Source organism: Oryctolagus cuniculus, chromosome 12 (genome assembly GCF_964237555.1).
Source record: "Oryctolagus cuniculus chromosome 12, mOryCun1.1, whole genome shotgun sequence".
Classification (NCBI taxonomy): Eukaryota; Metazoa; Chordata; class Mammalia; order Lagomorpha; family Leporidae; genus Oryctolagus; species Oryctolagus cuniculus.
In genome coordinates, this window is record NC_091443.1 from 70,684,406 (window position 1) to 70,828,584 (window position 144,179).

Below are 144,179 nucleotides of genomic sequence, written 5' to 3' on the forward strand. Positions count from 1 at the left end.
CATTGAGATCCACCCACCACACAAAGCACTCATGCCCTAGAAGTGGAGCAACGGAGGGAACCCTGTGAGAGTCAAATTTTAACTACTCGTTCATTGTGTCATTTTCAGTGACAACTTCATTTAAACTGATCTACAGTTCCCTACCCTAGTACAGGGTGGGGGGAATCACTGAGGACCTGGCACAGGCATTGGCATTGGGTGTGGTACTGAAGTGTCGAATGAGCAGGAGGAACAGCAGAGCTTCCGGGAGCCACCATTGCTTCTACCTGGCGCCCTTGACCCTGGAACCCACCATTGGGCGGAGAAGCCAGAACATATGAGTCAGAAACCTGGCAAAATGTGCCACTTACATTGTATACACTCACAGGGGCCTGCCCTGTCCACGGGTACTATGCTAACCCAAAGGCCTCAGCTTCCTCTTCTACGCCAGTGTCCATGGCTGCGACTCCATTGCCTTAACCCTGGGAACCAATCCACAGACTCTCCAGTGACCAACTGCTATGAAACAAAATCTTGGTACAGACTAAAACAGGCCAGTCCAATCATATTTTCTCTTTTGGGAAATGAGATTGGAGAAAATGTGTAAATAAAATGCATAAACATGCAGGAAAGGTTGTTTTTAGACAGGATTTAAAGTGTCATTGTGAGTCACGAAGAGTCCAAGTTATGAGGAGGCAGCAGCTTTGATTGAGCAGATAAAGCAGATGCCATTGAGGGAGACACCTTACAGAGTGAGAAGGGAACAGGCACGGAGAGGTAGCTGAGCCACACGGAAGGGGGAACACTAGGGAGAAGACTCAGGAATGGTGGTGCAATCAATAGCCACTTTGGGTCTGGAAGACTGCCCACTCTGCTCTGCCATAGTGTATGATTTCCTTAGGTCTCCTGGTGTATGAATCCTACCACAGAATACCAGTGACTTGAGGTCACTCAAGGGTAGCTACAGAATATTTTTAAAAACATTTATTTGTAGGCCAGTGTTGCGGCTCACTAGGCTAATCCTCCGCCTGTAGCACTGGCACCCCAGTTTCTAGTCTCGGTCCGGGTGCCGGATTCTGTCCCAGTTGCTCCTCTTCCAGTCCAGCTCTCTGCTGTGGCCCAGGAAGGCAGTGGAGGATGGCCCAAGTGTTTGGGCCCTGCACCTGCATGGAAGACCAGGAGGAAGCACCTGGCTCCAGGCTTCAGATCAGCGCAACACGCTGGCTGCAGCGTGCCGGCCATAGCAGCCATTTGGGGGGTGAACCAACGGAAGGAAGACCTTTCTCTCTGTCTCTCTCTCTCACTGTCTAACCCTGCCTGTCAAAAAATAAAATAAAAATTAAAAAATTTTTAAAAAGATTAATTTGTTTGAAAGACAGAGTTACAGAGAGGCAGAGGCAGAGAGAGAGAGAGAGAGGTCTTCCATCCGCTGGTTCACTCCCCAGTTGGTCACAACAGCAGGAGCTGCACTGATCTAAAGCCAGGAACCAGGAGCTTCTTCTTGGTCTCTCACATGGGTGCAGGGACCCAAGGACTTGGGCCATCTTCTACTGCTTTTCCAGGCCACAGCAGAGAACTGGATCAGAAGTGGAGCAGCCGGGACTCAAACCGGCACCTATATGGATTGCTGGCACTGCAGGCGGCGGCTTTACCTGCTATACCACAGTACCGGAGCCAGCTATGTAATTTTGACCTGGACATATGGACACATGCTTCTGCCAAAACAGGGCTCTGCTTTCTAAGTACCCTGAGTTTAGGAATGGTTTTCTCCTCCTCAAAAAGGACAGAAAGATCTCACACACTGATGGTTCCAAATGGGAACTGAGAATGTAGGAAAATGGACATGGCAGTGAGAAATGAAGGGATACTCCCTATTAGGAAAACAACACTGAGGCCGGTGCTGTGGCGTAGCGGGTAAAGCTGCCACCTGCTGTGCTGGCATCCCTTATGGGCACCAGTTCTAGTCCAGGCAGCTCCTCTTCCAATCCAGCTCTCTGCTATGGCCTAGGAAAGCAGTAGAAGATGGCCCAAGTCCTTGTGCCCCTGCACCCACGTGGAAGACCCAGAAGAAGCTCCTGGCTCCTGGCTTTGGATCAGTGCCACTCCAGCCATTGCAGCTAACTGGGGAGTTAACCAGCGCATGGAAGACCTCTCTGCCTCTCCTCTCTCTGTGTAACTCTTTCAAATAAATAAATAAATCTAAAAAAAAACACATTGTGAGACAGAAATTAGCACAGTTAAGAAATACTAAGGCATGGCATTCTCCTCACATTCATTTTTTTTCATTTTGTGTTTTAATTACTTCTGATCTACTTCCATCCTCTTGTTGCATTCAATTGTCTAGTGACATTGCCCTCAGTCTTCATATGTAAACAACTATTGGACATTGTGCAGCAGTGGCCTGTGACTCAGTGAAGGTTTGACCTGTGCCTTTTGAGTAACAGTTGCTGATTCCTAGACTTGCAGAGCTAAGTCTAAGTGCTAAGAGCTAAGTCTAGTGCTGCTTTCTAGCCAGGCTCTGCCCTCCCTAACCAACCCTATTCCCCTTGCCAATAATCACCCATTAACTCTGACCCAAGCTTCCATTTTTATAAAGGGGCTCATGTAGATTGGCCACAAGCAGCTAATTTGTCATAACTTCTAAGCATGTTAGATTCCTGGGACAAGGCTGGAAAAATAACGTCTGGGCCCTTGAAGATATTTCTTTGCTTTGCTGTTGTCACAGCTAAATGGAGTGATTCATTAGTCCTTGTGAGAAATGCCTGACTGTCATTCTTAGAAGATATTCAGTATGCAGTAGCAAGTCAATATTCAAAGAAAATTGAAATTGCTCCTTTCTCTGAACTCCCACAGCACTTTAGGTTTACAATCCTCACAGCTATTTCTGTGCAGAATTTGTACTTTGGTTATTTCAGCACACACAGAGCTGGGCTCCCTACTGGCCTCTACGCAGTGACAGCTGAGACAGGTGTGGGCTCCCTGCTCTCTCATGGTACCTGACACTAAGAAAGTAATCCATAATTGTTTGTTTTTACTGAAATGGAATCATTCCTAAAACTTAGTTTTTCTTTTTCTTTTTAAGAGAAACTACATTATTGACCGTATTCCTTGTTCAACAGGGGACTTGTCTTAGTCCATTTTCTGCTATCACAGAACAACATGGACTGAGTAAATTATAAACAGTACAAGTGTATTTGGCTCATGGTTCTGAAACCTGGGAAATCCAAGAGGGTGGTGCTGTGTTGAGAGCCCCTATGAGGTATCATAAGATGGCAGAAGGAGAGGTGAACATGCATGAGACTGGGAGAGGGGAAACAGGCTGAACTCACCCTTTCTATTAGGAGCCCATCTCTGAGGTAAGTAACCCACTGCCTCAATAATGTATTAGTTTTCCTGAGGGACTAATCATTATTCCTAATTATCACTTAAAGGTCTCTTCTCCCAATACTGTTACAGTGGCAATTAAATCTCATCATGAGTTACGGAGGGCTAAATGGCTTATTTATTCTGTTGAATTATCTCCCAAATCCCGCAGAACAAATTCAGGAGGTAAGCATCTCTGTTTCTGTGATCTTGGCTAACATGAACCTTCCCTTGTGCATAAGCCTAACTACTATTCTGCTATACTTCTGGTGGTTAAGACAGCTACTGAGGCCTTCAAACTAAAGGAAAATGCAATTTATCTTCAATAAAAAGCTGTCTGAATTAACCTCTTCACCCCCTCCCAAAGTGTTTTTCCATGCATCTTCAGGAAACAACAAATTTGTAGATATCCTCATCTGGGACCAAGATCCTGAGAGTGATTTAACACACAGCTGAAATGCATATTCTTGGGCCCCACCCTAGATCTACTTGATCAGAGGCTTGGGGAGTGAGTTTTAAGGCACCTTACATGGTTCTGATACACACAAGTTTGAGAAGCTATCTTAGACTGAGCCTGTATATCAGTCAGATGCGCTGCAGTAACAAGAAATACCCGAATCTCAGGGACTTACTGCAAAGAAAGTCACTATATCCCTCAGACAGAGTCTGCTGTGGGTACAGGAATCTCTCTAGGCAGTTGTCATCCATATGACAACCCAGTGATCCAGACTATATTGAGGTGTAGCCCATCATTCCAACGTGAAGCCTGAGGATTCACTGTGTCAGAAGAAGGAAATTTGTCTGTAGAGGGAGCTGTGAAATGTTGTATTCCCTGATCGTAATCAACAGGAAGAAAAAAAGGAAAAGGGAAACACTAGTGTTAATGAGTCGATTCTACCATAGGTCAGCTGTATCTAAGTCCACATGAGTACACTCTGCTTTTCCAAGAAGCCTCAAACTTGTTCCCCAGCTTAGTGAAATCCCAGGAGATGAGCAGAGTGAGCAAGTTATTATTTACATTTCTAGGCCCATTCCAGAACCTTGCAGACTTCCAGAGAGAAGAGCCAGAGCAAAGGGCAATGGTCATTCACCTCACTATTCTCCTATTTCCCTTTCTTTGCGTTTCTGTAGCAAGAACATTAACTAGAGGAGGTAGAATTTTCCCATGTAACACCCACAATGAGGGAAAGATGCCAATATTACAAATTAGGAAGCTTCCTAACGCTGCACATTTACCTGGAACCCCTTCAAGTACAGTTCTCTTGCAGGATTCAGGGTTCAACCACCCATTTAAGTTCTCTGCTCTTTTCTTTCTCTCTCCATGCACCCCCCAGAGTTTTCCTATTTTTGGTTTGCCAGAGAGTAGGCAGATCAATGCATGTTTCCCATCCCACCAGCCTGAAGAAGGCACATGAGTTCTTTTGTTTGCTGGTTACAAAAGGGAAATAGACAAAGGTCTCCATAACAACAAGGAGTGCAAGGGTAAGAACCTTCTTGTCTTAGGAAAGAGTCCAGGAAAACAGAGGTCACATAAAGCCTCATGGTGATCTGCCTGATTCATCTTCTCTCTCCTTCTCCAGGCAGTGACTGTACGCCCTTTGGCTAAGCAAGGCTAAAAGCAGGGGAAGATCAGTGAACAGAACACGGAGACCCACTGTGTTTCCAATTACCTCGCAGGAGGAAGCTAGAGACTCTAGAACGGTGACTAAAGAACTTTAAAGGACCTTTGTAAGTTCCCTAAGTTTGTAAATAACAAAGAGTTTCTTCCCAGCAGGCAAAGTGCATCCCATACTCCCGCCAGACCTGGATGTACTATGGGCAAGGATGTATGGGTATAGCAAGGTACTGGAATGTATTATGAGAAAGAAAGGAACAAAGGGGGGGGGGGGTTGGTGTAACCTGAAGACGGGCTCAGTGACAGCTCCAATAGGAAGTTACAAAAATCAAAAGCTTCCTGAAATAGCTATGCAAAGCTTAAATCGAAAACAAGGCTGATGCAAGACTCAACAGGGCTTTCTGCCCTTGATACATCTCGAGTGTTCTTCTAGGAGTTTGGGCTGCCTACGAGTACCATAATCAGAGAAGTCTGTATTTCCAGAGAACACCAAAAGGGACCTGTGAAATCGAGTCCAGAAGTCTCACTTTACAGACAAGGAAACGGAGGCACAGAGATGTGGGTGGAGCCTGAGACTATAGAAGAAGCCAGGTCTTTTAGTCCAGGGATCCTGGCCAGCAACCCACTGCCACTCAGTCTCACAGGGACTCAAACAGCATGGGATTTTAAAAGTTTTCTAATTTTTGCTGTTGTTTAAAAAGTTTATTTGTGGCCGCTCCGTGGTTCACTAGGCTAATCCTCCGCCTGAGGCGCCGGCACCCCAGGTTCTAGTCCCAGTTGGGGCACTGGTTCTGTCCCGGTTGCTCCTCTTCCAGTCCAGCTCTCTGTTGTGGCCTGGGAGTGCAGTGGAGGATGGCCCTGCACCCACATGGGAGACCAGGAAAAGGCACCTGGTTCCTGGCTTCGGATCGGGGCAGCGCACCGGCTGTGGCAGCTATCTAGGGGTTGAACCAATGGAAGGAAGACCTTTCTCTCTGTCTTTCTCTCTCACTAATTCTGCCTGTAAAAAATAAATAAATAAAAAATAAAAAGTTTATTTGTTTACTTGAAAGGCACAGTGACAGAGGAGGAGACACACACCGGGAGGGGAGCAGGAGGGGAGAGAGAGACAGAGAGAGAGAGAGAGAGAGAGAGAGAGAGAGAGATGAATATGAATCTTTCATCTGCTGGTTCAATTCCCAAATTGCCTCAAAAAGGTCTGAGTCAGACCAAAGCCAGAAGCTTGCAACTCCATCCAGATCTCCAACATGGTTGGCGGAGGCCCAAGCACTTGGGCCATCTTCTATTGCCTTCCTAGGTGCATTAGTAGGGAGCTGGGGATGCCAATGTTGCAAGTGGTGATTTATCCCACTGTGCTACAGTGCCAGTCTCTCTCTCTGTTTTCTTCTCTACAGTGAGTACAACTTACCCTTTTATCTGTTATGGGAGTGAAAAAACACAGCTGATGGTGGGTAAGTAGATTAATCGTGTCTCAGTCTCATGTCCCAGACTCGGGGTGTTCATGGAAAGTGATCTGTATTGCAAAGAAGCCATGAGAGGCAGGCAGGGCCCTCACCTGCTTTCTCTCCTTCTCCCCAGCAGTCTTTCTTTGGTCCTGTTAAGACAGCTCCAGCCAGTTAACTCTCTGTGTATGAAGAAAAATTAGGGGAAAAAAGTCCCCTCTCCCTGTGGTTCTTCTTCTTAAAAGAAATAGTACTACTCAATTCTAGCGTTTTAAGTAGAAGTCTAATGCAATCACCTATAACCCTGTTTCCAGGTTACCAAGATAAATCAAAGTCCGTCAAATTTTTTGTTACACATAAGAGGGAGCTCCTGGTACTTTGAGTTGCATGCATACAACCTGGCAGGCCCATCATCTCCAGGATACAATGAGCCTGGACACTCAGAGACTTCCCTATTTGTGGATTTCCTGCTTTTCCTACCTAGCTGCTGGAGACACTTGCTTCTCACTCTAAATAATCGAGAATGTCAAAACTGATGCCATTACAGATAATTATGCAGCAAAGGAAAGACATAAAATACTTGGGGTTTTTTTTTAGCACTATAGTATTTTTTAAAATATTTATTTATTATTTGAATGGCGGAATCACAGAGAGAGAGAGAGAGAGAGAGAGAAAGAGAGAGAGAGAGAATATGAATGAGAACATCTTCCATTGCTGATTTACTTCCCAGAAGGCCACAAAGGCCAAGGCTGGGCTAGGCTGAAGCCAAGAGCCAGGAGCTTCTTCTGGTTCTCCCACATGGATGGTGGGGGCCCAAACACTTGAGCCATCTTCTGCTGTTTTCCCAGGCCATTAGCAGGAAGCTGGATCAGAAGTGGAGCAGCCGGAACACAAGCCGATACCCATATGGGATGCTGGTGTCAGCACTGTAATATTTAATCAACCTTATACCCAAAGACTGACATTAGACCAGACCCCAGCTCTCATTCTACCTGTATAGACCTGTGGTTTAGCGATTATCATCAGATATAATCCCAATTTCTCCATGTAAAAGCAAGGCTACAGACTACACACCAGTCCGGGCCCTTCCCCATCCACTGCAACCTACCAGGAATGGGGAGCTTTTTTTCTGCCAAGGGCCACTTGGATATTTATAACATCACTTGTGGGCCATATAAAATCACCAACTTAAAGATTAGCCTGCTATAAACCTAATTGAATTTCAAGTCCTGCCTTTGGTTGCCTTGGTAGGGCCAGACAAAATGATTTCATGGGCCTTATACACCTCACGGGCTGGAGACTCCCCACCCTCATGAGGATCTCAGCCCCACAAGCCACAGTCCTCCGAAGAGGGAAGTTCACCACACACCAGCTGCGTTAACCCGTGAGACTTAGTTTCCTCATCTGTAATCTGAAGGTAATCACAGAACAACCTTCAGGATGAGCAAATAGCGACACGAATTACATTAATGTCAATTAAATGAAATGTAATGATTACATGAAATCACATCTGCGAAATGTTCACTGTTAAATGAAATTTAGTGAGGTCAGCATTGTGGAGCAGTGGGTTAAGCCACTGCCTGCAATACCAGCATCCCATATGGCCACCAGTTTGTGTTCCAGCTGCTCCAGTTCCAATCCAGCTCCCTGCTAATGCACCTAGGAAGGCAGCAGACGATGGCCAAAGTCCTTGGGCTCCTGCAACCTACAAAAGGAGGACCTGGAAGAAGCTCCTTGCTCCTGGCTTCAGCCTGGCACAGCCTGGCTGTTGTAGCCATTTGGGGAGTAAACTAGCCATTGGAGGATCTCTTTCTCTCTGTCTCTCCCTCTCTCTCTGTAACTCTGCCTTTCAAATAAATAATAAATAAATATTTTAAAAAATGAAATTTATTACTATTGTGTGACTCCACTTACACATGGAGGTACAATAAATTGGACCAACTTTGTGTCTCTGAACCTGGACAGTAACACAGTTCACAGATTGGATAGCAACCATTGACCAATCAGGAAAAATCTTCTGGTCCAATCAGCCCATTCTGGAAATTTGAAAGCAATAAATAAATAAATAAATAAATGGATCACAGTTATCCAAAACTTCATGTGAGATAGTTGCCACACATGTCCTATCTCCGTTTGATTCCAATGATTGCTTGTCTTATCAAATTGTGCTGTAACCTGCCTGTTCATATGTCTCAGAGTTTTTTGCTGTTTTGTATCCTGTCAGGTCCAGCTCAAGTGAGTTGGTGTTCACAGCTCCCCTCCTTTCAGACCTTGTTTCTCTTCAGCTTTTGGGTCAGTTGCCCTGCATCCAATGGGTTTCAAAAGAAAGTGAGAAATTTGAAATTACTCTTTTTCTTTTGTGATTCTTTAATTTTGTATATCACTTTAATAAAAATAAAACTAAAAAAAAAGAGAAAAGGATATGAGTTAGAAATGGAAACAGATGTTAGAAAGTAAGATAGAAATGGAGCCAGCACTGTGGCACAGTAGGTAAAGTTACTGCCTGCAGTACCAACATCCTATATGGGTGCTGGTTCAAGTCCCAGCTGTTCTACTTCTGATCCAGCTCCCTGCTAATGTGCCTAGAAAAGCAGTGGAAGATGGCCCAAGTGCTTGGACCCCTGCCCCTATGTGAGAGACCCAGATGAAGCTCCTGGCTCCTGACTTCAGACGGGCCAGCCCAGCTCTGACCATTGTGGCCATTTGGGAATTGAACCAGCAGATGGAAGATCTCTCTGTCTGATCCTCTCTCTCTTTATCTGTAATTCTGCCTTTCAAATAAATTAGTAAATATTTTTTTAAAAAAGAAGAAGATAGAGAAAAGCTCCAGTGATTAAAATGGCCAAAAGGAAAAGACCAATTCGAGTTACAAGCAGGGAAAAATATGAGTCAGCAAAAACCAAGACACACAAGAGTGTGTACAGTAAAAGAGGGAAAAACACATTCTGTGGTAGGATCAGAGCAGGTCAGTGTAGACATAAAAGCTAGAGAAGTGGCTTCACCAGGGTGAAGACCCATGAGTCTCCTTGTTTTGAAGTTCTGGTTCCTCAAGTCCTGCTATCTATTTCTTTATATCTATCTATCTATCTATCTATCTATCAATCATCTATTTATTTATGCATGCCCTTTTCCCCTAGGTTCTTGAGTATATATATCCTTACCATATGCCACCTAGTATTTGAGATACTTCCAGTGTATCTCGTCTTACAAACAAAAGAATCAAGTTACCAAAAATGAAAAGGTCCACAATTCAGCCAGCTTTTCCAAGCTCCTCCCCTGCCTTCTTACTTTTCACCAGGTATCAGACAAAATCGCCACAGTAGCCATCGTCCCATCTCAAACGCACCCTGTGAAATGTGCCCTCCCCACCCACCTCAAGTCACCTTCATATATCCCAAGTGGAACAGGTGCTATGAGTTCTCCTCCAAGTAGATGCTTTGAGTTTTCCTCCCAGATTCCCCCTATCTCTATTCTGCTTTCTGTACACCTGGCGTCTGGCTTCTCCATGGTTTTTTCTGGGTTCTGAAGCCAGCCTGCTCAGGATTTTAAAGGTCAGAAGTCAATGTATCTTCCAGTCTTGCCCATCATGACCCTTAGCCAACAGCCTACTAGTGTGAGACTATGAGAGTCCAGTCCTTTAGCCTCTAAGGTGTTAACTTACTCCCCAGGGATTCCCCTACAGGTCATAGAACTTGAGCAGAGCTCATCCTTCCTTGGGTCTTCTCCTATTCCTCTATTGCTCCCTATACTGTCTTACAGTTTCCCTCAGGAGCACTTCCTGAATAACTCACTTTTTCCACTCCCTCAGGGTCTGCCTCTAAGGAACCTAAGCTAGGACACAGGGTGAACACTTCTCGGACCATCGCTTGGCAGGTCCCTTCCAGCCCTGTAATTCCATCACAATATCAGTGTAACTAATAACATTCTTACTGGTTTTTCTGTCTGTCTAGATTATGTGTTCCTCAAAGAGGATGGTTTTGTCTTGATGTTTATTTCCCCAGTGCTTAGCACAATTCTTGAAAAATGAATTTAAAAATACATTTGCTGTGCATCTATCTACAATTACTAGACCTATGGATGGCAAAAAATGATATAAAGTCACTGATTTCTAGGAGCCTCTGGGCTTCAGTTTCCTCATATGTGAAAATAAGGGGATTATCTCTAAGTTTCTCAAAATCTATGATCTTATATTTGAGCAGAATGATGACAATTTCTCATAATCGGTCTTGCCAGTTTGTGTCCCATATCAGGAAGGACTTGAAAGCCTGAACCTTTTATCTCAGGATCAGGAGATCCGATTGTCCAGGGACAAGTCATAAACCCTCAGTCTTATAAGTTTCTGTGAATGACTCAGACAGTTGCAAAAATATTTTAAGAAGCCTGCCTCACAAATTCATTCATTAATGTGTCATCTAACAAATGTTTACTGAATAAGCACCATGCCCAAGGCACTGTAAGCAATGGAGTGAAAAAAAAAAGGCTTAGATATACAATTAAAATATGCACAATAATTTACAGTCAAAAAGCTCTTTTATATGTACAAGCTCAATGCATAACAAACCAGCACTGATTAACATAATCTCCATTTTACCTTGGTCCCATAGGGAGGTCAAGTGGATCACCCAAGGTCACACAGCCAGTGTATGGAGACCTTGAACCCTCCAAAACTTGTGACTTCCACCCTCACCCCACTTCTACTCCACCATCTCACTTCCCTTGGCAAGAATATCACCAGGGTCCAGCCTTTTGCCATATATATTTTTTCTTTTTATCACTAGAACCACAGGTCTCCTTGAAACATTATAAAACATCATCCTTCAACATGGAACTGCTTTAAATGTTAAAAGTGTCTACTTAATAAAATAAATCTTGCTTGTACTTATTTAATCTATATGATGTCTTCACAAATAATGTGATTTGATTCCTAAGGAAAAATGATACATCCTTTGTTGTGTACACACACCAATTGAATAAAAATGTAGATGCTTACAACAGATCGCACCTGTAAATAGTTATATTTTATAGATGTATTCAGTTATAACAATAAGTCACACATAAGGATACATTTAGTTATAGAAATCTAAACATATGTTTATATAAGATGTCAACATATTTTGAGATAATGGTATCTGGCAAGTGTACAAAAAGCTTTATAGCACTTATTATTTATTCCCAGGAAGCCAGAATCATACTCAGAATTCAAAGTGTAGGGTAGAGAAAATGGCATAAAACATGAAAAACACACACACACACAAACCCAGCGCAATAAAATGAACTAATGAAATAGCTACAATCAACATACAGTGAGGATTCAGTCTGTCAGCCTCCATTCAAGTTTTAATCCACAATAGAAAAAAAATATACAAACCTAGGGTTGTTTGGTGTAGTGATTAAGGTGCCTCTTGGGGCTCCTGCATCCCATACCAGAGTGCCTGGTTTTGAGTCATGGCTCTACTCTGGATTCTAGCTTCCTGCTAAGGCACAGCAAAAGAGGCAGCAGTTGATCTCAAGTACCTGGCTTCCTACCATCCATATAGGAGACCTTAATTTAGTTCCTTGCTCCCAGCTTCTGCCCACCCCATGCTTGGTTACTGTGGGCATTCACAGAGTGAACCAGAGGATGGTTGATTTCTCTCTCTCTCTCCTTCAAATAAGTAATACAAATTAATAAATAAAAATTATTTTTAATACATTCACAAACCTGATTGGGAGATTGGATGGAGGGTGGGATGGGGTATGGAAACAAAGAAGGGACAACTTTGTAAAGAAGGAAGCTGAAATGAATAAAAGAATAAAGACTAAGGCTTTTGCAATTAGAATGTCATCAAATTTACACAGTAAGTTTTCAAAGATGCTCAACAACAATCAAGTTGTGTGTCTGGTGACAAAGAAAGATCCAATGTCAGTAATATTGTAATTTAAGGACTTCTAGACTGAGGCACTTAGCCACTGAATAGTCTGCACACATTGGTAGGAGTTTGTGTGCCATAGGGCATCCTATAGAACAGTGTGGATCTGATGTTCCAGTGGAGAATACCCAAACCAATCAAATCTTTGGGTCTTTTGTATAAGGTCAGTTTCCCTTGAAAAGAATCTTTCAAAATGCTACCTGAGATGTTGGGTGAGACTTTACTTCTCTGTCAGGAAGCCAATCGGAATAAAGAATTGGTAGGCTCCTGTTGTCCCATGGGACAACTTTAATTGAAGCCCCTATTTCCAGCAGAGTCTCTCTCCAGGCATGGCTATTCCTGACAGTTCTGAATCCAGATCTTTTCGGGTTCACATTCTGTACAGTATAATTTACACAGGTGGTCTGCTGAAGTCCGGGAGATTATCGTATGGCTGATCTCAGAGGTGGAAAGAATTTGGGTGGTCTCTGTCCCTATCCCCCTACTTTTACTCTGTCTGAGATTCTGCAATGGTAGTTACCTTGCATTTTGTTGACTTCCTCTGCCATTCCTGCACCCCACTCCACTCCCAGACCTCCCATCCCCAGATATTTGAGGTTCACATTTCTCTGATATGCCACATCCAATTTTCATCTTCCAAATTTTGCTTGAAATCCTCTTTTTTCTTTATCCTTATAGGTTTATACTTATTTATTCCTCTTCTTTTATTTCTAGAGAGAAGTACACTATATGTTCAATTCACCATGTTAATTCAGATGTACAGTGATTTAAGAAGGCTCAGCTACAGATATGTAAAGGTATAGTCAAGTCCAGTCATAGTAAGATCCTAAAAAGCAATCAACAAAGTAGCACTAATCTGAACTCAAGTGGTGCGTATCTCACAGGGTCTCTTTGGAAATAGAGCTTTGCAGGGGGCACGGTTAGCACATTGTTTATGGCAAGTAGGAAGATGGGCACAGTAGATATGGATAGATTCTTCCCCAGGCCCAGTCTGCTTCTTAGCTGTGTAAAGTTGGGCAAGTTGCTAACCTCTCCATTGCTTCTTTGAAAAATAAATGCAATTGCACCTCCTTCATTGGGTTGTGGAGATGATTGATGAAATCATAGGAAAAAGGCCCCAGCACAGTGTCTGGCACATCTACACTCTACTCAATGGTGGTTGACACTCATTCTCCCGTAGCCCTTCAAATGTGGGCCTAAAGCACATCTATTTGTCTCTGCTTACTGTTCTTTGCCCCATTGGAAAAAGGGGTAGAGGGGAAAAAATAAAGTGATAAATCACACACGCTGTAAGTTTCAAATCTGAAGAATGTTGCCCCAGGCAATTCCTGCACTCCCCAGTAAAGTGTGCTGGGCTTCCACATCACACACCCGAAGGCTGCACAGCTCAGCTTGCTCTAGTGAAGTGTGGGAATTGGCAAAGGATGTTTTCTAAGCCTTTCAAGCATGATTCTAGCCCTTAGGATATGGGTCAAATGACCTCTTGGGAGGGGAGAAAGGCATTCCATATTCATGTGACTCTTGACCCACTTAAAGGTCACTCCCCAAGTTACATCAGCCCCTTCCTGGGAACACTTAGCACCTGACTATTGAAGGAGTGTTGGTCTCTTCCTTGTGATTTAATTAGTTACCCATGGGGTGATTGGCTGAGAGCCCGAATTCCATACAGTTTTCAAGATCACCCATTCAGGACTTAAATCTCCTCTCTGACAACCCTCAAAAAGTGACTGTCTTGTTTGGACTCCTACAATTATAAGAAATATAGTAAATTTTGGAGAAGACTAGGCTGTCAGCTCTGAGAGCTACAAATTCTTATTTAAATCAGTGCATTCCCCTCCCTGACTTTTTTATGGCTTGAAAGGTTAGGCAAAGCAAAGGACATTAGAATTTATCCAGCCATCAGGGAACTGACTGTTAGGAGAGGAAATGGACATTAAACAAGCATTAAGAATTTTGGAGGTGTGAAGAATGTGATAAGTATAAAAAAAAAAGGAAACACAGAGTGCTATGGGAACATTAGTCTAAAGTAGTGGGTCTTAGTTGGTGGGGAGTGGCAGAGAGGGAGACAGGTTTAATCTCCATGGGATACTTAGCAATATACAGGAATATTTTTTATTATTTCCAATAAGATACTACTGATATCTAGTTGGTAAAGGACAGGGATATTGTTAAATATCCTGCATTGTACAGGATAATCTTCCTCCTGCCCCCAATCTCCACATACATATGAAAAGAATTATCTGGTCCAATGTGTCAATAGTGCTACTGTAGCAAAACCCTGGTCTAGAAGTTTCCAGGAAGGCCCTTTGCTCTGAGGAAGGAATATTTAGTAGAATAAATTCAGATTATTCTGGTTCCAGCAAGGGTAACTGTATGCATGTAGACCCAGAGGCAACTGGACATGACCACGACCTAGAGAAGGGACGTAATCTTGGACCCAGATTTAGGATGTGGTTCAGTTCTACACATTAAGACATCACAGGCAGGTTCAGTCCTCCTTCCTCAGAAGAATCCTTCAAGTGTCTGAGAACAGATGTCCCAGTCTTGATGATTTTCCCTTCAATGGCATTTTGTTCACCTAAACACTTCACTCATGGTCATGCTGCCAGCCAACACATTCCAGCAGATATGAGACGATGGACATGGGGGCCTGTGGACCCATCACCACTTGTGGAGCTGCAGACCAGGTCATGAGGCAGTTTCTCTACAGGTATTTGTCTAGGTAGGAGCTCCTGGATCTCCTGGATTTGTCTTACAAGTACAGGAAGTAGACCCTGGCTACAGATGACCTTGGCTATTTATTAAAGCACCACCCTGAAAAGCTTTGCTAGAAAAGTTTTCCAGGAAGAATGAGCCGGTCAGATGGAGACCTTTAAGTCTGTATCGAGGGGAAGAATGGAAGGGGAAGGAACAAAAGAGAGAATGGGTACATTTCTACAAAAAATCAATCCTGTCCTTCAACCTTTCCAATTGGTGCACAGTCCATTTGTAGTCACCACTTTCAAGCTACACCTCTGCAAAACTCTTCATCTATCCCTTTCCAGGCTTGGCCAGCCTCAGTAAACTAAGGCAAGGTTGGTCAGGGGCAGAACCCAGAAATCAGGATGGGCAACAGAGGGAGGGGAGCAGTAAGGTAGGGAGCAATGGAGCAGAAATTGCTTTCTCTTCCAAGGTTGGTCACTAGGTATATCAAAATGAAAAACAGGGCTGACTGTGAGGAGTACCCAGAACTTGGCAGTCATAGGACAGCAGTGTGGGAAAATCTTTGTTCATACAAATAGACTAAATGTTAGTTACCTCCGTGATCTGTACCAATGACCAATTTCCCAATCACTAAACTAGCAATGAAACCCTCTTTCATTGAGTTATTTTTTAAACTTTCAATATGTGGAAGTTATTGCTAAAGATGTGTATACTACATTTAAGATGACACATTCATTACTCAGTGTTTTCAATCAGTGGGGAATCTTTTGGGAAGGTCACTCAGAGGTAGTAGTGCTCAGTATGTCAATTTAACTCAATAAATACTGATCACCTCCATTGTGTATGGCCCTTTGTTAGCTACTGGGAGAGACACAAAGATGAAAAAGAAATGTATCCCAATGACTAACATTGACTCTTGTGCCTGACGACAGTGAAAACCGTAGAGGTACTGAGTGCTAGAGAAGGCTGAGGAAAAGGCAGCACATGAGCTGAGCCTTGGAAGATGCACAGAGATTTGGATGAGGAAAGGAATAAGCAAGGTACGGGAGAAAACTAGGATGGAAAGATCCCATGTGGATAAACAGGCCAGGCTTTCTTATTCCAACCATTAAGTTAACTAGACCCAAGCTAGGAGAGAGTCGTCAGAGAAAGAGTCGCAGCTTGAGGGGTTCTGGTATTTTTCCTTGGAGCACAAACTATGCCCCACCTATCCATGGGTTTTTAGGTGCCCCTTGTGGTGACACTTGGTGACCACAAATCTCCAGGCTGACTGGGTTCTTAAGTCAGGTGTCATAGTTCCACTTCATGTTTCCTTGTGCAGTCCTGGGTAAGACAAAAACTTAATTCTGCACTCTTTAACCTGAGTGGCCATCCCTTCCACATTGAAAACTTCCAAAAATGTGTATGCTGGGGCATATCCCAGGCTTTTTGAAACTCCAGGCCATGGCCAGGTAACTGCCCATTTGAACAAGCTGCCCAAATGTTTCCAATACCTGTCAAGGACTCAGAACCATTGTTCTGGTTAGAAGGCCACAGAAAATACTCATTCCATCCCCCAGCACCCAATCATAGTTGGCATTAAGAGAATGGTATTGATTGACCTTATTTGGCCTCAATTCAAGATGGGGAGCAAACAAGGAGGCAGGTCACTCATGAAGTATTCTGATGCTGACTCTTACCTCTCTGTATGAGCTTGGGCAAGCTTCTAAATTCTCCATGCTGCAGTCTCCTCCTTTGGTCAGTGGAGACTGCATTGTCTGGCATCCATAATGCGAAAATGCAATATGACAGCATTTGAAATAAATGCACTGAAAAGCAAATGCATTCTATACATATTCTGTTATATGGACTCACCTGATTCCAGCGTCTTGTGGGCAAGGAGTAATAGCTCATTTCTTTAGGAGACATCCAGTAGATGTCTGCACATAGGAGTCCATGGTGAGCACTCCAACAAATGAAGATTCACTGAGCTAAGGCTGTCCTCTGCCAAGTCACTAAAATGTCTCCTTTATCTGTGGGTAATAACTGCAGTTACTATTTAATTAAGAAAGACTTCCAAGGAAGAACAATCAATTTGCAAATTACATTGGGTAGAAAGCAGCCAAGGAATTGCTCAGCCATCATGGCAGTCAATGCATACTAAGTGAGGGGAGACTTCTGTCACACAAGGCCTGCTGAGTTCCTCTTTGGTTTTGCAGATTTATATTCTCCAGAGTTCATCCAAGTTGTCAGCTCAGGGAATTTTGATGCATCAGTGTATTTCTTAGGTCAGGGGCCAAACCCACTTGGTAGAGCCCTGTCCCCTTATCAGCAGGAGAAATGATCAATCTGAAAAAGAATATATAATTCATGACCAAACAGAGCAAAGTATTAAATCAAGAAGCTGACACTGGCCCAATTTACGACATCGCTTTACTAAGTATATTCCCCATTGTGTCATCCAACAGCCCATCTTGATCTAAAAACACCTGCTTTGGAGAATGGGTCTCTCTTATGTGCTGGGAGAGAAGGCAAACTGCTTCAATCAGCAGCCATTTCTGTTGATGGAAAACCTTGTGGCCCTGAGCCAGCAACATATAAAAGTAAATAAAAATTGAAGTGCAGGTCTGAAAGAAACAGTGACACAGTACAGCTACATTAAAATATTTATGCCCTCGGACTTTTAGACATCCATTATCCACAGTATGTTAATAAGAATGCTGAACTGACCTTGGCTGGGACACAAAACTTCCAGTGCCCTGCAAAACAACTCTGTCCTCCCACACACCTTCAGGTATGGAGAAATATGCAAGGGACAAGGTAAACCCAGAACTTAGGTCAAATCGCTTGGCCTGGGTTAGCAGTGGGGAACTCGTGACCGGGGCAGAAGGATGGTGTTTGAGTTCCACTTCTGCCAATAATTAGCTGGTGACATTGAGAAATGGCTCCAGCACTAGAGGCCTCCACTTTTCATCATGTGTCCTATGAAAGAATCACAGAAGATCAGCAAATGGCATTCCTGGCTAATTGCATTCAGATTTTTAAAGGAAATATAGGAACATACAGATTGCTTCCAGATTTAATGTGACTCAGGCAAGAGTGGGTTGCCCACTGTGATCAGAGTGAAGAGAATTCTGGGATGAATGTCCCAGAACTGCTTTCCCATTCTAACAGTCCATTACTGAGTCCTCCTCACTGATACCTCTAGGACACCATCCTTCACAGATTCCACCCTAAGGAAGACTAAAAATGTTTTTACTTCACTACAGAAACCATGGCTCTGGATTAGGCCCAGACTCTAAGTACAATATCCAATGCCCTTTTTAGTATGGCTGCAACTCCTCTCTTAGCTTTTTCCTTTCCCAGAAACTCCATGCCCTTGAAACTTGGTATTGCTTACCATTCCCTAAGCAAGCCATTTGATCACAAACCTCATTTCCCAGAATGCCTCTTCCAATGCCTCAAAATTCCAGATCTTCCCTTCAAGACCCAGTTTCAACATTTGCTTCTATGACTGCCTCAAAGTAAACCAGTTTTCTTGTCCATGGTAATGTGATCATTTGTTTTTGGGACTCTCCCACTTGACTTTGAGTTTTCCTCCTTACCAGTGGTATATGTACCTGAGGGTTCTTGGGTATATACGCAGGGGTTCATACACCCAGAGAAGAATCTTGAGGCATTAAACAGGAGATACAGTTTTCTTAAGTTGGGGACATTTTTAATACATAAACAAATATACATATATATATATATATACAGTTTAGAGTCATGTGCATGAAAAGATTTATTTTTAATCAATTAATTAAATTAATTAATTTATATTTAAATTCATTTATATTAATTTAATTCATTTGATTAATTAATTAATTTGAAAAGCAGAGCTATAGAGAGGCAGAGAGAGAGAGAGAGAGAGAGAGAGAGGTCTTCCATCTGCTGGTTCACTCCCCAGGTGGCCACAACAACCAGAGCTGAGTCAATCCGAAACCGGGAGCCAGGAGCTTCCTCCAGGTCTCCCATGCAGGTGCAGGGCATTTTCCACTGCTTTCCCAGGCCATAACAGAGAACTGGATTAGAAGTGGAGCAGCCAATACTCAAACCGGTGCCCATATGGGATACTGGTACTGCAGGCAGCGGCTTTACCCACTATGCCACAGTGCCCACCTTGTGCATGAATTTTTAACTAAAAGAAAAACACTCAGACAAATATTGAGGGCGATCATGGGGAGATAATTCAAGTTATGATACACTGCCTCCACCAGCAGTATCTCAAACAAAACTTCACTCCCCATTCTCCTCAGTCACCTTTACTGTCAAGTTGTTCCATAGAAATATTTGCTAAGGGGCTGGCATTGTGGTGCAGTGGGTTAAGTCACTGCTTGCAACACTAGCTTTCCATATCAGAGTACTGGTTCAAATGTCAGTGGCCCCATTTCTGATCCAGCTTCTTTGGGCTTTGTCACCCACGTGGGAGACCAGGATGGAGTTGCTGGCTCCCACCTGACGCAGCCCTGGCTGTTACATCCATTTGGAGGGTAAACCAATGGAAGGAAGATTCTCTCTCTCTCTCTTTCAAATAAATAAAATAATCTTTAAAAAGAGAAATATTTGTTAAGCCAAGTCTTATTCATCATCGACATTCTCCATTGTTTAACATTATGTCTGACACAAAATAAATGACCAATAAATTTGAATTTATTGATTAGTTGGATGGATAGACAAGCAGATGTACAAAGTGGAAACAATGGAGTTTATGTGAATAAAAGTTTCTTCATTTTAAGTCCTCCCCAAATGCAAAGATCTCTTCTTCCCTCTTCTACCAACCTATCTTTTGCATAAACATAGCATCTACTGTCACTATAGGGTACTTTGCACTAACAACTTGAAACTCACTGGGCTAGAGTAGGTGGGCCACTACTTGGCCTCAGTTGGATTAAAGAAAATATTGAAGTTGTGCGCAGTCATCCTCCCACCCTGACAATTCCTAAAGGCACCTCCACAGCCTGGTGAGGTTAGGCCAGGAATCTGCATAACCAATTGCCTAAGGAGAGAATGGCCAATGAACTGAAAACACAAAGTAGAAAGGTTTTGAGCAACCTCAATCTAACTGAACTTGCTGGGTCATTGGCTAAAGTTAGTGAGAAGCAAGGGGGATGGGGAAATACTGCTTATGGCCATGAACTCCACATTCCAAAGAGGGGGCAGGTAGAAACTCAGGGTTGAATACACTCATATTCACATAGACCCAAAAATCAAACTGAGAACTGGACACAGTTATCCCAAGAGCAGAATTGCTTAAAGCTGAAACCAATTAGGACATATCAGGCTCACAGCAGTATCCATAAGAAAAAATTAATAAAAATCCGCCTGCCACTCTTTCCTGGCTGCCTACCAACTCCACTTCCCCCAATCCCAGCTTCTGCCTCCATTTCTGACCGTCCTCGGCTTGATTTCTTCCCTTCTCCCCTCTTCCAGCATTAGCAAACCTTCTTCAGGGTTTGCCTCTTCAATGCCTCTCAGTACCTATACCTCCCTCTCTCCATGGATATCATTCCAGGCCAAAGCTATTATCTTCTCCCTCCTTGATTTGGAAAATAGCTTACCTGGAATCCCTGTACCAGGAGGGATCTGGCCACTTCATCAGTCCCTCCTCAAATAGCCGATGAAGTAAGCTTCAATATGCAAATCTTACCATACCCTGCCTGGCTGAAAATCCTGTCTCTTTTCATTGTTTATGGGTTTTGAGTCTAAAGTCCTTACCCAGACCTACAAAGGCTCTTCCTTTCCTCTCCTTACCCTTAGCTCTCCAGACTCTGTTTTCTTTCAGAGTGAATGACTGAACAAGCAAGCTAGAAGCACCCATGAGTCTATGGCAATAGCCATTGTTACAATACCCTCATTGGAAGCTGAATCTGCTCTCTCTCTCTCCCGCTCTCTCTCTCTCTCTTTAAGATTTATTTATTTATTTGAAAGAGTTACACAGAGAGAGAAGGAGAGGCAGAGAGAGGTCTTCCATCCGCTGGTTCACTCCCCAATTAGCTGCAATGGCTGGAGCTGCGCCAACCCGAAACCAGGAGCCAGGAGCTTCTTCTGGGTCTCCCACGTGGTGCAGGGTTCCAAGGACGTGGGCCATCTTCTACTGCTTTCCCAGGCCATAGCAGAGAACTGTATTGGAAGTGGAGCAGCCAGGACTCGAACTGGTGCCCACATGAGATGCCGGCACTGCAGGCAGCGGCTTTACCCGGCTACGCCAAAGTACCAGCCTCTTGATCTCTTTATATGGATGTGTCAGAGACCATATGATAAAAAAAGGAGAGGTGGTCTCCAGTATGTAAGCATCTGCTAAGGCTAAAGCCTTATAACCGTGTAAACAGAATCATCTTGTACACCAGTGCACTGACTTGGTAACACAGGAGTGATTCCTGATCCAAAACACTGTCATTTCCCACTAAGCCACCCCTGGGACACCAGTACCCCACAAATTTTATCATATGTCTTGGACACAACAATGACAGATCTTCACTGCCTCTAAGCCTACCCTTTTGGCAGCTGGACTTGCTTCCTCGTGAGTGCAGATGCTGGGAGCAATGGGGTTCTTTCACTAAGGAGCTCAGAGAGGCAATTCTCTTCCAGTGTAGGCTTCAGTAAGAAACAGGATATACACGCACATAGACATAGGGTGCGGATCTCAGAATGGTGGCAACAATAAAAAGGTGGAATTAGCAGATTTGTAAACCCCTGAGGCCAGAGAAGGATAAGTTCCATACATGTTTGTAACTTGCATAGAGTGAGGACCCTACTTATCTTAGTATCTTAACATAAAAGACCTAAGAAGATACTAGAATGATATTCAATCAACTGAAGCAACCAAGGGACTGTTATTTGTCAAGCCCCGGGGATGGTGTCACCTGTCTCCTACTCCCTCCTGACCCAGACTCATTCTTTCTCTCTCTCTCTCTCTCTCTCTCTCTCTCTCTCATACACACACACACACACACACACACACATTTTAGTGTGAATGAGACAATAGATTTATTGAAATAACTAGTACCAGAATAATATTGTCTCAGTCTGTTCATGTTGATACAACAAAATACCATAAATTGGGTAGTTCATAAGTAATAGAAATTTTTGGTCACACTTCTGGAGGCTGGGAAGTTTAAGATCAAGGTCTTTTGGTGTCTGGCGAGAGCCCATATTCTCATTCATGGATGATACCTTCTCAGTGTGTCCTCCCACGGTGGAAGGAATGAAGGAAGTTGTCTGGATCTATTTGTTGAAGGACACCTACCCCATTCATGCCCAAGGCACACTCTCCTGACCTAATCACCTCTCCAGAGGGGATATACAAGCTCTTTCGGTGACTCTTATCCTACACTATGATTTGCACTTGCTAAAGATAAAAACATTACAAGAATAATTCAAAAACATCCCTTTGAGAGCTAGGATTTCAACAAATGAATTGGGGGGCACAGACATTTGGGTCACAGAAATTATTATAACACAGTACTAAGATTGGCAGTATTTACACTCATCTAGCCCAGTGTAAATTTCTTCCTCAAGGTATCCTCTTTCTCTGACAATGACACCATTGGAAACACTGGTGTGAAACACTGAGACTTTGTACCATTCTCTAAAATCCCAAGAACCAGGGTCATATGGAAAGCTGTTTATCACACCCAAGAAACTCAAAATGTTCCTTCCAATTCCCGGTAGCTATGGGTACTGATTTTATGATGATCGTCTTTTACTTACATATCACTCCACAGTCATGTTCACTTTAAATCCCAACAATCCTTATTATCCCTCACTTCACAAAGCAATAATTAAAATGTACAAAAGTTAAATGTCTTGCCCAGGGTCATATAGTTAATTATGAGGACAGCCAAGATTCATGCCCAGATCTTGTGATTTAGAACTAGAGCTCTTTTCATAATGCTCTCCTTCCCACCAGGAGAAAAATCATAATCATCTCATTAACATTACTGAAACAAGGTCTCATGTATAGTTTTGTAACTAATGCCCCGAAAGCTTAGAAATTAGAGAAACAGCATCACCATGTCTCCAAGATAATAGCTGCTACCCTGGAAAACAAAAATATCAGTCATGTCCCCTTTGGTGAAAAATGCTTGCCAGTTGCTACTAGCCAAAAAGAGAAAAAACACACTGGCAATGCATTAGAATTAAGAGGTGTTAACTCTCCTCAGGTGGGTGAAAAACCCTGGCCATACAGGAACACGTTTTCTCCAGATAGCAAGACATCATACTAACGTAAACTCCATCTCAGTTAAAATGCTGGGCCAGGAGTTTCTACAGTTTGTCAGCCAAGTCAAGCCTGCAGTTGCCTTCTGTATTGTACTTGAACGGATGAACCACTTCTGGGTCTGAAGTAAGAAGCCAAGTAGAGGGAAGCCACTCTGTATGACCAGCTAGTGTAAGCTGCATTTCAAAGCAGACATAAAAGGAATTTAGGCTGTGTTGTAGAGAAACCCACCTTTTAAGGAAAACAATTTTTTTCAAGTTCAGGGGACTTTTACACTGCAGTACTTTGACTTAAAAGATGACACTTATCCTATTGTGGTCTTGAAGAAAATTGACTGCTACGTGGAATGAAGGAACAGTGCCGCTGAAATCTTTATGAGTAATCTGAAATGAAATGCTTTAAACCAACTCACTTCTCAACTAGGACTCTGCAGATGCTATGGAGATGGAATCTTTCTTATCATAAAAATGACAGAAAGTGCACAATGGAAGTATTCAAAAGCAATGATTACAAGAAATCACCTTCATTAGAAGGACAGCACAGACCTTGGGCTCATTCCTGGGATATAAGACTTTTTGCCTCTTCACAGTCACTTGCTCTAAAGAACTTGCAGGTTTTAAGGGTTATTACTATTCAATCAGCAAACCAGAACTCTGTGGAGCTTACAGTCAAATGGCTTAGAGGCAGGCCTTGTGCAGAAACACCATTCGAGGTTCCCATGAGAGACGTAGGGTGTGCAACAAGAACAGAAGAGAGATGGTTCACGTGCCTAACACTCAAACAATAGCAGGTTACAATTTGGAAAGCCCAGGGTCATCCATTTTGTCCTTTCCACATCTCATGTAGCGAGAGATGGGTCTTTTCCAACTCTTTTTACCTTTTCCAGATAACATAGCTAGCACTTAGAAGTTAGTAATTTGCCCAAGGCCACCCAAGAGTCAGAATTTGAACTCAGTTCCTCTTACTTGTTATGCCGTTTGTTTCTAGTACAAGCTACCTCTGTCAGCACTGATACATCTGCCCATAGCACTTGCCTTTAGCACTGTGTAATTCACAAGCTCTTCACGTTGCACTATCTCATTTATCCTTGCCAAACCCACACAGTATAAAAGTGTGTTTCAGCCCAGATGACCTCCATTCTCTAGATAGGATGACTAAGAGTGAAACCAATTTTCCAGGAAGAATGACTTGCTAGAGAAGTAGATTGGGTCTCCTTTCTGAATTGTTCCTGTAATATTTTTATCTCTCACAAGTGCAAATCATAGTGCAGGATAAGAATCAGCAAAAGAACTTGTAAATCATGAAGATTTGTGTTTTTTAAAACTAGGCCCTTCATAGCTACTCCCATACCACAATAGAAAACTCCAAGGTCTTCTGCTAAGCTAACTTGTTGACAATGTTCAAGTTAGTATGAACCAGGAAGTAATAAAAGTGCGCTCCTTTGAGAGACACTTTGTGATTTCCAACCAGCCTCTGGCCTGATTAAAGTGAATAGTAACAGTTGGCTACCATGCAATAATACCTCACAACAGAGTGCTTAGAGTTTACAGAATGCTTTCACATGCATAACCTCATTGGATTCCTCCAATGATATTATTGTTAGATATTATTATTAATGAATGTTTTTGAGGTGATTAACTTTCAAGAACGTTATATGATTTCCCCATGTTTATACAACTTGGAAAGATCAAGGTGAGAAGAAGTTCTTATTTGACCCTGAGCCCGGGACTCCTTAGTCTGTTCTCTGAGTAGTAAGCACTGAAGTTGTCCATGAATTGAACATTTCTCACCTTGGAAAACTACATTTTTTCCGATTTTCAGTAAGCACAGAAATATCTGGATGCATTCGACACCAGGCAAGCGAAGAGTCACCAACTGCGAGACTGCATTTAAAAGTTTGAAGACAATTGGCCATGGATATGTCCGATTTAGCAGTTTCTGGATGGCCTTTATCCAGGCTTTTTATTACTTCCTATAGTCATTTTATGGGAAGTAAAGTGACTATAAATTAGTGCTTACTAACTCTTTATAATACAAGACAGGTCAGTTTGTCTTTTAAAAAAGCTCAGACTTAGAGAACAAATAAATCTGTTCTGAGCATCCCCACCGACTTTCTGAGTGATCTTAGATGGCAAAGCAACTGCTGTGAGTCTTGGTTTGAGATGGGAAAGGTCACAGCATCCTTTAACAAAGCGTAAGTGAAGCCAGGCAGGACAACTCACCCAGTTACCAGGGAGGGAGGCTTCTTGGCCTGACTAAGCAGAAAGAAAAGCAAAAATAGTCTAGAAATGTTATTAAAAAAAAAGAAGAAGATTCCTTGGTGCCTAGATATGGGGCTAAGGAAGCTGGATGAGTGGATGACAATGTCTGGGAGCCACAAAGAGGAAGCTGCATCCTCCTTCTGACTTCTTCGGGGACCGTGAGAGACCAGTCCCCACAATGCATCTTCCTTTGCTCACACTTTGCCTGCTGGTAACTCCTTCAGTACAGCTGTCAGTACTGCTCACTAACCTGCAAATGCTCACCTGCTGCCTCCAATTACACAGCACGCTCCCCAAGAAGGAATAGGACTTCGAAGAGCCTTGCAACACGCCCAGCCTCATCCCCCTTGCCTGGCCTCGGAGCCCACATGCCTGTGTCAGTAGTGACTATCATACCTTAGACCTTTAGCAACATAGCTCCCTTTTAAATCAGCTGAAAATTGACATTATCCCCCAGTGGCAAAGAACTCTGCTGACGGAGAGACTTTCCTTCACTGCTTTGAACGTGGCCTGGGAGGACTGGATACAGGATGGTCCAGAACAGACAGAACCCTCACATTACTTCACACTCCAACTAGGACCCCTGGGGATTCAGAGACATCACCTCCTTATTTCTGCTGATAGCAACAGGGTGATCTTCCCCAACCTTTTCCCTCACCACAAGGAGCTGAAGCCTTTTGTTTTATGCAGTTAAGCTACAATATCTGTACTCCTTAGAAGGAAGAGGAGTGTGCAGCAAATCCCAGCAGGGCCAACTTTCTGTCATACACACAGCTTTTTCACTCCAGGAAGGGCGTGTGGCATTTCAAGTAAGCCAATGTTGCCAAATCTTTCCTGTATGTTCTATAGCTATCCTCAACAGGAAGTGTTTCCCAAATAAGTATAGGAAGTTGTCATTAAGTGGGACTATTAAGAGTGGAATGGGGGGAGGGGCTGTGGAGGTGCCGGGGCGCAGTAGGTTAATCCTCTGCCTGCAGCACCGGCATCCCATATGGGCACCAGGTTCTAGTCCTGGTTTCTCCACTTCCAGTCCAGCTCTCTGCTGTGGCCTGGGAAAGCAGTAGAAGATGGCCCAAGTCCTTGGGCCCTGCACCTGCATGGGAGACCAGGAGGAAGCACCTGGCTCCTGGCTTCGGATCGGCACAGCGCCGGCCGTGGCAGCCATTTGGGGGATGAACCAATGGAAGGAAGACCTTTCTCTCTGTCTCTCCCTCTCACTGTCTGCAGCTCTACCTCTCAAATAAATAAATAAAATCTTAAAAAAAAAGAGTGGAATTAGGATTAATTCAAATAAAACCTAAAATGCACTTCAAAGAAAGATAAGAAAAGGCTTGGATGGGCTGAATTGTGACCCCTCAACATTTGGGTGTTGAAATCCTGTCTCCTGGAACCTCAAAATGGGACTGTGGAGGCAGGCTGTTTAAAGAGGTAACTGAAGCTACATGAGGTCATTAGGGCCTCAAGTGAGTGGGGGAGGGTGGGTCCTAGTTCTACATGGCTGCTTCCTTCAGAAGGAGAGAAGAAGAAAAGAAGGGGAAGAAGAAGGAAGAAGAAAGGAAGAAGGAAGAAGAAAAGAAGGCGGCGGAGACGGAAGAGGAGGGGCTGAAGGGGATGAGGATGCAGGCATGCACAGAAGTGGGACCTTGTGAAGGCACTGGGGAGACAGTCATCTATGAGCCAAGGAGAGAAACCCATTCCCTCAGCGTCTTGATCTTGGACTTCCAGCCTCCAGAACCGAGAGGACTGGTGTTCTCTAAGCCATTCGGTCTGCTGTGTTTTACCATTTTCTTATGAGTGTCCTAGAGAAGTAATCTGAGGCTATCTTGAATGATCTCTTAAATGTATGAATTGCTTCTTGGTTACCAAGAACTTCTATTTATTTTACCTTGTTTAATGTTAACAACTACCTTCATTTGCCATTTCTTTGACTTTCTTTAAACCTAAAAATTACTTTCATTTTCCCATTTTACTGAAGAGAATATCAAGACACAGATTTGACTAAGTTCATTGAGTGAATTAGTGAGAGCTAGAATCCAAAGCCAGGTCTTATTTTGTTTTTTATTTTTATTTAATGAGCATAAATTTCCAAAGTACAGCTTAAGGACCACAATAGCTTCCCCCCCCCCCGTATCTTCCCTCCCACCCACAATGCTCCCCTCTCCCACTCCCTCTCCCCTTCCCCTTCACATCACGATTAATTTTCAATTATCTTTATATACAGAAGATCAATTTAGCGTATGTTAAGTAAAGATTTCCACATTTTACTCCCACACAGAAACACAAAGTGTAAAATACTATTTGAGTACTAGTTATAGCATTAATTAAACACCTAAGAGTAATTGTGTATTAATTACAGAGTTCAACCAATAGTTTTAAGTAGAATATAAAATGCATCTTTTGTATTGTTGTGGCTTCCCCCCTCCATCCCTCCCTCCCATGGCCCTCCCCTCACCCACTCCCTCTCCCATCCCGCCCTTCATCACGTTTCATTTTCAATTACCTTCATATATTGAAGATCAACTTAGTATATACTAAGCAGGGATTTCAACAGGTTGCACTCACACAACCGAACCAGGTATAGGGGATTGTTCGACTAGTAGTGTTGTTTTTGAGTTTCATAGTTAAACATATTAAGGACAGAGATCCTGTGTGGGGAGCATGAACCCAGTGACTCCCGTTGTTGATTTAACAATTGGCACTCTTATTTATGATGTCAGCAATCACCCGAGACTCTTGCTATGAGCTGTCTAGGCTATGGAAGCCCCTTGAGTTCAGCAACTCTGAATTTGTTTAGTCAAGGCCATATCACAGTGGAGGTTCCTTCCTCCCTTCAGAGAAAGGCGCCTCTCTCCTTGATAAAAGCCAGGTCTTATTGCTACTTCAGTGACATATAGTTCCTTGCTAGTGTGTCAAGGGAAAACAATTGTAAATCTAAGATATCATTGGGTCCATGTCACCCATGTGGGAACTTGAATGGAGTTCCTGGCTCCTGGCTTCAAACTGGTATAGTCCCAGCTGTTACAGTCATTTGGGAAGTGAACCAGCAGACAGATGATCTGTTTCTGTCTCTCCCTTTCTGTCATTCTGCCTTTCATATAAATAAGTATATAAATCTTTAAAAATTCTTTAATTTAACTTTAAATTATCTTATTTAAAGTTCTTGAAAATCTGTAAAACTAATTTCAATTTTGACTTTGATGTTTAAAATGTTTATGAAAATATATTTAATTTTGTACATTTTGAATATTATATCTTTAATCTTTTAGATTATTTCTGTAAATAATACTCAAATTATGTGAAAATCATAATGATTTTTGCTGAAGTTAAGGGAAGAGAATAAACTTCATGGAATAAATATATTGTAATTTATGAATTATGTATGTCTTCATTTTATTCTCATGCAAATGTCACCAACTCAACAAAAGAGTTCTTAGACATGTGCATTAATAATTCAATTCAGTCATCTTTGGCATTTTCCTGACTTTCAGGCACCTTTGAAAAGAGAGAGCAGGATGAGTATTTTGCCAAGCAGTTAGGGCACTGCTTAAGATGCCCGTGTCCCACATTACAATGCTGGGGTCTGATATCTGGTTCTGGCTCCTAACTCCAGCTTCCTGCTAATGTAGAACCTGGGAGGCAGAACTGATGGTTCAAGCAACTGAGTTTTCCGCCCACATGGAAGATCTGTATTGAGTTCCTGGCTCCTGGCTTTGGCCTGATCCAGTCCTTTGGCCATTACAGCCATTTGGGGAGTGAACCAGTGGATGGGAGTGCCTACTCCACCCCACCTCTCAAAAACATATTTAAAGTGAAATTGAATTCAAATAAAAAGCTTAAAAATAGAGTTTCATGCTATTTGGTACTTCCATTTTGGTAAGGAAAGCACATAGACCCTATTTTATAAAAAAGTTTATTAGGGTGATTTATCATTTTTAAACATTTAGATATTTGGTATGAGGTCAGTCTCCCCACTTTGTATTCTTGTCCCAAGGCACACAAATGTTAGATCAGGAAAGGATTTTACAGTCTCCCAGAGACTTCTTTTTGACCATATGTCCTGTACCTATGAACACCCCCTTTGTTTCAGGCACTAGGCTCTTGAAGTGGTTGAAAAGATGCCTTTGTGCGGCTAAGAACCTGACCAGAGACACAGTGACAGAACTAAGTAGACCCACAAGAAGTAATGATGATGCAATCTGGAACCATTAGGAACAGTGTCCCAAAGATGAAATCTTAGCTAGATTTTCAAGAGAAGAAATACATTCACAAATAGAGACACTGTGTGTGAAGGAAGAGAAGCATCAAGTAGCCCCACTCCCAAGGGAGCTGGAGCTGCAGACAGTAAAGGCAGGAGCAGCAGGAACCGTGCCTGGAGACCAGCAGGTCAGCCGTGGAAAGGCACCTGAGATGTATTCCCTGCAGATAACTTTTAGTCAGGGGAATACTTGAATTTAGAAAATAGTGTGCTGGAGGCTCTGTAAAACATTGATTATGGAGAGGAGAGCTGGAAAGCAGAAAGACTCATAAGAAGGTCTAGACAGCAAGTCAGGGAAGAGAGGAGGCCCAGAGATAGGGTGGCACCAGGGATGGACCTGAAATGACAGACGTGCTTTCCAAGTTTCATCTGTAGTCAAAGTATAATTTATTAAAAATATACTCAGTTGTGTAAGTGTGTGTCTGTTTTTCTGGCCAAGCTGTTCACATTCCAGAAACTTCCCTACAACATTTTAGATAGACAGCCAGGCTTGGCCTAAAGGTCTGAGAGTATAAGAAGGTACAACTATTTCTAGGGGCCACCTACCCTACCAGTAGGACATTTTGGTAACTAGAAAATGGTCCTCTGCATTGAGTAGAAACCTACCTCTAGATCTAACTCTTGGAATAACAGACTTCTAGCGACTAGAAATGAGGACTGATGGCCTTTCACGTAATTCAGGTAGTTGTTTCCTCTTGGTTCTCTGTTCGCAGGATAAACACTCCTCATCCTTTCCTTCTCACAAATGCCTTTGAGGGTCCTTGTACCCCATCTGCAGCATTGGCTCACCCAGCCCCAAACATATTCTGGTTTAGCAATGGCTCCCTTAACATGCAGCCCCAAGAAATAATGCACAGTTCATGTTTTCTCTACTCACATTGTCCTTTCTGATAATTAATGTTGATGGTTGAGGCTTGGGTGCAATTTTTCATCTTTGGGGCACATTTTTATGAGATTTACCACCAGGGTTTCACTTCTCTACTCAGAATATATGATGATTTTAATTCAATCCACCAAGAGGGAATAGAGGGGGTGTCTCTTTTGTCAAAGACCTGAGATTACAATTTAAGTAGAGACCCCCAAAGGCAGTTCCTTGCCAACAATGAAGTAGTTGCTGACAATCCTTGGGGATGACAGATCATGCTAATTGCCTTCTCTTTCCTTGCACCAAAGCTTCTGTATAATTGCTTCAGATAACCCAACTTACTTTCCTTGCATACTTTGCTTTCTTTGTCTAGAGCCCCCGACCCCGACGGTAGAGCCTACAGAAGTTTCTACCCTTGCTCCATCACTCACCAGCCTGTGACTTTGCACTGGTCTCTGTACCCCTTTGAGTCTCAGTTTGCTCACCTAGAAGAATATAAGATAGCAGTCCTTGCTTGACAGTCTTGTACTACTTACACAAAAATCATATATGGACTCAGCTTTCACCTAGAATGTAGATGAGACTGCCAGATGGAATATCTGACATCCACTGAAATCTGAATTCAGATAAACAATGAATAATTTCTACTGTGTGTCCCAAAGCTAGCATCATTACCATTTTCACTTTCTCCTCTATATCCTTTTCTTCTCCTCTTCCTTGTTTTCCTTCCTTCTTTTCTTTCTTTATTTCACTTTCTTCTTCCTCATTATGTAGTTCTGGTCATTAACATTTATCGTTAGTAACATGACTACATGCTAAGTTTCATTTTATTTTGGAACATTTTTGGAGCTAGAAGAAGGAGTCACACTGACAAAATTTGAGTCCTATAAATAGCTCCTAAAAATTAAACACAACTTCTCTGAGCTTAACTTTTTGCCAGTAAAATAAAAATACTCAAAAACCTCTCATGGAAGTATTGGGAGAAGTAAAGTTCTCAGTTGAGTATCGGATACATAGCAGGTAATTAAGCAATGATAATCAAACATCATTATCATTAGTGCTTCAAACTGAGCCATTTGTTTTTATGGTATCATCTAAAGAAAAAAAAAAACTTCTTAGTTCTAATTCTTACTTCAAATACCATTTTAAGGTAAGGGAATTCACACAGCTATTCAGGAAACTACATAGCACTGTGGCCAAGGACCTCCTGATACCAGGGAACCATCCCTCCCTCTTTCCCTTCCCACCTCATTAGAGGCCATGACTATACCCTGCTGAGTGTTTTCAAGCCACCTCTGGGGCTGGCTATCTGGGACTCATAAAAAGGTGGCATGGGTATCTTCAGTGACAGAGGGCTGTAGGGCTGTTCTTCACCTCCTCCGTGTTTCTTGTAGCATCTTACTTGGTGATAGAAAATATGAGTTTATACACCTGAACATGTCAATCCTGCCTGCTCAAGCCTTAACCAGAAACAAAAACTATTGTTTCTATTATTAGATCAACACATGCTTTTTAAAAAATAAAAATATAGAATATCTTTGGTGTTGCCTGCTTCCTTTGTCCTTTATTTTTTTAATAAATCTTTAAAAAAGAAAACTACACGGAATATTCAAAAGTGTCAAAGTCATCCAACAACTAGCTACTACTTGGGATGCCTGCATCTCATATTGGAGTACCTTGGTTTGAGACCTGACACTGCTTCCTGCTAATACACCCAGAGAGGCAGCTCATGATGGCTCAAGTACTTCACGCCTATCACCCATTTGGGAAACACAGATGGAATTCAGGGCTCCCAACTTAGGCCTGACCCAGACCTGCAGCCATTTGGTGACTGAAACAATGGATGGAATACCTCTCTCTCTCTCTCTCTCTCTCTCCCCCTCCCCTCCCCTCCCCTTCTTCTCTATTCTCTCTCTCTCTCTCTCTCTGCCTTTCAAATAAATAAAAGTAAAAAGAAAATATTTAAAAAGTACCCAACTCATAACTTCTGTTCACACACTCCACATTATCCTGCTAACTAGGAATAACTCATGGAGATTTGCCATATTCTTAGCCACTCCTGAGGATGATGATATGAGTCTACAACTCTTAGTTCTGGACTTTAAATATCCTGGTAGCTTCATGGTCATCCTGATACACAGTAAAGATAGCTTGTCCACACCCTGATGAAGTACACAAACACAGTTTTCTCTTGTCCTCTTTCAAGTAGAAGGAAAGGAAGGACTGCCCAGATGTTTGCTTTTATGAAGGGAGATTTTCTTTCATTCCCAGGATTCTCATTTCTTATCTGAGCACCCCATGACCGGAAGGGGACCCTCCTCATATGTTCACATAGCAAACCACACAATGACATCCAACATGAGGACCACCACATTTCTATATTGAATTTTTCTTCCATTACTTGAGAGACCTACAGCACTTTCTGTTAAGAGAGACAAAAATATTAAAATGCTTCATTTCTTTCACAGGGTATACAAATTAGTATAGTCATTCTCTCAGAATAAAAACATGTTTAGATGGATTCAGGACACTCCATTTAAAATATCCATTACCCACAAATCAAATTTTCACTGCCATTGAGTGGCAAGGGGCTATGCCCTGGGATCAGTGAGCTGCTAAGATTCCTTCTGCTGGAGTGTTTAATTTCATTTTACTTTCCACAAATAAGCATGCTTGGAGCTTCTGCCTTTCCTTCCTCTAGAGTAATCGAAAAATTTAATTCACATTAAGCCAGAGAGGATGGTGTTTTTCCCTGAGGTCACCCAAGGCAAACATTTTAAACCTCTAACAGCCCATCAGTCAGGAACGCGTGTCTTGTCCTTTCTGATGAAATGCCTCCTCCTGGAGCTAAACAAAGCTCTCTGCCCAGGTCCTCCCCATCTTCCACTCCACCCAGCTCAGTCATTGGGCAGAAAGTCACTCTAAGAGGTCAGCATGTGCATCTCCAAATTTCAGTCTCAGGATGCCTACAGGATATGTCCCAAGCATCCCCCGCACTAGGAGATCTATGTGTTGCTAGATTTCATTTCTGCTTATGAGATTAGTGTGAGTGGGGATCAAAAGCTTCTTTGGTACTGCAGCTGATACAGCAAGCAGCTTACCCGAGAATGAGTATTTCACTAGGGCCATATTATACTCCAAAAATCTTATCGTCTCTTCCCTAAAAAATAATAGCATTCAATCCTTATATTATGTCTTTTATCAGCCCCAGGTAATATATACCACATTACTAGAACTCAGAAATAAGTGAGTCACCAATTGTTAATAAGTATTATATGTACTTATATATTAAGTACCTATATATGTCATGTAAGTACTTTTATATCATTGTGTGTAAGGATCCCATCAAGCATGATGACATCTGTGACTATTTCTCTTTGTTTCAGATATAAAACATTGACAGTGAATGACAAATTACTCATGAACACAAACAAAAGCATATCATCCCCAAGATGACCTGGAACCACAAAGGTGGAAGATACTCTGCTAATGGATCACAGGACTTTTTATAAGAGATATGAGCTTCACAGGAAGAAGAGAAACAACAAGGGTTCTAAATATTCTTATTTAGAAAATTACCAGGGCGGGCGCTGTAGCACAGTGGGTTAACACCCTGGCCTGAAGCGCCAGCATCCCATATGGGCGGTTTGAGACCCGGCTGCTCCACTTGCAGACCAGCTCTCTGCTATGGCCTGGGAGAGCAGCAGAAAATGGCCCAAGTCCTTGGGCCCCTGCACCCACGTGGGAGACCCAGAAAAATCTCCTGGCTTCCAGCTTCAGATCAGCACAGCTCCGGCCATCGCAGCCAACTGGGGAGTAAACCACCGGATGGTAGACCTCTCTCTCTCTGCCTCTCCTCTCTCTGTGTAACTCTGACTTTCAAGTAAATAAACAAATCTTAAAAAAAAAAAAAAAAAAAAAAAATTACCTTATTCCTCTTATCCAGATATTTTTCACCTCCATCAATCTAGTAGAGCATTTCTTAGCCACTTCTTGCAAAGATAGGACTTTTTATTTTTATTTTTCAGGAAGAAAAGCTAACATAGTAAGGTATAATGATCTTATAAGAAATCCACCTGATTTAGTTCTTGCATTTCTTTGTAATTTCAACTACAGAGTTTGGATTCATACATTTCTTCTCCTGAGGATCCACTATCTCTCAGAATTTTTGTTGGTTTCAAAGTTCCATGAAGCAGGCTTAAAGCAGGGAAGAAGTAGGTGTCAGTATCCTGATGATCCCCTATTGTTTGCCAGAAAAAAATGGAGAAAGGAGAGAATTTCCAATAGGGTAAACCACAAGGCTGTATCTTAGCTGCTGTGTGTGGCCACAGGGGTTGAGTCAGAGTGTCAGGATGAGCTGGCCTGGAAAGAGATAGAGGAATCAGTAGGATTAGAAAGGACAACGGAGAAGCAGTCCACATAGCAGACTCAGAATGCCGCTCGCTTTATGTAACACTCTGACCTCAGAATCAGCCCTTAAAACATTCTGGTCTGGCTGAAAAGCCCACAAGAATATTTCAGGCATGGAAAGCCACAACACTGTGGCAAAAAATGTTCTACAAGAAGAATCTCTGTGGGTGAGACCCCCGTGGAAAGAAGTGGTCATCAAAGAAGGAGGTACTTTTCTCTGAAGGGAGGAGAGAACTCCCACTTTGCCTATGGCCTTGTCTAAACCCTGATGGAGTTTGTGGATTCAAAAGGCTTTCTTTTTTAAGATTTATTTATTTGTTTATTTTAAAGTCAGAGTTACACAGAGAGATGGAGATACAGAGAGAGAGAGAGAGAGAGAGAGAGGTCTTCCATCCTCTGGTTCACTCCCCAGCTGGTTGCAATGGCTGGAGCTGCAGCAATCCAAAGCCAGGAGCCAGGAGCTTCTTCCAGGTCCCCCATGCAGGTGCAGGGACCCAAAGACCTGGGCCATCTTCTACTGCTTTCCCAGGCCATAGCAGATAGCTGGATCAGAAGTGGAGCAGCCGGGACTAGAATTGGCACCCATATGGGATGCCGGCACTGCAGGCGGTGGCTTTACCCACGACGCCACAGTGTTGGCCCACAAAAGGCTTTCATACCCCAGGTAGCTCATGTCAAGAGCCTCAGGTGATTACTGATGTCATACAAAAGAGTGTTAATTGGTAAATTAACAACAGTAGTCACTATGCACTTATTTCCCATGCAGGACCTTTTTCCTCAATGAATTGTATTATGAGAGTTAACTATAAAACTTATTCTCAAAGATTTATTTCATTTTAGTGTATTAAGTGGACACTATGAACAGCCCTTATCCCAACTGTTGAAGAACAGGGTTGTCTGTGTGTGTGCAAATTATTGAAATCTTTACTTAGCATAGAGTTGGTATTCTGTGTATAAAGTTAACTGCAAATAGATCTTAGTGGAAAATGGGACTGGGAATGGGAGAGGGAGGAGGAAGAGGGGTAGCAGTGTGGGTCGGAAGGTGGATATGGTGGATAGAATCACTATATTCCTAAAGTTGTATTTATGAAATGCATTAAGCTTGTATTCCTTAAATAAAAGCTTTCTTTGGGAAAAAATAAAATGAAATGAAAATAAAAAGAAAGGACAAAGGTGGGTCTGTTTCTGTATAAAGCTCCATTTGCCTCGCTGGTCTCATGTCTCTTGCCTATGCAGGCGGAGGCTGCAAACAGATAACAGTACTTTACCTTCAAAAACAGTCTTTGCCAAATTTGAGCTAAGGCACTTTGCTAATTATCTTTCACTGGAGCCCAGGCTTATTCCTTGCCAGTCTCAGGCTCATATAAGGTGCACTGCTTCACATCACATGAGCCCAGAGTCTGCAGCATCCCAGCAGCAGTAACAACATAGTACATTCCCCAGCGAGACCCCCATGGGTCACAGACACCCCCTGACTCTGCCTACTCCTTTCCTGAAGCTTTTCCTTAGCAAAGATTCACAAGACTACCTAAAACTATCAAATAACATGCTCAAAAAGAAATTAAAATCAGTAAAATCAAATGTCAAATTTAAAGTCTTTTTGATTTATTTTTTGTTTGTATTTTCTTTTTTAAAAATTTTATTTAAGAGGAAAGTGGGTTCATGGTATGCTCCCATCTACTCTTCATGCCCTAAATGTTCACAATCTTGATTGTGGCTGAGCCAGGCACAATCAGAAGCTGGGAACACAATCCAGGTCTTCCACATGGATGGCAGGGATCCAATTACTTGAGTTATCACTGCTGCCTCCTAGGGTCTGCGTTTACAGGAAGTTGAAGTTTAGAGCTGGAACTAGGAATTGAGTATTGTGGCCCCTTAACATGTGCCTAACTGCTAGGCTAAACACAGGCCCCTGTGCAGGCAATATGAGCTCCTAGTAAGAACTGCTTCAGGAATGAAATAAGAAAAGTGTATAAAGCACCAAGCACTGTGCCTAGACACAGAATGTATTCAACATGTGGCAATGGTTACTATTCTTGCCCTAACCAACAGGATTAAGAGTATATTACGGAGAGCGGTGCTGTGGCATAGTGGGTAATGCTGCTGCCTGCAGTGCTGGATACCATATGGGCACTGGTTTGAGTCCTGGCAGCTTCACTTCCAATCCAGCTCTCTGCTATGGCCTGGGAAAGCAGTGGAGGATGGCCCAAGTGCTTGGGCCCCTGCACCTATTGGGGAGACCTGGAGGGAGCTCCTGGCTCCTGGCTTCAGATTGGAGCAGCTCTGGTTGCTGTATCCATCTAGGCAGTGAACCAGTGGATGGAGGATCTCTCTGTCTCTCTCTTTCTCTTACTCTCCCTCTGCCACTGCCTCTCTGTAACTCTGCCTTTCAAATAAATAAACACTGTTTTTGAACAAAGATTATTTTCCTCATGGGAAATATGCTTAAATATTCATTGTCAAATCCTTTAAAATGATAATTTTATCGACTACTGGAAAAAGCCATGAAATGTCTTTTCCTGGTTAAGTCTGAAATTTATGTATATATGTGGGATTAGATATAACTCAATATATAAAACACAAAGTAATTTTTTAAAATATTGGTAAAACAACTAGAGAATTATTGATCAACATGGCAAAGAGGAGAGTGGTTGACCTTGGGAGGTGGTAGCTTTTCTGGTGGGTGTTGTGACTGTGGTTCCTGCCAAGTCTCACAGTGCTGGCTCACGCAGGCAGCTCTTTGGCTTGTGGTAGAAGTTAGAAGTGCCTTAAAGCCTCAAGGCAAAATGTGTAACTCCTGGAAGCAGCCCATCCAGGGTGTCTATCACCCCGATCCACAATGCATCCAAAAGAGAACTCAGAAACACAGGCTTTAAAAATGTAGGATTGCCTCCCTGTGCTCTGGGCTTCCACCTAGTTCTCCGGGTTGATTTGGAATGAGTTCCAATGAATTCTGGGAGGTATGGATGCTGTTTCAAGAATGAACAGAGAGGGGCCAGCACTGTGGCGTGGTATTGAAGATGCTGCCTGTGACTCCATCTGCAAGGCCAGCATCCCTTATCAGAGCACTCGTTCAAGTCCTGCCTGCTGTGCTTCTAACCCAATTCCCTGCTCATATACCTGGAAAGGCAGCAGCAGATGGCCTAAGCACCTGGGCCCCTGCAACCCACAGAGGAGATGTGGTTGGCGTTCCTAGTTCCCGGCTTTGGCCTGGTGCAGCTCTGACCATTACAGTCATTTGCAAAGTAAACCAGAGGATGGAAGATCTCTCTCTCTCTCTCTCTCTCTCTCTCTCTCTCTTCCTCTCTCACTGTCACTCTGCCTTTTAAATAAATAAAGCATATATTTTTTTGAAAAGAAGAATGAAGTAGACACACAGCAGTGAGGGCAGGAAGAAGGGGGAAGGACCCAGTGTGAACTCAACTGTAAACGCGTCCCCGCTGCATAGGAACCTGCACGGGCCGGCTGCAGCCAGCACGGAGCCTGCAGGAGATATCTTCTTTAGGGCAGCAGGAGAGAAATGCTGCCTCTCTGGAGCTGCTAGATTTGTTCTCGGTGTTAGATATTGATTTTTCCTTCAGCGGGCTGGCAAAGGCACGAGAGCATGAAGGAGAGCGAGCTGTGGCTTCCCTTCCCCCATCCCTGCTGAGGTGGCAGGCAGAGCGAGTCTGAGTAACTCCTTATCTTTCACGGTAGATGAGGAATTGAGCTGAGAATTCTCCTCTGGTTGGAGATAGCTGCTAGAGTGACAGCGCTCTGTGAATCTCTGAGAAATATGCTTCCCCCTCTTTTATCGCGCTGTCTCCAGTCACACACATACATCCTAGTTAGGGTGCTGATAACCGTATTAAAATCACCCACATACAACTTTAACACTGATGAAAGCACAACTATAGGTAGATTTGATTTTTCTTCCCCAGCCCAAAGAAATAAATTAAAAATGTTGTCTTTTTTTATTTCCTCAAGTTTCTCAAGAATTCTGCAAAACTGTTAAACACATTCATCAGAAGATTTTTTTTTTCTTATTAGAGACTCATCCATACAAAGCAAAGGTTTTGGCTGAGCTGATCCAGAGTTTCAGTCTCTTTGATGGAGAGAAATTACTTCTGCGGAAGAACTAATACCCACCTGGCTTCAAACCTCAGCCGCTGGCATATATGTCATAGCAAGAGACATTTCCTGTTTCTCTGACAGATTGGCCCAGGGCTGAAATTCAATCTCATGTGTCAAAAGTGGTAGGTGGGGGGAGAAAGCAGAGAAACACAAAACTCACTCAGATTTTGCAGTAGATGTTATTTGTGAGAAGTGTGGGTATTAGTTGATATTATGCAGGAACATGAAACATTGCAACATGAAATAGTTAAGAACCTTCATAAAACCATCATGTATCTTTTTTCAATGATAAAATATTCAAACTAAAAATAATATATGGTTATCTACATGTGAAGAAGATGAATCTAGCCATGGGCCTTACACTTTTCACAAAAATCAAGTCAAAATGTCTAACAGATCTAAATGTAAAGGCCAAAACTACAAAACTCCTATAAGATAACAAAGGAGAAATCTCTAGTTTGTTGATGGCTCTGCAGATGCAACACCAAAGACATCAGCCATGAAATAAATAATGGATAAGCTGGTGTTCATTAAAATTAAAAAATTTCAGCTGGTGCTGCAGCTCACCAGGCTAATCCTCCGCCTGTGGCACAGGCACACCAGGTTCTAGTCCCAGTTGGGGTGCTGATTCTGTCCCAGTTGCTCCTCTTCCAGGCCAGCTCTCTGCTGTGGCCTGGGAAGGCAGTGGAGGATGGCCCAAGTGCTTGGGCCCTGCACCCGCATGGGAGACCAGGAGGAAGCACCTGGCTCCTGGCTTCGGATCGGCCCAGCGCCCCGGTTGTAGCAGCCATTTGGGGGATGAACCAATGGAAGGAAGACCTTTCTGTCTGTCTCTTTCACTGTCTAACTCTTCCTGTCCAAAAAAAAAAATTTTTTAAAAATTAAAAAATTAAAAATTCCTGCTCTCCAAAAGATCCTGTCAAGAGAATGGTGAGACAAGCCACAGATTGGGAGAAAATATTTGCAGAAGACATATCCAATAAAGGACTGTTAAACAAAATATACAAATAACTCTTTTTTTTTTTTTTTTTTGCCAGGTGCTTCCTCCTGTCTCCCATGCGGGTGCAGGGCCCAAGGACTTGGGCCATCTTCCACTGCCTTCCCAGGCCACAGCAGAGAGCTGGACTGGAAGAGGAGCAACTGGGACAGAATCAGCGCCCCAACCGGGACTAGAACCTGGTGTGCCTGCACCGCAGGTGGAGGATTAGCCTAGTGAGCCACAGCGCCAGCCACAAATAACTCTTAAGGCCTAACAATAGGAACAGGACCTACCAATTAAAAAACAGGCAAAAAACCTGAACAGATATCTCACCAAGTAAGCTGTAAGATGGTAAATAACCATTTTAATTTTCATCATGTCACTAGAAAATGCAAATTGAACAATAACATACCAGTACACACAAGAATGGCCAAAACCCAGAACACCAACAACATCAAATGCATCAAGAATTGTCAATCATTGCCAGTAAAATGCAAAATAGTACAGCCATTTTGGAAGACAATTTGATGGTTTCTTATAAAATTAAACATAATCTTACTATATAATTCAGCAATCAAGTTCTTTGGTATTTACCTAAATGAATTGAAAACTTAGGTCCACAAAAATTCAGCACAGGAATTTTTATAGCAGCTTTATTTATAGTTGTCAAAACTTGGGAGCAGTCTAGATGTCCTTCAATAGGTAAATGGATAAATAAAGTTTGGACCATCCAGAAAATGGTACATTATTTAGCATAAAAAAGAAATGAGCTACTAAACTAGGAAAAGACCTGGAAGAACCTTAAATGAATGCTATTGAAGGAAAGAAGCCAATCTGAAATGTCTGCCACTGTAAGATTGCAAGTATCTGACATGCTGGAAAAGGTGAAACCAGGGAGACAGTTAAAAAAATCAATGGGATGAGTACTCTCCAGAGGCTGGGGGGAAGGGAGGGATAAATAGGTGAAGTAAGAGGATTTGGGGGGTGGGGGAAGGCATTTAAACTATGATACTATAATGATTGGCACACATCATTGTACATTTGTCCAAACCCACAGAAGAGTCACCAAGAGTGAACCCTAAAGTCACTGTTGACTTTGGATGATTACGATGTGTCACTATTAATTCATTGAGTGTAAGAAATGTATTACTCTGGTGGGGGATGTTGATGGCTGGGGGGGCTGGATGCACGTGGGATCAGGGAGAGTATTTGGGAAATTGGCATACTTTCCACTCAGATGTGAACTGAAAGCTGATCTAAAAAAATAAATAAATAAAGTCTGTTTGAAAAGGAAAAACAAAAACAAAATGAAGTGATGACATGATGAAGTTTGTTCCCATGGAAGGGAGAAAGGAAGATGGGAAAGGAAAGAGACATACAATCAGATTTCAAAACTACTTGCAGTTCTCTCAATGAGGTGCTCAACTGCACTAAACCCTTGTCTGTTTTGTTGTTGGTGTGCCCTGTGCATCCCTATCACCATTTCTCCTTTCTGCCCTGGTCTTCTGCTCCCACCCATCCAAACTGGGCTTCATTTTCATATTTTTACTTGCTGCTGAGGCAACATATCTGGACCCCCAACCCCCACAGCTTCCTAGTTGGCTATCCTTTAGGATCTGATGTCTGGATTCACTCTAAGTACACTCTGATTAAGAGCCTTAGTCATTTCTCTGGGTTGAAAGCAAGCACCTCACGACTTAGATAGGGTGGAATAACACTGAAGCCACCACCCTCACTACCTATAGCCAGGAAACATGTTTCACACACAAAAAGATCACCAGAGAGCATTTTGGGGAGAAAAAAAAAAAACCAGCACTCTTCCAAGAGAACATCTACATTGTACTTGTCTTCAAATGATTTCCCTAATTAATTTCAGAAATTCTTATTGAGACACTGAAGACACGGTTGCTGACCTTGGGGAGAGGAGGGTTGTCTTTCTAACGTGAAAGATAGACTTGTCTGCACATAATTAGAGTCCAGTGTGTTTCATTCAACATTGAAGGAATATTCAGTGAAGGATGATTATGAAGAACATAATTAGAATTGCAGAGAAGCGATAAAGAAAAGAAAAGCTTCCCAGAGGAGAGGGCATTTAAGAGAAATTTAGAAGGAAATGCAGGCATTTACCCAGTACTGAGAGCAGAGAAAGGATCATCCAGCTGAGGCTATAGCAAGGGCTCAGAAGCAGGAAGTAGTACTAGAAGCAAGAAGTGGTGCTAGAAGACAAGACAGTACTCCTTGGGCATGGTGTGGCAGGTGATGAAGCTGGGTAGGGAGGGGTCAAATGAGGAAAGGCCTTCCAGGTCATGCTAAGGGATATGGCCATCACTCTGGGAGAGGACACTAGAGCATGCAAGTGGAGGTGAAGACAGTGCATTACTGGATAATTGCTGTGTCAGCGGGAAAGAGGTTCTAGATGGAGAGGGCACTAAAGGCATGTTAGTGAGTTAGCTGAGAAGGCTAGGCAAGGACAAAGCATCGATCATGCTGGCAGGCAGGAGAGAGGCATGTTGGGGAATATGGGGGAAAAGAGAGAATAAAGATATTTTCATTGGAATATAAAGTAAGATAAATGAGGAGCAAATAATGCACCCAGGCTTCAAGCTCATGTAGCTAACAGCATGGCTGTGTCATCAACAAAGATATGGGATCTGAGGCACAGTGCAGACTTTATGAGGAGATAGGAAACATCCCATGATAAGCAGGTGGTCATTCGAAGAATGAATGAGTGATTAATGAAGTGCAAAAGAGCAACATCTTGGTTAAATATATTTTTCATCTACAGTATGTTCTGTCAGTACAGCAAAAGCAACTCAATTTGTAGAATCAATGGACTCCAATGCCAAGGACTACCTTAGAGCTCAACCTCTTCCTTCTCATTTTTGAAAAAAGGTCCAGCCCCACCCTCCAGTTTGAGCAGGCTGAGGTAGACACATTTGCACCTGATCTCTCTTGGTTTCTCATTCCCAATATAGAAACCATGTTGCCCACTCCCTGATGCCCATTCTCCCTTTATATGCATGTAAGCATTTTACAAATTCATTTAGGAAAGAGGGAGTGACAGAGAGATAGAAAGAGGCCCTATCCACTGTTTCACCCTCCCAAATTACCACAATGGCAGGGGGCAAAAACCAGGAGCCAGTGACTCAATCCAGTCTCCCATGTGGATAGCAGGAACCCAATGGCTTGAGACATTACCACTGCCTCCCAGGGTGTTCACTAGCAGGAAGCTGGAGTCAGGAGCGAGAGGCAGGATTTGAGCTCAGGTACTCTGATGTGGGATGTGGGCATCTTTACTGGAGTTGTAACCACTAGACCAAATGCCCACTCTTTCTTCATAGGCACTTCGAAAAGACAAATTACTGAACATATTTGGCTATATCTTGTGTTGTGTAAGTAAACCCATTAGTGTCAACCCACCCATGAAATTCTGTTCCTTGAGAACAAAGCCTTGTGTTCCAAATCAGGTTGTTTTGGTGAAGACCACTCTTTTTCTTGCTAACAGTATACAATCTCAAGTTTTACCTCCAAAATAGCTTCTTGTATGGCCCACCAAAGCTAATACTTCAGTTCACTGTTTCTGTTCTTGTTATACATTGGTAGCCATTACTGAGCACTTGGTAAGTACTGTGCTTCATAATTACAAAGGTTGTCTTACTAATCCTTACAACATCATCACAGCAATGTTAGAAATCCCATTTTACAGTTGAGGAAACCGAATTTCTTAAATGTTAATTAAAAAGTTAAGGTCCCATTCTATGTTATAGAGCGGCCAGGATTTATACCCTGGTCATCAGTCAGATGGGAACTCACTGACTTTAGAACTGTCCAAAAGGAAGAAAACTTTCCTTCACTGGTTAGAACCTAAAAGAATTAGGTAGGTTCACCTTTCTCCTGAAGTTTCCTTAACTCTTGCTGCTTAGCAATGCACAGAACATCCAGGCAGAGAGGTAAAATGCTTCAAAGAGCCCTCACATGTACTTTATACCTTTTAGACAGTGCAATTTTTAGTGTTTTTTAAAAAATATATTTATTTATTTGAAAGGCAGAGTTACAGAGAGGCAGAAGTAGAGAGAGGTCTTCCATCTGCTGGTTCACTCCCCAGATGGCCGCAACAGCTGGAGCTGGGCCCATCCAAAGCCAGGAGCCAGGAGCCTCCTCCAGGTCTCCCATGCGGATGCAGGAGACCAAGGACTTGGGCCATCCTCCACTGCTTTTCCTCAGAGAGCTGGATTGGAAGTGGAGCAGCTGGTACTCGAACCTGCACCCATATGGATGCAGGCTCCTGAAATTTTTACTTTTAGGAAAATGATAAAGATACCTTCATCTAAAACTTCCTCCAGTGGTCATCTCTCTCTCTCTCTCTCTCTCTCTAGTGTGTTTGTGTACAATATATAATATATTTACACATATCTCTGTGTATGTATATGCGGTGAACTACTACTTCCAACTTTTTGCCTGCAAAGAGCTGTCATTAAATATATAATGGCAAGAGAAGGAAGGTAGCATAATAACCTTCTATCTATGCATTATTTTTACCATCTGAATGGAGTCATCATCAGAGTTGAGGTTACTACTGACACCTGAAACCTACAAAGCAAAGTTTCATTCCTCAGGAGACACTTTAATCAAGACCCCTTCCAATGTCAGATAGAAGTCTCCCTAGAATAGTAGAAAACCATTGTAGTGCAGAGCCTCACTTTGACCAAATGCTGCACTCTCTATCCCAGCCCCATTTCAAAAGCTGGCATTTGTCTTCTGATGCTCTTTCCCTCTCAATTTGTTTTCCTGTCAAAGGAGCCACTCCCTCCACCCTGTGCCCCAAAGCATCACCTGATAGAATTCCAGTCAAGGCTCATTGGTGGTCCTGGTCTCCACGCCCACCCGAGGTGCCTCCTTTTTCGTTTTCTGCCATCTATCTCTGTGAGCAGCTGAAATTGTTCTATGAAATGTAGTGTTAATTCTTGGAACCTCATTAACTCCAGCTCTGAGGGAATGGGTTTCCACAGAGGAGGCATTAAGCATCTAAACAGCACATTAAAACAGTGAAGTCTTCTTGAGAAGGGCAGACAAGTGATAGAAATCAAGTGTCTGATATAAAAAGCTGGGTGGCATGCAAAGGGTCAGGAAAGCTTTTCAATTTATATTTCACATTGATATTACATTTGTTCCGACACAACAAGAATAGGTGCAGAATCAGAGAGATGGTGGAAGATTTGTGTGCCTCCTGGGGTCCTGAGATTCACCTGAACTGAAGCCAAAAATGGTTTCATAAACTAATTTAACCATTACATCAATAGGGCTCCTCGGCCATGAGACAGGCTGCATAATTATATGTTTGCTACAACTTGTGACACTTGGCTAGTTTCAGCAACTGGCACTTCTAAATATATGGCTACCTGTCTGCCTCAGTTTTTCTTCAAGCAAAAGAAATTGAAGAGAAAGCTAATTACGAAGATGGAAGATGCAAATCATTTTATCAGAACAATCTCAATTAACTGATGCACTCCAAAGTCGATGATATAGGTGGAAAAGGGCACAAATGATCCTGCTTGGGTTCATGAAGTCCAAACAAGTAGAACTGTCTCAGAGCAACTACTTTCTCCTTAGGCCCTCCCCTACAGATGTAGAAGCTGGACTACAGGCCCTCTCAGTGCTGTCCTGTGTGGTAATTTATGCTCTGCAAGTCCCACCCCATAGCATCTACTTGTTAGTGTTTCTCCCTTGTCTGTATTAAGGCAGAAAGATTTCCCTGGCCTCTTAACACTGTGCCCACTGGCTCCTCTGGGTCCTTGTAGAGAGATAGCCAATTTTCTTTAGTGTCATAGAAAATGAATTTCAGTTCACAATTTATTCATGCACACTACAAACAATTAACAGTGAAACCAAAAGTTCTCAATTAGCAGATCAGCTGATATGGCTAAGACAAGAGTCAGGATGAACTTGAAGATGAGATGCCAGCATCTCTGGCTATTCTGGAAGAGGGTCCTTCCCACTGGCGGATGCATGCCTGGCAGAATTAGCCCCACATGCCACATGAAAAAAAGGAGGTTACACAAAACCACAGAGAAAAACAACCAGCATGATAAATCAACACTTTTCCTGTCCAATGACCTGAGTAGAAAAAGATGTGTGATGAATATGATTACGGACAACCAAAAGATAAAAATAATTTATGCCCAATCCCAAAATAAGTTACTGATAGCTAATATGCCAAGCCCTGTTCTAAGAACCTAATTTCTTAATTCATCACAGCAATTCTATGAGTAAGGCAATGTTGTTTTTTCATTTTGTAAATGGGAAAAACAGGGAACTAGTAAACAGCTAGTAAATGTAGGAAATGGGATTTGAACCCAGACATGCATTTTTCAGAACCTGTACGCTTGCCAGTACATTACACTGGTTGCTGAAAAGACTTATTATTACCCTTAGGAAACACTGACAAGAGCCACCACCTAACGTGGAAATCTTTCCATGAGTACACTGGGCAGATCTCTGTTAGGATTGTGTACACTGATGTTGATGCTACTGTATATGAGTGACTACAGATGTTAACTAGGGGCTGAGCTGCAATGAGCACAACTACAGTCTTGGTCTATTTTGTGCAACTTTAATAAAATAGCTGAGCATGGGTAATTTATTTATAATGAACAGAAATATATTTGGCTTACAATTATGAAGGCTGAAGTCCAAGACTGAAAGGCTGCATCTGACAAGAACCTTGTTGCTACATCAACCCACGGCAGAAGGCATCACATCACATGTTGAGAGAGAGCAAGAGACAGCCAAACTTGATTTTGTAAAATTTCCATTCTTGGAATGATCAGCCTGTATCTAAGAAAACAGCACTGACCTCTTTGTGAGAACAGAGCCCTTCTGACCTTGTTGTGTATGTTTTTTCTTAAGATTTATTTATTTATTTTGTAACTTGATCAGCCCTTGTCCTGACTGTTGATGTACAATATAATACTTTACCCTTTTAGTATTTTTTTGTTCTAGTTAACACTATTGGTTAAACTCTATAATTAACACACAATAATTCTTAGGTGTTTAAATTTAACTGAAAAGTGATCCCTGTTAAATATAAGAGTGGGAATAAGAGAGGGAGGAGATGTACAATTTGGGACATGCTCAATCGGACTTGCCCCAAATGGTGGCATTAGAAATGTGCCAGGGGCAAAAGATCTCTGCGAGTGAGATCCCAGTGGAAAGAACAGGTCTTCAAAGAAGGAGGTACCTTTCTCTGAAGGGAGGAGAGAACCTCCACTTTGACTATGACCTTGTCTAAACAAGATAAGAATCGGAGAACTCAGAGGGCTTCCATAGCCTTGGAAACTCATGACCGGAGCATAGGGAGACTACTGATGCCATAGACAGGAGTGTCAATTGGTAAAGTCAACAACAGGAGTCACTGTGCACTTACTCCTCATGTAGGATCTCTGTCCTTAATGTGCTGTGTATTGAGATTTAATGCTATAACGAGTACTCAAACAATATATTTCACTTTGTGTTTTTATGGGGGTGCAAACTGTTGAAATCTTTACTTAATGTATACTAAACTGATCCTCTGTAAAAAAAAAAAAAAAAAAAGAAATTATCAACTCCCAACTTGACTCTCACTGGGATTAAACATGACAATAGGTCTGATCTGATTTCATCATCATTTAAAAAAAATCATCTATTATTTTTCACTATTATTTTCTCACTGTGTGAGAGCAAACTGTTGAAATCCTTACTTAATGTATACTAAGCTGATCTTCTGTATATTAAGATAATCAAAAATGAATCTTGATGTGAATGGAAGGGGAGAGGGAGTGGGAAAGGGGAGGGTAGTGGGTGGGAGGGACGGTATGTGGGGGAAGCCATTGTAATCCATAAATCGTACTTTGGAAATTTATATTCATTAAATAAAAGTTAAAAAAAAAAGAAATGTGCCAGGGGATTCCAATACAATCCCATCAAGGTGTCATGTACCAATGCCATCTCACTAGTCCAAGTGATCAATTTCAGTTCACAACTGATCACACTGATAGGTCTAAGAGTCAAGGGGTCACACAAACAAGACTAGTGTCTGCTAATACTACCTGATAGAATAAAAAAAGGGAGAGAACAATCCAACATGGGAAGTGGGATATACAGCAGACTCATAGAATGGCAGATGTCCTAAACAGCACTCTGGCCTCAGAATCAGCCCTTAAGGCATTTGGATCTGGCTGAAGAGCCTATGAGAGTATTTTAGGCATGGAAAGCCAAGACACTCTGGCAAAAAAAAAAAAAAAAAAAAAAAAAAAAAAACTAAATGAAAGATCTCTGTGAGTGAGATCCCAGTAGGAAGAACAGGCCAGAGAACCTCCTTTCAGAGAAAGGAGGTACCTTTATAGCCTTGGAAACTCACGACTAGAGCCCAGGGAGATTACTGATGCCATAAACGAGAGTGTCAAATTCTTATGTCAACAACAGGAGTCACTGAGTACTTACTCCTCATGTGGGATCTCTGTCCTTAATGTGTTGTCCAATGTGAATTAATGCTATAACTAGTACTGAAATAGTATTTTACACTTTGTGTTTCTGTGTGGGTGCAAACTGATGAAATCTTTACTTAATATATACTGTATCGATCTTCTGTATATAAAGATAATTGAAAATGAATCTTGATGTGAATGGAATGGGAAAGGGAGCAGGAGATGGGAGGGGTGCGGGTGGGAGGAAAGTTATGGGGGGAAAAGCCATTGTAATCCATAAACTGTACTTTGGAAATTTATATTTACTAAATAAAAGTTTAAAAAAATAAAAAAAAGATTTATTTATTTGAAAGGCGGAGTTACAAACAGAGAGGGAGAAATAGAGAGAAAGAGATCCTCCATCCACTGGTTGACCCCCCAGACGGCTACAACAGCCAGAGCTGGGCCAGGCCACAGCCAGGAGCCAGGAGAGTCTTCCAGGTCTTCCACATCGGGGCAGGGACCCAAGGCCTGGAGCCAAATTCCACTGCTTTACCAGATGCATGGGAGGTGCAGCAGGGAGATGGATTGGAAGTGGAGAAGCCAGGACTCAAATCAGTGCCCAAATGGGATGCCAGCGTCACAGGTGGAAGCTTAAACGCTGCACTACAGTGCCAGCCCCTTAGTTGTATTTTAAAAGTCCTACCTCTAAGCATGATTGCATTGAGGATCACATCCAACACATCAAGTTTGGTGAATACATTAAAGTCATAGCATACAGCAATAGGAGGTCAAATGTCCCTGAGTCCCAGGCAGAAGGAGAATGGAGTAAGGCTTGGGAGAACAAGATATAGGATGATGGAACCAGCCAAGAGTAGTGCACATCACACATATTTAAGTTCAAATTCTGAACATCCACTGACCAGTTATACACAATTAATGTTTTGATCATACAGTTACATAATGCACAGCCCTAAAACTTAGCATTTTAGCATAAAGATTTATTTTGCTCATGGATCTACAATTTGGGCAAGATTTGACAGGGTCAGCTTATTTTCGCTTCACTAGGGTTGAGATTGGGGGCTGGCATCACTGGAAATTTTTGTATTTGGTATTAGGTGTTACTGGGAATTTTGCCAAGGCTATTGCACAGAACAAGTACATGTGTTCTCTACAAGTGGCACGAACTTTACAAGTGGCTGGGTTTCAGTAGTTGCTTATTCCTAAAGAGAGAGCTAGAGCCAGAGGATCATATTATCTTTTATTGCTATAATATGAGAAGTCATACAGCATCATTGCCTCACTGTCCTATTTCTTGAGACAATCCTAAAGACCCACCAAGTTTCAAGGACTAAGGAAATGGACTTCACCTCTGGATAGGAGAATGGCAAGACTCTTGATGAGCTAGGCAGCTGGGAATATTTCTGTGACCACATCATGAAATTGCCCTTTGCCACACTTGGTTAAATTACCTGGGTTTCTTTGCATGAAGAGCTAGGGTAATAATATCTCATGGAGTTTTCCCAAAGGTTAGAGATAATGCAGGTTATGTACTTGCATACGGTAGGTAAAAATTCTTAGCCTAGACCTGGAGAGAAGAAATGATCTATTGTTCTGATGAAAGTTGCATAATCTCTCAATAACACAACTGTACCTGGACAAGGAAAAAATTTACTAGAACTAGAGTAAGTATAAAGACCCAACACCCACCCTTCAGCCTCTTCCTAAGTATCCTTAGAATGTCTCACAGAGAAGCCATCTTAGGAAGGCATTGGCTCTGTCTGTTCTAGAAGTAAACCAGCGAATTTCTCCCACATTGTTCCATTTATGTGAGGCCTTTCAGGCTGGATGTCAACATCAAGTAATCAAAGATAATGGGTTAAACGTTAGGACTTATAAGGAATCTTGGTCTTGTTTTGAGGTGTTTACTTATGTGAGGAGGAAAGCTCCTCTCTATTCCCAGAACACAACATGCTCTCCAAACAAGTTCTGGGTTTGGCACATTCACATTGGTTCACGGCAAACCAAATTAAAATATTTGAAACACAAAAATCTGACGTCATGAAACTCAGATTCACAACTTTCAAATGAGAAAAACAGTTGATTTTAAAGACAAATCCATGATCTTTGTGGTAACTCCATGTCTTATCTCTAGGGTAATAAGAAATCTGGGTAGAGGAGGCCTTTGAATGATCCTGTGAGTGTGACAAACCCACTAGAAATCACATTTCTACACCCAGTTTGTGATAGGAAATCCTGGGAGACTTCCTCTGCTGAACAAGAACTTTTTCATAGACCCCCAAGTTTTCATTCCCTCCGTAAGTGGAAAATGAGAAAGAAGAGCAAGACAAATGGGTAAAAATGCACTGTCTCAAGATAGTATTCACAGGGAGACCCCTACAAAGAATTTCTTCAAAAGGGAAAGATGAAAGGGGGTTCGGCTTTTTGCTGGCATTTGAGCTGGCATTTGCAGCATTGCCGTATGACTTCGAGCAGGGCATGAGAAGCTCTTTGATTGCCAAAGAACAGTTGCACCTCTGTCGGAGCGGCCCTCATGACTCATGTGGCTTAGCAGCAAAGCACGGGATAAGAGCAGATGTGAGGGGGAAGATCACAGCAGAGGGAGAGGAGCTTGAATACAAACGAAAAAAAAAAAAAAGAACACACAATAAAGGGGAGCAGGAGGGATGAGGGAAAGGAAAAATTATTTGGTACCCAGCACTGAGGCAGAGCACCTGTTGTCTTCAGAAATGACAGCCCATCCAGGAGGGAGGGCACCGAATTGTTCCTTGATTGTACAACTGGATGTCACTGCCCAGAAAGCATCCAGTGGCAAAAAACACCTTTGTCTCTGCTGGCTTCCTGCAGCTGAAGCTTAATCTGTATTGGAGAGTGTGGGAAATGTATTTACATCTGATTATTTTTTAAATTAACACTTTAGTAGCATGCACTTTGTGACAGGGATTCTGCCTAACTCATTAGTAAAATGAAATCATCTGATCCCCCTGGGATTCTAGGAAACCACCATCCTTGTCTCTTTCAATGACTTTTCATAGGCATCAGCATTTCTATCCTTTAACGCTACAATAGCAACTGTTATTGATATTTTTCAGTCCTTACTATACAAAGGTAACTCAGAAAGTTCATGTGAAATGCAAAAAAATTTTTTGAAATCATTGCATATGAGAGATCATGGAAAATATGTATTATAAAAAAACTATATGAATTTCATCATTTGGGTAAACTTACCTTTTAATTTCATCTTCCACAATTTTTTTAAAGTAGCCCAATTTATCAAGTGCTGCTTATATCATCTGTATACTTCTCAGCAGCACTCTGCTGTGAGCACTATTTTTATTTTAATTTTACGAAAGGACTTCAAAAGACTGGCCTACCTAAGGTAGTAACACTAATAAGTGGAAATTTCAGGGAAAAAAACCTTACTTTGTCAAAGCCAGTGCCCTAAACTGCCGTAACTTCTAGCCACGAACCTATGAGGCAATGAACAGCTCACTGGCACTTCTCACATATTAAACAACATGGGAAATTCTGGTCTCAGAAACTGCATGAGAACCATGAAGCACTTGCAATTTCCACCCTGCATGGTGAGTTCTCAAATACCCAGGAATGAGTCATAGAATATTATTCTATGCCTTCTCCTCACCACCCCCAATAGAATACACAAAGAAGCTGGAGTCCATGGGGCTAAATAAGAGCGGAGTCAGGATGCAAATCTTATGACTTCAGTCTACCACCCTCTTTCAAGAGGCCCAGAAAACTGAATCTGTACTAGTCAAGCCAAGTTCTTCTGGATGCTTACATCTTTTCTGAACCACAAAACATAGGAAGACTGTCAGTCCCATTACTACAGAACTGGCAACTTCTTTCTGTCCTCTGTGGATTTCTCACTGGAAACAACTTTTGCAAACTGCAGAAATGTACTTAATTTTATTAAAAATGGTTCATAATTAACACAAAAGTGCTTGAAAGTATTTGCTAGTTTTTTTGTTTCCAGACAACATAAAGAAAATTTCATGTGTGCTGAAATTTTTAGTGGTAATCCCAAATTTAGCCATGATCAATTGACTAATTTCTCTGAAAATGTATTCATTATTTGTCCTTTCAATTTTTTTTTAAAAAATTACTTATTTATTTGAATGTATTACAGAAAGGGAGAGACAGAGAGATTTTCTACTCACTGGTTCACTCCCCTAATGGGTACAACAACCAAGACTGGGTCATGCCAAAGCCAAGAGCTTCATCCAGCCTCCCACATGGGTGACAGGGCCCAACTACTTAAGCCATCTTCCAATGCTTTCCTAGGTGCATTAGCAGGGAGCTAGATCAGATGTTGAGCAGACAGGACACCAGCAGGTGCCCACAGGGGATGCCAACATTGCAGGCAGATGCAACACTGGCCCCCTAAATTTTATTTAAAATTTTTTTTTATTTGAAAGGCTAATAGAAAAAGAGAGTTGCCATTCAGTGGTTGGTTCACTCTCCAAATACCCACAACAGCTAGGGTTGGGCCAGGCTGAATCCAGGAATTCATTTCAGGTCTACCACGTGGGTGACAGGAACCCAATGGCTTGAATTATCATTTGCTTCTTCCCAGGGTGTACATTAGGAGGAATTTGGATCAGAAGTGGGCAGGGACTCAAACCTAGGGACTCCAATATGAGATGTGTGCATCCCAAGGGGTTCTTAACCATTGCACCAAACATCCACCCCATTCACTTGTTTTTTGAAAAAACCCAACAGCACCTACTCTGTACTGTTCATGCCTTCTATATAAGAGACATACAAGGAAGGACAACATAAGTGTCCTAAGGAGCTTCTGGTATCACAAAAATGACAGACATATCCACAAAGGAAATTCAACAGATCATCTGTATACCAAACTAATGTAAGAATCTTATATTATAGAAATCCTAAAAACAGGGATATGAGCAAAGATGGAGTTCAAAGATGTCTTTTAATTAAAGATTTATTTTGTTTATTTGAAAACAGAGTTACAAAAAGAGGTAGAGACACAGAAAGAGAAGTCTTCCATCTGCTGGTTCATTCCCCAAATGGCTGCAATGGAGGGAGCCAGGCTGATCTGAAGCCAGGAGCCAAGAGCTTCTTCTGAGTCTCCCACATGGGTATAGGGCCCAAACACTTGGGCTATCTTCTACTGCTTTCCCAGGCCATAACAAAGAGCTGGATCAGAAGTGGAGCAGCTGGGACCTGAACTGGCTCCCATATGGGATCTGGTGCCATAGGCGAGGGCTTTAACCTGCTGCATCACCACGCTGGCCCCGAAGACCTCTTTCTAATCCCATCAGGGTAATTATCAAATGACTATTTACCAAAATTGCTCTGAAATTGCAGAATCTCCTAATCTATCTTTAGAATTAACACTCAAGATAATGAATTCCCAGTGCCTTCAGAAGTTTAATTACTGAAAGGACTTACTTTTCCCAAAGACAGGCAAGACAAACTAAGGAAATGACATGAAATCCTAATGAGATGAATTTGAGAGTCAAATAATTCAGACTCCATCTTCATGCAAGACTCTCACTTCAAAGACCTTGGGGAGAGAATCTTAATAACCTACCTGGACAGCCCTCGGGTGGGTCTGTCGCAGTAGCTCTTAAAGCATGTCCCTCCATCGTTCCATACAGACTTCCACATGGAATCCAAACAAAAGAACCATATCTGTTTATCCTGCATTTGGAATTGAGATCATGCTCCCCTCAGGTATACAGCATGATCTGAGGGCAACATCAGGATCTGAGGATCATCAACTGGAGGGACTAAAGACCAAAGAAGCCAAAGACACTAAGGGACTATCATATTTTCAGCAAATGAGAAAGAGCTGTTTCTCCAGGGTGAATGATAAGAGCTGGATCACAAAATTCAGTACTAACTAACACCCATATAACATTTACAATGTTCTTTGACCTACATCATCATTTGGCTTCCAAAGCAAGATTGACTGGGATGACAGCTTTGTAATGTAGATTAGTATGCCAATTTATCACATGGAAAATGAGACAGGATTTGTTACTAAATGGTTGATTTGGAACTATCATTACTATTACCACTACAGCTAGAAATCATAATAATAGTAATTGTATATATAAACCAGCCACTTTGTATGGAATATTTCACCCAGTCTTCATAAGAACTCAGCAGAGTAAGTAGTTTCTAAAATATCCATTTTATAGAAGATAAAGCTAGAAGTTAGATTAAGAAATTTGCCTGTGGTTCCACAGCTACCATGTGGTGAAATGGAATTCAAATCTAGGTGATTTGACGTAAGTCCATGCTCCTGCTAGCTCATTAACATTTTAGCAAACAACCACAATTTTACCAAAAGAGATATAAAAATCCCTAATAAATCCATGCCTAAGAATTCCTGGCATGTGTTGTAATCCATTTGGACGTTGATGAACTCACATCTTCCAGTGTCTGAGAGGTTGCCATCTCTACTTCACCTCTGAGAATTTCAGTATTACCCCTATTTCCTATGAATTAATATCAAGCTGTGTTGATGATCTTTGTCCCTACTAGCAGGACAAAAGCAAATGAACTGGGGGGGGGGTGGGGGTGGACTACAGGACTCTCACCTTAAGCAGCAGGGAGGACCCTCAAAGAATATTTCAGAGGCCACTGGTAATTTTCTTTCCAAAACACTTTCTTATCTATGAATCATTTAAATATCAAGTTTTATACAGGAAACACCTAATGAGACATGGAAAAGTTCAATATTTGCCTAAAGTCACAAAGAAGTTAGAAGCAGAGCAGGGACTTCCACTGCAGTTCTTCTGACCCATTTCTTTGCAACATACCAGCCAGCAAGTCAATTCAGTGAACATTAGTGGAAAGACTGCTATGATACAAGTTGTATATTCCACTCATTAGGTGTCACAAGGAGACTCATTAGTTTGTTCAAGAAACATTTATCCCAGTACCCATAGGTTGCAGGCACTGCTGGGTATACTGGAGATACAACATAGAATAAAATGGTACCACTGCTTTCAGAAAGCTAACATGCTAGATGGGAGGAAGAAAGACAATAGACACATACACAAGAAAATAAAGGGAATGTCAGATGCCAATAAGTACATGGAGAAAAACCAAGCAGGGTTATAGGAGCAGGTAGTATGCAGGAAGGGGCTTGCTGCTTTATGTAGAGTGATGACATGAAGACAGGCAGAGACTCAAAGGAGAGAAGGAAGCAACTACACAGAGATCTGCAGGAGAAGCATCCTGGGCAGAGGGAAGGATGGGTGCAAAAGCCCAGAGATGTGTGCCTGCATCTCCACAGAAGCTGAAGTCAGAGAGGGAGACCAGATTAGATGAGGTCTCATAGGCCCTTCAAGGACTTTGACTTTTCTCTGGGAAACCTGATTAACCAAGGGAAGGTTTTGAACAGGCCTGATTTAAACTGCAAGTCATGGCTCTATGGAGTACACAGGTGTATGGAACACTACCTCTTTCTCCACTCATCCAAATTCCTTGTTTCCAAGTGCACAGACTGACCCAGATTCCCTAACAAAATCCAGTCCAACCACATGGTGGAGAAATAAAGAAATCATTTCTATTTCTAACTTGACCAACCTTGACTGTTAATCAGAAAGACCATAACTGGATGCAACATCTAGACATGGTTTTGCTGTGCTTTATGATTTCTAGATGTGTTCATGTATCAATTTTGCCTCTTTGGCACAAGACTAGATCACATTCCCACCTCTTGTTTGCCCATTATTTATCTTTAGCTCTTTTTTTTTTATGTAGTCATGATGGAATGACCCAGCTTCTATTTGCAGCCTGTCCCAGTTGCATTTTATTATTAATTTATGGCCACTTTCACAACTAGCCAAGGTCTTGATCTAAGTTGGCTGATTTCTAGAACCACCTCTGAGACCCTTAACTTGAAGTCAACTGTGAGGTCAATGATTATGGAGACCTTCTCAATCAGTACAAACTTCATTAGGTTTTCAAAAAGTTGATCATAGATTAAGCTTCATCACAACCTTTCACAGCTCCTCTCAATAAGAAGTTGGTTTATTTTTTGTCCTCTTCAATCTGGGTTAATCTGGTCCTTGCTCTGACCAACAGGACATGTATACTCCTCAGGAGTGACTGTCTGTTACCCTTAATGGTAGAGCTAGAAACATGCCATGGGATTCAAAGTCCCATTAAGCTGGCATGTACCAATTCCATCTTACTAGTTCAAGTGATCAGTTTAAGTTCATAATTGATCATAAAGATAGGATTACGTGTCAAAGGGATTACATAAACAAGACCAGGGTCTGCTAATAATAATTGATAGAATTAAAAAGGAGAGAACGATCCAACATGGGAAGCAAGATACACAGCAGACTCGTAGAATGGCAAATGCCCTAAACAGCACTCTGGCCTTAGAATCAGCCCGTAAGGCATTCAGGTCTGGCTAAAAAGCCCATGAGAGTTTCACAGGCATGGAAAGCCAAGGCACTGTGGCAAAAAAAAAATGACCTAAATGAAAGATCTCTGTGAGTGAGATCCCAGTGGAAAGAAGGGGCCATCAAAAAAGGCAATTCCTTTCTCTGAAGGGAGGAGAGAACTTCCACTTTGATTATGGGCTTGTCTAAATAAGGTCGGAGTTTGTGAACTCAAGAGGCATCCAAAGCCTTGGCAGTTCATGACAAGAGCCTCAGGTGATTACTGACATCATAAATAAGAGTGTCAGTTGTTAAATCAACAATGGAAGTCACTGTGCACTTACTCCCCATGTAGGATCTCTGTTCTTAATGTGCTGTACTACGAGAATTAACAGTAAAACTAGTCTTCAAACAGTACTTTATACTTTGTGTCTGTGTGGGTGCAATCTGTTGAAATCTTTACTTAGTGTATACTAAATTGATCTTCTGTATATAAAGATAATTAAAAATGAATCTTAATGAAGAATGGAATGGGAGAGGGAGTAGGAGATGGGATGGTTTGCAGATGGGAGGGTGGTTATGGGGGAAAAAACCCGCTATAATCCAAAAGTTGTACTTTTGAAATTTATATTTATTAAATAAAAGTTTTTTAAAAAAAGGAGTGACTGTCTGGATCACCTGAACCAAACTTCAGCTACAAGTCATAAAGAAGCTCAAGTGAGACAGTGAATTCTGAGAGAGCATGTGGAGAGGGACTCATATATGATGGAAGACTGTCCTAGAGGTTCCACCCATAGCTGACTTTACAGCTGAAAGCAGCCACTTGGAGTGACCTCAGCTACACTAGGTGGAAAAGAACCAACCCACTGAGCCCAGTCAACGCATGGAAATGTGCAAAATAACAAACCACTATTGTTGTAAAACACCAAGTCTTGAAGCAGCTGATTACACAGCAGTATAGAACTGAAACTTACCTCAATTTGTGTGATCACAGAAGGAAGAATGGGGGGCTGAGAGAGGAGAAGAAAGGAAGGGCTGGTTGGTTTAGCAGCACATGGCAACAGGGTGCTAATATTTTTTCATTCATACATCATGAATCCCTTAACGGTGATTTCCTAATCAAGACCAAAGAAGATTGTGGAATTATCTAGCAAATTTGGTTAAAATACAATTTTGATGCCTCCTCTTGGCAATTTGTCTCAGCAGGTCTGAGGTGGGGCCCAGAATCTTGACTGTAAGCTATGAATTTACTGACAGCTGGAATAAATTCATCCATTCATCCTCTTGGTCTTGTACAGTATCTGGCACATAAAAGAACAAACTCATGTTTGAGGAAGGGACCCATAAGTAAAAGAACTAACAAGTGAGTAAATAAGTTGGAAAACAACAAGGGTAATACCAGAGAAGTAGCCAATGACAGCACAAGTACTTGAGTTCTTGTCACTCACATGGGAGACCCGGATGGAGCTCCTGGCTCCTGCCTTTAGCCTAGCTGTCCTAGCTGTTGCAGGCATTTTGGGAGTGAACCAGTGGGTAGAAGTATTATCTCTGGCACTGGGGCTTTCAGATAAATAAACAAACATTTTTAAAAGAACAAAAAAGGGGCCAGCACTGTGGCATATCAGGTAAAGCTGCCACCTACAATGCTGGCATCCCATATGGGTGCCGGTTCGAATCCTGGCTGCTCCACCACCAATCCAGCTCTCTGCTATGGCCTGGGAAAACAGTAGAGGATGGCCCAAGTACTTGGGCCCCTGCACCCATGTGGGAGACCTGGAAGAAGCTCCTGGCTCCTGGCTTCAGATCAGCACAGCTCCAGCCATTGCGGCCAACTGAGGAGTGAACCAGCAGATAGAAGACCTCTCTCTCTCTCTCTCTCTCTGCCTCTCCTTCTCTCTCTGTGTAACTCTTTCAAATAAATAAATAAATCTTTAAAAGAACAAAACAAAGCAAAAATGAACAAGAGCATTTGTAGCACGCTCTGTTTCAGATTATCCACCACCCATTTTGCTCTCAACATGCTGACCATGACAATATTATCATATGAGCCTCATTCTTCCCTCCCTTGGTTACCACTGCTACTCAATTAGGAATATTGTAGATATAGGAAGTAGACGGCTATGGGGCCAGGAAGGGAGCAGATGAGAGTCTTAAAAGATAGAGCTTTAGGCAATGCAAATATCCACAAATAAACAAAACAAAACAACGTGCAAACAAGCAAATTGACTCAGCCTTTTGAGTCATTTACCTAATTAAATCCTAGAAACTAGAAAAAGAATACTCATTTTCTCTTCTTACTTCCTAGTTGATTCTACTTTCTTTGGGAAGATGTTTAAATTCAAAAGCATGGGCTGGAAGTTTAGGGAGCCTGGAAGAGAGAGAAGTCAGGGAGATAGCTGACAAAGGAGAAGGGTGGGGAGAGCTGGACAACTGGGGAGGCGGAAGGGACCACAAGGGATAATATCACAGCCAAGGCAATTTGCTTGCTTTTTGCACCAAATTCTGTTCCTGTCATGCCGAGGAAACTCAGAGGAAGGCCTTCGAGACCTGCATTTTAAAAACTTGAAAATCTGAAAGGCTTCCTCTCCCGCTTGGGCTCTCAATCTTCCCTGAATACAAAAGACTGGAAAAAAGTAAAGATCTTGAAAAACACTCCCAAACCATTTCCTGCAGCCTAATTCATTCTGATCCACACCTACTCAGATTGTATTGGTGGCTTTGTTCTCTGACTGCTTTACTTACCAAATGACACAGCAAGTTTTTTAGGTACAGGGAGCAAACACGTATTGAGGAGACACACAAGGAAAATGAGCCAGATTGAAACCCAAGAAATGAACCCAGTCGAAACACATTTTACAGAAACTTTAAGAGACCAAGCTAGGAATATGGCTTCATTTGCCTATTTCCAAAAAACCTTGAGAATTGAGAAACCACTCAAAACTTTGATATCAAAGTCTCCAAAATTTGCATTTTATGTTTTACGTGTTTATGGTTTTATATAAATTTATATGGTTATATATATGTGTGTTGTTATATATATGTTATATATACATATGGTTATGTTTGATTATTTATATGTTAAATACATATATATATGGTTTTATAAAAAAAAGAGAAGTCTTTCATAATTCCACAACCTAAAGATAACTGTTGCTAACATTTTGGGCTATACCAGATTATTCTACCTATAGTTATATTTATAAAAACCTGACACTATCCATATGTGTACCTTTCTTCACTCCATAAAAAAAATCTGGGTAACGTCATAGCTTAATTTAGATGTGCATGCTCAACAATAATGATAACATCATGGTTGAAATACATTCCTTTTTAACACAATTTTGTTATGGCACCAGAGAAAACACATACACACGCACACACACACATGTGCACACACACATACAAACACGCACATTTTCTTAAAATAGATTCCTATCAGTAGCATCAGTAGGTCAGAGCTTTCGATAAATGTTGCCAAACAGCTCTTTGGAAAACTTGTACAGCTCTGCACTATCACCGGCAATGTGAGAGAGATTACTTCTCTCCATTCTTGCCATCCCACTGCACCAGTATCCTTTCTAACTCTTTCCTTCAGAGCCAGAGGAAAAATGTTTCTCACTATCTGAATCCACCCCCCACTCCAACACCACAGCGAGACTGTGAAATTGCAGCTCTCCTATGTGTTTGTTGGGCATTGTTCTTCTTCTTTACCTTATATTCTTTTTTAAAGAAAGATTTATTTATTTGAAAAGCAGAGTTACAGAGAGAGAGAGAGAGAGAGAGATACCCTTCATCCACTGGTATACTCCTCAAATGACTGCAACAGCCAGAGCTGAGCTCATCTGAAGCCAGGAGTCAGGAGTCAGGAGTCAGGAGTTTCATCAGGGACCCCAAGCACTTGGGTCATCTTCCACTGTTTTCCCAGGTGAAACTGCAGGGGGCAGGATTGGAAGTGGAGCAGCCAGAACTCAAATCAGCGCCGATATGAGGTGCCAGCAGTGCAGGTGGCGGCTTTACCCCACTACACCAAAGCACCGGCCCTTACCTTAGATACTTGAATTTTCTGTGGAAGTAGTCATAGATTCAGTAGTGATTTGTAACAGATGTTTTAAAAGTGGGAATAGTGAACTTTTGCCATTGATAAAAAGGTTATTTTTAAATACAGATATTTTTCCTAGATATCACTGTCTTTGTTTAACATCTTTTTCTAGCCTAACAGATTTTAATAGGCTAGGTTCAAATCTTATGTTGAAATGATTTGACCTTTCTAGTCCTGAGTTTCTCCATCAATAAAATAGGGATCACACTAGCTCTTTAACTACAGGATTAGATATCAAATCATACCAAGTTCTGATCATAGTATCTGGTACATTATCAATTTGCAGTCAACACTAGATTCATGAATTGTAGCAGGTCTGTTGCTATTCTGAAATATTACCTCATTTGTAATTTTTTTTTATAGATTCTGCCTTTGAGGTATTGCTTAGAAAGTTCTCTACTTTCCTTATGACAGTTTTCATACTACTATTAAGTGTCCCTTTTTACATTTAACATTTCAATCCATCTACAATTAATGTTGGTATATGGTATGAGTTAGGGCATCCAACTTGTTTTTTGTCACAGTACCATTTCCTGTATAGGCACTGATTCCTTACTAGATGGGGAGATGACATGTATTACGAATCAGGCTCTTACACATGCCAGGTCCTAGTTCTGGTCTTGCATTTCTGTTCTATTGATCAGTCTGTCTGGCCTTGTGCCAATAATTTAATGATTATAGGTGGCTTCATATATATAATATCTAATGAGACAAGACTTCTTACTCTTCCTTTTTAAAATTAAATGAATTACTTTGTCCCATTTATTATTTCAGATGGACTCTGCAGTTGGAAATTTTTCCAATTTCCTCTGTGTGACAGATGCTATGAGACACACAAGTCCTCCTTTAGGAATGAAGTTGTATTCCCCCTATGGCTGGCAGTGCTGCCAGAAGATGGCCCTCAGCTACGAGCCATCAACTGAAGACAATCTTGATCCAGTCTCTTTCCAGAAGTAGCCTGCATCTGATGACTGATTGGGGTGAGGGGGGCATCATAAAGCCCAGCTTGAGACTCACTTGATGTGAGTCTCAAGGTCCAGGCTAGTGTCTGTGCACCCCCCTGGGGACAGGAGAGGTCTCCTTTGAGAGTGCTTTGCAGACCACCTTCACCCTCTGCCTAGCCCTGCTTCTGCCACCCACTCCTCCCCAGGGTTCTCAACAGTCCCAAATCAATGTCCTGCAAGCTAACTCCAGGCTCAGACAACTTCCTGGGAAGTTCAATCTGAACATTCTCTAAAAAGGAAAACTGTTGGGGTCTGGGTGAGAATTACACTACATCTAATTATTATTTGGCAAGAATCCATGTTATTTATAATCTTATGTTCTCAATGCATATTCCTCCATTTGTTTCCATTTTCTGACCCCAAAAATAACTTGAAGGTTCCTGTAGAGACTCTAGAGTTTCTTTTTAACTTTGTCCCCAAGTATTTTGCATTGGCCATTATTATTATTAGTGAGATCTAGAACTTTTTCCTCTCTCTGCTGGAAAATGAATTTATAATCTCACTTTGTCTTATAGAAGAAATTACATTTTGCTTGGCTTCAAATGACAGAACTGGGACAATGGAAACAAACTACCCAGATATATTTTAGTTCACCACGTCCACAACACTTCTGCAATGTATGGTGGTCTATCTACTCAGGAAAATAGATAAAGGACTCTCTCAAAGAAATAAAATCCCACGACCCTGGAAGCATACAAGAAAATATTGAATAATTGGGGCCGGCGCCATGGCTCCTGCCTGTGGCGCCGGCATCCCATATGGGCACCAGGTTCTAGTCCTGGTTGCTCCACTTCCAGTCCAGCTCCCTGCTGTGGCCCAGGAAGGCAGTTGAGGATGGCCCAAGTACTTGGGCCCTGCACATTCATGGGAGACCAGGAAGTAGCACCTGGCTCCTGGCTTCGGATCGGCACAGCGCCGTGGCGGCCATTTGGGAGTGAACCAACAGAAGGAAGACCTTTCTCTCTGTCTCTCTCTCTCACTAACTCTATCTGTCAAATAAAAAATAATAAAAATTAAAAAATTGAATAATTTTTTCAGATCTGTGCCAGACTGTGATAGACTGTGATAGAATCATATTAGGATTGGGTTAGATAATCTTCAAGGATCAAGATATGGCAGCCAGCCTGCTTAGTGAAGGAAAATTGTATGAGTCCTACATTTCGCCCTCCCTGATCTACTGGACAGGTCCTTGCAAACACAATCTTCCTATTGCTCTGGCTCTGAGTCCTGCCTTTATCCAAAACCCTGCTAAGCCAAGAAAAATATGCTAAAAAGTTCTTATCAGAGAAACATATCTTATGTAGGAGAACAGGACTGATTCCAAAAATTTGTGACTAGTTGACATTTGAATTAAGCTTCATCACTAGCTAGGATGACCTGATGAACTCAGAAAACAAGAACCAGAGGAATACAGCCCATGGAGACAGAACTAAGGAAGTGAGCTATCATTTAGAGCAGGAATTGGCAAATGGAGCTCAGGTGCCAACCCAATCCATCACCAGTTATTTTAGTTTTGCTGGATACAACTATACTCATTAATTTATCTATAATCCATAACTGCCTTTGTGTTGCAGTCACAGTGGAACCATTGTGAGGGAAATCATACAGCCTGTAAGGCCTAAAACATTTACTCTCTAGCTTTTTAGCAAAGTTTGCCAACTCCAGATTTAGAGATGAAGGAATCATAATAACTTAGTGGTTAAGACTTGAATCAGACTAAGCTGTAAAACATGATTCCATCATTTACCTATGTTACCCTATGACCTTTAATAATAAATATATAATTTTCAAACCCCAATTACTTCCTTTTTTAACTGAGAAATTAATGATAACCATAGTGGTTTTGGCTACTTAAATAGGATAATACTTGGTGTGGTGATTAGCACAAAATATAATCAATATCATTATGCTTAAAATGATAGAGCATAGTTATTATTGTTGCTGGTAAGTTAAAGTTCAATAATGTCAATCTTTTAACTGGTGTTCTTAGGCCATGTAGACACTAATCAAAGAAAGCTTAGGGGTATGGGGCAGGCTTGGGACACCTGCATCCTTATTCCAAAGTACCAGTATGTGTCCTGGCACCTCTGCTTCCAATCTAGTTTCCTGCTAATGCGTACTGGGAAACAGCAGATGATGGCTCAAGCATTTGGGACCCTGATGTCCATGTGAAAACCCAGATGGGCTCCCAGGTTCCTAGCCCTGATGGGCATTTAGGGCATGAACTAGCAGATATAAAAATTCTCTCTTGGCAGGCGCCACGGCTCACTAGGCTAATCCTCCACCTGCGGCACCGGTACCCAGGTTCTAGTCCCAGTTGAGGCGCCGGATTCTGTCCTAGTTGCTCCTCTTCCAGTCCAGCTCTCTGCTGTGGCCTGGAAGGGTAGTGGAGGATGGCCCAAGTGCTTGGGCCCTGCACCCGCATGAGAGACCAGGAGGAAGCACCTGGCTCCTGGCTTCAGATTGGCGCAGCACGCCGGCCATAGCAGCCATTTGGGGGGTGAACCAACGGAAGGAAGACCTTTCTCTCTGTCTCTCTCTTTCTCTCTCACTGTCTAGCTCTGACTGTCACAAAAAAAAAAAAATTCTCTCTCTCTCTCTCATTCACTCCTCTCTCTCTCCCCCACCCCTCCATTTTAATTAGATTAAAACAAATAAATATTTTACAAAATAGAAAGCTGAGGTATGAGGAAATAAAATTGGAATGGTTATTAATATTTTTAAATAGACTTCCATGAAAATATCTGCTATGGAGACATCAGATTTTTTTTTATTTATTTATTTTTTTGACAGGCAGAGTGGACAGTGAGAGAGAGAGAAACAGAGAGAAAGGTCTTCCTCCAATGGCCGCTGAGGCTGGCACCACGCTGATCTGAAGCCAGGAGCCAGGTGCTACTTCCTGGTCTCCCATGCGGGTGCAGGACCCAAGCACTTGGGCCATCCTCCACTGCACTCCCTGGCCACAGCAGAGAGCTGGACTGGAAGAGGGGCAACTGGGACAGAATCTGGCACCCCGACCGGGACTAGAACCCGGTGTGCCAGTGCCACAAGGTGGAGGATTAGCCTATTGAGCCGCGGCGCTGGCCTGAGACATCGGATATTGATATAATGGTCAATTCGCCAAGAAGACATACCTTAAATGAGGACTGCCAAATGAAATACAAGCTCACATGAGACAAATTATACTAAAAAATATTGTTTACTTGAAGTTCAAATTTAACTAGCCACCTTAGTTTCTTTTGTTTTATTTTTGTTTCTTGCTAAATCTGTCAACCCTATCTTAAATAGATATTCACCTAATAATAAAGTTGCAAAATGTATGACATAAAAAGAGAGGAAAAGTGGGAAAATCCATAATTATACTTGCAAATCTCTACTCTTCTCTATCAGTTATTTAAAGAAGTGACAAACAAATCAATGTGAATATATAACTGAAAACATTATTAACCAACTTGATATAATTGACATGTAAGAAACACCCCACCCAGCAATAGCAGAATACATTGTTTTTAAGTGTACATGAAACCTTTACATAGACAGAACTTATCCTAGATCATAAAACAAACCTCTACAAATTTAAAAGAATCAAAACTATAAACAGCATGTCCTCTGGTGCTAAAGAAGTTATAATAGGAATAAGTAACAGAAAATCAGAAGGAACCCAAATATGCGGATATTAAAAAAAAAAACATAGTTCTAATTAACCCATGGTCAAAGAGGAAGTCCCAGAGAAAATTAGAATATATTTTGAACTGAATAAAAATAAAAATAGGACATACCAAAATGTGTGGATGTGTCTAATGCAATGCTCAGAGAGACATTTATAGCATGAAATGTTTATATTTAAAATGACAAAGGATCTCACATCAAGAGCAGTTACTCAGCTGAGCAGCTATGTTAATGGTTAAGACACTCACATCCCACGTTGGAGTACTTGGGTTTGATAGTCATTTCTTGCTCTTGTTTCAAGCTTCTTGCTAATGCAGAACCAGAGGGTGGGGAGGATGGGTGCAGTGGTGATGGCTCAAATAATGGAGTTCCTATCATCCACGTGGGAAACCTGGATTGAGTTCATGGCTCCTGGCATTGGCCTGGCCCAGCCATGGTTGTGGGTATTTGAGGAGTGAACAGCACACAAGCTATCACCCCACTCCTCCCTTTTAAAAAAATAAAACAAAGCTTTTAAAAAGTTTCAGCAAATGGAATCTAGCAATATATCAAAATCATAGTAAAAATAATAATATAACATGACAAAGAAGGACTTACCCTAAGAATGTGGGTCTGGTTCAATATTCTAGTCAGTCAATATAACCCACCATACTACCAGAAAAAGAAGTACAACCACATGATCACATCAATAGATATACAAAAACTTATGACAAAATTCAACATAATAAAAATCAGCAAACTAGGAGTAGAATAGACCTTATTTAGTCTGATAATGAGCATCTATTTAAAAGCTTCAGGTAGCATCATGAATGAAGAAAGACTGAATGTTTTCCCCTTGTGTTAGGAAGGGCTGTTACGGAAAACAGAACTGTAAGATGAATATATCCATCTCTGAAACCTAAGAAAGGCAATGGTGTAGTTTATAAGCCTGAGTCAAAGAATCAACGGTGTAGACTCCAGTTCCAATTTGAGAATCAAGAACACTAAAAACAAGAGGTAGATGTCCCAGTCCAAGCAGTCAGGCAAAATGAGAGCAAATCCAACCTTCCTCAACTGCTTTGTTCTCTACAGGCCTTCGATGGACCGGATGGCACACATGCACACTGCTAGGAGCCACCTGTTGCACTCAGCCCACCAATGCAAATGCTAATTTCTTCCAGAAACACCCTCACAGATACATTCTGAAATAATATTTGATTAGCTATCTGGGAATCCCATGACCCAGTAAAGTTGACACATAAAATTAATATCACTTCCCTGAAGATTAGGAACAAGGCAAGAATGTTCATGATTACTATTGCTACCCAACACCATGTGGAAACAAATGGTCTCTAAGCATAGATGACATGATTACCACATGGAAAGGCCCATGATGATTTAAAAGAATTCCTAGAACTAATAAATGAAATACCAAGGTCTCAACATATGAAGTCACATATAAAAATCTGTATCTAGATACAGGCAATGGGCAATATAAATGGAAACTTTTAAAAATACATTTGCAATTATTTCTTCTAAAAATACATAATACTTATATATAAATATAATAAAACATGTACAGACTATATAAACTGAAAACTACAAAATTCTGATTAAAGAAACTAGAGAAAAATTTGGAGGTGTATAGATTCTAAGATTTAAATTGTTCTATAAATTTAATACATTTATTAATAACTTCACATAAAGATTTTTATTAAAGGCAAGTTGATTCCAAAATTTATATAGGAAGGCAAAAGAACTAGAATATTCAAAACAATTTAAGGAAAAAAAAGAGTAAATTTGGATAATTCACACTACTGAATTATATGACTAATAAAAATTCTATAGTGATCAGGACAATGTGGAAATAATGGAGTGACAGACACATAGATAAACTGAACAGAATAGAGAAGGCACAAATGGGGCCAACTGATTTGGGGGAAAGGTTTAAAGGTAATTTAATAATGAAGCATTGGTCTTTCAACAACTGGGATAGTTTTGGACAAAGTGCAATGCTACAGCATTTTGACCTATACCCCAATCCTTATACAAAAATAGCTCGATATGATCATACAAGAAATAACTTGAAATGATAACAGATATAAGTGCAAATCTATGAAACATCTAGAAGAAAACATAAGAAAATGTTTGTCTGCACATTAATGTTTATTGCAGCTCAATTCACAATAATAAGACCTGGAACCAACCCAAATGCCCATCAACAGTAGACTGGATAAAGAAATTATGGGACATGTACTCTATAGAATACTATACAGCAGTCAAAAACAACGAAACCCAGTCATTTGCAACAAGATGGAGGAATTTGGAAAACATCATGCTGAGTGAATTAAGCCAGTCCCAAACGGACAAATATCATATGTTCTCCCTGATTGGCGACAACTAACTGAGCACCAAAGGGGAAACTGTTGAAGTGAAATGGACACTATGAGAAACAGTGACCTGATCAGCTCTTGTCCTGACTGTTGATGTACAATGTAATACTTTATCCATTTTAGTATTTTTTTTTGTTTTAGTACCATTGGTTGAACTCTGTAATTAACACACAATTATTCTTAGGTGTTTAAATCTTAACTGAAAAGTGATCCCTGTTAGGAATTTGGAAAACATTATGCTGAGTGAAATAAGCCAATCCCAAAGGGACAAATACCATATGTTCTCCCTGATAGGTGACAACTAACTGAGCACCAAAAAGGAAACCTGTTAAAGTGAAATGAACACTATGAGAAATGGTGACTTGATCAGCCCTCACCCTGACTGTTGATGAACAACTTAGTATGTTATCCCTCTTAGTATTTTTTTTTGTTTGTTCTACTTAATACTTTTGTTTGAATACTGTTATCAATACACAATTCTTCTTAAGTCCTGAAACTTAACTGAAAAGTGATCGCTGTTAAATATGAGAGTGGGAATAAGAGAGGGAAGAGAAGTGCAATTCGGGACATGCTCAAGCTGGCTTATCTCAAACGGTAGAGTTAGAAACATACCAGAGGATTCCAATTCAATCCCATCAAGGTGGCATGTACCAATGCCATCTCACTAGTCCCAGTGATCAATTTCTGTTCACAATTGATCATAATGATAGGACAGGACTAAGAACCAAAGGGATCACATAAACAAGAATAGTGTCTGCTAATACTAGCTGATAGAATCAAAAAGGGAGAGAACGATCCAACATGGGAAGTGAGATACACAGCAGACCCATAGAATGGCAGATGTCCTAAATAGCACTCTGGCCTCAGAATCAGCCCTTAAGGCATGTGGATCTGGCTGAAAAGCCCATGAGAGTATTTCAGGCATGGAAAGCCAAGACACTCTGGCAAAAAGATCTCTGTGAGTGAGATCCCAGTGGAAAGAACAGGTCTTCAAAGAAGGAGGTACCTTTCTCTGAAGGGAGGAGAGAACCTCCACTTTGACTATGACCTTGTCTAAACAAGATAAGAGTCGGAGAACTCAAGGGGCTTCCATAGCCTTGGAAACTCATGACCGGTGCATAGGGAGATTACTGATGCCATAAACAGGAGTGTCAATTTGTAAAGTCAACAACAGGAGTCACGGTGCACTTACTCCTCATGTAGGATCTCTGTTCTTAATGTGCTGTACATTGAGATTTAATGCTATAACTAGTACTCAAACAGTATTTTTCACTTTATGTTTCTGTGTGGGAGCAAACTGTTGAAATCTTTACTTAATGTATGCTAAACTGATCTTCTGTATATAAAGAGAATCGAAAATGAATCTTGATGTGAATGGAAGGGGAGAGGGAGTGGGAAAGGGGAGTGTTGCGGGTGAGAGGGACATTATGGGGGGGAAGCCATTGTAATCCATAAGCTGTACTTCGGAAATTTATATTCATTAAATAAAAGTAAAAAAAAATAAAATGTTTAGGCAAAAATTCATGAATATCATCCAAAGTCATGATCCATTTTATAAATAAATAGATTAGGTTTCACCAAAATTAAACATTTTTTTGCTCTGCAAAAACATTGTTAAGAAAATAAGAAGATGGGGCTGTTGCTCTGGCACAGTGGGTAAAGCCGCCACCTGCAGGGCCAGCATTCCATATAAGTGCCAGTTCCAGCATCCCATATACGTGCCAGTTCCAGACCTGGCTGCTCCACTTTTGATACGGCTTTCTGCTACGGCCTGAAAAAACAGTGGAGGATGGCCCAAGTGCTTGGGCCCCTAAAACTGTGTGGGAGACCCAGAAGCAGCTTGTATTCACAACATGTAAAGAACTCCTAAACTCAGAATTTTTAAATGGGCCAAAAAACTGAACAGACACTTCAACAAAGAGAATATTTGGATGACAAATAAAGACATGAAAATATGTCCAACATCACTAAGGAAATGTAAATTAAAACCATATGAAACACTATTACACATCTATTAAAATGGTTCCAAAAATACTGACAATGTCAAGTGCTGGAAAAGATTCAAAGCAACTAGAACTCCAAGATGTTACCAGTAGGAATGTAAAAACAGTCACTATTTCTTATAAAGTTTAACATTTTTATTGTTACGCTTCCAGTATATTTAGCCTTGAGAAGTGAAAACTTATCTGAACACAAAAACTTGTTTGTAATAATCTTTATACCAACTCCAATCAGCCCAAATACCTTTCAATGGGTGAATGGATAAATAAACTATGATACATCCATACCACAGGATACTACTCAGCAATAAAAACACACGAACTATTGAAACACACTGTAATGTAGATGAATCTCAGAGCCATAATGCTGAGCAGAAGAAACCATTCTAGGCTACATAGTACACTGTTCCATTTCATTGATATTCAGGGAAAGGTTAAGCTGTTGGAATGGAGACTAGATTGGTGATTGCTAGGGTTTAGAGATGCAAGAAGGGCTAGCAAGTGGGATTTGGGGGGGGGCGTGAAATTGCTCTGTATCTTGATTGTGATGGAAGTCACATGAATCTATACATTTATTATATTCACTTAAAAATAAAATTAATTTCTATGTAGTCAATTTATTCTGAAAATTAAAAAAAAAAAAGTCTTTTCTCTTGCAGACACTGATTTGGACCCCAGGCTTCAAAGCACTGCAAAACAATAGACAGGCCGGCGCCATGGCTCAATAGGCTAATCCTCCACCTAGTGTCACCGGCACACCGGGTTCTAGTCCCGGTCAGGGCGCCGGATTCTTTCCCGGTTGCCCCTCTTCCAGGCCAGCTCTCTGCCGTGGCCCGGGATGCACCCCATGGGAGACCAGGAGAAGCACCTGGCTCCTGCCATCGGATCAGCGCGGTGCACCGGCCGCAGTGCGCCAGCTGTGGCGGCCATTGGAGGGTGAACCAACGGCAAAAAGGAAGACCTTTCTCTCTGTCTCTCTCTCTCACTGTCCACTCTGCCTGTCAAAAAAAAAAAAAAAAAAAAAAAAACAGACAAGAAAATAGTGTTTGTATGGCTCAATGCTGTGGAAATATGTTATGGAGAAACCTAATTCCACATTGAATGTGGACTGCCCTGAAAACGCTTCCTGAATGAGGTGTCTGGAAAACTGAGCAGAAACTCTTTAGTCTGGAAAACCAATGTGGGTGACACATATTGAAAAAAGACATTCCAAGCAGAGAAAACAAGATGGGGAAACTGAGGCTTGGAGAACCTGAAGCCAAGTTTCTGTAAATCTGAAACTACTCTAAACAGCAATAGAAAATTATTTTTTTAAAAAAGAATGAATGAATGATTCGGAGAGAATGAACCAGGGAGAATTATTCTAAAGCCTCAATACACAATCAAGGAATATATGACATTTCCCCAACCAGATTTCAGAATTACTTCTGAAATATCACTGACTTCTTTATAACCCTCCTGCTCTTTTGGAGCAGAAATGCCTCTCGCAATTACCTTATGCTGTCCCTTCACCTCGTGCTGAGTGTGGGGAGCAGCTAGAAACCGCTGCTTTCACTGATGCAGAACTGTAGTTGAGGAGTAATATTTAAGGAACAACACCCAATGAACCTCATTTTCTTCTATACCTAACTTAGATAACAAGATTTTGGATTTCCAATTTATGTTTGATGACATGAAACTTGGGAAGGCGTTGAGCTGGAATGAACACGTTTGGCATATGAAAATGATGTGCAGCATCGGAGATCAGAGACTAGACCATAGTGGTCATCCAAGCTGCGCCCCTAAGAATGCCCATTCTGCTGCCCATACTGCTGTGTAGTCCTCTCCCATACTGTGGCAGTGTTGATCTGCATGACGAGTACTAGACAGAGTGACAAATGGCCACCTCTACATCAGGTTATGGAAACTGTAGCTTCCATCCTGAGCAGCTTGCCAACATGGGAAGAACTGAAGCTTCAAGCCAGCAGCCATGTTCATGATCTTAAAAGTAGCTCCTGCAACCCAGTCATGTCTCAAATAGGAGAGGCAGGAGGAAGATGGGTGGGAACTTGGGCAGGAGGGAGGAAAGAGTGGGAGGTATCACTATGTTCCTAAGTCGTTATATATGAGATACATGAAACATGTATCACGTAAGTATACTTGGCTCTCTGGCTGGCATCTTAAATTGTAGCTCTGTGAGAGATCTTAGCCATTGTAACCCAAGTAACTCACTTCTGGTACCCTGGCCCATTGAAACTGTGAGATAATAAATGTTGTTATTTCAAGCTATTAGTTTGGGGTCACTGTTACACAGAAATAGATAACTAAAACTCACCCACTATTGCAGACCTTTGCAAGCATCTCTGGAAACTAAACAAGAAGAGGAGGATGCTGAGTCAATAAGAAATTAGTTGGGAAGAGATAAGGAGGCTAGTAAGGATAGACTTAGAGCAGAACTCCCAGGAAATTGTGGGAAAGACTCAATCTGCTGAAGAATAATACACACCTTGTATAAATCAGGAGCCAGAAGTCCAAACCGTTTTCCCCAGCAAAACAGTCAGATTACGGTACAAGATAGTTAACCATAAATAAATGGACACTTGTCGAGTTTTCAAGCACCACATTAATTTAAGGTAGCAATAAATTTCTGAGAGTAGAATCTTCATCCCCATCATAGCAAGAAGAAAATTCACTTCAATCCAACAAATATATTTAGTGGTCACCATTCCTGCTGCCTATGATGGATGCTCTCAGACGGGAACTGGATCACTGGTGGTTTTGCTATGGAGCATTTCATCACCCGCACAGGGCTGCTCCTCACACTGGTAACAAGTTAGAGCCTGGGCACAGATGCTAGATCCTTACAGTCAAGACTAAAACAGACAGGCGTAGGACAAAAAAAGAAGAGACAATGGGGAAAAGCCAGAACTCAGAAGAGAACCTTAAGGAAAAAAAGAATCAGAAAGCGACACAATGATTCCCCCCAGGGGAAGATATAGTACCAGGAAAAATGTCAAGATCCTTAAAATAGTGTTTGAAGTTGACTCTGGTGTCTTCAAGAGGTAAAAGTAATAGCTGTCATCATCATCGTCGTCATCGTCGTCATTGCAAATGGTAAGTATCCACCTATGTGTCAGGCATTCTAAGTGTCTTTCATGGATTGATTTGTTTAATCCTCACAATAGCCCTATGAGATAGCTGCTATTATTTTCCTCATTTAAAAATCACTGAAGCATAGAAGCTAAGTAAATTTCCCTGAGTCACAAAGCTGCTGAATGGCAGAGCTAGGATTCAGATCTGCACATTCTAACTTACCACCTACACCATACCCATGGTCAGGGTATGGGGGGAGGGGGGCTGATCTGCGTCCTTGACCTTGTCCCATCAGAACATCAGAGATTGCCAAGAGGGAAAGAGCAAAATGGGAACCAGAAATCCCAGATCTGTTTTTTCTGCTCAGCAATCGTGGGTCAGATGTAGATGAAGCCTCATTTAAAGAGACCGCTGAGGTCAGCCTTGGCTGGCTGACTGTCCCAGTACACCCCCGTCCCACTGGCACTGAGATCTGCCCCCTCCCCTGGAAGTCCAGTGAAAAGGACTGTCTTAGAGTGAGCGTACCCTTTTCTCAGCCCTCTCTGGGAGACCTGCCATTTGAAACCTGTCCAGACTCAGGCTTGCCAAGCTGCTCCAGACCACAGCTTTCAGACTACTTAAAAATTAATGATTCTTTGCTTTTTAAACTCCATCTCATGTAGGATATCTTGAACAAATAATGTTTTAATAATACATATAGGACAACTGGTAATAAAGAAAAATTTATACCTGTATGTAAAAACTAGTATTAAAAGAAAACTGAAATATTGTTCCTATGAGTAATAAAATAAGTGCAATATAGAATGGTTAAGCTGGATAATATAATAGCATATATCTTTTTCTTATTCCATTGGCTTCTTGTTTGTGTGATAGCAAAAAATAACAAAATTCTCTTATGCTGGTTATACAACTATACTAGTGACCTTAAGGAAATTGAAAATTGTACCTCCTTTTTAATTCCTTCCTCCATGTACCAGAACTACTCTTGAATACATCTTCACTTTCATATTTTCACAGAAATCTTTTTTTTATAGATTTATTTTTTTAAAGCCAGAGTTACACAGAGAGAGGAGAGGTAGAGAGAGAGAGAGAGAGGTCTTCCGTCCGCTGGTTCACTCCCCAGATGGCCGCAATGGCCAGAGTTGCGCTGATCCAAAGCCAGGAGCCAGGAGCCTCCTCTGGGTCTCCCACATGGGTGCAGGGGCCCAAGGACTTGGGCCATCTTCCACTGCTATCCCAGGCCATAGCAGAGAGTTGGATCAGAAAAGGAGCAGCCGGGACAAGAACCAGCGCCCATATGGGATGCTGGTGCTTCAGGCCAGGGCATTAACCACTGCGCCACAGCGCAGGCCCCTACAGAAATCTTACCTTTGTCTCTTGTATCATTCCATAATGGCCTATTGGCTACATTCCTAAGGCTACTTCCCCAGATTTTCTCAGGCAATTTTGTTTTCCAAGATGCGTAGATGTATAAAAGGATATTTTACCCCAGCAAGTCTAGGTCTTAGGGGCCCACAACCAGAGGAGAAAGATGCTCCACTCCGCTTACATGAACTGACCTGTGTGGGGTGGAGGACACCAGACAAGATGTGGCACATAGAAGGCATGGTTGGTGGGAGAGGCCAGGAAGCCTCGGCTTGACAAAAAGAATTGAAATCACTGACCAGCCAACCCCTGTGCCACCTGGGGCCCCAGTGATGTGCACTCAGTGTGCTGCAGACAGGGCACATTCACAGCAGTGATGTCAATATCAGCTCCAGGGACTCCAGGATCACACCACAGAGTTCAGCCCTACTAGTGTTGAGGCTGTAGACATGGAGGCAGCCATTGGAGTCAAGCAAAACTGCAGCTCAGCACAGCTACTCTACACACGGGGGCCCAAGTCTACAGAGCTCTGACCTGGCTGGCAGAGAAATAGGCCAGGGGCACAATGATCAGCAGGCCCATCAGAGATATCTGGGTACTCCCAGGAGTACTCAGGGCCAGAGTTTCAGTAACACTTCATTTCCCAACTATATACAATGACCAGTATATATGATTGTGTGTTGATAAAATATCAACTAGGCTGGTGCCGTGGCTCAATAGGCTAATCCTCCGCCTTGTGGCGCTGGCACACCGGGTTCTAGTCCCAGTTGCCCCTCTTCCAGGCCAGCTCTCTGCTGTGGCCCGGGAGTGCAGTGGAGGATGGCCCAAGTACTTGGGCCCTGCACCCGCATGGGAGACCAGGAGAAGCACCTGGCTCCTGCCTTCGGATCAGCGTGGTGCACTGGCCGCGGCGGCCATTGGAGGGTGAACCAACGGCAAAAAGGAAGACCTCTCTGTCTCTCTATCTCTCACTGTCCAGTCTGCCTGTCAAAAATTAAAAAAAAAATTAAAAATGATAAAATATCAACCATAACACATACCTGGTATTCAGTAGCCACTTGATAAACATTTGTTAACAAAATGATAAAATTCTACCTATGGGCAGATATTTTGTCAGTTGAGCCTACAATCTATCTATGGCCAAAACCATGCCAGGCATAAATATGGTTCTCATTAAGTATTTGTTTAGTGCCTGAAAGTTGAGATTTTGCTTTTTCAGTTCAGTTTTATTGTTTTCTATAAACTGATTTATTAAGTGAGAATATTTTTTAAAGACACAAATAAATTAGGGAAAACCCCTTTGTCCTAGTTCATGATTTATGTTTCAAAACATGTGATCATTCTTCCTAATGCCATTCTTATTCTTGTGATCCACTTCCCTTTGAACCTGCAGCTACCATTATCCTCTTATACAGGAGCTTATAAATTAGACCAGCCCTCTGTGGCTAACAGTGCTGACGATGTTTGAATATCCATTTAATAGCAACTAGTGCTGGCGCTTTCTTAATGTGGTTTCTCTTGTAATTCTGACAGCTTTATGGATGCTCCAGTAACTTTCAGCTAAATCATCACAGAGTTTCAATTTCCATCTTTAAGCCCTGCAGATAGATCCGTAACCATATTATGCTAATAAATAACTGTATCTCAGGTGGATGGTGGAAAATGATCTAAATGAACATACAAGGTAATAATGCAGGTCCTGAAGCCTGAGCCAGCCCTCATTCACTTATTTCCCCTTCAGTGATCAAAGGCACATTAGCCAATTAAAAATAAAATTGGTAAATGGTGCTGACATGATTTCATTCTTGCTGTTTGCTTTAGAAAGGAGAACATTTCCGGTGAGTCAGTGCTCCCCCGGCAATTTTCCTACCACCGGCAAGCACCGCTTAGGGGGAGTAGCAGGAACACGTGGGCAGCTGTTTCTCAGGCAGTGAAAGAGGAAAGGGAGGCTGCAGTTAATGTCAAGGGAGCTGACTTTACATTTATGGCCCTGGCTACACTGCATCTTTGTTTGTTTGTTTTTGTTTTTGTTTTTGGACAGGCAGAGTGGACAGAGAAGAGAGAGAGAGACAGAAAGGTCTTCCTTTACCGTAGGTTCACCCTCCAATGGCCGCCGAGGCCGGCACGCTGCGGCCAGTGCACCGCGCTGATCCGAAGGCAGGAGCCAGGTGCTTCTCCTGGTCTCCCATGGGGTGCAGGGCCCAAGGACTTGGGCCATCCTCCACTGCATTCCTGGGCCACAGCAGAGAGCTGGCCTGGAAGAGGGGCAACTGGGACAGAATCCGGCGCCCCGACCGGGACTAGAACCTGGTGTGCCAGCACCGCAAGGCGGAGGATTAGCCTAGTGAGCCGCGGCGCCGGCTACACTGCATCTTAATATCCCCATGTGAAAAAGAAAAAAGAAAAGGAATTTGGGCCCTCATGGGTGCCTTTAAATACTGTATTATTGAAAAATTCTTAGACATGTATTACTTACTGGGCTGTTTCCCATTTATTTTTTGGGAAACTTTCTTGAAAATGTACTTTTTTTTTGTACTCCATAAAACTTCAGTATTTCAGAACTCTCTGAGTTTCAAATATCCAACCAGACCTGCCCCAAGTTTTCTACTTTCAAGTGAAACAAAAAACAAACAAGAAACAACAAAGTCTACCATGACTGAAAAAATGTGTCTCATGAATGACTTTCTTTGAGGAGTTTTAATTCTGAACCTCAAAGTCCAGTCAGGAAAGCTGTTGACAGGGTTTTCAGAACACACTGTGCTTGGCAAAACTAATTCAACATCTCTGGTGAATTAAGATACTTCCTTTTGTTCCCAGTACAGCTTACTTAGACTCACGACTGGTCTCCTTGCACTGAATCCAGTCACCCTGTACAATGCTTGCATGGTGACCACTCTTAACAGGTCTGGTGAACGCCCAGGGGCCTGTTCTTGCGCCACTTCAGTGCTGAGTTAAAAGTCTCTCCTCCCCCCCCCCCCCACAGATGCACCTGTGTCTCAGTACCTGGAACCTTATTTGCAAAAAGAGTTTTTACAGACAATTAAGGCTAAGGATTTTGAGATCCTTCCGGATTTAGAGTGAGCCCTCAATCCCATGACAGGTATCAATACAAGAAAAAGGCAGACGGATATTTCAGACACAGAGAAAAGGGCTACATAGATACGGAGGCAGGGATTAGAACGATTCAGCCTCAAGCCAAGGAAATCCTAGACTCAGCAGAAGCTGGATGCAAGCAGTCTCCTCTAGAGACTTCAGAGGAAATGCAGTCCTAGAAACACCTGAGAATTGGACTTTTGTCTCCAAAACCATGAGAAAATACATTTCCGTTGTTTTTCAACTGTCCTATTTGTAGGAATCTGTTACATCAACTCTAGGAAGCCAGTGCAATCAGGCACCAAGTTCACCACCTCATGCTTAGAAACATGGATTTATTAGAATCCAACTCCTCAACTCGATTCACCATCAACCTACCATGCTCTGCCCACAGAAAACAACCTATTCCTGTATTTACTTCAATCATACTAGCACATAATGCTACCAAGAGAACACAAGAAGAATGATCAGCAATTTACTGCTAATAATTAAGTTGGTTAACTTCTGTTTTACTCTTCAGTGGTCTTTCTGTGAATGAAAAAGACACGGCTGCCATTACATTTTTAGTAGCTTTTTGATGAATCAACATCTCTGAAAGAGAAGAAGGATCCTGAATGCTGAGGTAAAAGACTATAAAAGACTAACTTTGGCCTAATCCTGGCCTTGAATTCCCACTAATACATTTATAAAACAAGCTGATGGTCATATATATATTTCCACATATGTCCTGGCACCAACACATCTGAGTGTCCCTAAACAGACTCCATAGGAAACACACTGTGATCGCCACCTCTTGCACACTGAATTCTGTAGTTAAAGGATACATTATAATCCAAAGTCAAGCCAACAAACATACTTCCATACGGGAACAAAAAAATCACCTAAAGGCCTCTTGAGAATGAGCTCACAAGCCAGGTTGACTTATAGGCCTGCAAAGTAATCCAGAACATTGTAAAACTGAAAACAACCAAACCACAATATCTACATTTCTTAATTAAATTTTCATGTTATTCTTGACCTCATTAACAAAACAAAATGCTAACTATAAACAAGGCTATGCCCAGTCTACACTCCTCTTGAACAAGACAATGTAACATCCCCAAACATGCCCCACATTCTCTGTCTCTACTGTTTCTGTCTCTAGGAATGCTTTACCCTCACTTCCCCTATGTCTACCTTTTGAAATCCTACCCTGTCGAAAGTCTAACTTAAATGTCTTCACCCAAAGGCATCCTTAAATTCCTTTCTCCAACAGAAGCACAAGACCTTCCTTGCAATCCCATATCACTTGCTCTGTGTCCCGTTCCTCACTCAGCCCTGGGTGTATGTGTGAGAGAGTATGTGCTACTGATTTCCCTCAAAAGCTAGGAGATCTTGAGGGCCTGGGGCAAAGAAGGGAAAGTATGTTACTTGTTTTGTGACTCCTTGATATATACCCCCAGGTTAGGGTCAAAAGAAATTTCTTCCAAATCAAACAAAACCAGACACAACCACTGAACTATCCAGGATGTGCACAGGGAGTAAGTGAACCTGAGTTCCCCTTCCCCATCTGTACTTCAGGGAGGATGTTACATAAACATCTTTGTTTTTTTTCCACAGGGACTTAGTGTGGGCCAGCCTGGGCTCTCCTCTAAATCACTTTTTTATATAAAACAGGAGTGTGCTTTGTCACCTTTGCTGTTGCTGTTATGCTTATTCTTACACAAGATGGGCAGTAAGCACTAATGAATGTTTATGAAGAGAAAACCAAGAGACTTCTAGTCAACAGGAATTGGGATGCAGAAGCATTAAATGGCTTCTGGGCCGGCGCCACGGCTCAATAGGCTAATCTTCTGCCTGTGGCGCTGGCAGCCCAGGTTCTAGTCCCAGTCGGGGTGCCGGATTCTGTCCTGGTTGCCCCTCTTCCAGGCCAGCTCTCTGCTGTGGCCTGGGAGGGCAGTGGAGGATGGCCCAAGTATTTGGGCCCTGCACCCCATGGGAGACCAGGAGAAGCACCTGGCTCCTGCCTTCGGATCAGCGTGGTGTGCCGGCCTCAGTGCACCAGCCACAGCAGCCATTGGAGGGTGAACCAACGGCAAAGGAAGACCTTTCTCTCCGTCTCTCTCTCTCACTGTCCACTCTGCCTGTCAAAAAATAAATAAAAATAAAAATAAATGGCTTCTGAGACCTCAGCTATCTATGCTGTTCATGCCCCGTTGCCTGTCCCCCAAAAGCCCATGCCCAGTTGCCAGATCCAACACAGCCTCCTTCAGGACGGCTCCTGCTAGCTCATCCTCTCAGTGCTGTCTACGCTGCCTCCACATTTTACCTCCCCAGCTGTCTCCTTGATGGTCTTCCTGATGCAGAAGGCAAAATTCAGCTTTCTAAAACACAACGTGTTGTCACATTCACTCATCTATCTGCTAAAGACTAGCTTTCCGTGGTCCCGTAGCTGAGCGAATCTAATCAAAACCTCTTATCTTGCGTCTTGTTTGTTCACAGTCTTGCCTCTGCCAAGCTTTTCACGCTTTTCATTCATTGTTCCCCTTCAGAAACCTGAAGCTTTAGCCGAATGAAACTTTACTCACTTTGCCAGAACCTGCCTACCTCACAACACTACTCAGGCTGACGTTTCTCCCTAACCTGCCCACTGCACCTGACTGGTTACTGCTGCCCACCTGTCCTTCGAGACCTAGCCTAAGCACTATTGTGAGGAACATTTTTTCTGAGCCTTTCTTATTTGTGTACAGCATGAGCACAGCCCTTCATTTGCTTATGTAACAGTTGCTTGGTTCTTTTTAGGAGCCATTCTTGTAGGCCTGCACAACTCCAGGCACTGGGTAAGCCACATGCTTGCCTCAGCTACTCCACCCAGCCTTGTTCGCAGCACCTCTACCCCAGGTCCCAGACAGAGTGTGTTCCCCAGGAATATTAACTTAGTGAAAGAATGAATTAAGGGGTCAGTGCTGTGGCATAGTGGGATAACCCTCTGCTTACGGTGCCGCCATCCCATATGGTTGTGTCCTGGCTGCTTCTCTTCTGATCCAGCCCCCTGCTATGGCCCGGGAGAGCAATAGAAGATGCTTGGTAAAGCAGTAGAAGAAGATTGGGAAAGGAGTAAGATCTGTGCAGAATTGAGTTAAGTAATGGCCCCGGGGCATGGCACCATCACTTATGCCTTCTCACTGTGCACTCCCTGCTCTTGGAGAAAAGACAACATGGGAGAACAGAGGAAAAGGCCAGTCATGGCTCCAGACCTGTGCCAAGCATCACACATCCCCAAAGTCATGATGCATTCCCCCTTTGAACACTGCTAGCCTCCCTAACCTCACCTCCATTGTGGCAGGGCAAGGGAAGAGCTGGGAGGATGGGATCCAGGATCTGCAAACAAGCAGGTCAAACGACAGACCTAAAGAGGCTGTGGCAAGCCTTGGGGGATGACAAAGGCGGCAACAGAAACACCAGGAATGTCTACCACTTGGCCAGTTCCAGTGACTCCAGGGGACGGCTGCCATTTGGGGCTGAGCTGTGGCCCGATGCCTCTTCTCTGACCTTGTCACCACAGAGCATCACAGTCCAAACCAGAATCCTCTCCCACCAGCAGCAAGGGTGACGCTGCCTCAAGTGGCTGAGCCCAACAGTCCTGGTTGGGACAGCCAGACCAATGATAGTGGTTATACTGGGCTTTTCCAAACCCTGAGCAAAAGCAGTGGGACAGGGACCCACATCCTGTGTGTAGGCAGCAATGTGGAGAGAACACAGGGGCAACAGAGAAATTGTTGGGAACTGGACCAAACACGAGGAAAAGGAAATAAATGAGCTGTTTGCGGGAGAAGGGTTTGCTCCTGCTACAGGTTCAGTATGCACCAGAGGGACTGAGAGTGAACGGAGTATGTGACGATAGAAGGAATAAGATCATCTCCTCACCCATACCTAGCCACCTCTGCATGAGGAGACACCAGCAGACCACACAGGGAATGTGGCTTCCCACTCTCTCATGACTGGAATCCAATTTCCAACTTCGAGAGGATATAGGTGAGCCAGAAGACAGGCCTTGGGAGAGGACAACCATTCTAACTCTGCAAGTGACAAGTTCTGCTGGATGTTGGGGGAGGGGTGAGGAGGTCTTCCGAGAAGAAAAACTGCATCACACTTGTATATGGCTGGGTGCGGGAGGGTTCAGCACCTCAGGGACCGTGGGGACAGCAGAGCACAGACAGGCTGGGGAAGTCCACATGTGTCCAGAGGAGAGAGCAGTTCCTCATACACAGACAAGAGAGCAGAGGCTGTGGCAGTTGACGAGTGGCCAGTGCTCAGGGTACCTGAAAAGGGGAAATATGAGCCTAAGAGATGGCTGTTTCATCCTAAATTGGTTTCAACGCCCAGCTCAACAGACAAGTTTCTAGATTTGCCAAGGATATCCATCTACATCCAGATTCTCAGGCTCCTACCACACAGATTCTGATTCAATAGATCTGAGGTTAGGCCCGGGAACTATCTACAGCTGGGCACTGCTGAAATAGAAGAGACTGGACAAATGAAATCAGACTATAAAGTCATCACAGTAAATGCAGCATTAGTGGGAATCCTGGTACCTAGTACATTCTATTGAACATGGGCTATGTGCCAAGTACTCTTGCAAACATGTTAGTATTACTTATTGCATCCACACATGAACACTACTATTCCCATTTTATAGAAGAGGAAACTGAGGCAAAGAGAGGCTACAGTTCTTGGTTCTTGCCCAAGGTAAACTGGCAGCAACAGGTGTGCCCCGAGAAAAGACGGTCTGCAAAGCCCGTGCTTTGAGCCATGGGGTCGGAACTGCTTGATGCTTAGCTCCTTGAGGCTGGTGTCCTCTGGTCTGTGATGAAGTCTGGCCTACGCCATCCCCTTGCAGAGACCTCTGAGTCCACAGTGCTCCCTCCATCAGTCTGCTTCCTCCTTTCACTCCACCCAGCACGATGAGGAGAGGTGAGGAAACCCAGACTCGAGGGAATCCAGCAGTGTGTCCAGTCACAGAGGTGGAGGGTGGTGGAGACATTTAGTACCCTTCCTTTTGCTCTACTTTCCTTGTCTATTTACCAAGCAAGGGAGCCCTTCCACAAGAGACCATGCTACTATTTTCTTTCTGATGTTAATCTGAACAGGTCCTTTATCTCAGGCCAACTGACTGTGCAGACCTGACAACAAACAGTCCGGGTATTAATCAACCAGAATCTAGAGATTAAAACAAACTCTACTTATCTGAATCACACAACTCTGGGTTTCTCAGCTGCAATTTTAATGGCTGCCTCTCCTACTACCTCCAAGGTTTCATCAGGATTTCTTCCCATTTAAGTGCCTTCTGCAGAAGCCCTGGGTTTTCCCTTAGGTTCCTCCCCCTTTTCTTTAACCTGGATGTTCTCATCTGCTGGCAACACCCCCACATGAACACAGGCAATTTTAAGTTAAGTATGGAGGTAATTCCCTTGAGAATTCATGATGATTCTGTTTATCCTTAGAGCACCTGGGGAATGAAGGGAGCAACACTGGGTTCGGAAACAAAAATCCAGTGTTGGGAGTCCAGATAGTGAAAGCAAGCTACTCCTCAATGTGTCAGGGGCAAAATAGGCTTGCCATTGTGAAGGCTGAATAAAATGATGAGTTATATACATTCTTTGCAGGCAGCAAAGCACCATACAGCCATCAGCTATATTTTCTGTAATCTAATGATACTCCACAAGGCCAGGCAAGTTTATCAAAATATAAAACACTCCTGGTTCTGGATAGCATATGGATATTGTCTAACCACCTTGTACTTGCTTAGAAAAAGTCACTAAGCCCAACTTTAAGGTCCTCACCAGGGCTCAGGCTGTGGGAGTCAGAGACCAAACCAAATAGTGTAGTGACTTCCAAGGAGAAGACTTCCTAGCACTGTTCTTCAGAGTTCACCTGTTCTTGAATGGTTGGGGAACCTGGAGGAATTACCAAAAAAAAAAATGGTGGACTACAGGGTGAGTATATTGCTATCAAGACCTCATTTCTGTCCCCTGGAACACAGAGACACAGGACAAATTGCATCATTTCATTCCAGTGGCATGTGGGATGCAAAGCCAGAGCACAAATTATGATGATGCTTGGAGCTCTAGCCCATGAAACATCAGCACAAGCAGCGATTGGAAAACACCTGTGCCCAGTGTGGATGATGCTGTGAATGTTTATTAGGCTGGTCTAGAGCTGTTGTTTGTTTCCTAAGAGCGAAATTTTCTCATGAAGTTCTCTACAATTGCATGTAAGAGTTCAGAATATGAATATTAATGAAATGAAATGATACACCTTCCACTAAAACTTTATTTGTAGGTTTTATTTTCTGCTTACAGGAACATTGATGTTTGTACTGAGGTCTTTGCTGCATTTAAAGTGCCTCTTTAAAAATCTCATTTGGAGTGACTATTCCATTAATGTTTTGTAGTATTTGGCTTTGTTCCTTTGTGTCTTGGTTGTTTGCCTCCCCACTTCAAAGGAGGGGTGAGAAAAGGGAAAAAGGAAAGCAGAGTTGCAGCTATTGAGAAGGCAATCTTTGTACACCTATTCAGGCAACAGGACAGGATGAAATGGACAAAGTCCTACAAGATGAATTCTTACTATGTCAAAGGCAAGCCTTGTGAAAAATTCTCACTCTCCCTATGGGCCTCCACCACTAACAATTCATTCGTAAAGATTCATTTTTAAAGATTTGTTTATTATTTATTTGAAAGTCAGAGTTACACAGAGAGAGGAAAGGCAGAGAGAGAGAGAGAGAGAGAGAGAGAGAGAGAGAGATCTTCCATCCGATGGTTCACTCCCCAAATGGCCACATGGCCGGAGCTGCGCCTATCTGAAGCCAGGAGCCAGGAGCTTCTTCCAGGTCTCCCACGTGGGTACAGGGGCCCAAGCACTTGGGTCATCTTCTACTGCTTTCCCAGGCCATAGCAGAGAGCTGGATTGGAAGTGGAGCAGCCAGGTCTCGAACTGGTGCTCATATGGGATGCTGGCGCTTCAGGCCAGGGCATTAACTCACTGCGCCACAGCACCGGCCCCAATTCATTCTTTATTTTGATTATTTTGTGTATTTATGCCTGCCTTAGTTTGGACATGCTTGGGTAACCCAACTCATGCTGACACTTAAATTCCAAAGTCTTATATTAATGGTACTGTGAGGTTGGGAATTTAATCCAATGACATGGTTTGAAGATGAAGGCCTCTGGAAAGTGATTGGACTAGGTTATTATAGTAGAAGCCCAAGATCAAATTTCAATGATTTTATCATAATTCACATGGGCAACTGTGCTCTCTGTGTCTCTCTACTTCCAGGCCTACCAATGATCCTTCCTCTGTGTTCCTCTATCCGCCATCCTCATCAGACACCAAACCAAATCGGGTCAATCAATCTTGGACTGTGAACCTCCAAAATTGTGATCCAAAATAAACTTCCTTCCTTCATAAACAGCTTTCTCAGGTATTTGTTATAATGACAAAAAACTGACTAACATAATAACTCCACCTTGTTCCAGAACAGATTTTAGGTGACTTCAAAAAGTTCTTTCGATTAGTTTATTTTGGTGGTGGATGAAACAATCTCGTGAAGTTTCTAAATCTTTGGTCAAATGACACAAGCCCCCTAGGAGCTGAATGGGTTAAGCAGCCATCCTCCCAAACCAGTTCTGATAACCCAGATCTGTTTATGGGCTCCTAAAAAACCAAGCAAATTGGCTGGAGGTATCCCCAGAGTGCAGGTATACTACTCTATCAGTCATCAGCCTGAGGGAAACCCAATCAGCTTTTATGTTCCTTTCACCTGAGCTCTTTGGAAGGGTGGGCTGTGTTTCACTAAGCACATTTCTGCTACTCTAAGATGGAAAGAAGCCTTAACAGAATCCTACATTCCCTGAGAGCTCTTTGCAGGAAGCCAGAGCTAAGCATGCTCACCACATTACTGAAGCAGAGGAAAGCCTTGCTCCACCTCTGACCCTCGAAGGTGTCTACGGCAGCCCCAAGTACACAACTGAGAGATAGATCTTCAAAGCTAACCCTACTACATGGCTGTACAAAATGAAGTAAGTATCCCAAACACACTTGGAGTTTCATACCAAACCACACTTGGCAGTCAAGGCAGAAGAACATTGTCCCCAAGTATTAAACAAAATCGTTTTGGTATCAGAGACAATTCATTTAGGTTGCACAACTTCTGCTAAGCAGGGCGAAGGTGCAAGGCTAGTTCAGTAACAGGTGGGAGGCAGACACAGAAGGGAGCAGCAGTTTCTCCTCCTCTATGTGACATCTGCACTAATAGCCCAGCCCACTGGCTAGTCAGAATGTGAAGGGTCCTAAACAATACAAACACAAATGAATAAACTTGAAATTGATGAGGCTAAGGTTCTTGATGTCACCTCTATTACCTACTCAAACTCTTCAGATATGCTCTTGTGTTCAAAACCTGCCCAGACGTGAAATGCCCACAGGAGACAATTCACAGTGGAGCTCACTCCACTGGGGCCCTTCACTCAGGCTCTCTAACTCTGAGCTTTGTAAGAGGCGAGACTTTTATTTGTGTCATCCAGCGCTGGTTCTTCAGTAACAGCAGAGTATCTGGTACCCAGCAAGCCGTCACTGTATCTGTTGAAGAAATGAGTGAATGGAGTCTACTCTCTCAAAAGAAACCTGAAAAACAACTGCAGTGTACCTTTTCTGGAGACATTTATGATTTTGGAAGGAAAAATCAAAGGAACCAGTGATAGAAATCATGTGATGTCTGAGTTTCTAGGAGCACAAATGAATAACCTGAGACAGCCCGGGCTGGCTAGCTGAGCAGACTGGCAGTGAACCAGGTAAGGGACAAACCACATGGTATCACCTGGGAAACCCCCAGGAGCCCACAAACCTCCAATCTGGGTGGTAGATAGGACTGTCAATGTTATCTCTTCTCTGTTCCCTCTCAACAAAAGGACTCCTTTTCTATAGGATCCCTCACCACAAAAAAAAAAAAAAAAAAAAAAAAAAAAAAATGCAACAGTGCCCCAGAGCAGTGCTAAGGTTGTGAATAAGTGGATGTTTATCACTCCATCCCACACCCAAGTCCTTTCATTTAGGAGTAAGATCAGACAGATTTTATTTATAGGTTATTTGATGTATTCATTCAACAAGAGTTGAATCCTGGTACTTTGAAGATACAAAAGGGCTTCAAAAAATTCATGGAAAATGCATAGTATGAAAAAAAATGTGCACTGATTTCAAAATGTTTTGCAACAAAATAAACTTATCTTTTAATTCCATTTTCCACAAATCTTTTAAAGTATCATTGCATAAATGTGATCAAGGCCTAAGTTTGGACCTTCAAGACTGAGATACAACTTAAAGTAAAACTCTTCACACTTTACTGAGCACTTCTACTTTATGTTATCATATGGCTATGTTAGAAGTTGCAAGGAAATGCTTTGGGATACGGTCTGGTGGACAAACTTCTTCATGGTAGGGGTAAGGAGAGGGTGATATGCTCCAATCCTAAAACTTAGCCATCCATTCTGCCTTAAAGTTCCCAACCAAAGGGCAGTAATTATTAATCATATTCTACCTCCAATTTCCTTCTCTTTTCCTTAATCCTTCAAATCAATAATATAATTACTGCTCTAGTATAAAGGTTTTAAATTTTCTATTATTCTTGTTGATTGTCAGTCGATTTTTAAAGCTTATTTTTAACTTAATGATTTTTGTTGAGAGATTTTCTGCTTCATTAGAGATTTTTGGTTTTATGATAGATTTCAAGAAGTAAACAAATATACATTTGTTTGATTTCCTTTCCTGACTCACAAATCTTCATTTGACAATGTTTGCCAAAGGTGAGTTCTTGTGCGTGTGTCTGTTCCAGTGACCAGTGTTCCCACAAGGGATGGAACTGTGTTTTGTAGAATAACAACTTGGGAGTTCAAGGAAATGAGGGCAATTCCCGGAGTCAAGTATGAAGATGGACTTAGGGGGATTTAAGGTTTAGTAGGAACAACATAGTCTGGTTTGCCAGCTCTGTGACCTTGGCCAGGCCATTTGCCTCTGTTGAACTCTGAATTTCTCATATGCTAATTCAGAAGGTGATGGCTGCCTAATACGTGTGTGTCAGAAAATTCAGGAAAGTGTGCAAGCTCTGAGTATAAGACTACTATGGGGGGCCGGCGCCGCGGCTCAATAGGCTAATCCTCCACCTTGTGGCACCGGCACACTGGGTTCTAGTCCTGGTCGGGGCGCTGGATTCTGTCCTGGTTGCCCCCTTCCAGGCCAGCTCTCTGCTGTGGCCCAGGAGTGCAGTGGAGGATGGCCCAGGTCCTTGGACCCTGCACCCACATGGGAGACCAGGAGAAGCACCTGGCTCCTGGCTTTGGATCAGCGTGGTGTGCCGGCCTCAGCGCACCAGCCGCAGCGGCCATTAGAGGGTGAACCAACGGCAAAGGAAGACCTTTCTCTCTGTCTCTCTCACTGTCCACTCTGCCTGTCAAAAAAAATTAAAAAAAAAAAAAAAAGACTACTATGCTGGGCTGGCGCCGTGGCTCACTAGGCTAATCCTCCGCCTGAGGCGCCGGCACCCTGGGTTCTAGTCCCAGTCGGGGCACTGGATGGATTCTGTCCCAGTTGCTCCTCTTCTACTCCAACTCTCTGCTGTGGCCCAGGAAGGCAGTGGAGGATGGCCCAGGTGCTTGGGCCCTGCACCCGCGTGGAAGACCAGGAGGAAGCACCTGGCTCCTGGCTTCGGATCGGCACAGTGCCGGCTGTAGTGGCCATTTTGGGGTGAACCAACAGAAAAGGAAGACCTTTCTCTCTGTCTCTCTCAACTCTAACTCTGCCTGTCAAAACAACAACAACAACAAAAAGACTGCAATGGGTCTTAACACAGGGAACAGCATGGTATGTGGGACCAAGGAGCAGAGGCACAGGGATGGTGCATTGGGCTGATGTTTGGAAATGACTTTCCCCGTGGGGTGACTGACAGCTGTAATGACACCAGTATGAACAAGCCTCTGGAATTTTGTGAAAACTGAACTGGGTGTATTAGGTAGGGGCTTTGATCCATCTCAGAGAACTAAAAAGAAATGTAAAGACCAAGGAGCCCATTTGCTTACTGCCTGAAGAAACACTAAAAGCCAACATCTCACTCATCTAATTCGGCACTACTTAGGTTCCATGACACAATGCCCTGTGTCTGCATCCTGAGCTTCCCCAGCCTGCAAGATGATGATGAGGCAGGACTGCTGCTCCACTCCCCATTCCTCTCTGACATTTTAAGCTCCCAGTGTGGGCTGTGAGCTCACATGATTTTCATGAAGACCTCTTTAGCACACTTTGGAAAAGACAAGAGTGCAAGGTCTGTCCTGACAGCCCTGATGGGGTTTCACACATTCTGCTTGGCCCAGGTTAGCACGCAAATCTGTTTGGAGTGGACCTTACCTCTGACTACTGCTATTTAGCTCCCATCTAACTAAACAGGCCCTCTCAGTGGAATGTGCTCAGATCTGTACAATTTGGGGAAATGGGAGAGATTCCAATCGGAAAATCCAAGGGAGGCCAGCGCCATGGCTCAATAGGCTAATCCTCCACCTTGTGGCTCCGGCACACCGGGTTCTAGTCCCGGTTGGGGCGCTGGATTCTGTTCCAGTTGCCCCTCTTCCAGGCCAGCTCTCCGCTGTGGCCCGGGAGTGCAGGGAAGGATGGCCCAAGTGCTTGGGCCCTGCACCCGCATGGGAGACCAGGAGAAGCACCTGGCTCCTGGCTTCGGATCAGCGCGGTACGCCAGCCGCAGCGGCCATTGGAGGGTGAACCAACAGCAAAAAGGAAGATCTTTCTCTCTGTCTCTCTCTGTCACTGCCCACTCTGCCTGTCAAAAAAAAAAAAAAAAATCCAAGGGAGTGAAATAGTAGCTTAGGGTTAAAGCACTGTGGAGTGATTGTTTCGATCTAGAAATGAAATGGGAAAAACACTCACTCCCCTTGGAATTGTCAGAAGTGGTAAAAGAAGATTCTTCAGTGTACAAGAGAGGGCTGGGGCAAAATGAAAAGCAAAATAAACAAACAGAATACGTGTAGGTCATAATTCCCTCTCACCGTCCACTTTAGGATGCCTTTAGACACAACAGGAAGATAGCCCATCAGACCCAGGAAGGCACAACACATTATCCCCTTTGCTACAGGAAGGCGACTCAGTAAGAGACAAACTCTATTCAAGTAAAAGGAAACAAGCCACAGCTGTTTCTTGGCTGAAAGCACAGTCTTTGAGTCTCTTATATTCTAATTTTCACCCTCTCCCAGACTGTCTCCCACACCTTCCCTGTCCCTCATTACCCACCTTCTCAACTCCTCTTTGTCCCCAGAATGGGCAGCTAGCCTATGTAACCACACACAACACCCTGCCCCAGACATAGACTGGGTTTTCGACAAGGAAAGTAGAAAATGCAAGCCTCAAGAAGTTGAGTTATTTTCCCAGTTATACCTTAACAAGGAGTCAACTCAGAACTAAAACCTATGTTTCAGATTCCAGTTTACGGCTCATGGCAGTGTTCTGCAAACACTGTGATAATCATTCTCTTGCTTACATTGTTAGCACACTAAACTCATGTCAATTAACTGAGGTTTCTACCACGGTCAGATTCAAGTACACTTAGCAGCATAAGTTCAGGGGTAGAATTTCCAATATTCCTATTTGCAGATTACGTTTGCCATCTCTCTGGGCAGGTCTACCTCTGGCCTGTGACATAAAGAGGAAGGGCAGTTTTTGTGTTTGAAGAGAAAAGAGGAAAATGAGGAAAGAAGAAGAAATGAAGGAATAGAGCACACTAAATTTCCATTTTCTTTTTTTGGGCTAATTTTGATATAAAATGTCTTTCCATTTATTGTAATCTAAATAAGTATCTATTTGCTGTTAGCAAAACAAATTTCTAACAGATATCCCTTTATGTTCTTTTCCTAAGCCAAAACATCTGTCTTTGTTTTGAGGTCTGGGAATCTTTTTCTTATTTTTCTTTCTTTCCTTTTTTTTTTTTTTTTATAGTCCTCAAGACAGCCACCCCAATGCCACAGCGTCATTAACCCAGCTGCAGCTTCGATTCTGCTGGCTGTTTACTACAGCTCCCGCAGCTGCTGCCAGCCCATTGTCCTCCCCTGCAGAGAGGTCAGCAGAAGCTCTAACTCACAGACTGTGGCATCTGAAGAGATACCAGGGAGCCGTCATGCAGGCTTTCGAAATGGGCAAGAACCTAAATGCTGAGAACTTTGCTTTGGCAAGCAGTCAGGAAGGAGTATGCTTCTCGTCATCCCCTGTGCTCAAGGGATCTCTCTTCCAATGACCCAAGAGTACAAAGGAAGCCACAAGCTTCTCAACAGCTCAAACACTGCATTCTCTTAATACACATCCCAGCAGCACATGCTAGCTACCTGGTCCTGTGTGGGCTGCTCTACCAGTATTATTCTTTTCCTCATTGTTTTCTGATGAAACTGAAGCTAAGCGAAAGAAAGAGATGTATTTGCCTGATGTTCCATTGCCAACAAGAGATTTGTAAACCTAAGACTTGATATAGGTAAATAAAGGTTTAGAAAGTAGGATAAGCCATTCGAAATAAAAGAGAGAAGGAAATTACTCTTCTTACTATTGGGCCAGAATTGGGTGCTGGGACATCTGTCCTCTGATCACTTGCACATGATTTCCACCTTGGTCCCAGGAGCTCAGTGGGGATACAAATGACCTATGGCTTCTCTTTAATCCAGCCCAGAGTGAGGCATCAGCATCAACCGTCGCTAAGCATCTGCTCTCCCAGCCTTGTCTAATCTGCTTTCACTAGTTTGTGTCCCAAACAACTTTCTTGTTAGGAACAAAATTGTTCATATCTACTTTGTCCGATGTTGCACTAACTTCTCAACTCCTTTCTTTTTCCAGCTCCTCAGGGAAGAAATAAACTCCCTATTTGGGAGCTGCTGGCTTCTAACCTGAGGTTATATCCCAAATGGATCTGGATCTGCGGGCCACCCAGGAAAGCAAGGTGAAATCCCTATTTTCAGTTCACCCAGACCATCTGCTCAATTTGCAATAACATTGTCCTCTGGGTCTGCACTAAGGGAACATTTAAAAAAATGTTGCTTCAGTTAACTAAGCCCTTCGGTAATAATTTAAGATGGGTCCTTACAATAATTAACTTGACCCGATGGCCCATAAAATTGTGGTGAGTTTCCAATAGAGTCCCAATTCTCTCCATAAAATGAAACTAAAGAAGAATTAAACAAAGAGATGGTCTTTTTTACCTCCTAGATTCCAAAGAAATCACTAAGTATGTATCAGAACAACACCGGTACTGCTCCCCCATGAACACTCTGCCAAGCACCAAGTTTTCTGAAAAAAAAAATTAATAATAATAATCAAGGGATACAACCAAGATGAACTTAAACCCATAGGGGAAGTTTGAAGAAAAATATACGGTCCTTGTTAAGCTCTCTTGGGTGATTTTTTTTTTTTTTTTGACAGGCAGAGTGGACAGTGAGAGAGAGAGACAGAGAGAAAGGTCTTCCTTTGCCGTTGGTTCACCCTCCAATGGCCGCCGCGGCCGGCGCACTGCGGCCGGTGCACCGCGCTGATCCGATGGCAGGAGCCAGGAGCCAGGTGCTTCTCCTGGTCTCCCATGCAGGTGCAGGGCCCAAGCACTTGGGCCATCCTCCACTGCACTCCCGGGCCACAGCAGAGGGCTGGCCTGGAAGAGGGGCAACCGGGACAGAATCCGGCGCCCCGACCGGGACTAGAACCCGGTGTGCCGGCGCCGCTAGGCGGAGGATTAGCCTAGTGAGCCGCGGCGCCGGCCTTGGGTGATTTATTTTGCTGAATAGACTGTTCACTCTCATTGGAGAGAGGCTATAGAGAAGAGAAAGTGGGCTAAAATACTGCCCTCTGTGAAAATTTGATTATCATGCTGTATGTGATAGACTCTCCTTCCCATTGAATACCTCATGAAACTTGGAAAAATCTATACTTTTATCTATACGCTCAGGGTTTGTGTTTTCTTCATGGGCACTGAAGGAGGGGACAGTCATAAAGGTATTTTCACAAAAAGAAACAGATGTAGCTCCTGCCTTCAAGGAACTTATGATCTGGTCAGATTGGTAAGATGATGAAAACATAGCACTGATGCAGGGAGACCTGGGTGAGGACTCAATTTGGGTACAAAGTCAAGGCAGTTCCGAATAGCATTAGAAATTCTGATGTGGCCATTTTAACACTGTTGGTTTTATAACATAAGCACCACCTCAGCACTACTTTTTTTTTTATTACTCCATCTGGCAAAGTTGAGGGTGGTGAGAATGAAAAATAAGATAAGGACGTCTGTTTCGCATCTTACTTGATATAACTCAAATGGTTGTAAAAATAATACAGCATAACATCATAACCTTGGGATAGGGAGGATTTTTAAGTATCATACCAAAGCCAGAATTTAAAAAAGAAACATTGGTTTATTTGACTATGATATCAAACATACACAAATACACAAGCTTAAACCAAGTTAAAACAAAAACTGGAAAGAAATATTTGCAATATATGCCATAGATTTTCATTTGTTTTTTAAATTGGTTTGTTTGCCTTGATTTTGCACTTGGATACTTACCAATCTTCTCTGCTTCAATATAATAATAGTTTATTCAGATTATAACAAAGTGATACACACCTGAGAAACTACCATTAATCAGAGGAGATAACAAAGATAACTAGGGGCAAGATGGGATCCTGGAACACATGCCAGAACACAGAAAGAACATACACTCAAATAAGAAAAAAACAAGGAGTTGGGACTGTGGTACAGCAGGTTAAGCCACCACCTGCAACACCAGCATCCCATATTAATACCGGTTAGAATCCTGGCAGTCCCATTCCCAATCCAGCTCCCTGTTAATGTGCCTGAGAAAGCAGCAGAAGATGGCAGATGGAGTTCCAGGCTCCTGGCTTCAGCCTGGCCCAGCCCTTAGACATCACAGCCATTTCGGAGTGAACCAGTGGATGGAAGATGTCTCTCTCTCTCTCTCTCTCTCTCTCTCTCTATTTCTCTCTCTCTCTCTCTCCACTTCTTCCTCTCTATAACTACCCTTCAAATAACAAACAAATCTGGAAGGAAGGAAGGAAGGAAGGAAGGAAGGAAGGAAGGAAGGAAGGAAGGAGGGGAGGAAAGGAGAGACAAAAAGAAAGAAAATAGCCCAAGAATATGTACAGACAATTCAAAAGAACTAAAAATGCAAATGGCTCATGAAATATGAGATGTCAATCTCACAAATTATCAAAGAAAAGAAAAATAATATATTTAGATGACGGTACTTCAAGATATTGGTGTAAAAAAAACTTGAAATCCATGTACAGTTTCTTCATAATATGCATCTTTCGTAACTTTTTGGAGATTCTTTGTACTACAAATTATACATACTCCATGTATTACACGTGTAATATATTATCTTTTATATTCATATACACCACACCTCTCTTCGATTGGCAAAATACAGATTGATTGGCAAAATACAGATCAATGATATCCACTTCCAGTAGTGGCATAAATTGATAAAAGTATAAAATCATCTGCTCCCCTGTACTTCTCTGCCTTGACCATTCTGGTACAAGCTATTATGGTCTGTAATTCAGACTAGTTTAAACTATTGCCATCTGTCACAGGACTGCTACAATTGGTTTCTTTTTTGTCTACTGGTCTTCATTTGCTTCTGTTCATCAGTTCTGTCTACTTTACCAAGGCTATTCCTTCAAATTCCAAATATAACCTCAAAATCCTACTAAACTGTTACAAGGATAGTTGGGAGTATTAATTCTCTTTGCTGTTATAAAAACAGAGAGATTCTTATCAAGTCTCCAACTCCATCTATGTTGTCTTCCTGATGCTATCTCCAGCCTCTTATTGCACTATGCTCCTCCCATTTCCACTCTAGCCAGGCAATTCTTCTTCAATTTCCCTTCCAGCTGCCTTTATGCTAGCTGTGGTTGGGGAGCGCTTAACCTCCAACATTAGTCTAGTAAACTTCTACTTAGGCTTTGGGACATACTTGAAATGTCACTTCCTCCAACTACAGACTAGGTCAAATCCTATCTATTGTACTTGCTCACACTGGCTTGTATCTTTCTTTTTTTTTTTTTTTTTTTTTTTTTTTTTTTTTTTTTTTTTCTTTCTTTTTTTTTTTTTTTTTTTTTTTTGACAGGCAGAGTGGACAGTGAGAGAGAGAGAGAGAGAGAAAGGTCTTCCTTTTTGCCGTTGGTTCACCCTCCAATGGCCGCCGCTGCAGCCGGCGCACCGCGCTGATCCTGGCAGGAGCCAGGAGCCAGGTGCTTTTCCTGGTCTCCCATGGGGTGCAGGGCCCAAGCACCTGGGCCATCCTCCACTGCACTCCCTGGCCATAGCAGAGAGCTGGCCTGGAAGAGGGGCAACCGGGACAGAATCCGGCACCCCAACCGGGACTAGAACCCGGTGTGCCGGCGCCGCAAGGTGGAGGATTAGCCTATTGAGCCACGGCGCCGGCTGTATCTTTCTTTAGTATCACTTACATCAGACTCCACAAAGCTGATATGGCTCTCCACTGTTTCTACCTACATAGTGCAGGTTCCTCACCAATACTACATTTTCAATAAATAATGTTGAATGAATTGTGATCAGTTTGGTAACATATGGTAAAATTTTAAATATGCCTATTCTTTGACCCAGAAGTCTATGTCAGAAAATCTATTTTCCTTTATCTTATTACATGCACAGATAGACAAATCACACCATCACACTTATATGCACATATGGGAATGAGCCTTGAACTTTTCCATTTTTTAAAGTATGTGGCTATTACTTACATAATCAGAAGAAAACTATGAAGATATTCTCATTCTTGGGAGAAAATGTAAGTTAACTATCTTACGTTATATGAAAACAGTTTTCATCAAAGAAGGAACACCAAAATATCACTCTAATAAAACAGATTATCTCAAATTACTGTGGCAAAAGGATCATGTCAAAAGCCAGAGCAGAATCCTTCCTTCTTATTTATTGGAAATATACAGTACATTATTATTTACAGTCATCTTGCTATGTAAGAGAACACCAGAACATTTTTCTCCTATAGAAATATAATTTAGTAAACAATGATCAACCTTTTCCCAACTCTCCCTCTCCCCTACTCTCCCCAGTCTTTAGGAATCACTATTCTACCTTAAATATCTCTTAAATAAGCTGTTTTAGATTTCACACTTGAGTAAAATCATGCAACACTGTTATTTCTGTAACTAGCTTATTTCACTGAACATAACGTCTTCCAGCTACATCCATATTGTCAGAGATGAAAGGATTTTATGTTCCTATATGACTGAATGGTATTCCATTTTATGGATGTATACTCAGTTTTCTTTGTCCATTCATCAACTGATGGACACCTAGCATGACTCCACTTCCTGGTCATTGTGAACAATACTGCAATGAGCATGTAGCACAGATGTCTCTTAGACATACTGATGTCATTTCCCTTGGATATATGTCCAGTAATGGAGTTGATGAATCCATTCAATAGTTCTATTTTTAACTTCTTAAAGAACACCCGTATTATTTTTCACAATAACTGCACCAATTTACATTTCCAGTGACAGCATGTAAGTGTTCCCTTTTCTCCACATCCTCACCAGTACCTGCTGTCTTTTGTCTTCTTGGCAACACTCATTCTAACTAGAGTGAAATATGTTTGAGGAGACAGATATTATTACCTAACGTTAACATTATAGAATGTAGATGTGTCAAAACTTCACATGGTACCCTCCTAAATATGTACAATTTTTATATGCTACTTAAAATAATTAAGAATAGAAATAGAAATGTAACACAAAAAAAGAGTAGATAGAGATTTTCAAGTTGGGGAGAGTCTTTGTGGCAGGTTTAAGGATGTCTTCAGAAAAAGGTAGTGTGTGAGTCAGGTTAAGATTCACATAGATGAAGAAGAAAGAAGAGGCTGGGAGAAGATGCATTAGTCAACAGGCTCAGCACAAAGAGAACTACAGGGATGAGAATATGAGTGAGCACTGGGGTCATTTGGATAGAGTACAAGAATAGAAAGAAGCCATTTGGATTTCCTCTTTTGAAAAATGTCTATTGAGGTCCTTGGCCCATCTCTTAAGTGGGTTGTTGGTTTTGTTTTTGTGGAGTTTCTTGATCTCTTTGTAGATTCTGGTTATTAACCCTTTGTCTGTTGCATAGTTTGCAAATATTTTTTCCCATTCTGTCGGTTGTCTCTTCACTCTCCTGACTGTTTCTTTTGCAGTACAGAAACTTCTCAATTTGATGCAATCCCAATAGTTGATTTTGGCTTTGACTGCCTGTGCCTCTCGGGTCTTTTCCAGAAATTCTTTGCCTGTGCCAATATCTTGAAGGGTTTCTCCAATGTTCTCTAGTAACTTGATGGTGTCAGGTCATAGATTTAGGTCTTTAATCCATGTTGAGTGGATTTTTGTGTAAGGTGTAAGGTAGGGGTCTTGCTTCATGATTCTGCACGTGGAAATCCAATTTTCCCAGCACCATTTATTGAATAGACTGTCCTTGCTCCAGGAATTAGTTTTAGATCCTTGATCAAATATAAGTTGGCTGTAGATGTTTGGGTTGATTTCTGGTGTTTCAATTCTGTTCCATTGGTCTATCCATCTGTTTCTGTACCAGTACCATGTTGTTTTAATTACAACTGCCCTGTAGTATGTCCTGAAATCTGGTATTGTGATGCCTCCGGCTTTGTTTTTGTTGTACAAGATTGCTTTAGCTATTCGAGGTCTCTTGTGCCTCCATATAAATTTCAGCACCATTTTTTCCAGATCTGAGAAGAAGGTCTTCGGTATCTTGATTGGTATTGCATTGAATCTGTAAATTGCTTTTGGGAGAATGGACATTTTGATGATATTGATTCTTCCAATCCATGAGCATGGAAGATTTTTCCATTTCTTGGTATCCTCTTCTATTTCTTTCTTTAAGGTTTTGTAATTTTCATCGTAGAGATCTTTAACGTCTTTGGTTAAGTTTATTCCAAGGTATTTGATTGTTTTTGTAGCTATTGTGAATGGGATTGATCTTAGAAGTTCTTCCTCAGCCATGGCGTTGTCTGTGTATACAAAGGCTGTTGATTTTTGTGCATTGATTTTATACCCTGCTACTTTGCCAAACTCTTCTATGAGTTCCAATAGTCTCTTAGTAGAGTTCTTTGGGTCCCCTAAATACAGAATCATGTCATCTGCAAAGAGGGATAGTTTGAGTTCTTCCTTCCCAATTTGTATCCCTTTAATTTCTTTTTCTTGCCTAATAGCTCTGGCTAGAACCTCCAGAACTATATTGAATAGCAGTGGTGAGAGTGGGCATTTTTCAAAAGAGGAAATCCAAATGGCCAACAGGCACATGAAAAAATGTTCAAGGTCATTGGCAATCAGGGAAATGCAAATCAAAACCACAATGAGGTTTCACCTCACCCCGGTTAGAATGGCTCATATGCAGAAATCTACCAACAACAGATGCTGGCGAGGATGTGGGGAAAAAGGGACACTAACCCACTGTTGGTGGGAATGCAAACTGGTCAAGCCACTATGGAAGTCAGTCTGGAGATTCCTCAGAAACCTGAAGATAACCCTACCGTTCGACCCAGCCATCCCACTCCTTGGAATTTACCCAAAGGAATTTAAATTGGCAAACAAAAAAGAGGTCTGCACCCTAATGTTTATTGCAGCTCAATTCACAATAGCTAAGACCTGGAACCAACCTAAATGCCCATCAACGATAGACTGGATAAAGAAATTATGGGATATGTACTCTTTAGAATACTATACCGCAGTAAGAAACAACGAAATCCAGTCATTTGCAACAAAATGGAGGAATCTGGAACACATCATGCTGAGTGAAATAAGCCAGTCCCAAAGGGACAAATACCATATGTTCTCCCTGATCGGTGACGACTGACTGAACACCAAGAGGGAAACCTGTTGGAGTGAGGTGGACACTATGGGAAATGGTGGCTTGATCAGCATAGCCCTGACTGTTAATGAACAACTAAATACATTATCCCTCTTAGTAGTTTTTTTTATCTGTTCTACTTAATATGACTGGTTTAGATCTGTAATTGATGCACAGTTATTCTTAAGTGTTGAAAATTAACTGAAATGTGATCCCTGTTGAACATGGTGGTGGGAATGGGAGAGGGAAGAGATGTATAATTTGGGACATGCTCAGGCTGACTTGCCCCAAGTGGTGGAGTTGGAAGCATACCAGGGGATTCCAATTCAATCCCATCGAGGTGGCATGTACCAATGCCATCTCACTGTTCCAGGTGATCAGTTTCAGTTCACAGTTGGTCATGGTGGAGGGACTGGGAGTCAAAGGGAGCACATAGACAAGTCTAGTACCTGCTAACGCTAACTGATGGAGTAAATAAAGGGGAGAGTGATCCAACATGGGAAGTGAGATACTCAGCAGACTCATAGAATGGCAGATGTCCTAAATAGCACTCTGGCCTCAGAATCAGCCCTAAAGGCATTCGGAGCTGGCTGAAAAGCTCATGAGAGTATTTCAGGCATGGAAAGCCAAGACACTCTGGCAAAAGATCTCTGCGAGTGAGATCCCAGTGGAAAGAACAGGCCATCAAAGAAGGAGGTACCTTTCTCTGAAGGGAGGAGAGAACCTCCACTTTGACTATGACCTTGTCTAAACAAGATAAGAGTCGGAGAACTCAGAGGGCTTCCATAGCCTTGGAAACTCATGACTGGAGCATAGGGAGATTACTGATGCCATAGACAGGAGTGTCAATTGGTAAAGTCAACAACAGGAGTCACTGTGCACTTACTCCTCATGTAGGATCTCTGTCCTTAATGTGCTGTACATTGAGATTTAATGCTATAACGAGTACTCAAACAATATATTTCACTTTGTGTTTCTATGGGGGTGCAAACTGTTGAAATCCTTACTTAATGCATACTAAACTGATCCTCTGTAAAAAAAAAAAAAAAAAAAAAGAAAGAAAGAAAGAAATTATCAATTCCCAACTTGACTCTCACTGGGATTAAACATGACAATAGGTCTGCTCTGATTTCATCATCATTTAAAAAAATCATCTATTATTTTTCACTTTATGTTTCTGTGTGGGAGCAAACTGTTGAAATCCATACTTAATGTATACTAAGCTGATCTTCTGTATATTAAGATAATCGAAAATGAATCTTGATGTGAATGGAAGGGGAGAGGGAGTGGGAAAGGGGAGGGTTGTGGGTGGGAGGGACGGTATGGGGGGAAAGCCATTGTAATCCATAAGTCGTACTTTGGAAATTTATATGCATTAAATAAAAGTTTAAAAAAAAAAAAAAAGAATAGAAAGAAGCAAGACACAAAAGAGAAAATCTAGTCAGGTTACAAAAACTTTCAAAGCTGATGAAAAACAACTGGAAGGCTTAGATAAAGGGTAAACATGGCAAACTAAGCTTCTGTTGTTGTTGTTGTTGTTTTTTCAGTCCTTTTCTGAGATGATAGAACATACCACTAAACTAGGTACTGCAGTGAATATTCTTATACATTTCTTCAGTTACAAGCTTAAATATAATTGCTGGAGGAATTCCCAAGCATACAATTGGTACATAAAAAGCTAAATACATTTTACATTTTGATGGATATTCTGAAATTGCCCTCTTTAGATGTTGTATCAATTTACATATCTAAAAAATGCACAAATTCCTGTTTCCCCAAACTCTCGTCCAAAATAAGAGGTCAAAAATATATTTTAAAAATCCTTGGCTAATATGAGAAAACATGTAGTTTTCATTTACATTTTCTTACTGTGGGGAACCGAGACATCCTTCCAAATATCCAAATACCCTAATATTGCATTGCCTTTTGCGAGCTATTAATTCAGATCCTTTAACAACTTCTCTACTACAGTGTTGATCACTTCCCTACTGATTCGCAAAAGTTCTTTATATTTTAACAAATCCATTCCTTCATATAAGATGTTTGTTACAAATATTGTCTTTTGATGTTATTTTTAGTGTCATCGATCATGAAGGAATGTTTGATGTTTGATGTTTAAGAGCCAAACTTTTTTTTCTTTTATAGCTCTTGATTTTTATTATGCCTAGCAAGGCCTCACATACTCCAACATTATATAATTTTTTTCCAATTTTCTCCTATTACATTGATCATTTAATTTTCATGTTGATAGTCCATCTGGCATTTATTTTGATATAAAGAGTTAGGAGAAATACAACTTTATTATTTTCCAGATGGCTACTCAATTGGCCTACCACCATTTATTGGATTATAAAAATTTCCCACTAATAAAGATATGCAATCTTTATCAAATACTAGATCCTCATAAGTACACAGACCAGTTTCAGATGTTATTCTGTCTCATGTTCTCCTTGTTTATTCACGTACAAGTAATAAACCATATAACTGACCATCATTTTACAATTATTTTGGTATCTGTTAAGGTTAATTCTCCCTTTTTATCCCTCCTTTTCAAAATTTTCCAGAATATTTTATTACGATCATTTGCCCAGTAGAACTCTCAAATCAGTTTGTCTGGTTATAGAAAAATATAAGAAGCTCTATTGGTACTTGTATTGTGACCTCCATTAAATTTATACATTAATCTAGGGAGAATTTGATAGCTTTCAATAACTTGTACTTTTGGTCTTTTCATTTGCCAAGTCTTTTTGTGTGTGTTCCTTATCAGCAGTGCCATACTATATGAGGATTATTTGTTAGATAGGAGAGGTGCAAGAGTCTGGAACTGGGATACTCAGTTAGATGAGCAGTTCCCAGGCAGAATATAACGAGTGAGCTATGCAAAGGCAGTAGAAGTAAGAACAGCAGAATTTGTTTTGGAAAAATTAGTGGAAGCAAAGAAGGATAAAGAACTCAACCTCTTCTCCAAGGTTATAAACTTAAGGGGAGGGAAGTTTGGGGAACAGAATTGTCAGAAAAGGGAAATAACAAGAAACAGATTGTGAGCAGAAAGGTGGTACACTGGGTTTGGGAAATGATGGCAATTAGGTTTCATCAACATGTTTAGGTTGAACTGTCCATCAAGCAGGTGGAAATGCATGGCAGAACACACAGAAATGGACTTGGAAGGCAAACTTACTGGGTGTAGGTCAAAATTCTTTAGAGGGAATGGGAGGAAACTAGAGAGAAGAGGACAAAGACAGGACCTCTTGTTTGAAGAGAAGAAGAGCCAATAAAGGGATCAGCAATTAATTATGTGCAGTGAGCTTCAGTCTATTCATCTGGTAAATAGAGTTACTAATAGTACCTCTATTACAAATCCATTGCCACAATTAAAAGAGATATTTTTGCAATGTCAGAAAGCACTGAGAAATGCTTGTTTCTTCCCTAGCACACAGAGCTACCAAGGGGCAGAATTTCTGATTGGACTACACTTGAGCTGCCTCATTCTGAAAGACAGAATGGTCACAGCAGACAGGGACCTGAAGGAAACTGAGGGTTTGGCATTTAGGACATTATAGGTGAGCCAGTAGGGAAATTCCTCTTCAGAATACTTGAAGTGGCTACAAAAGCCAGATTCCAAGAGGCTGAGAAGTGAGTGGTTTATTCCCTCCCATGGACACTGTTCTTGCTCTCCCCTCAGTCTCCTATGTTATGTATCCTTCCAAAGTTCACTTCTGTAAATGCAAACAAATGGACTAAAAGATAGTGTACTGTACATTCTGTTCTGCACCTGATTTTCAATAACAAATGCCTTGGAGCTCTTGCCATTTCTGTGTAGAGAGATCACCTTTGTTCTTTTCCACAGCTGCCTCCCAGCATATGGATATATTATAAATTTGTTCTCTATTGATGAATATTTGGATTGTTTCCAATTTTTTAAATAAATAATGTTGGATTGCTTAGGCATGTACACCTGTTATTTCAATAGCAGTTCTATCTGTGGAATAAATTCCCCAATGACAATTTGCTACAGGAAATAATCTTAATCAGACCCAAAAAGAGAACTGATTCCTACAAATGCAAAAACCAAGGCTATAATTCTTCTGTGAGGTGTCCAGTTTAGCACAGGAATAGATAACTAAAAATCTCTACAGGAAAGATCTTTCTTACTTCGTCTCTTTGTAAAACCAGAAAACAAACCCAAACACCCATGATGAATGTGCATTTTACTCCCCATTTAGTGTGATTTGCTCCAGATGTTATTGAAATCATTGAGATTTCTGTACTCTGTTACATTTTTGTTCACAATGCTGTTCTAAGTCTTTTCAACAACACTAGGGAAGTGACTGAGTTTTGCAAGAATTGATATCCAGAAACTTGAGTTGGAGTTGGTTAGAATGACAACTATAGAGCTATTTTATGATCATACAACCCTAGCAATCATGTAGTCCTAAATTAAAATGGTTGGCAGGGATGCAAGTCTAAATTCATGTAATTCCCCACTCCTTTCCTGTCTGTTTCCAGCACTCCAACCCCAGAAACAACGGCATAACCCTCATTCTATAACAAGGAGCCTCTTCATCCTGGAGGCCTCAAGAACTCAGCCAGCTAGCATGTCCATGGCAGCTGGGAGTGGAGACTTGGCACTCTGACCACATGGGATAGAAGGGCCAGAAAAAGAAGCAGGAGCCAGGAGGAGGCCTGTTCTCCTTATTTCTACCATAAATCACTTCCTTTTGGATGATCTGGACAGTAGTAGAGCTGAGTTTTTCCAGGGCAGCTCTATCCCAGGTCACATCCTCATAAATCAGAATGAGCTGCTCTGTCACAGAAAAGCCCGCTGCAGGCTGATCAAACGGCCAGCCCGGGCACCCCAGAAGACAATGCAAGGGTCCTACACACACAAGGGATTTGAATAAAAGAATAGAAATGGCCAACTCGGCAGAAGTCTGAAAATACTGGAGTTCTGGGCTTTGTAGCACTCATTATCAACTTGAAAAACAACAATAATAACCCCAAACCAGAAAACTCAACCCAGAAGGGAGAAGCAGCAGGGAGGCAAACCAGCTAAGCTGGAGGTAGTTCACAGTGCACCTCTGAAGATTGTGCCACCTGGTGAAATTTCAAGGAGACAGCACAGGGTTAAAGAAAATAGCGCAAGAAACTCCAGCAAGCTAGGAAAGGCAGCAGAAATCAAAGTACAGCTGCTCTTTTTTGCTGCTTAAATCATTATATATTAGCTGCAAATTTAGTTTGTTGGCCAACACTCAAAAGTGACATATGGCCAATAAAAGGTTCGGAGGAGTCTAGGAGTCTTCCATCTGCTGTTCAAGTTTACTATGGCTTCCACACATACGGCTCAGTGTCAGAGCAGGCTGCACTTCAGAAGCCTTTCGTGAGCTGTGTGCAGGCTGTTAAATGGGCACTATTCTAAGCCAGCGTATGCCACCAGCCCAGCAGAATGTTTGACAGGTTGATGTGCATGTTCTCTGAAATCTGTTCCATTCTCAGATCCAACTGCCTTCCAGAATCCACAGAACAAAAAGTCCCTGAATTGACAAACCCTCCAGAATGTCACAGGCGGATGTGCCATAGGTTCTACAGGTGAAGTTCTCCTGAGACATTATCTAGATGCTCAACAAAAAGATTCTGAGACAACGACACTCTCGATGCTCATTAAAGTCCAAGCCAAACGCAGGGAATTGTCAAGTGCCAGTGGCTTGGTTTTGGAAACTGTAACCACAGCTATTAAAATGCAAAGAGAAGAGGTTTATTTTCCTGGCCCTAGCTTGTTCATTTCACCCACCTTGGAAGTAGAATTGCCTACAGTTGAGCAAATCAGAGCTAGGTGGTCCAGTTTCTGCTCAGTTCCCACACACCAGCCAGCCCATGTGCCTCGTGTTAAGTGCTGCCCTGCTACTCTCCACAGCCAACATTGAGGGACATTTACACTTTTATAGCTCCACTGCAACAGGGTACAAATTTCTACCAGAAAAACTTGGAAAGAGAAATATCTAACTGCTCAACATCATTCTAATCCTGGTTTAATTGTTGTGTTCTTAAAAATGGAAGATGAATGATATCCAGAGTGAATACTTTGCTCAAGTAAAAGAGCAAAAACTATCCCCCAAGGTGATTTTACTGCAACCCAAAAAGATACTAGCAGGAGACATGATGATTCACAATACTGTATTTGCTTGCATTCTGTAACGTGCTGTCATTTCTCCTGCCTGCTCTGCACCTGTCAGAAGTAGACTGCCAGAGGCAGAGTGAGATTCAGAGCTAGACTCAGAGAAAGCCTGTCGCTGACTTCTGTTTTGAATCTTGGCAAAGAGACGGCAGAAGGGCAGGAGGGAGACGGGGGAGAGGAAGAGATTTGTTGAAATACTACATAAGGCTTGATATAAAAAATAAAAAGTCCCTGAGACTGGGAGGAGGTGGCACAAATTCTAACAATGAATCATTTGCACAGAAATAGGCGCTCAGTTCTGACAGACAGGGAGGATTGAGGAAGATGGATTCCTCCTGGGCTCAGCAAGAAACTGCAGCAGAGAGGCCAGTGGTGCTTGGGGTTTGGCAGGGAGTCACAAACTCCCCGATGTGCTGACTTGGCAGAAACTCGGTCCTCAAGGAGCCAGCCCCTCTGGAGACTATCATTTCTTTTAACCCATGTGTATTTGAGGGAAGATTTAATCTTTCTGCCTCTGACTCATTTACACTTAACTCATCAAAAAGTTGTTTTGCTCCGGGCTGTTGGATGGTTAGTAAATTAGAGTGTAATTTAGAAACAGTCTCTGGTTCTAGAAAAAGACCCTGCCCAAGACTAAAGACTCAGACCAGCTTCTGCTGGGAAGTGATTTCTTTGGGTAACACTTCAGAGAAAGTGATCACATTTTAACCTTTCCCACCCCCCCCCACAATGCCCTTGCACACAGACACACTCACACACACTCCCACACACTAACTCACATGTACTCGCACTTTCACTGAACCAGGGAACTGAGTGTGGAAGAAGGTGGAACAGGATGTCTGAGTGGCTCTGCTGGCCACGGTAAGCTTGCAAATGGTAGTGGTTAACACACAACCTTCTTAAACACAAATTGAAAAGCACCAGTTCTAGGGGCAGATTGTCTTAGGTTCAAGTTCTACCTTTCCCCACTTTCTTGATGGATTGTCTGTTACTGACTCCTTCTGAGCTTCAGTTTTCTCACTGTGAAATGCAGATAATGACAACTAGACTCATTTCATGATGAAACTTCAATACATTGATCCATAAATACTGCTTAGCAGTCATTGCATGAAGTAAATAATCAGTGCCTATTTAAAATCAATGAATATGACTCTTTCTGCCATGTGGATCAGACACTCATCCAACGTGTATCCATACAAGCTCAGATCCTGTGGGTCTCACCTGATTTCTGCCCCACAGTCACTGCAGCGACCAGCTCTTCATTATCTCTGAGCAGCTTTACGCAAACACAGCATGGCAGCATTCTCCACCTCTACTCTGCACAACCCAGCTCCACAAGCACCTGTCTCTTGCATTAGGTTGGCTTCTCCCAGAAGCAGACAGAGATAAGAATATGGAGATGATCTAAGGAACACTAATAGGGAGTAGGAAAGTGAAACAGGATTGAAAAGAAAACCACTAACAGATATGTTATTAAGCAGGTTCTTGGGAGAACAACTGGGTTTTGATCCCACTAATAACCTCTGGGAGAATACACAGCTCATGCTTCCTAGTTGGCTCACCCAAGCAACAAAGAGGCCAGGGTATTTGGCCACCAACTTTCAACTCCTAGGGAGATTAACTCCCTGGCTTGCAGGCCTATTATGTTCCTGTAACCAAGGAAAGTCTTTTTTTTTTTTTTTTTTTTTTTGACAGGCAGAGTGGACAATGAGAGAGAGAGACAGAGAGAAAGGTCTTCCTTCCATTGGTTCACCCCCAAATGGCCACTGCGGCCAGCGCACTGTGCCAATCCGAAGCCAGGAGCCAGGTGCTTCTTCCTGGTCTCCCATGCAGGTGCAGGGCCCAAGCACTTGGGTCATCCCCCACTGCCCTGCTGGGCCACAGCAGAGAGCTGAACTGGAAGAGGAGCAACCGGGACAGAATCCGGCGCCCCAACCGGGGCTAGAACCCGGTGTGCCGGCGCCGCAGGCAGAGGATTAGCCTATTGAGCCGTGGCACCGGCCCCAAGCAGAGAGCTGTAGGTACTGCCCTGGACAGCCAAGGCACACAAAAACATAGAGTCCTGATGGGCATGGGCATAGCACAAAGCATTCCACCTGTGCCTATGGACCCCAGGATTTTGAAAGCCATCACTCTTGGTCCACACATGCAGTCAGGAAACAAAGACAAATTTAGAACATATGGCACAAAGCTTTCAGTTGTTGGTGGGAAAGAAAGGAGCTGGGGAATAAATTCTTCCCCCTTTTGCTCCTCAGGGTGGACTGCCCTGAGACCCAGTTTACACATCTTCTTAGAAAACAGTCTCGTGAGATGGAGGAATTCATCTCACTTAGGGAAGAGCACTCTATAACCCACCTTCAACTCGCCTTTCTTTCCTGCCTTACTCCCCTCAGCTCTCACTTAGGAAAACCAGCCTAACACAAGAGGGTTAATTTCTTACTGAGTCCACAAATTTCCATTGTTGTGCCACCTTCACAGACACTAGATCTTATTTAGGATAATAAGAAGATATCAAGCCTGTGGGCAACTACTGAGAAGATAAGATTTCCACACCATCCAGGAGAAAATATGAAGTCCCAGGGTAGGGGTCCCACCCTCACAAAGGAAAGATAGCTCCGGCAGAGAATGGCCCACAAATGCAAGACCCCTGCTTGCCCCATGAAAGGAAGTAGGAATCACGCAGCAGAGGCTGAAGATTTGCATTTCATGGCTTCCTGGAGTGCAGCATAGCCATCTGATTTTGCTCATAGCAACCTCACAGCACCCCTGTCCAACCAGTGGAAATCAAGAATTAGCAAAGGACAAGTTTCTTAATAAAAAGATAATAAAGAAGCCAACAATGCAGTTAACTCCATGTGTTTCAAGACTAATTCCAGTTTTTTTTTTATATTTTTAACATACGTTTAAGGGAACCTTAAGTGACTTCTTCAATGCAAAATCTGTATCTAACAAAGGAAGCTGTTTTCAGGACATACAATTGTCCTGGATCTGTGGCTGGGAGGCACATCCCTGCCTGCCTTCCGCCTTCTCCTGGCACAGAGATGACACTTCCACTCCAGTTGGGACTGTCCTGCTGCTTCCACACCAGGAAACACTCGCTGCAATATGAATAATACATCACTTTGTTTCTGTGAGGATGCTTGTCACTCTCACTTGCCAAAGTGAGATGAATATTCAGCAGGAATGGTCACCACTGTTGCTGCCACGAGCGGGATGGGTCAGTAATGACCCGTGTGATGTGATTTCAGAATGCTCCCCCTGCCCAGAATTCGACCACAGGAAAGAACTGGAAGCTTGCAGAAGGAGAAATTGGCACTCGCAGAGTATCTGTGCACCAAGTTCTGCACGTTAGGCTCTCCATAGGTTATCCTGGGGGTGGAGTTGTTTTTCTGTGGGGCCCAGGTAGCAAATGTTTTAGGCTTGATGGTGCAAAGGGCCTCTGTCATAATTCCTCTGCCAAGCCAGCACCGAAGCAAACATAGGTAATAAGTACACAAATGGGCTTGGCTGCATTTCCATAAACGTTTATTTTCCAAAACAGGATTTGGCCAGCAGGCCATTGCTGACCACTGGAGGAGCTGACATCACCTTGATAAGCGCTCATGGGTGATAAGCACGGCTCTCCCTTGCACTTTCTCTTCAAGCGCAGACACTCTTGAGAAAAATCACACAGCAAATCCCACACATCTTTGTATGACTTGTATCTGCTATTTCAGAGATGAGGAGTGGGAAAGAAGGGAAAACAACTCTTTGGAATAAATGCAAGGATCAGGAGGTAGAAAAAGAAAACCAGGGAGAGGGAAGATGGGCCAAGATGACAAGCTGTGAGTCAGAGGAGACAGTGGAAGGGTGTAGACTGGGAATGAGGGGAGGGAAGGACTTCAATGATGCACTGCTACAAGTTCACACCATCCCATCTTTAACCAGTGTCCCACCAAGTAAAAGCATAGACTGGGGATTCAACTGTTTTGACATAACTTGCTCTGCTTCTGACAGGTGGTGGGGCCTTGGATACGTTTTCATTCTGGGTGTCCAGTTTCTCCTCTGTCAAGTGGGGATTCATAAGATTAAAGTGAGGGTTAAATGTGAAATTGCACGGAAAAGGTGTGGCAAAGTGAAAGTGCCTGGCATGATGATGTGATCACTCAGTGAAGGCTGACTGGCATTATCGCTGTTACGGAGTTACTGCAACCCAGTGCGAATCCAAGGAAGTATAGGCTATCAGAATGAAAATGCCAACAGCAAACTCGTAAAAGCCCTTACTGGATATTCTATAGCTCCTCTTGCTCTTGCAACTGAGAAACATCAGCGAGTCAGCTAGACTGTCTGGATTAATAATGAATTATAAACAACACACAGCGTATCTGTCCCTTTCATAAACCTGCAATCCATCGATCCCTGTCCCTAGGAAGTCTCCCTCCCTCAGCTTCATACTCTTAAATGTGTTAGGGAGCAGATCACTCTTATTGCAGAGCAAGCTTCTGTGATCAAACCTAAATGCTACAGTTTACGTCCCCGGAAATTTATATCACCCATATGTTCTTGCAGGCTTCCCGAGGCTTGTGTGAAAACACAATAGAGTACAAACTAGACAAAATACAGTGTTCAGGGGCACAGGCTAACTGCTTTCTAATTTTCTCTGTTTGCATGAACCCTGGTGGGACCCTGTTCACAGCTCTTTGGCCCTAAGGGACCAACATATGACAAGAGTATTTAGGACAGGGAATCAAGTTTCCAAGAGACCATGTAGCCACCACCAGAAAAATAGAAAAATGAAGATTGGAAATTGAGTGTTTTCTGGGCTGAAAATGTTCATTTACAGTGTAAACCTGCTGGCCACATCCATCCGCCCACACCTGGGAGGATCCACACATTTTCTGCCTCCTGTGGGAAGGAAGCTTGGACTTGCAGCTTCCCCACCTGCACTGTTCCTGGCTCCTCCCAGTGTCGACATGACTAACAGCAGGGGCTTTCAACCCCAGGTGCACAGAATAGCGCAGGGTTTGGGGCAAGTATTTGGCACAGTGGTTAACATGTTTCTTGGGACACCGCCTCCCATAGAGGAGTTCCTGGATTTGAGTTCTGGCTGCAATTCCAGCCTCTTGCTAATGTGCACCCTGGGAGGCAGCAAGTTTTTGCTTAAGTAATTGAGTCCCTATCACCCAGTAGGACACCTGGGATTTTATCCTAGCCAAACCCTGACTTTTGCTGGCACTGGGAAGTGAACCAGTGGATGGAAGATCTCTCGCTCTCTACCTTTTAAAGAAATAGAAAACTTTTGGGGCCGGCACTGTGGCATAGGGGGAAAAGCCACCGCATCCCATATGGGCACCAGTTTGAGTCCCGGCTGCTCCACTTTTATCCAGATCTCTGCTATGGCCTGGGAAAGCAGTGGAAGATAGCCCAAGTCCTTGGGCCCCTGCATCCGTGTGGGGGACCCAGAGGAAGCTGCTGGCTCCCAGCTTCAGATCAGTGCAGCTCCGGCCATTATGGCTGCTTGGGGAGTGAACCAGTGGACGGAAGACCTCTCTCTCTCTCTCTCTCTCTCTCTCTCTCTCTCTGCCTCTCCTTCTCTCTGTGTAACTCTGACTTTCAAGTAAAATAAATAAATCTTTAAAAAATAAATAAATAAAAAACTTCTGTTAAAAAATAATCTAGGGTGCTTTTTAAAATGCTCAGGGCCTTGTCACTTTTTTAGTTTGAGTAGGACCAGCCATCAGGATAGCTTTTTAACTTTTACTGAAATAAAATACACATCTAGCAAAAGGCAACGTTTTTGCAGTGGGACACATCCTAGTAACTAGCAGACCGTTTGACACACAGAATGTTCACACCACCCAAGATGCCCTCATGCTCCCTTTCAGACAACATTCCTCCCAGGATAATAATCCTGACTTCTAAAAGCATAGACTGTGTCTGTCTTTGTATTTGATATAAATGGAATCAATCACATGGTCTGACTTTTTAGTAATTAAAATTTTAAATTTTAGAACAGTTTTGTACACACTAACAACAGTGTCCCTTGTTGTTAGACTCTTTATTACTGCACTACGTTTACACGTGGGACGTTTCTTCCTGGTTTCCATCACTCAACACTTTACTTAAGAGATATACATATATTACTGTGTGTAGCTGTCGATCTTTCATTCTTACTGCTGAATGGTGCTCCATTGTGTGAATATTCCATGATTATTAATCCATACTACCATTGATGTACATTTGGAGAGTTTCCAGTTTGGAGCTCTTACAAATAGTTCTGCAATAAACATTGTAGTAGGCATCTGTACATTTTAAAAGCTGTCTAGGGATTCTAATGTGCAGCCAGACCTGAAAACCACTGATATAATCCAGACCAACAGTTCATTCCACCTTGCGTTGGAGTCCTATGATTTCGTATCCTTCCATCTTCTTTTCTTTGCACAGTTCTTCTGCTTCCCACAGTGTGTGGTATCATGCTGAAAACAAAGTCTGTTTTAACAAATGCCGGCTTCTTGATTAAATACTTGAATAGGGTTTCGTGTTTCACATCATCCTGTGTTCCAGGTTTGGGGAAGCAGATGCCACAGCACCCACCACTAACATGGCCAGCCCAATCAAAGCCTTATCTCTGGTCCTCACAAGCTGCCCCCTAAACAGGCATCCTTGGAATGCACTTGAAAGCGCAAATCCTGCATACAGGAGGGCAGCACGCACAGCGACTCCACAGCAGCCAAGTGGCTATTTCACGGTCATTTGTCATTCTTCCTTGGTGTATTGATCATTTCTCAACTCTGCTCGCTTTTTCAATAGACATTTTTTTCTTATTGACTATGTGTAGTAGCTCTTTGTATACAAGGAAGTTAACTCCTGCTTATCTGTCATATATGTTGCAGTTATTTTCAGTGTATGACTTCGTATGTAGTGGTTCCTGCCTTTTCCCTCCCTGCCCAGACGATGATCGGTTTTGTGCCTGGCATCGTGAACATCCCATCCTAACCTCCGCAGCACATTAGACCTTGACTCCCACCAGCTGTCCCATTGCTGGGCTTCTGTGTATATTAACTCCCTAGAGCTACTCTAACAAATTGCTATCAACTGGCCTAACACAATAGACACGTATTCATGCAGAGTTCAGAAGACCAGGAATCCAAAAGCAAGGTGCCGGCAGGGTCGGTTCCTTTTGGTGGTTCTGAGGGAGAAACGTCCCCATGCCTCTCTGAGCTTTCAGTGGTTCCCAGCAATCCTTAGTGTTGCCTGGCTTTGGACAGATCACGCCAGTCCCTGCCTGTCTTTATGTCACCTTCATACCTGTCTACCTGGACTTCAATGATGGATGGTTAATTTGGGGTATTAACTTGGCTGGGCAATGCTGCCCAGATATTTGGTCAAACATTACTCTGTTCCTGTGAGGGTCTTTTGGATGAGAATAACATCTGTGTCACTGGGCTTTGCATAAAGCAGATGCCCAAGTGAGTGAACCCATCTAATCAGTTGAAGGCCTGAATAGAACAAAAGACTAACGTCTTTTCTTTCTTTCCTTCCTTCCTAGATTTATTTATTTTGCTTTAAAGAGTTACACAGAGAGAGGAGAGGCAGAGAGAGAGAGAGAGGTCTTCCATCCTCTCCCCAACTGAGTGCATTGGCAGGAGCTGTGCCGATCCAAAGCCAGGAGCCAGGAGCCAGGAGCCTCCTCCGGGTCTCCCATGTGGGTGCAGGGGACCAAGCACTTGGGCCATCTTCTACTGCTATCCCAGGCCACAGCAGAGAGCTGGATCAGAAGTGGAGCAGCCAGGACTCAAACTGGCGTCCATATGGGATGCTGGCACTGCAGGCCTGGGTTTTAACCCGCTGCGCCACAGCGCCGACCTTGCAGCTACTCTATGAGTTGCAACACCAGCTCTTCCCTTCCCTGCGTCTCCAGTCTGCCAGCATGCCCTGCAGATTCTGGACTTGCCAGCCTCCTGAGACTATTCCTCAAAACAAATCTACACACGCACGCATCCTGCTGGTGCTGTTTCTAGAAGAACCATGTCTAACATAGGCTGTACGTGTCCTCACCTCGTCCCATAAAGATGCCAGCCATCAGATTTAGGGCCCCTCCTAATTCAAAGATCCTATTTGCAAGTAAGGTCGCATATTGAGCTTTTGAATGGGCATGGATCTGGGCTCTGTGGGCAGATGGAGCTCTGTTTAACCAAGTACACTGCACGATACTTCGGTTTACGGAATTACAGACATGGCTCCAGGGGTTTTGTGGATCCCAGTTCTACTCCTGTTTTTTCACCCATCAAAAATAGGGGCTTCGCACCTCTCCGGCTCCTTACTCCAGCCTGCACCTCCTCCTTAACCAGGCTGGTTCCATGTACGCGACTGTGCTTATTAATTCAACAAACATTTATCTGACTGAGTACTGAGTTTCTAGGGATAAGAGTTCAGTCTCCGGAGCCAGGTGGTCTCGGTGCGAATTCTGCTTTTAGCCTTATTTTGCTGTGAGATCTTGGACTACGTATGTCACTTTTCCCAACCATAGAGGATTATTGTGAACATTACACGACAAAAAAAAAAAAAAAAAAAAAGAAACTCAGAAATGTGCCTGGCAATAAGTGAAATAAATGGTAATTATTTGGGGGTTGTTAAGAAAGAAAAAGACTCACTAGCGGTTTCCGTTGCTCCAGTTCGTTGGCCTCTTAGTTTACGTGTTCCTTGCTTTTTCTCACATCTCTCTCCTCCTCAAACTCCTGCACAGAGAAAGGAAGCCTCCTCCCACACACTCGAGAGTGGCCACGAAAAGTAGCTGAGACCAGAAATGGGCACGCTAGGAACGCCCTCCAGGCCGGTGTGTCCCCCGCTCACCCCGTCCATTTCCTCTCTGTGGCTCCAAGTGGATGGACGCGCCCAATGTGGATTATTTTTTAAGGCGCCTCTTGAGGCGACCTGAAAGCGGAAGTCGAAGAAAGTTCTAGCAGCTTAAGCGAGCGGCGGCAGCCGCTGGTTGGCCGGCGGAGGCTTTGCTGGAGCGGGAACTGCCCATTAAGCCTGGACAAAAAGAAAACGCCAGAAAAGGCACGGAGACTTCGTGGCGGAGTCCACGGGGGAGAAGCCAGTGGGCCGCCGGGCCGGGATGGATGGAGCCCTGGGGAAGAGGCTGGAGGAAAGGGGCTTCCACCAGGCCTACGTGGACCCTGGCCAGTTTCCAGTGGGGAAGAAAGACCAAGATCTCTTCCGGGAGTGGCCGAGGGCCACGCGGGACTGCTGTGGGTGCCTTCGGGAGCCGTGGGACGCCTTCTTGTGCTGCTTCCCGGTGAGGCCTCGGTCCCCAGCCCCAGCACTGAGTTCTCAGGAGTTTGCAGCCGAGAGCTGACGTGGCCCTGTGCTCTTCAAAGGAAAAAATTGCAGGACACCTCCGAAGCCCTCCCAGGCCCGCGGGGAGATTCCCGCCCTCGCCGTATCATCTTTTCTGGTTCTCTCTCTCTCTCTCTCTCTCTCGCACGCAGCTCCCCTCAGTTCTGCTGCCAGTTCCACAGTGACAGTTTTCCCGCTTTCCTGAGTGGGTTCCTGACCACCTCCAGTCTGTTTGCCATTTGGCTCCTTTTTTGGCAGAACAGTCACTGTCCTCAAAAAGTTTTTTAATTTAGTAAAGTTAGTGGGCTTCAAAAACAAAACAAAACAAAACAAAACAAAAACTCCTGCAACAATGAAGTCCCCAAGTGCAGTATAAGTTCTGGCCCATTAGCTTGTCGCTGAAGCCTGTGGAGCCGCCAGACCATGTTTCCCACCTCTTCCTAGCACAGCCCCTCAAACACCCTGCAAGCTGACTGCTCGGCAGTGCGAATCTCAGTGCTTACATTAAGACCTGAGGCTTTTAATTTTTTCACTTGACCTAGAGGTTTCATCTTCCGCCCCTAGTCATTCGTTCCTCCTTCAAGGCCTAGCTCAATTGTTACCACCTCCCAAATATATCTATTTCTCCCCAATCTTAATTTCTGTTTTTCTTCAATTCCACATCACTTTATACTTATTTAAGACTTATTTTAGGGGCTGGCGCTGTGGTGTAGCGGGTAAAGCCACCGCCCGCAGTGCCAGCATCCATGGGCGCCTGTTCCAGTCCCGGCTGCTCCTCTCCCGATCCAGCTCTCTGCTGTGGCCTGGGAAAGCAGTAGAAGATGCCCCATGTCCTTGGGCCCCTGCACCCACATGGGAGACCCGGAGTAAGCTCCTGGCTTCTGATTGGAGCAGCGCCAGCTGTTGTGGCCAGCTAGGGAGTGAACCAGCCAATGGAGGATCTCTCTCCCTCTCTCTTTCTCTCTCTCTCTTTCTGCCTCTCTGTAACTCTGACTTTCAAATAAATAAATAAATCTTAAAAAAAAAACTTGTTTTATTCTATCCCATTTTACAATTACTTGGCTTTGTGTCTAATAAAATAGAAAGTTACTTGAGGCCGAACATGCGTTTCACTTTCCCTCATCTCTCTCTCTCCTGTATTAGGCATGCAGTAGGCAATCAGTAAATGTTTGCAGCCAACAAATGGACCACACAAACCCAGACTGCCACATGTCAGCGTCATGTCTACACTATCAGCACCTCATGTGTGCTTTTTCATTTGTGTCATACTACTTGAAATTAATCTGGAGCACGTTCTGTGACTATTTCTTCTCAATATACCATATCACCCACTTGCGCCCACCGTAAAGGAATCAAATCCCACATACTCTGCTGGGTGGGGCTGAGTCATACCAGCACAGGACTGAAAGCATGAGTTAGCTGCACTGCAGGACTCCAGACTTGTAAATCTCATCTCAGTTCTTGACATTGCTTTTTTTTTTTTTTTTAAGATATATTTTATTTATTTGAAAGAGTTAGAGAGAGAGGTAGAGTGATCATTCCCCAGATGACCGCAATGGCCAGAACTGAGCTGATCTGAAGCCGGGAGTCAGGAACTTCTTCAGCTGTCCCACATGGGTGCAGGGGCCCAAGCACTTGGGCCATCTTCTACTGCTTTCCCAGGCCACAGCAGAGAGCTGGACTGGAAGAGGAGCAGCCGGGACTCGAACTGGCACCCATATGGGATGCCGGCACAGCAGGCTGGGGCTTTAACCCGCTGTGCCACAGCATCAGCCCCAACATTGGCTTTTGTGCCACCATTTCTGTAGAAATATGTTTCCAGCTTATTTAGACTATGGCAAAATCTACCTGTAAATGTCAATCTTCACCTGCCTAATCACATAGGCCAACTGAATTCTTTCTTAACTGAGCAGTGTAAGAATATATAAACATCTGAGACATGACAGAGAATCCCAAAGTGCCTGAGTTCCAACCCCCAAACAAATGGCAATGCACCAGGTAGTACAGCCAAGTGGGTAGATACGTGTCTAACGTCTAAAGTGTAAGAAGACGACTTGCATCTAAATTCATTTTGTCTTTGATGAGAGGTAATGAAGGATTCACTTTAATTACATTCCTGGATTCTTGGTGCAGACAGGTTTAGGACTTCTAGTTGGTAAGCATAGTGAAAGCAGACAGCCTGACTTCTGTCTTTAAACCACTCTCCTCTCTGTAACCAGAGATATCGTTCTGGGGGTCAATGTGGTACAGCAGGTTAAGCCCCTGCCAGCAGGGCCCGCACCCCATATGAGCATGAGTTTGAGTCCTGGCTGCTTCACTTCTGACCCAGCTCCCTATTAATGTGACTGGGAAAGCAGTAGAAGATGGCTCAAGTGCTTGGGTCCCTGCACCCACATGGGAGACCCAGATGGAACTCCAGGATCCTTTCTCCAGCCTAGCTCAGCCATGGCCATTGTGGCCATCTGGGGAGTGGGCCAACAGATGTAAAATTCTCTCTCTCTCCCCCTCCCTCCCTCCCTCTCTCTCCCTTCCTCCCCTTCTCTTCTTCTCTCCCTCCCTCCCTCTCTCTCCCTTCCTCCCCTTCTCCTCTCCCTCGCTCCCTCTTACCTCCTTCCCTCTCTCTCTGTAACTCTGCCTTTCATATAAGTAATACAAATAAATATTTTCCCCAAAGAAACCTTTTATGTAAGGAATACAAACTTAATGCATTTCATAAGTACAACTTTAGGAATATAGTGATTCTTCCCACCATACTCGCCTTCCCACCCACTCTCCCACCCCTCCGCCTCCTCCCTCTCCCATTCCCAGTCCCATTCTCCACTAGGATCCATTTTCGATTAACTTTGTACACAGAAGACCAGCTCTATACTAAGTAAAGATTTCAACAATTTGCATAAAAAAAAAACTGTTCCTCAACAATCAAGACATGTCATTTTGAACTGCTGATTCATATGGGCCATGGCTTCCAATTTTTTATGAGGCCCGAATTTCTTTTTTTAAAAAAGATTTATTTATTTACTTGAAAGTCAGAGTTACACAGAGAGAGAAGGAGAGGCAGAGAGAGAGAGAGAGAGAGATGTCTTCCATCCACTGGTTCGCTCCCCAATTGGCTGCAATGGCCAGAGCTATGCTGATCCGAAGCCCAGAATTAGGAACTTTTTCCAGGTCTCCCACGCGGGTGCAGGGGCCCAAGGACTTGGGCCATCTTCTTCTGCTTTCCCAGGCCATAGCAGAGAGCTGATCAGAAGTGGAGCAGCCGGGACTAGTACCAGCACCCATATGGGATGCCAGCACTGCAGGTGGCAGCTTTACCCGCTACGCCACAGCACCAGCCCCAAGGCCCAAATTTCTTGCAGAGAAGAGGATCTCCATACTCATTAAACAGATCATCACTAGATCCCTCTGTTGTCATTTGCACAAACACACAAGGGTCCTCTCCTCCCCCCATGCCTTAACTAGTGCTTAACTCATACTATTCCTCTACTTAGACTGCTATGTTCTCTTCTGCAATATATATATACATATATATATATACATACATACATATATTCACTACATCACATTGCAGTGAATCAGAACTAAAAGCTATTGTAGACTTTGGGCAGAAGGAGGATGCGTAGGAGCTAGGAGCATACCACGAGAAAAGTGTTTGTAAAATATGCATGGCCTGCGGGCATGGAAGAGCTTCAATGAAGTCTGGGAACTTATCCTACAATAGCCTCCCGACTTCGCCCTGCTGGTGCCGCCTTGCTTTGCGGTGCAGCTCAGCTCTGCTAGTGATGGAGGCTGAACCGCACATAATGCCTTCAGGGGTTACTCATCATCAGAGCTTAGTCACCAAGGCCTGTTATATTACTTTAGGCAACCAGCTATCCTAATTAGATTCCAAGCTCATCTGATGGCTGTCACTAGCACTTTGCTTACATAAAACAGGACTTTATGAAGCAGCCAGCTTGAATGGATTTTAAAAATTAATCACAAAACATAACACTACTAATTCTTTCATCCTCAAACTTCTGTCGCCCCACCATCCCTGAGCCTTACAATATGTCTTACTCTCACCTTCTCCCTTATCTAATAATGAGTGATCATCTCATCTTTAATGAGTGATAAAATGGTGAAGAAACAGTGAATTATTAGGAAGGTATTGGGGAGTACAATGGTGGTATGCTAAACATAGGTGTTATCTGATACATTTTAAATTTCATTTTGTAAAGATTTATTTACTTATTAGAAAGGCAGAGTTACAGAGAGGGGGAGAGAGAGAGAGAGAGAGAGAGAGATCATCCATCCACTGGTTAACTCCCCAAATGGCCATAACAGCCTTGGCTAGGCAAGGCTGAGTCCAGGACCCTGGGAATCCCTAGGGCTCTCCTGCGTGGTGGCAGGGTCCAAGTACTTGGGCCGTCATCCTCTGCTTCCCCAGGTACATTATTAGCAGGGAACTGGATTGGAAGCAGAGCAGTCACGAATGTCAGTGTGGCAAGCAGCACCTTTACCCTCTATGCCACAACTCTGGCCCTTTTACTTTTTTCTTTTAAGATTTATTTACTTATTTATTTGAAAGAAAGAGCCTCAGAGAGGCAGAGGGAGAGACAGAGAAGTCCTCCATCCGCTGGTTCACTACCCAAATGGCCGCAGTGGCTGGAGCTTCACCAATCTGAAGCCGGGAGCCAGGAGCCTCCTCCAAGTCTCCCACGTGGGTGCAGGGACCCAAGCACTCGGGCCATCCTGCACTGTCCTCCCAGACCATAGCAGAGAGCCAGATTGGAAGCAGAGCAGCCAGGTCTTGAACTGGCACCCACAGGGGATGTCAGCACTGCAGGCAGTGGCCTCACCCGCCACACCACAGCGCTGGCCCCAGCCCTTTTAAAATATTTCTTTTGGGGTCGGCGCTGTAGCATAGTAGGCTAAGTCTCCACCTTCAGCGTCGGCATCCCATGTGGCCACTGATCATGTCCCAGCTGCTCCTCTTCTAGTTCAGCTCTTTGCTATGGGCTGGGAAAGCAGTAGAAGATGGCCCAAGTGCTTGAGCCCCTGCACCTTTGTGGGAGACCTGGAAGAATCTTCTGGCTCCTGGCTTCAGATCGGCCCAGCTCCAGCCTTTGCAGCCATTTGGGGAGTGAACCAGTGGATGGAGGATCTTTTTCTCCCTCTCTCTGTCTCTCCCTCTCTCTATCTGTAGCTCTACCTCTCAAATAAAAAAATCTTATATATATAATATATATTTCCTGTTCCCCTCATTACCTGTTAGCTTTTTAAATGCTTTTTTATCTTTGTTTTTATTTATCTGACATATAGAGCAGCAGCAGAGAAAAAGATCTATTCACTGAATCATTCCTCAAATGCCCATAACAGCTAGAGATGGACCGGCTTGAAACTAAGAACTCAGAACTCTATCTAAGTCTCCTACATGGGTGGCAGCTCCTAACTACTTGAGCCATCATCTGCTGCCTTGCAGGGTGCACATTGGCAAAAAGCTGGATCAGAGGCAGAGGTGGGACTCAAACCTAGGCACTTTGATATGGGAGGTGGGCATCCCAAGCAGTGGCTTAACCACCATGCAACAGCACTCGCCCCTAATAAATTTTTTAAAGATGAACATTGTGCACCTTGATTTTCAGTCAAGTCAAAATATTCTAGTATCAAGGGGCTGGTGCTATGACATAGCAGGTACAGCTGCCGCCTGCAGTGCCAGCATCCCATATGGGCGCTGGTTCGATTCCTGGCTGCTCTACTTCTGATCCAGCTCTCTGCTATGGCCTGGCAAAGAGTGGAAGATGGCCCAAGTCCTTGGGCACCTGTACCTGCGTGGGAGACCTGGAAGAAGCTCCTGACTCCTGGCTTCGGATCAGCACAACTCTGGCTGTTGCGGCCAATTGGGGAGTGAACCAGCAGATGGAAAACTTCTCTTTCTCTCTCTGCCTCTCCTTCCTCTGTGTAACTTTGACTTTCAAATAAATAAATAAATTTTTTTAAAAAACATTCTAATATTAAATCATCTGAATCAAGATGTTGTGTAACACAAGAAGAGAAAAAAATAGTAATTGCTGTGACACCAGCCTATGGGGTAGAAGGACCCTTACTTTTAAGTAAGGATGAATACTTCATGCAGTTTGCATTGTGTGCACAGGGGACCCTTCTACCAAGCCGTAAATGACTTTTCTTTAATGTCGTGTATGTCTTCAGCAGATCCCTTGCACTGGAGTTATGGAGAAGAGCGCACACCAACTTCGGAAAGGTAAGGCTTAAATCTTTACAAATACCAAAGAACGTGGACCATAGCTTCTTTAGAAATGAAGATTTGAAGGTTCTCTTATTTAGAAGTGTTCTCCTTTTAGTATTGGAAGTAGAATCGAGGACTGACTATGGACTTAAAACTAACAGTTGAGTACAGAACATAGTTCCACATTAGTCTTCTAGGAAGCTGAAGTCTATCCAAATATACGTCTGAGAGGCAAGAGCATATTTAGGAATGTAAGCTCACGTGTCTTGATTGGGGAATCAATACTACAGTCCTGTAGCTCAAGACATACAGCCAACAGTTGGCGTTGTGGTTTATTGGCTTATTTATTTTTAAAATGAAACCAGAAAAATAAAACACGCTACGATTTTGTTTCATTGGCCTTCTCCAGTCAACTCCAGGTAACGTATTTAAGAGAATGTCACTCTTTTATAGGCTGCCAATGGTTTTTTCATCAGTAGGCTATTTTAATTCATTATTGATGCCTTTTTTAAAAGATTTATTTATTTGAAAGTCAGAGTTACACAGAGAGAGAAGAAGAGGCAGAGAGAGAGAGATCTTCCATCCGCTGGTTCACTCCCCTATTGGCTGCAACGGCTGGATCTGTGTCCATCCAAAGCCAGGAGCCAAGGGCTTCCTCCAGGTCTCCCATGTGGGTGCAGGGGCCCAAGTACTTGGGCCATCTTCTACTGCTTTCCCAGGCCATAGCAGAGAGCTGAATCAGAAGTGAAGCAGCCGAGACTCGAACCGGCGCCCATGTGGGATGCCGGCACTGCAGGTGGTGGCTTTACCCACCACACCACAGCTCTGGCCCCTATTGATGCTTTTTTTAATGATGCCATTGACTAGCCATAACAGATAATGGCAGAGGATAAAAGGGAAAATATTTAATGAAATCTGAAACATGAATGCTGTGAGTACAGTCACTGCTTGGTTTAATGTGGTTCATTAGATTTTCTTCTGATGCAAGTAAACTAAGCAATATCTTTGTTACCCACAAAAATACCAGGGGAACTGACAGAAATTCTCCATGCACAGCTTGCTCATTTGTCCTGAAATCATTCAGTCTGGCATAAGAATTTAGTCGTGTCTCCAAAGACAGACTCTAATGGTACCCTAACTACTAGCTAACAACCTTGGCCCATTTTCTTAACTTTTTCTGACAAAGTTTCTTTATCTATAAAATAGGAATAATTGTGATACTTCTCTTGTAGCTTGTTACATGAAGTAAATAAGATAATGCATTGGAAGCTAATAAGCACTCAATAAATATTAGCCATGGTATTTATTTTTATTTTTATTTATTTATTTATTTTTTGATAGGCAGAGTGGACAGTGAGAGAGAGAGACAGAGAGAAAGGTCTTCCTTTGCCGTTGGTTCACCCTCCAATGGCCGCCACGGCTGACACGCTGTGGCCGGCGCACCGCGCTGATCCGATCGCAAGAGCCAGGTGCTTCTCCTGGTCTCCCATGGGGTGCAGGGCCCAAGCACTTGGGCCATCCTCCACTGCACTCCCTGGCCACAGCAGAGAGCTGGCCTGGAAGAGGGGCAACCGGGACAGAATCCGGCGCCCCGACCGGGACTAGAACCTGGTGTGCCAGCGCCGCAAGGCGGAGGATTAGCCTAGTGAGCCACGGCGCTGGCCAACCATGGTATTTAGATTGTAGTACAGCAGCCCAACTTGCTAGATATCTGAGACCTTCCCTACCCAGGTGCCTTCCTGATTTTGCCATTGCTTCGTTGATGATTCATGCATGGAAGGCACATTTCTTGATCACTATGTTTCCCACATTCTCTGCTGCGTAGGTGCCCTGTGTTTGATGTTGTCTTAGTCTGCTTGTGCTGTGTATTAGTCAGCTTTTTTGTTACCACAACAAAATACCTAAGGCAACTGACTTTAAAAAGAGAAAAGATTTATTTAGCTCACAGTTTTGGAAGTGCAAATCCAAGATCAGGTGGTCCCATTGGTCTGGGGCTGGGTGAGGGTGGTGGCTGACAATGATGGAGCATGTGCAGAGGAAAGATCACATTGCAAACCAGGAAGTGGAGAGAGAGACTGAGCCTTTTGTGAGAACTATCTCCTGAAGGCATGTCCCCAGTGACCTCAAGGTCTCGACTGGGCCCACCTCCTAAACACCATAGTTGGGTAAAGATTCTACCCTCTTAGCAACATTAACATATGACTTTAGGATTTAAGGTCCTGCAGGAGTTTGAGGGCCAAATCATATTCAAACCATAGCATGCTGCTGTAGCAAAATATCTAATGCTGGGTAATTTTTAGAGCAGAAGTTTATTCTTTTAAAAGTTCTGAAGGCTGGGAACTCCAAGACCAAGACCAGATGCAGTGTCTGATAAGGATTCAATTGGCTTCTGAGATTGAGCCTTGTTGCTAGATGCTCTTAGGGCAGAAGGGACCAATGATGTGTCCTCACAAGGCAGAAGGCAAAAGGGGGAGGGGGGAGGGAAGGCCAGTTAGTAACCTGAAGTCTTTTTAGACAGTGCTAATCCCGTCAATGAAGGTGGAGTCCTCATAATTCAATCACCTCATAAAGGCCCCCACATCCTAACACTATGACATTGGGGTTTCAGGCTCACATATGCATTTTGGAGGGACACATGCATTAAAGTCACAGCGGTTATGCAGTAATGTATAACTCACTAACCTGGACACGCTGGCTTTTCTCGAACCTCTCCTCCTCTCAGCATCTCCACTGGGAAACACAGGAAGCATAATGAGCACCTGGATGAAATTTTAGAAAAAAAAAAAAGAGATTAAGAATCTCCTCAAAAGAAATGGAGCATAATGTAACCTTGCTCCAAACTGCCTCAAACTGAGTCTTAAGATATGATGGAATATGGCAGGATGAACTTCTTGTGGAATATCTTAAGAATCAATTATCTGGGAATTTGTTTCCATTCTCCAGCAAAACCGAACATGAATTATCTTTTCTTCTCCTCTGCCTCAAATCCTACCCGTTACTCAAGATTATTCTGGCCGGCTCCGCGGCTCACTAGGCTAATCCTCCACCTGCGGCACCAGCACCCCAGGTTCTAGTCCCGGTCGGGGCGCCGGATTCTGTCCCGGTTGCTCCTCTTCCAGTCCAGCTCTCTGCTGTGGCCCGGGAGTGCAGTGGAGGATGACCCAGGTGCTTGGGCCCTGCTCCCCATGGGAGACCAGGAGCAAGTACCTGGCTCCTGGCTTCAGATCAGCACAGTGCCGGCCGTAGTGGCCACTTGGAGGGTGAACCAGCAAAAGGAAGACCTTTCTCTCTGTCTCTCTCTCTCTCTCACTGTCTAACTCTGCCTGTCAAAAAAAAAAAAAGGCAAAAAAAGATTATTATGCAAATATTCCATCTAGGAATAAAATGCTCAGATGCCTTATAACTTGATCCTAGCCTGTGCTCATTCCTGTCTTAGTCTAAGGTTATTCAGATGTCATAGTTGCTTTTGACTGTTTAACTTTTCCTGTGGGTTGCCACAGCCCTGATGCCAGAGATGATGCCTTTGTTGCTCTTGCCAGTTCGTTAGACTATGCTCCTTTACATGTTGCGCCGTCCTTACGTCTTGAGCTTGCGCTGATGGCCCCATTTGCTGCGTGAGCAATAATTAGAGACCCAGCTTTACAGTGACTTAGACACAGTGACATTATACTATCACAGCCTCAGAAAGCACCACCTAAACCAAGGAATAATCAATGGGCTGGTTTTTGGTTGTGCAACTAAAAATATATTGCCTGCTTCTAAGCAGAGGGAAACAGTTATAGCCGGAGCTACTATAGCAGCAAGATATGATGTTTAATAATGTGATATTGGAAATCTCATGATGCTATAAAAATAGATTGTCTATTCTTAGCTCCAAACTGGATATGACTTTTCCCACACGAAGAGGTTGCAAGCCTCATCAATAACCACAGCCCTTGAAATTTCAGCTTCTGGCCCAAAACTTACTAATCCTCACCGAGGGAAAGCAGCTGTCCAATCAATCTCTTCTTAGAGCCACAGAGTTAGAAATCTATATGACCATAGGCCTCGTGTTGAGGGAATATTGATGGGAAATGGTCTTCTAAAAAAAGTGTATCTGATGGACGCAGAGCTAAGTGACATCAGAGTCAAAAACACTCTTTCTTTTCATCAACTTAAATCCGCCTCAAGTCTCCTGATGGTTAGGGACGGGGGTGCTGGGCTTCTCACACTTTATTCCAGCCTCTGCCCGCTAGGGTCTTTAAGGTTTACAAAGAACCCTCACAACTGGAGTAAGGCCTTATTTCTGCACTGTACTGTATTGATAAGCTCAACCTTTTATAAAATACTGGAGGATTCTGTCTCTCAAGCAGCTTCTCCTCCGTGTCCTGAAAAGGCTTCAGGGTAAGGAAATACAAATCAACCTTTTTACTCCTCTGAACCAGGTAAGGAGGAAAAATGGGAAAATGCAACAATTATTATCTCAGTTCTTATTCTGCCATAGACAAAAACTCTGTGAGAAAGACATCAGAAGGATGCAGATAGCCCACTGCAGATCAGACCATTTCAGAAAAGAAAAACATGGGGGGCCGGCACCCTGGCTCACTTGGCTAATCCTCCGCCTGTGGGGCTGGCATCCCATATAGGCGCCGGGTTCTAGTCCTGGTTGCTCCTCTTCCAGTCCAGCTCTCTGCTGTGGCCCGGGAGTGCAGTGGAGGATGGCCCAAAGTGCTTGGGCCCTGCACCCCATGGGAGACCAGGAGAAGCACCTGGCTCCTGGCTTCGGATCGGTGCAGTGCCGGCCATGGCGGCCATTTGGGGGGTGAACCAATGGAAGGAGGACCTTTCTCTCTGTCTCTCTCTCACACTGTCTGTAACTCTACCTGTCAAATAAATTAAAAAAAAAATAAAAATAAAGAACAACATGGGACATGCACATGCACAAAAGAAACCAATCTGGGCCAGAACTGGGGTGGTGAAAGGAGACTCAGATTCCTTAGGGAAAAAGAGAAAGATCCACTGAACATCTTTTCTTTTCTGCTTGAAGTGTAGGCAAAGGAATTGTGAATCATATTTCACCTCCTTATTCACAGTACACTATCTTCGTAAGTCCCCAGTTCCACAGCCCTTCCTAAAAGTGGTTTGGGTGATGCCCATTTGTACCTCAAAGTCAAAATACTGGGCAAAGGGGCTGGCACCATGACAGCAGTTTAAGCTGCGATCTGCAGTGCCAGAATCCCCATATGGGCACCGGTTCAATTCCCAGTTGCTCCTCTTCTTGTCTAGCTCCCTACTAGTGCACCTGGGAAAGCAGCAGAGGATGGCCCAAGTCCTTGGGCCCCTGCACTCATGCGGAAGACCCTCAGGAGACAACTGGCTCCTGGCTTCAGCCCAGCCTAGCCCTGGCCTTTGTGGCCATTTGCGAAGTGAGCCAGTGGATGGAAGATTTCTCTTTCTCTTTCTCTCTCCCTCTCAGTAATTCTGCCTTTCAAATAAAAAGATAAACCTTTAAAAATATATATTTTGCAAAGCTAGATAAGTATCTCCCCTTTGTAGGACTGACTTAACACTTCCATCTGCATGCACAGAGTATGCAAATCACACAGCTTTTGAAAGGAAATCCAGGTGTCTGCATGAAGCTTTTCCACAGCATAGATTTGAAAAGTAGCAGGTGCTGTTAACACCACCCAGTTACTAAAGAAATGGGAATTCTGGCTATTGGCCAGTCATTTCAAGTTAAAGATCTGTACTTTCCAAAAGGAAGTGGAGATAATCCTAGCTTATCTTTCCTATCACAAATACAGCCTACACAAGTCAGTTCTCCAACTGTAATATATGATCCCAAAGCTTGGTATTTCCCCACTAGTTGTTGTCCAGATGGTCCTTAACAGAACAACAGAAGAATCTTAAATGGGTCTGGTGAATATTCAGCCAGACAGTCTGTATACAGTTGGAGGAATCATGTAGTATATCTTTATATTACACAAATAATTTAGTAATTTGTGCTTATCACTGAACAAAAACTACCTAGAAATTATATAAATAAACCAATGGTAGAAATAAAAAATTGTCCATCGATCTCTAACCACTATTAATATATTGGCATATATATTTACGACTTTTTAAATACATATGTATTAGTAAAATATATCTAATTTTTACAAGAACACGGTCATTATACATAGATTTTCTAACTTATTTTTTCATTTCCATATAAACAGATAAACTTCTGTGTAATCATTTAAACATCTACAGAGCATGCTACTGTACTATACTCACTTTATTAGAAAATTGTAGGCTATATTCGTTTTCTTTATATTAACAATACTCCAATGAATGAATTTGCTCTGCTTGTATTTCTGACTGTTTCTTAGGAGAAATTCTTCCAAAGGAGTTTGAGGTCAGAGCTGTTCAGATTTCATAGGTTGTTTTAGTGTTCATTGCCAAATTGCCCTTCAGAAGAGCTGCTCCAATTTATACTCCCACCTGCACGGTGTGGACGAGTGTCCCAAGCATTAATCTTAATGCTGTGCAGTAAACTCACTGACAGACCCAACTCCTTGTGATAGTAAGAATAAAAAGCCCGTATAACACGTGTTTATCATTCTGCTCCTAAGCACAGCTCTGAAGCAAAATATATGTTGATAAACAATACATACATGCTCAACTAAAACAAAAATCCTCAAGAGAGTCTCATTTGGCAATAAATCTTGGGCCATATTTTATTTTTTGAAATCTGGTTTAATCAGGTCACCATCTGAGTCTCGGGTTCTTTATCAACCAGATAGATATTCTCTAAGGTCCTTTCTTTTCCTAGTATCTGGTGATTCACACCACAGAGGGAGACAAGAGGGCCAGGCCCTGCATCAGGCCCAGCCTCCTCCACTTCCCTTCAGACGTCTTGACTCACTGTGCTGTTACAAACTGGACATTTCTGAAGTCTGAATCTTTGGACACACTCTCTATCTGAGTATTGCCCATCTTTTCTTCCCCCCTTGAAAAATTCTACTCATCCTTAAAGGTTCACCCCCAAAAGACCTCCCTGTGTCTCCCACATATGCCTCTTGACCATTTCTCTGACACTGAATGTGACGATTTTGCTCATGTATGTCTCTTCTGTGAGACTGTGTGCTCTCTGTGTCTCCTGGGTTCAGAACTCTGCTGAGCATATTCAAGATGCCCAGTGAATACTTGAGGAAAGCACAGATGAGCAAGTGAATGGCTAGGTACGATTTTTCTGAGTCTCTGTGACATCTCCAAAAACTTCAGAGGTTTGCTCAAACCTATATAAACTTGATGGCTATTTTTCACATCTAAGTGCCAGACGTTTCTTGTAGGGCTTATCTCCGAACCAGGCTCCTCTCAGAAGTGTACTCTTCTCTCCTTCTTATAAACACACAAGCAGTACCAGTTCTCATCCCTGGATTAAGGAAGAAAATGATTTTTCAAACGATTTTATTTATTTATTTGAGAGAGAGAGTTACAGACAGTGAGAGGGAGAGGCAGAGGGAAAGGTCTTCAGTCCGCTGGTTCACTCCTGAAATGGATGCAATGGCCAGAGCTGCACCCATCCGAAGCCAGGAGCCAGGAGCCTCCTCCAGTCTCCCACACAGGTGCAGGGGCCCAGGGACCTGGGCCGTCTTCTACTGCTTTCCCAGGCCATTGCAGAGAACGGATTGGAAGAGGAGCGGCAGGGACTAGAACCCACGCCCGTATGGAATGCTGGCGCCGCAGGAGGAGGATTAACTACTGCGCCACAGCACCAGCCCCAAGTAAATGATTAAACCCAGTGCATACGCAGGTGCTGTGGGATAGCCATACCATCCGTCATCCATCCTGAGGTTATCAAGGGAGAGAAGGAAAGATCACAGGGCATCTGGTTGAACCAAGATGAACTGGTAGATAGAAAATTCATCACCAAGTAATGCTTTACAAGTGCTTAACACTGACTAACACTGCTCCTTAACACACTTCTCTCTCACAATTTTCACACAGCAAAACTTATTTCCAGCTGGTTTTCAAAGCTATTCTAATCAAAGAAGTATTCTTCTATTGGTCATGCAATTTCAGCTTAACCACCCCACGGTGGCCATATCAAGACTACTAGGCATTAGTGGGCTCAAGCCCTGACTTTGAAAATTGGAATTCCAGGAACCAGGGAACTGCCTTTAAAGTTGCCCTCTAGGCCAGTAATGGAAGTAGCTTAGATCTTCGAAGCACATTATCTTGAAGTGAAGATTCCAGATTTTGACATTCTTGAGCTTAAATTCCAGCTCTGCCATTTTCTATTTGCGTAACTCTTAGCAAGTCACCTAGCCTTTTTTTGAGTTTTTATTATCTCTTATAATGTGTGTGTGTGTGAGAGAGAGAGAGAGAGAGTGTGTGTGTCTCCTCAGATGTCATCTCCTCAGAGAGGCACTCCCAGATCACTCTGTCTACAGTGGTACTTCCTGTCACTTTCTATCACTTCCTTGTGGAGCTTTTTTTTTGTTATTTAAAATTTATTTATTTGAAAGTCAGAGTTACACACAGAGAAGGAGAGGCAGGGAGAGAGAGAGAGAGAGAGAGATCTTCCATCGCTAGTTCACTCCCCAATTGGCTGCAATGGCCGGAGCTGTGCCAACCCGAAGCCAGGAACCAGGAGCTTCCTCCAGGTCTCCCACGTGGTGCAAGGACCCAAGCACTTGGGCCATCTTCTGCTGCTTTCCCAGGCCACAGCAGAGAGCTGGACGGAAGTGGAGCAGCCAGGACTCAAACTTGGGCCCACATGTGATGCCAGCACTGCAGGCGGCGGCTTTACCCAGTACACCACAGCGCCGGCCCCCTTGTGGAGCTTTACATTCTTCCTGGCCCTTATCAGTATTCTGTTAAACTATCTGTGTATTGTCCTGTATTGGCAGGAAAGCACCAAGAAACCAAAGTCTTTGTCCTATTCACTCAAGAAAAGTGGCCAGCACATATTATGAACTCAATAAATATTTTTTGAGTAAATGAAAGTGAATACAAATTGTACCTGCCATCAAAGAACTATGAAGATTAAATGAATAATATGCCAAAAGTATTTTATTGCTTAGAACATTAGGAGCATGCAATTTATGACAGCTAATATCCTAATAACACTATTAATAAACATTCTATCATCATTTAAAAAGCCAATAATACCAATATGACTTTATGTAATCTTATCTCATGCTATTTGATGAATTCCCCAGATTCTCCCAAGAATTTGAGGTATCTTAGAAAAATATGTAAAATTACCTGTATTTACATAACTTATACCATTCTAGAATATTTGTACAGCTTTTGGCAAAATTTTAGTGTATTTAATCTGCATATTCATATATTTCATGAAAAACATTATTGACAATCTCATTCTTCTCATTTACAACATTTAATGAGTTTCATGGTCAAACTTTAGAGAGAGAAACATGCAGTTGTCCATTTTCAAATTAAAGGCAGTAATTTAGTCTCAATACCACTGGTGCAAACATGATTGCTTGCTATACTCATGGATAATTTTCTGTTCTTCCAGGCTTCTGACTTGTATCTGAAAGAAGAATTCTTGTACCATATAGTAGGTGTCTCAACCAATGTTCTGGAATAAGCTTTCCCACAGTGACAGTATTGAATGTACTTATTCAACGTCTAATGACTCTCCAGTATCGTGTATTGTAGAAGTCACAGTTATGTGTCTGTTTGTCCTCATCATTTCCTTTATTAGACCATGTGGACTTGGGTGTTCTATGTTCATATGTATTTAATCCTGTAGGGTTTCACTTGTCTTCTCATTTCCATTCATTTTTCTCGGTCTGTAGAGGCCTCTGTCCATATTTGTGATCTTGGTCCCTGCTTTGTTGTTGCATTTGTGTTTCTTGTAAGGATTCCAGAGTGCTTACTCATGATTTGGTTCTTTTTACATTTCTTACATTATTTGGCTATGCAAATACATGCTCAAAAAATTTTAAAGTCCTTTATTAAATGAATAAAGGCTCAGATAGGAGCCTTTAATTTAATTGATGAATAATAATAAATGCATTTATTTCCTGTGAACAACTGAGTCCAAAATAGGTGCAACATTTAACATTATTTTATAGAAACTCTAAATTTAGAGAGATTAACTGAATGAACATTCAGAGACATGTATTGTTTTTACCTGGCCCCAACCAGAATCTGTTGATAGTTTATAAAATAACAGGCTTGCTTTTCACATACTCACCAGAAGCTTGCACCAGCTAAAGTGGTCAAAAGAACACATCACCCACCGGAGCCTTAATGGAATACATTTTAGCACTCAATTTTGGATAAAGAGTCTAACATAGAAAATAAGTCACCCAGAAGAAATCTAGCAAGAAGAAATCACCAAGATAAGGAAATCCGGAACAGATAATCAGATAAAGGAAAGGTGTCCCAACCAGTGCTCTGGAGTAAGCTTTTCTCCAACAGCACTGAATGTGCTGTAAAGTTATTCCTAAGAAATAGATAATATATTTTTCTAAATATTTGCCCAAGTTGAGCCTGGAACACAAATCTGGTTCCAATGGGCAAAGCAAAGAGAAAACGTATTTACTTATGAGTTTCACAAATTGTTCGTTCACTTAGGAAAGTCATAGGTCTTCTGAGCAATAAAACCCTAGAAAGATTTCCCTTGTGGGTCCTAATGAAGGGGGTTTTGTACAAGAGAGTGACTATTTTCTCACCAACCTCCTGTATTAAATATCAAGGAGACCTAAACAAGAGTTCTTCTTATTGCATCTGCAACAGCAGGAAATGCTGTTACCCAGAAGGCAATTCACTAAAAGTAGTTCATGAGGACTCAAAAAAGTGGGATCCCCAGGTGCAGTTCTCAATTCAGGAATAACTTGCAGGAAGAATGAACTTATTTGCTCATTCAGTAAATATTTACTGAGTATCTGTATGAGTCAGATACTGTGCTGGTCACTGGGGAGAAAGCAGTGACAAGACAAATGTAGTCCCTTTTTGCAGAGAATAACAGAAAAATAGACTAGCAACTCCAAAACATGAAGTTGCAGGCACAGTAAGAGGCCATCTATCCCCTAGACTTTCAACTCCTTGACCTTTTCACGCCCTGTTGCTTTTTGCTCCCCTTCATTACAATTATCGTGTTTTACTATCTTACACTACCATGCTAATACTAAAATCAGCACCACCTCCAAAATCTATTTCAGCAACAGTTCACTGACACAATTTGATATCCCCAAACCAACATCAGCTTCTGGCTACCCACAAACAGCCTTTCTTTTTCTTTTCCTTTTTTTTTCTTTTTCTTTTTCTTTTTCTTTTCACATGGCTTTGCATTACTATCACCTCCTAGAAAATTTCCTTTCCTCCTTCATGTTATTTAAGTCTGGAATAGAACCAAGTCTGGCTGAATCCAGTTTTCCCACACCTTCACTTGAAAGCGAAATGTTACTGGGGATGGCCAACTTCACTTTCAATTCATGATAAAAACCTGAATGAGACACTCAACACTTTTTGTTTCCCTTGTCAGATTGACTCGGTTGTACCTTCTCTAGTCTCTCCTCAAACCTCCTTCAAATATGAATTAAACATGATTCTTAAAATGTTATTTATGGTTAAAAAATAGAAACCATCAGATAAGAATTTATGCATCATCTCCCTACCAGATCTTTAGGTCTCCTCTATATCCATCTTCTCTGTTCCTCCCATTTCAGTTGGGGTCGCGTAACTCCTCCAGCAAAGTCTCATGTCCCCCCTGAAGCTCTGGAGTCTGATCCCTAATACCTCAAGGATTTCTCTTCTTCCAGATTTTTGGTCTCTTTCTCATTATTGTATCATTCCCATGAAAGCGTGAACATGCTTCAGAAGTTCTCATGGTAAAAACAAACACAAACAAAAAACCAATTCCCTCACTCCACAGCCCCACTAACCACTATTCATAAACAGTGAAAAAAGAATTCTCCCTTTCTTTGCAACAGTTACTCCAGTTTTACTTCTATCCACAGGACTCTACTGATACTGCTCTGTTAAGGACTTGCATTATCTTTGTGCTGCCAAGTATAATGGACTGTTTTGTATTTCACTTTAACCTCTAACTATTCCCTCTGTCAATCTGCCCACCTTCTGCTCTAGCAACTCGACATTCGCTTTCCTCCTGCCTCAGTGACCCTCTTTCTGAATTCATTTTCTGGCTCCTCCTCTCCTACCAGGCTGTACCTTGGAACTATGTACTCCTAAATTCACCACCCACTTGACACATAGGTGTGGAAGAATAGTGAGTTTACAATAGACTCTACACAGGTCACCCAGCTGAACTTCAGACAAACACAGTTTAGCACTGGAGTTTTGAGAAAAATTCTCAAATAGAAAAAGGATTGCAAGAAGAAATCACCAAGATGAGGAAATCAGGAAAAGATAATCAGATAAATCAAATGATAGCATTATTCCTAAGAAATAAATAATGCACTTTTTGGCATGTTTGCTAAAGTTGAGTCTGAGACACAAATATGGGTCCATAATGGGCAAAACATGGAAGAAAACATACTTACTTATGAGACTCCCCAAAAATGTGTCAGGGTAAGAGAAGTGACAGGGGACAAATCAAGGAAGGCAACAGATAGTGGTCACAGTGGCTGTGGAAAGGAATAAATTGACTCAGGAGATGTTTAAGAGGTGTCATCATCAGGATTTGGTTATTGACAAACATGGTAAGAGGCGAGAGAAGTAAAAGTTAAAGATAGCAACCACAGTGGTCGAAGGAATAGGGGCTGAATATGATACATCCTTCAGAAATTTTCCAAGAATCGGTTTTCTCCCAAATAAGCCTTTGAGAAGAATCAGACAGCAGCAGCTCTTATGTTTATTCTTTTGGAAAATACCAACAGATATGCAGGTGTTTGTCCATCAGGAACTTCATGGTCTAACCATCCATGACTTCCAGCAGTGCAATGACCATGTCTGTGCTCTGACTCCCAGTGCTGGCACAGTACCTGAGGTAACAGGTACTTAATTAGCACCTCCTTATATGCAGCTAGGCCCTAAACTATGAGAAGTGCCACTTACCTAACTTCCTTGTGCCTCTCTTTCCCCTATGTAAAATGAATATTCACAGCAACTTTCTCTTAGTGTTATATTTGTAAGGCTTCAGACAGTGAATGGATCAGAGCATATGCTCACAAAGAAGCTATTTTTATTCATAAAAAATGTCTTAGGAAACTTCTATGCTGCCATGTGGAAAAGCTAAATGAATTTCATGTTTTACGAAGTCAACCATGGGTCTTACAAAGAATACGAATCTTGAGACTTGGCTGGAACTTGTGAGTTCTGCTCCAGCTCTCCAGGTACATATTCACCTGGACTCCATCAACACAGCTCAGCAACTCCACCCTTACGGCATCCTCTGTTCACATTTTTCTTGGTGACCCCCTCAGAGAAAGCTACATCTCCTAAGGGGGTAGGTACTATCTGAATGCTAAATGTTGCAGTTAAACCACATTCTTTCATGTGGTCATCTGATGTTCTGTGGTGGTCACACCATCTAGTGATATAAGGGCAAGTTCACATGCAGGAGAAAATTAATGGCTGTAGGTTAATTACATTCAAAAGGTAATTCAGGGGCTGGCGCTGTGGCTTAGGAGGCTAAGCCTCTGCCCGCAGCACCAGCATCCCATATGGGTGCCAGTTCGTGTCCCGGCTGCTTCTCTTCTCACCCAGCGCCCTGCTGATGGTCTGGGAAAGCAGTGGAAGATAGCCCAAGTACTTGGGCCCCTGCACCCACATGGGAGACCTGGAAGAAGCTCCTGGCCCCAGCTTCAAATTGGCTCAGCTCTGGCCTTTGCAGACATTTGGAGAGTGAACCAGCAGGTGGAAGACCTCTCTCTCTGTCTAACTCTGTCTCTCAAATAAATAAACAAAATCTTAAAAAAAAAAAATTAAGCCAGAAGGCATGAAAAAGAAAGGCTGCCCTCCCTTTATAACCAGTAAGAAAACCAGAAAATCTCAGGACTGGGGCTGGAGGGGGATGGGGAATTCAGAGCCACAAAAATATACACATGCATTCAAAGAGGGGGCAGAAAACACAGTACACCACAGATGGGCTGAAATAAAGAATGAGTGGATTACAGGTATTCCCTCCATTGTCCTGCTGCTCATCCTGTCGCGCTCCCCAGACTCTCAAAGGCCTTGGAACAACAGAGTCTGCCGAGAAAGACAGACGCAGTCAACCCAGTGGCTCAGTGGACAGAAACATGGCCAAAGGGACCCTGCTCCTCTGTAAATAACAACCAGTCTTTGTCTGGCACTCTAGTGTTTACAAAAACTTTTTAATGTAGATACAATGGGGATAATGTTTTCGAAATACTTTCCAACTAATTTTTTCATTTCTTTTGCCCTGTGGCTACCCACCCATCGAACTGGCAGCATTTAGTACTTCAAGCAAAGAGCAGAAGAGAAGCAGCCTAGAACAAAGAAGTCATTCCTCAACCTCAAGTTTCAAATAGAACCTTTCTCTTCTATTCTTGGGGAACAACAGTTTTGAGAAGCAAGATATTTTGTTACCATACAAAACTCACTATGAAGCAAGATTTTTTGTTACCGTATAAAACTCACTATGTACGTATCAAGAGTGAAGTCTGGACGTAGAATGTGGCACTCCACACAGCTCCCAGGCAGATGAGAGCCGACTGCTGACATGGAGTCATGAAGATAGGGTTCCTCAGAAGCTCTCACTGTGACGGAGTTCGGAAGCGCATTTGTGAAAGGAAGTGGGGGGAGGAAGCAGGACTGGGAAGTGGGAGAAACTGAGCTTCCAGTTCAATCCAGCAAAGCTTCAACCAAACCAGCAGTGAGCTCTGAAGTGAGTATTACCCCTCAGAGCTGTCCGTGGAAGGGGAGGTGCCTTGTCTTGATATTCTTGCTTTGCACAGCTGTGGGCTGCCCTGTGAACGATGTGACCTCAGGCATGATGGGCTTCCGCCCAGAAGGCAGCCCATGAGGCAGTGCAGGAGAGCTGGAGGGTGTCTGAGGCCAGCGACTGGCTGCCAGGGCAACAGTCCTACCCCAAAGGGGTTCTTAGAGGCCATGCCCATGGATACCTCCGTGTCCTTCCAGTTTAAGGAAGAACTGGGAAAGACATTGAGAAGGGCAGAAAGGAAGATTTGTGAGTCCTTGGGTTCTAGAAAGAATAATATAGTTCAAGTTCATGGGAAGGGAATATCTAACTAAAACCAGAGCCGAGCAAGTATCGCAGAAGTCCTAAATGTAGGACTCTTTTGACATAGACTGCTGCAAACCATGCATGCAGGATATTCCATTACTAAGAGTGACTGGAGAACAATCTTGGAGTGCACAGGAATAAAGTACTAAGCTATTGGTTCATAATGATCCATCTTTTGGGTCAGTTTCCCTATGTTTCTTCCAACTCCATAACCCCTAAAACCATCATCAACAACAGAGAGATGACAACCTTGCTGTCTGATTGCTAAGCAGGACTTTAAAGCCCGTCAAGCAGTTTGTATAGTCTACTCCAGCATGCAGAGAATCACAAAGCATTTACTGGCTTTTTCTCCCCAGGACCAGCTGCTCTTACACTCAGTCCTCACAAGCTCCAAGGCTCTTGAGTCCCCAGCCTAGGGGAGAACCTCTAAGCCTGGCAAATTTTGAAGAATCCCTGATGAATTTCTTTGTCCCAATTATTTAGAGTGAAGGAGGCATCAATCTCCCCACACGGGGATGGCAGCCTTCACACAGCCGACTAAGAAAAAAATGATGATGCTAACTCAGACCCCAAAGGGGTTTATTATATTGAAGTGAAGAAAATAAATCTCCACAGTCTATCATGAGTGAGTCCGTCCCCTCCACCTCTTGTTCTGACTCGCCACCTGCTCAGAATGCCCCAATGAAACAGAGCCAGAAGGAAAAACAATAAAGCCAAGCTGGAGGCAGCTCTTTCCAGATCGCTCCTTCAACCACCAACTGCTGAAACACGCAGGGAAGGCTTTCCTTAAACTCTGAGAATGAAGACAGAAAGGAGGCACAAATGAAGTGGAAGAAACAAGGGTCAACAACGTCAAGCTCCACTTGGTGTAAATGCAGCTAATTAAAATCTCCTATCTGTTCATTTCGTCCCTAGCTGATGGTCTTCCCAATGCATTTGGTTTCATTGAGAGCTAAGCCCTCTGCCAAGTTCTAATAACACAAAATGTGATCACGTGCAGTTCAGAGGGAAAGGTACTGACATTTACATCCTAAGTCACACCCCCTTAAAGTGCATGGAATTATCTCCATTTGCTAAGCTAGCAAGAATGAGGAGAGTTTAACTCCAATATGGCTAATTCTAAGTCATTTCCTCTCTAAAATGTTTATCTTCAGTAATGCTTTATCTTCAAAACTTAAATACTGTCCGTTAATTTGAACTCCACTTTAGGATTCAGAGGATGAGAATAAACCCTACAGTTAAAAAAATAAAACACAAACTTTGTGAAGACTCTGAGGGCCTTATAGGAGTTTTCACTGAGTTGGACCCGCAGAGCAGTGAAATGAGACCAAATTACACAGTTGCAATCTGAGACTCTCTACTCATGGTTTAAAACCAGTGGTCCATCCTGGTTTTTGTCTCAAACTTACTGAGTTTGCTGGCAAATTCACCAAGGATGAGGATCTGGGAAAGTAGGCAGATGTGAGTATGTGAAACATTAAATAAAATTCTGCTTGACTGACAACCACAGCTATGGCTCAAGTTAGCAATTCGTGTGATAGTTAAAGACAAAAAGTGAAGGAGGGACCGGCACTGTGGCATAGTGGGTAAAGCTGCTGCCTGCAGTGTCAGCATCCCATGTGGACACCAGTTCGAGTCCTGGCTGCTCTACTTCCAACCCCATGTCCTTGGGTCCTGCACCCAGGTGGGAGAACCAGAGAAGGCTCCTGGCTCCTGACTTCAGATCGGCGCAGCTCTGGCTGTTGCGGCCATGGGAAGTGAAGCAGCATATGGAAGACAGACTCTCTCTCTCTCTCTTTCTCTCTTTCTCTCTTTCTCTCTCTCTCTCTTTCTCTCTTTCTCTCTCTCTCTCTCTGCCTCTCCTTCTCTCTCTGTGTAACTCTGACTTTCAAATAATAAATAATTTTTTATTTTTTTAAAAATAAATAAAATAATTTTATTTTTTAAAAATATAAATAAAATAATAAGGCAATATTGACAAGTTGTTTTCAGAGTGTGGGAATGGCCTTAGCTATCGGCTTCCTTTCCCTTCCTCAGTCTTCACAGTAATCAGGCAGCTGATAAAAATCACCAGTGCAGATAATAAAGGGCAGAGAATGGTCGACATTCCAACTTTTATTCCATGGAAGAGAGTCAAAATATCTTTTGAACTGATAGACTTCACAGGGCTCCTAAGTAGTATATTTTCCTGTATTCCCTCCAGCTGGTTATGGGAAAGCACAACTTGTGTTTGAAGCATCAGCAGGTGGAGCTGAAGAGCTAATTGAGCTGCAGGGTTAAGGACATCTCAAATGCTTAGAGAACTGGGCGGATATTTTGGGTGAGACACAAAGATTTAGTGTTTTCTTAGACAGTCTTGTGGACGTTTTCAGTGAAAGTTGAATGCAAAATACATAATTTTATTCATTCATTCAATATATTGAATGGGTATTCAATATAAATGGTATGGAAATATTCAATATTCATGGTATGGAAAATTTCTTTCTGGAAATGCAGTGACAAATTAGGTGGAGGGGCCAGCACTGTGATGTAGCAGATAAAGCCTCCACCTGCGATGCCGGTATCCCATGTGAGTGCCAGTTCGTGTCCTGGCTGCTGCATTTCTGATCTAGCTCTCTGCAAACAGCTTGGGAAAAGCAGCAGAAGACATCTCAAGTGCTTGGATCTCTGCCACCCAAGTGGGAAACCCCTGCAGCCATCTGGGGCATGAACCAGCTGATGGGAGATTCTCTCTCTCTCTCTCTCTCTATCGCTCTCCCTCTCTCCCTCTCTCTCTCTCCCCCTCTTTCTCTACTCTCCCTCTATGTAAATCTGAATTTAAATAAATAAATCTTTTTAAAATAAATTAATTAATTGGACATGATCTTGCTCTCCTAAAACTTACATTTTGAGGAGCTGGCTCTGCTGTGGTTAAGGATGTTCATGTTCTTTGGCATTAGACATGACTTTGTTTACTTCTTGGCTCTGCCACTTGGGAACTACCCAACTTCAAAGCTTAGGCAATTGACTCAATCTGTCTTCTATACCACAGAGACAGCAATGTGCACTCCAGTAATTCTCTATACTCCTCAATCACCTGGGAATCTTTTAAAAATACCCATGATTGGGGCTGGCACTGTGGCACAGTGAGTTAACGCCCTGGCCTGAAGCACCGGCATCCCATACGGGCACCGGTTCTAATCCAGGCTGCTCCACTTCCCATCCGGCTCTCTGCTATAGCCTGGGAAGGCAGTGGAGGATGGCCCAGGTCCCTGGGCCCCTGCACCTGTGTAGGAGACCTGGAGGAGGCTCCTGACTCCTGGCTTCGGATCAGTGCAGCTCCGGCCATTGCAGCCAATTGGGGAGTGAACCATTGGATGGGAGACCCCTCTTTCTCTCTCTCTCTCTCTCTCTCTCTCTCTCTCTCTCTGTGTGTGTGTGTGTGTGTGTAACTCTGACTTTCAAATAAATAAATGAATATTTAAAAAAAAAAAGAAAAATAGCCATGATTGAGCCACCCCCATGGAATTTAGTTCAGTTGGTTTGGGTACCAAATCGGCCACCAGCCACTTTTGTTGAACAGCCAGTGAGACCTACTCCTTTACTCTTTAGAATTGCTGGGAGAATCACACCAATAATTCACATAAACAACTGCTGCTTAATAAACAGGGGACAGTTAGCTTTGACTCTGGAGCATACTAGGTGCTGTCCAACAGAGCAGAGATCCAGGTATCTGAGAGAAGATTGTTAACATGAAACTGACCAGTGAGCAAGGAAAAGTTGGAGATAATTCTAATGATTTTCTTCCTTAAAGGAAGAAAAATGGCTACTAGTCTACTAGTTGATCACAGCTGAATAACCACTTTGTACTGATTTTAATGGATATGCTTGCTTGTCTGTTTTCTGAGACGTCTCCTAGAGCATTGTTTACTCATTTTAGTTTCCATTTTTAGTTTAAGCCATGCAGAGCTTAATGATGTTTAACACTAGAATGTGCTAATAAGGAGAAGAATTAAGAACATTTGTAGTCCAGACTTTTCCTTTTACAAATGAAAATGACAGTCCTATTAAGTGATTTTCCAAAAATCAAGCATCCAGTAGGTTCATAGTTTTGTTTGGCCTCAGCATGAACCTATATAATGAACGATTTAGTTATCTGAAACTTTATATAATATATGGGTTTCCTACTGATTGTATGTATACAGAAATCTTCATGGGGCCAGTGCGGTGGCACAGCAGGTTAAACTATTGCCTGCAGCATCAGCCAATTTGAGACCCGGCTTCTCCGCTTCCTATTCAACTCCCTGCTAAACTGGGAATCCCTTTGGTTAAAAACAAGGGTTTTTTTTATTTAAAAAAAATTATTTTCATTTTATATGATAGGCAGAGAGAGACCAAAGCCAGGAGTCTGGAAATCCATCCTGGTTTCTCACATAGGTGACAGGGACCCATTTACTTGTGGCATTACCTGGTGCTTCCCAGGGTGCACATTAGCAGGAAGCTGGAGTGGAAGCAGAGTACCCAGGACTTGAACAAGGCAGTCGGATATGAGATACAGGCATTCCAAGTGGTAACTAACCACTGTGCCACCCTACAAAAAGTTTTATGAAGGACAAAGACCTCAATGGCATGGGTTTTCAATCTCTCCACATCCCTACATAGAAACAAAGCAAGTAGATAGCAGAACTTAAGGCTTAAGAACGTTTAAAACACAGTTGTGTTGAGCCATCCCTACAGACCCCAAATACTACTGAAAGAGGACAAACCACTTCACCAACACTAAACATGCATGGCGTCAGATTCCAGGAAGAAGAAAGCAGGAAAGACACAAACAGCTGTCCTGGGAGCTGGAGACCCCAGTAGAGACAGCAATTACTAGAGTCTACAGGGCAATTTGAGAACAGCAGCTAAAACTAAAAACGATTTGGCTCATTCCAACAATGAGTGATAGAGGGGCAAGGGAAAATTGCACCGCCAATCTCTGATGGTTCACTGGAATAAAATGAGATGTAGGTTATATAGGAGAAAAGACATACAGATTTCTTAATGTGCAAAGAGGGAAAAAGATCACAGCATGGGGAAAATGTTGGGAGTGTGACTACCCACAAGTTCGACATTAGAAGCTCATATACCTCTTATTCTACAGTGGAAGAGGAGAATGGGGAGTGCAGATAATTCTAAGGGGAACAGCAGACAAATTTTAGAGGAACTCAATGGGCTTGGTGAACATACACTGGCCTATGACAACAGCTGTTTGGCAGAAAGGACAATAGTTTGCAAATAATTCTTTGTGGCACCAAAATAGAGGACACTGATGTGTGACAAAAGTTCATCCAGGTGTTAACCAATTTCAGTCTTTCTCCTTGAGATATGAGTTTAATAAAAGCTCAGAGAAGAATGAGAGGTTATGGCTGCTTCTTTGGCAGGTCCAGACTTTTAGTAGATAAGGAACTTTGCAGAAAGCCTTTCCCTAGGCTGAGTGGGAACAAAAAGGGGAAAATCAGAGAGACCCTGATTCTGAGGTTGGTTCCAAACTCTCCCAGCACTACAGAGCACAAATCTTTGGGTTATCATTTTCTAAGCCCCAACAGTGAAGTCAGATGTCCCTGCAAGCTGTGATCCATATGAACTTGGGAAAATGATCATCTGAGGCTCACTTCCAGCCCTGGGTCTGAGGCACAGTGATTTGAAACTACATGTTGAAATTTCTGGTAATGGAATAAGAGCTAAGCAGGATAGAGACAATACAGGACAACAGGCAAGAGGAGGTCCAGACAAACATAGGACCAAGACAGTAAGTCTCAGAAAGTAAGCATGGAATTTTCTAAAAACTAACAAAAAAAAAAAAAAAAGAAAAAGAAGAACTCAGTGAATTGAGAAGGGCTGTACTAAAAACACACTCTCCTAAAAGATCATGGGAAAATAATTTCATACAAAAAATGAGAAAAGAAAGGTGTGGAGATCAAATCCCACACAAAGTTATTAGGAGAATAAAAGAGAATAAGGGGCAGAATAGCAACCCTTCAGCAAAGGAAACCTGCCAGGAAGACATGCCCGCAGAACAGGTCAGCACTGCAAGCTTATGAAATGTAAAAGACTGGAAGGAAATCACACAAGACCTGAAGAACAAATAAATCAGAAGTAGAAAAGCACTCAGAAATGAGGGGGCATCATTCAGAAAAGAATTAGATGTGAAAGGGACACAAGAGCGGTATACACAACAGATGATATCTTAGAAAAAGGATGGAAAATCTTAAAATCAAAAAAGAAATGAAGAAATTGATAAAAGGGATTTGTGATCATATCCCGATATTAAAGGGACCAAAATATTATCCAACACAGAAACAGAGAAGGTTCCTAAAAGAAGAAATCAAAAGAAAGGGAATAGAACACCAAAAACTGTACTTCAAGAAAACATTCCTGAAATAGAGATTTGAAGCTATATGTTGAAACATCACACTACATACCTGAGGATATTAACCCAGAACGACCACAATATAATCTATTCTAGTAAAATAACTGAACTTTAAAGAAAAAGAAAAAACAAGCCTTTGGTTACTCATAAACAAAAGCAAATGGCTTATAAGGGTTAGACAATAAGATAATTATTAACCTGTCAAAAACAATGTTTTATGACACAAAAATAGAGTGACATATTAATACATTCAAGGTAAAAAACGTGAACCAATATTATATCCAGCAAAGTTAAGTATAAACACTTTTGATCAATTATTACCAACACGAAGAACTCAAGTAATATTGTTCCCATGAGTCTTTCTAAGGAAACTACTGGAAAAGAAGGTTTAGGGGTAAAAGTATCTAGACAAGCATCCATCTAAAGATAACTGGAAAACAGTAAACACGTAATTACAGAATCAAGAGCAAATGAAGGTTAAATGGGAAAAACACTGGATTTAATGACTGTGTGCCCAGGCAATGTAGAGAGGCTATTGGTCTTAAAAAGAATAGGAAAATGGAAGAGCATATGCAGAAATCTTAAACTCCTTTTCATAATTATATTAATGGTAGTATTTTTTTTTTAGATTTCATTTATTTATTTGAGAGGTAGAGTTACAAACAAAGAGGCAGAGACAGAGAAAGGTTTTCCATCTGCTGCTGATTCACTCCCCAAATGCTCTCAACTGTTGGAGCTGGGCTGATCCGAAGCCAGGAGCCAGGAGCTTCTTCCAGGTCTCCCATGAGGGTACAGAGGCTCAAGCACTTGGGCCATCTTCTGCTGCTTTTCCAGGCCATAGCAGAGAGCTGGATCAGAAGAGGAGCAGCTGGGACTCAAACCAGAACTGCAGAAAGAGGCGTCGTCTACTCCAGAGTGCTGGCCCCGGTAGTAGTTTTAATGTTTCTATTTTGGGACTATAAGTAATGTGGGACCTGCAATTGAGTTGCAAATAGTTGATGTTTTAATTGTATCACCCACTGTGTTCTCAAAAACAAGAATACTTGGTGTGAAAGAAGCGATGTACAAAGCATAGAAAAAAGTTCAACTTCAAATGAAAAGCAGTAGTTCTGAGTTTGAAAGAAGTAGCAGTATGAACTTACCAGGTTGTCTTATGAAGAGGTAGGGGTGTATGAGCGTTGCAGTAGGAATATACGCGAGACAGTGACTCAGAAACAGTGGCCAACCCAGTGTCAATGATCTCTAGCAGCCCAGATTCTCAGATGATTTTCCTGAAATAATTTCCACTTGAAAAAAAGTAAAGATTTTTGAAGAGAATGGCTTATTTCATGTATAAGATGAATGTGGACCGTCTTCTTATATACCGGATAGTGAGGAAACTCTCCAAGACTATTAAGATCACGTTAAAGATGCTCAGAAATCACCTTCAAGTCTTCCATTGGCTAAAAATGAAACAAGTTGAGACTCAAAAAGGCTAACAATTGTAACTGATTGCAACTCTACAAATACACTTGAAAATAATCATTTATAATAATTTTAAAACAGAATTGTTTATTTGAGGATGAAAATTAATAACCAATTGTCTTGAGAACTTGTAAATAAAGAGAATGAATCAAGCATGCATTTTGTCTTTCTGGTAGAAGTTGAGTACTCCTGGGTATTTAAGAAGTGGACAATAGATAGAATGTTTGTAAATTATTCCAACTAATAAGTTAAAAAATGTTTTAGAATTGGAATGTCACCCTTCTGCAACTCCCACAGAATTCATGAATCTAGGTAATAAGCATAAGTTGTTGCTCACATTACAAGAAGAGAGATGAATAGATATTGGTGATTCCTGTGAAAGAAAAATGCCATGTATGGTCTTTCCAGAGAGATAAAGCTGAGTCTGATCAAGCATCTGCATCCAGCTGCTGGTTTGCAAAAACACAGAAACGGAGGAACGTATGGGACTGTACCATGAGAACAAAAATCAGGACTGTGGGAACTCCATACATCAAGTGCCCTGGGGTTTCCCAACACGTGAAGTTACATGGGAAAAAAAAAAAGGAGGGGGAATTATAGGCTAAAAGAAACTTCAAAGACTTATTTTGAAGGCAAGACTAAGTGATAGTCTTAAGAATGCACTCACCTGAAGTTGTAATTATGAAATGTGTGAAGTTTGTGACTGTAAAAAAATTCTATGTAGAGGTTTCTAACAAAAAAATTTTTAAGCTGAAAAAAGAGAATATACTCAGTTAGGGAGGGATGATAGACTACTAAAAACACACAAGCAA

General features: G+C 42.6%; 2 long non-coding RNA genes across 2 annotated transcripts; one reads left to right on the plus strand and one right to left on the minus strand.

The window, feature by feature from the left end:
• Window positions 1-4,839: 4,839 nt before the first annotated feature.
• LOC127483780 (uncharacterized) lies at window positions 4,840-11,141 on the plus strand. Its single transcript, XR_007910429.2, has 3 exons — window positions 4,840-5,070; window positions 6,352-6,408; window positions 11,004-11,141. It is a non-coding gene; the product is annotated as an uncharacterized lncRNA (long non-coding RNA).
• Window positions 10,388-114,136, minus strand: LOC138844679 (uncharacterized). Its single transcript, XR_011380903.1, has 2 exons — window positions 113,424-114,136; window positions 10,388-17,339 (listed from the first exon to the last, which is right to left on the minus strand). It is a non-coding gene; the product is annotated as an uncharacterized lncRNA (long non-coding RNA).
• Window positions 114,137-144,179: the final 30,043 nt, after the last annotated feature.